Raw genomic sequence first — 143,331 nt, forward strand, 5'->3', positions numbered from 1 at the left:
ATGTGGGGTCCTGAGGAGCTGGGGAGGAGGAATGACACGTAGCTTTGGTCCCACCATGACACCAAGGTGGCTTCTGTGCAGGTCTGGGGAGCCCAGGCAGAGTCCCACACCCAGATGTGGATCTGCAGTCCGGGCTCGAGGAGGTGGCTACAAAAAGGAGCTCTTGGGCAAGGGGACAACCACAAGCTGAAACTGTACCTTAGCCCTGCCTGAATGCAGTGTAGCAGCTTGTTAGCCTTGTTTTTCCAGATTTGCTTTCAATAAGCCCCAGAATAAACCTACTGAATCACGCATAGAACATCTGGTTAAGTAGTACATAACTTTTGAGGGGAACTCTGTGCTACTTGTGCTACTCCCAGAGGTGATTTTTTTTTCTTTCTTTCTTTCTTTCTTGGTTTTGTTTGTTTGTGGTTTTGTTTTTTGTTTTTTTTTTTTTTTGGGGGGGGTGTTTAATGAAAATACCAAGCTATTTGATGTTTTGCAATGGAAACAAAAAGCTGTTTGTTTGTCTACTACTGAGCTTTCTTAATTATTTAAGATATGAACTCATATCGAGCTTCCTGCTAACTGTTTTTTTCCATCACATTGCACCATTGAAATGGTTACATAATATTAATAGCTGCTTTACATAACATTTCTGAAATACTGAAATCAGGCATATTTTATAACTACCACAGGCGTTTCAGTTGCTCTAGTAAATGATGATAATGGTGACCTGGAAAAATATGCTCTTCAGTAAAGTTTCTAATTCCCAGCTGGTTAAAAAAATTGTGGTAACACAGACTGTGTTTGTTACACACTTCAAGTAATTTATCACTTATAAAAAGCTGTTCATCATCTCTGTTTCTAATGCTACCTATACATTTTATTGCTATTTGAGATAAGCCATTTATGTGCTGATTTTATATTCATGGAGAGTTAACTGGAGTGTGTCATGAAGCCCAAGAATGTCTTTTTAGATGATAAATATACTGATATTGTAACTGATGGTGTGTGAAGCTTGAGAGTCGACACCACACTCACATCACCTGCAGTTAGGCTTTTCATTGTAGTAATTTACTCAGACTGAGTGAAAAAAGTGTTGCAAACATCACTGAAAGTACACTAAATAGAAAAATACATGGATCTTGGATGGATAAAATTGGAAATGTCAGATTCTTGATTATCATTTTGTGATCAGCTGTCTATGAGAAGCATCTTCAAAACACCTGTTTCTGTAGATTTTCTTCAAGAGATGAGTCACCACTCAGATACCTCTGCTTACAATGAATTTGTGTCATTGTTTGCTATTTATTTTCAGTAATTTGTTCCTTGCAATTTTTTTCTGATTAGCTATTCTCTCTAAGACAAATCAGCATTTCTGAATAATTGTCTAGACTCCTGTTGCAGCTGCTGCTGTTCACAATAGCTGATCTTCCTGCACGAGCAACACAAAACATCTTGTTGATCAATACTTGCCAGAGCTCTTTTCCCTGTGATGCATTACTAGTATGAAATTCCACTACCCACATGGCAGCTATTTGTACCTATAGCCTGTTCTAGGCATGGTTAGTAAACCAGTTTTAATAAAAGCTGAAAGGCCCTCATTACATGCAGACTGAGATAGTTTTCTGCATTAGGGTCCTGTACTCCTGAATGGATGGACTCTTCAATGTACTCTGGTACACAGAGCTCTGTGTCTGCAGGTTACATGTCTCTGCTGCCAGTGAATAGCTTGGCATTAGATACCAGGAGTTAGTGGAATGTTCTCCCACATTTTCTTCCTACTCCATTGTAAATGAAGAATTATTAAGCATGGATACCTCAGCAGGAAACTCCTTGTTTGTGACATTTTTCTCGTAATACTACCAATATTATATAGTCTGTGAGAGACCAAGTTTGGTTTTTCGTTATCCACCCAGTCTGAGAATAATCTATGTGTCATTGTTTATACAGGCCAAAACTGCATTCAAACCACTCATAAATATACCCTTAGCATGTATATTTACATGATACACGTTTAAACATCAGTAGAGATTGAATACTGCTAGCTACATTGAAATTCCAATGAATTCTGATAATGAACTTAAATGTGTCATCAATATATTTTGCCAAAAAAAGGATTTTCTTGAGATCTCAGTGTGTGCCATTTTTTGCATAGTAATGAAGATTTTTTTAAGAATAAAGAAAGATAAATTAAAAAAAAAAAAAAAGAAAGATAAAAGAAAAAGTATGTAGGATATCTTCACATTACAGGGGCTCTTCAGAAATTATTTAATATCTGTTTCAGATTACTCAGACGAGGGGCCTGAACTTCAAACTCCCACATTGCAGCAATGACGTGCAGAAAGGGATAACCAGTTAGACATTCAGGCTGTGGATCTGCACATTGAGAAAATACCTGATTTTATATAAAGGTCTCGGGACTTTATTTGCCCTGGTTTGGAAAACACTGTGTCCCTTGATCTTTGGGTTTGGCTGCTGAGGACTTTACTGCCGGCAGCAGTTTGCTGGATTAAGTTTTTTCACTGTGTGCCTGGAAACCACAGTCCACTGCAGGGATACTGCAAAGCTGCTCTTCCACATATTAAATACTCCATCTTGGACAGCAGAGCTGATGCTTGTTAGATATTGCCATTAACTCAGTTTAGCAATTAGTTGGATGGTGTCAACATACTTCAAGGTGCAAGGAGCGCCATGGAAAGGAGCAGTGCATCTTTTCACCTGTGCATGGAAAGCATCCCTTTCTCCTATGGAAAGCCAGCTGGTTTAGGAATGTTAATTGCTCCTGGAAATCGGGCACTCTGCTGCTTTGCTGTCTGATTTGACAAGAAGGTACTGTCTCAGGGCAAGGTAGTAGGACACCAGGTCCCAGTAAGCTTGATACAAAACAGGGCGTGAGGGTGTGGTAGTTAAAAGCCAGACAACAAATCATTTAAGAGCTGAACAATGAAGGTGGAAGCAGTCGTGGTAACAGGATTTGCATGTTTTACATGCCTACCCACTGCTGGCATGGCAGCTTGTTCCAGTGAATTTCCTTGTTGTAAAAGAGTAAACTTTGTTTATTTTGTCCAAATTCAACTTAAACAAGCTGATAAATGCATGTTGTGATGACTTTTATTTAGCATTTGTTGTTCCTCCGTGTATTTGGGTGGGTTGTACAATTTATTAGTAAGGTATTTAAAAAATCCTTTATAACCACTTCTTTGTCAGGTATTGTCTGAGCCAGCTGCTAAATTCTTATTTTACATCTATGTTGACTTAATCTTTTCTTCAGGGAAGAAATTACTGTACATAATGATAGACAATTACTGTGACATGCCCCTCTGCATGGGAATCTCAACTGCATTCTCTTTGTGCTGTGTATTTTCCTAGGCTTTTTATTCTGAATTTCCTTGCCCTGTATCTGCTCACTGCTTTGTATTACTTGGTTGTCCAAGTGTTCTTATTTGACTGCTTTGTCTTCCCTGCCTGCAGATAAATGTGTTCCATTCATTCATGTGCTCTCTTATGTCTTGCTTCTGAGGAGTTGTCTGCTGCCTTTATTGCTCTTAGTCTCATCTTTAATTTTTATTTCCCTAACTCAACCATTAAGTGACTTATCTGGGGGAATGTTTGAGTGAAGTAATGTTGAAGCTTATGTTCATCTGAATGCTGTTACAGATTTGATATAAGTTAATTGCTCTTATCTACTCTATTCACATTCTTGCATGTTCAGAAGGCTTCAGCTATTTATACAGTGACACCTATTGCTTATTCAGAAAACGTTTTTTTTTCAGCTTTTAGGACTGATATCTGGTTTTAAATGAGCCTATGTTGAAAACTATGACTTTGCTGACGTCTAATTTCCTCTGCATGGAGACTTGCTGACCCAAATGACTCATCAGCCTGCTGGCTCTATTCATATCTACTGTCTTTGGGCAAAATTTCCAAGCTGAGTTAGGAGTCCAGTTTCCTGTTCATTTTCACTTGGGACAGTGAGGGGGGAATGTCGAAGGCCTTTGAGATGTAGACATTTTTCAAGCCCTCAATTCCTAGCTAGCTGGTATTTTTCAGTTTTTCCTAGCTGGCTGATATTTCTTCAATTTTTGTTTTTCCAAGTCACTTTTCAATATCTGTTGGGGTTGGAGAGTGAAAGGGTTTGGAAAACAAAGCTGTTGCTGCCACACGTGTTTGTGTACTATCACATTTTGGAGAAACTGGAGTTGAGGGCTTCTCTGGCTACTTCTGCTCCTCCCTCCCCTTTTGTTTCTTATTTCTCCATGTGACTACTTTATATTTGACTACTGTTTGACCAGTTTCCTGAACTATGACAGTTTCAATCCTTTGATATTGGTTTTCTGAGTCATATGGATGAAGGCTTCTGCCTTATCCCTATGCTGCCTTCCAAACCTGATTTCCCATATCCTTCAGCCTTAATGAAAATGCTCTAGGACAAATATTAGTAATTTATTTAACATAGCATTTCTTGGGACTGTTCTTGCCAACATACACAATGTAGAGACTACTGGTGAAGGCAATGAGCTGGCACCGGGGAACTTCACTCTCCTGTCTCATTCTGTGGTGCATCCTTGCCCTCTTCACCCTTTTTTCTTCTCTTTCCCTTAGTCTGGTTTCTCTCTTAAGACAATAAACTTTTTTTTTTTAATGTATGTCTAATGTTCTTTTATGCTTCAGCTTTAGAGTGTCTACATCAATTATAATCACAGATGGAGCCTCCAGGTGTAGTTGTAATACAAATCTTTGAGAAGACTAATCTGGTTACAGCTGATTTGAATGTCTATTGAGTTCTGAAGTAGAGAATAATCCCCAGAAATAACCAGGCAAGCACTGCATATGATGCCTCCAATTCTGTGAGTTTTTTAATCTGATTTATTTTTCTTCTCCCCCTTTTCCCCTTTCTCCTCCAGGAATAAAAGAACCCCTTTGAGACTCTTATGAGGGAAAATTTTCTGTTCATCCCTCCTATTTCACAGTCTATTCAACTCCACACTCCAGCCAGATGAGGTCTGAGGAGGGCATTTTCAAAAGCTCACCTTCTAAATTCCTGTTATAGTCAACATCAGATCAGAGCTGGGCTTTAATTGCTTTGAATAGCCCCCAGAGAGGATCTTGTTATGATGGAGGAAGCCAGGAGAGTTTGGCTCCCTAAGCTAGAGGCATCTTTGGGAAATAATTTCTTAAGATTAAAGAACCGTGTTTTCTTCAAAGTCTGTAAAGATATTTCATTGTCATTTTATTAATGAGCAATCCCTAACCTGGAAAAATGATTGAAGAAACAAGTTAAAGTCGAAATTAGTGTACGCTCTCCTTCAGCTTCTGATTTAAGACTTACTAGTCTCTTCTTCCTTCTTACATTACCTCACTGTGCATGTTAGATCAGGGTGAGAGCCTTTGCTTGCCCTGACTTTACTACTATAAATGTCAGGTTTTTAACTGCCTCATTCACCTGCATTCATCTAAACCCTCAGGAGAGAGTGATACAGCACTCTAAAGATAATAGAAAACCTCCTGATCCCTTCACTGGGCTTTTGCTAAGGCTCACTTTAAATGAGATCCAGAGAGAAGAATTTCATAAATCTGCAATGCCTCTTCCTTCAGTGTCATCTGGGTAGTGTTCTGCCCAGTGTTGTGCAGCTCTCTGCAAGCCTTTTGGTTTACACATTTACCCTTTCTTTTCTGAAAAAAAAATATAATGAAAAATTAGGTTAGCTATACAGAAGAAATTCTTTCCTGTGAGGGTGGTTAGGCCCTGGCACAGGTTGCCCAGAGAAGCTATGGATGCCCCATCCCTGGAAGTGTTCAAGGCCCGGTTGGATGAGGCTCTGAGCAACCTGGTCTAGTGGAAGGTGTCCCTGCCCATGGCAGGGGGGTTGAAACTAAATGATTTTAAGGCCTCTTCCAGCCCAAACCACTCTTGGCTTCGATGATTCTTTAGGAAACATTTGCCATATGCAGCACCAGTTGAATAAAGTCATTGATGCTGCACGCAGAAAATCCCTTGCTAATGGCCTGGAACGTGAGGCAGAGAACTCTGGGGCTGGTGGCAGCAGGTTTCCTTGGCAGAGCTTACCCCAGGCTGACAGACCTGCTCTGGTGAAAGTGGAATTTGTTAAGCTGTGACATCTTTGCGTCTCATGCAGGATACCCGTGGTAGGGCAGCATGACTCCCCTGGGGAGGCTGTGAGGAGGCAGGCAGTGGCAGTGGTGGTTTTCAACATGTGTCACCCCCGACTTAGCATTAGGCTCAATTTATCTTTCCTTCTCATTATCTGGGTCTATCTAATGCTCGGTGAACCTTGGCCTCACATGAATCAGCAGTGCAGCTGGTGCCCTGAGGGATGACAGTTATGTAAGTAAATATTGTTAAAATCTGTCTTAGAAGATGAACAGGAATTGGAGGCAGCATCCTGGATGAGTTTTTCAAATACAACTAACTGTACTGGCTCTTTTTCTAACAGTGTTTCACAGCTGTTTTAATTCTTCTTGCCCTCCTACTCCATTTATTTGTTTCCATTTGAGATTATAAAATGGGAAGAAAGCCCTGCCTGTGAACTTTAGGATTATGTTTCTGTTCTGTTTTATAAGAGCAGATCTGAGAGTTTAGTGATGGGCTTGTCAGTGCTAAATTAACAGTTGGACTCAATGATCTTAGAGGTCTTTTCCAACCCAAATGATCCTACAACACTATGCTCTGCACAGAAGTAGGGCAGGATACTAGAATATTATATCTTAAAAATAACAACACACTGAGAGTAAAAAAGGCATGAAAAACTGAGGGTTTGCTTTGTCTGTGGAGCCTAAACAAAGCCCATTCTCTTCCTCCAGTTGGAATTATATTATTTTCTTGATAAAAGAAAAAGAATATTTTTTTTTAAATACTGGGTTTAGTTGGCCAAAATATTTTCTATCTCCTGGTATTTTGTTTCATTATCTTTACCAAGATCCTTCAAATATTAAACTCAGGCAAATTGTCTTATAAAATCCTTTGTCAAGAAGTCTGAAAGCAGAAACATTGAATTTTTTACTCCTTTTTCTCATCTATCCATCCCCATTCCTCCAAATGGAAGTCCTTCTTGGCTAAAGGTGTTTGTGAGATCAGCTGTACCTGCAGTTGAAGCAATTCTGCCACGTATCTTGCAGATTTTTCCCCAGGATTGTGAAGCGTCACAAATGGTCCTTGCATTATCAGTAAGAAAATAATCAAAAAGGGATATTTTTTAATCTGGTGAATTGCTCTTCCCTCTCTGTCACAAGGTCTCCTCAGTAGGTTTACCACTGTTCCCTTTGAGGCAGGAACACATCTGAGATGGAAGCTGCCCTGTCTGGGGGCTGGAGCCTTGATTTGACTCCTTGCTGTGCTGATGTGCACAGTGACTTCTTCTCTGGCTGACTCATCTTTTTCTAGTTCCTTATTTGTCCATGTGGTGTGGCACAGATGGCAGTGGATTCACCTTTCCATAAGGAGTCTACGTCTTAAAATTACAGAAGCTTATCAGACCCACGAGCTCTGTTTCTGGAACTTAATTTTCAGCCCAATCATCTTATTCCCTGTGCCCTTCTCCATGCTGTTTCAGCTTTCCACAAAGCCTGCCTGCTCCTCTTGGTCCAAATAATTTTTAGGAACAGTAATCTGGAGTATAAACAACAGCATGTGCTCATTGAATGCCTCTGTTTGCCAGTTCTGCCAGTTCCCTGTGTGGGAATCCCTCTTCCTGGATATGTGTTCACCTGTACAAAACCAAAAATGAACCTCCCTGCAAATTTCATCTTCTCTTATTTTCTTCCTCCAGCGGAGGTACTCCAGCTATAGCCTCTGGATATCCGCTGTGGGAGTTGTTTTTGGAATGCAAGCCATCACAGCCCTGCCTTCAAGATCACCTTAAAATTCTAGGTGGAAGGTCTCTACACACCATCCCTAGATTTCTTCCTTCTCTGTTAGATTGGAGTGGGAGATGGGCCACCAGCCTCACAAAGAGCACTTTGAGCAATTTTAACACGGTAGAATTTTACTTTTGAAGAACTTTGCACTCCTTTGACTGCATTATTTCCAGAAAACTACATAAATGTCCTCTGAGGTTCGATTAATAGCCCTTTTAATTTCACAGCATTGTTGAGGTGAACATTAATCTCCAGCTCTTCAGTGGGAATGTTTTTCCCTGAATATTGTGAAGTTAACCGTTTCAGTTGGGTCTGATCATAACTTCATTTCTCTTTCCTAATGCTCCCTGATAGCTTTTTTGAGTTCTTCTTGTCTAGTAGTTAGTTTGTGGTGCAAGGGCTTGTAGTGCTCTGTCTTGTAGTGTTTTGCAGGTTTGTTTAAAACTTCCTGGTGCCTTTATTGTGAGGCCTTGGTACATGTAATTTAGGATGCACTCGGTGTATTTAATATATTTAAGAAAACATTCTACAAGCTTTTGTTTCTGCAGAGTTTACTGACACAAAGAATTCATGAAAGCTGGTGGCTTCCCAAGGGGTTTGTATAAATATGTTTTATTTCAACCCACAGGATTTTTCTCAATTGAAGCCAAACATTTTATGTTGTGCTTTCTCTCAGAAGAAAGCAGAAAATAATGCTACGAAACACCACTTAATCACACCAGCAAAACACCTCTGGCAGTTCTCTTGAAATGCGTAAGAGTTATAAAAAAGAATCAATCAGAGAGTTGCTAACTGGATCTCAGCAGACAGCTGGGATCTTTTATAGCAGATGAGGAGAAGGAGGTATCTCAAACACAGACCATGTTCGCATCTGGGATTTGGCTCTGTGGTCATATCCTTCTGCAACAGGCCAATGGATGTTTGAGGACTGGCAGCTTTGATAGGACAAACGTCAAATTTATTGGATTGTCCTAAAAACCTTTATTCTTCTCTGTGCTGTAGACTACTTCATATATTTCCTGCCAGGAAATAGCGAGGCAAATCCAGGTCCTGGTGTGCTAGCCTTGTGGGCAGCTGAAATGCTCCAAATTCACATCACTGCTGCTCTCCTGAGAATTCCAATCTCTATTTTGAATAGAAGAATTCAGAAAATTGTACCTAACTTTGTTAGAAAGATAAAGTGGGGTTTAGCTATCCTTAAGAATTGCTAATGCTTTTCCTAAGCAATGATCCATGTCAGAAAGGTCTGTGTTTAGTCAATCTCTACATTCACAGTCAAAGGTTAGACCTGGCCATCTTGTGATCTTTTGTTAATATGCATTCATTAAATGTTTAAATGACCATTTACAGATTCGACATCGACAGATTTGAATGGAGGAGAGTGTAGCCACTGCAGAGGAAATGTGAGAGTCTCTTGTCAGACTGAGTGACACATTACACACCTGCTTGGCACTGGGACTTTCCACCAAGCAGCAGCAAAATGCTGGTTTTGAAGTGGCACCCAGAGGGCAAGTGGAACAATTGTGATGTGCAGGAGCATCACCCTTTCATGTACTTGTAGAGATGCCCTAAACTTTCCATTTTGAAACCCAGAGGAGATTTGCCAGGTTCAGGGCATCTGTCAAACATAGTCTGGGTTAGCTAAGTGAATGATGGTTGCACAAACTACTCCACTGGTTTCTCCATTTTCTATATGAAACAAGATAATAATAATCTTGTTTCATATATAATCCAAGCAATAATAATCCAAGCAGTAGGACAAGAGACAATGGGCAGAAACTGATGCACAGGAATTTCCACCTGCACACGAGGAAGAACTTATTTACTGTGCGGGTGACTGAGCACTGGAACAGATTGTCCAGAGAGAGTGTGGGGTGTCCCTTACTGGAGATACTGCAGAACTGTCTGGACACAATCCTGTGCAATGTATTCTAGGATGACCCTACTTGAGTAGAGAGGTTGGAGCAGATAACCCACTGTGGTCCCATCCAACTTCACCCTTTCTGTGATTCTGTGAAGATACAACAAAATGGCCTGAAATAGGTCTCAGGGTGTTGAGCACAACTCCACAGAAACCTCAAAATGTTTCCATCAAACAACAAACACTCCTTATTTCACATGGGCAAGACAATTTGCACTTCTCCTTTCATTTTGTGCTGAAACAGTCTCAGAGGCTTTGGGAGAAATTCTTGCACCCCATAGCGTGTTAATAAGGGGCAGTAGTTAAGGGGGACAACCTTGCTTTCTATTTAGAGATACATCACTGTGTGCTGCTGAGGCATCACATTTACCCTCTTTGTTTACAGTGGGCTTCAGTTAACTGGAAGGAAAAATATCTGTGATTTATCAGTGGAACAGAAAAAGATCGCTTTCTTGACATCAGTAAATAACCTACTATTTACTGGTTGATTTTCTGGTTTAACTGCTCTGTGTTATTGTACATGTGCTGATAGCTCTGTCAATACGTCAATCCCTGTCTCACACACTTATTTTCTCTAAAGAGCTTTAATAATTTTGTTTCAACAAACTTGCTTAGCATGTTAATCTGTGCTGCACAATACATGTCACAATCCTGAATCTCAAGAGAGGCTGAATAGGAAGATATGCCTTTTAAATGCAAACTAAAAACCGAGGTCAGAGAGGGCAAAGAGATGTTAAGCTATCGAGTCTGATTTTCTCTGACAGTACAAGATCGCTGTCTGAAAAAAAAGCCACTGTGTGTACTTACATTTGAATATGAAATATATGCATTTCCTCTTTTTCATGGAAAATATTCTGTCCTACTCTTTTTAAAATGAACATTGACAAGAGACTGGTCCACAAAAGAGAATCTGCTGTTATTTATGTTGCTAATGGCTGTCAATGTTAGCAGTAACACAGAATGAATGCATTCAAAATTAATTATTCAGCAGCACCTGCTGGTGTCCTTAGAAATACTGCAGCACATTTCTGGTAAATGTTTCTTCATTACTCTAAATTTTTTGCTACCCAACCCATCATTCGGGTGATTACAATATAAGAAAAGGAAAAAACATATTTTCTTTTAATAGCCATCAATTCTTTTTTTTTTTATTAGGCTTACATCCCTGTCTAATGGAGATCTGCCTCTCCAGGGAGCAGCAAACCAACCACGGAGGATCTTGGTCCCATCTGTGCAGTAACAATTAGAAGCATTTTAACTCTCTGTGTGGAGGGATGAAATTACATTATTCATGAAGTGGTCCCTTGCAGCTGTCTGGCGTTACCTCAGCTCATCTCATGGGTTTGTCACTCACTCATTTTCAATCAGTAGCAGCTATTCACAGGAGCTCATACACAAGCCAAGGAAGCACCACCACTTCTAACAACTACTCAGAGTTTTAAAAATCATCTGTGATCCGTAGGTTGGTAGTTTCATTTTCTCACAGTGAAAATTTCCACTGACACCACTGAGGAGTAAGGCTGCTATTCCATTAGGTGTTTTCTGGCATTTTTAGGGAGCCACCAACATGGCCAGCTTGCCACATTGGTTTGAATTCTGGTTTGGATGTTGCATGGCTGTGAAATGAAACATCTCAGCACCTCAACAAAAGTAAGAAAAGGGCTAGAGGACGTGATGTGGATTATACAGCAATGCAAAGACATATGTGCAAGTAAGTACTTCTTCTCTTAGAGGTTTCTGTGGGCTGCCAAAATATGGGGTTAGGCTGATGATGTCATTAGACGATGACAGTAACGACACGGAGCTTTGGCTCAATGTACCTACTAAATGGAAAGGAGAGCCAAACTGTCATGGCAACACACATCTTGTTTTGCTCTTTTGGTATTATTCCTTCCTTCTTCTTCTGTGGAGAAAGCAGAGCAGTGGAGGGACTCCATTTCTGGTTCATTCTTGCAATACCAGTTGCCCCTTTACACCAACAGGAGTGCAGGGTACTAGGAATGGAAAGAGAGCTGCTGTTTGTCAAATAAATTATGACTTCTGAGGTGCTCACTCAGCTCTCTCTCCATCTCTAGATTAGTTAATCTCTGAAAAGGGCTACACAACATTCACATCAATCTGTATGGGAGCTAGCCAAGATTATCCTCAGCAGGAGGACATGTGTAGGATGTTATATATTATGTTGTCTCCCTGTTCTCCAGATATAAAAATGAGTGACTGCTTCTGCTAATGTAGCATATTTCTTTATTGCTGGCGGTTGGAAAAAAAAAGAATAAGCCTGTATCATGTGGCACCTTTGAGAAAAATAATAGGAGGGGTGTTAGCTCCTGCTTTCAGCCACTCTCACTAATCTCATGTTGTGAGACAGTTTATCTTTGACCTTGAAAAAAGCTGGAGGTCATAAAACAAAAAGAGAAACCATTCAATTAGAGATAATAGGGAAAAAAAATCTATGGTACAGAGTCCAATTTATGGCCTCAGTGTCTCCTAAAAACAGAAAAATGTTACTTACCTCAGTTGTTTTCTTAAAGTATTCCAGAAATTAAGCATGAAACAATGAAGAGTTAAGGCCCTCTCCAAAATTTAAGTCCCACCCTAAATTGGTTTTCCCACTGAAACTCAGCCAGACAATGAGATTAGACTGATTTCTTCCCATGCAGACATCTAAGCAGTTACAGAGCAGTATTTCCTGAGAAATGACTGAGTGCAGGGGCCACTAATTATTAGCCTCTCAGACTGCTGCACAGTTCAGCTGTCTCTCTCTGTACCTTCTGATTTCAGGTGGTCATTAAGAGTGAATTGTGCTGACAGGGGCATCCTTATTATGATGAGGCAAAATTTCTTCACAAGGAAATGCCATTCATTCTGCAGAGATGGAAGGCAAACCTTTTCCAATGACTAAATGGACGATCTGGAAAAGTTAAAAGAGTGAAATGATTGTATAGGCAATGGGGTTTCTAAAGAAATAAGGCAAGGAAGAAGAAATACTGTTGGTAACTCAAGTGTAAATACTGCAGTGAAACACTTCTGAGTGTTTTCCTGTCTGTCTTTTCCGTAGCTGTCAGGCCTCTGCAGGATGAGATCTAAGCTCTTAGAGTTTGAGCTAGTTTGGGTAGGAGGTCTGGAGCACTCATTTCTCTCTCTTAGTTGCACAATAAAACAGGTCTGTAAAGGAAAGGTGTGTCAATTTAAAGGGAAAAAAGTATCTTGTTAGTTCAATTCTGCTCAAAATAAGCTGTTTCAAGTGTTGTGCAGTGTTTCCCGTTTTCCCCATCATCTCTCCAGTGCAGTCTCTAAGGCTGCAGGGCAGGCATCGGGATTGAAGCATTAGCGGGAGTTTGGGAAGACAGTGAGGATTTAAGTACTAACAGAATGGATTGACTTTCCCCCCCAGCCACCTCATGCCTCTGCTGTTTTGTCATACAGAGGGCAAACATTTCCCTGAGATTTATCATCCTGCTAATTAAGCAGCAGCTGCAACCCTCTGTGTAATTTCATCTGCTAGTGGCATGTGCGGGTTTGGAGAGCTGCAAATTCCCTAATCATCAAGTTTACCAGGGTGTGAATTTGCTCCCTCTGATGCTAAGAGCCATAAATACACACATAAAACACGCCCATCGAAGCCAAACACTTTTACCTTGGCATTCTGGTGAACCTTAATTGTGAATGTGATTCATTTTGCCTAAGGCAAATAAGTAATTATTTTACAGGGCTGAAATACCAACTGCTGCATAAACACAGATCATGTAATTGCAGTTTTATTGATCATAGAGTCATAGAATCATGGAACAGTTCGGGTTGGAAAGGACCTCAAAGATCATCTCGTTTCAATCCCCCTGCCATGGGTAGAAATACCTTCCACTGTACCAGGTTGCTCAATTGCTATTGATATGTTTCCAGAATTAGCTGTTTAAAAGTTTTCCTGCATAAAATGTATTCCAAGTAACATGACTACAGGTAATATTTGAACTAGAGCTAGTAAGGTGTTCTCCTTCACTTGATATCTAAGGAATACTTCAGATTGAAAAATACCCATTATACGGTTTATTAAGGATCCAGTATTTTGTTTCCCTATTGTAATTTCTCTTTAATTCATCATTTGCTGCATTAAGCTAAAGTTATTTCTGTCCTGCTTCTTGGTGATATCCAAATCAGAACGACACTTTTCTAAATCCACTTATGTCTGAGCTGTGCAAGGCAAGGCAATGCAGAGATAATGGTGTCACTTGTGAATGATTATGGTCACACCAGCATGACGATTTTCCTGAACTAAGTGGCTGAGTCACCTGACTATTTAGCTCAGGCACACCACTACAGCAAGGTATCTACTGATCCCAAATACACTGGGATCAGGCTTGCAAAGTGCCATCACATATCAGTCATCATCCCCCAAAATGCTGAAAAACTGGGGAGGGCTTCATAAAACACTTCCAGAGTGACTTCAAGGCTTGAAAATCTGAACTATACTGGAGGTTTAGGAATTCCTTTGATTTAGCTCATTGGAGAGAGAGCATGAGGACATTAGCTGGTTGTGGTCTGAAACAAAATTATTTTCTTTGGTTAAAATCATGTCAGAATTAGAGTCCAGGCAGAGATAAGAGGGGGAACTCATACAGTGCAAAAATATACTTGAGGCTGTATATCTTGGCATTCAGGTATGGCAATAACGTATGTTTGGTAAATATACCTCTGGTAGATACACCTGAACCAGACCTTCTTTTAGTCAATGGGAGAAAAAGAAGTGACTTGTCTAGGCCATTATTTAGCTATCTAAAATAGATCAGATGAACTGTGCTTTGGCAATACCTTTTTTTTTTCCACTGTCTATTAATAAAGAGTCTAGACCAGGTGTAGGTGTCTAGAACTGAGAGAGAAAAGTTCTGTTCACAAGGTACATTTTAAAACTGTGTAGGTCACTGCGAACTGGAATAACTTGCAAAGGGAAGGGGAGGGGTTTTTTTACCATTTGCCATCTTTAAATCAAGATCAGGTGCTTTTGTTGAAAGACATGAGTATTTCTCAACCTGACTTGGAATAGGAATTATTAGGTAGGATGTCTTGGGTGGTGACACATAGCTGCAACCATTACAGTGGCCAGAAATAATCAGTGATGATACAAATGCAGAGTAATGAAGAATCCTGGTAAGTTTTTGTACTGTAGCACTGTGTTTCTGCTATGTCAAAGCTTCACCTTGAGAGGGTTTGATGCTGTTGACTTTGCTATTAAGAGGTGTTGTGAATAACCAGGAGCTTTCGGCACGCTGCAGATTGTATGTGGGTATGACACAATCCAAATTTAGCCATGTGGGAGATAATTAAAAGACAGGGAGCCAAACCCACATCTCTGGGGTCTGGCAGGGATAAACTGAAGTCAGTAATGACGCAATGCACCAAGAGGAAAAGGCCAACCAAATCTCAGCCACTTGAAGGTAAACTGCTAATTAAGAGTAATCACAGCTGATTTCCTTACTGACTGGTGAGCCCAGTCACTTAAACATGGGACTCCTTTTGCTGCTCACTCCTAGCTGGACAAAATGCTCCCATTTCCCCCAGGAGGAAAATTCAAGCCTGGTCTTGGGGAAAGATTTTTTTTTTTAATTCACTGTGACTGTGACAAATTCATGTTTCTACAAATAGGAGAGCTGTTGGGGAAAAGGCTATTAAAGTAATTTCAAATAACTTAATTGCCAATAGTTTTAAGTAATTTCTCTGATGATTATAAAACTACAGAAGGTGTTATGGATGCTTGGTTTTCCATGTGCAATACGTTAATTAGAAATTGTGCCAATTTGGCAGTATACCAAGTTGAAACTAGTGAGCTTTGCTTGGGTGTCCTCATACACATCTAGAAGTCCATGCAATCAAAAGCAAATTGTATTTCAGGATTTTTCTGCTTTAAAAACATAAATTATGCTAGAAAGGCGAGAAAAAAGACAGTAAGTTTTAAATATTATTTTGTCTTCACTAAGCACTGCATGCAGTTTAATCAAATAACATGAAAATAAATTCTAAGTCTCTGGAGACATGCCAATAAAAATGTCTTAGCTGCTAAATCCTAACCAAGTTATGATCTTAATGTCTTTCTAGAAAAGAAATTTAAAGTAAAAATGCAGCTTATATTTTCTGTTAAGCTTCTTTTTAGAGTTTGCAGTCAATTTATATGTCTGTATGTAACACCCTTGGAATACAGAGGTAAAAACTTACTGCCAGAGTGTTCATTCCACTTCGGAAAAGCTGGTAATGCTTCCTGATCAATAGCAATTTACTGTTTCAACTAAGTGTAAATGTCACAACTGAAATAGGCTGGTGAACACTGGAAGGATTTCAAGTCCACAAGCTGCCACTTTCCACCAGTGCACTTTTCTTGAAAGGTTCAGGAAATAAGTCGTGAATGTGCCTGTACAACCACAAGCAAAATGGAGTAGGAAACGAGTTAACTGGTAAGAGATTTAATCTCATACTGTGCTGTAAAATTATTTCTCAAGCGAAGACCACTTGTCAAATAAAAGGTTCTTATCAGCTCTGCTCTTACACATCTCAGCCCTGCCCACGCAGCACATCCAGCTTGTTGTAGCAATTGCTGTGGGGGGGTGACAGAGGGAAATGGTCAGGTCTGGCAACTGCGATATTTTGGTAAGGGTGGGACAAACCTCAGGTTCTTGTAGCTTGACAGGGCATATTGTAGTTTTAGGTGTAATTACCTCCATCATTAAAGGGGCGAAGTTAGGTGCTGCTTTGTAATGTACATGAGGTTCAGTAATTGCTGCAGCATCTTAGATGGCTCTTCAGTCTCTCAGACAGAGGTCACTGCGACTAACAATCGAGTCCCGAAATATTAATGAGTGTACTTATGTGCTGAATACACCCTCTGTCAGCAGGGTTGTGTGTGCATTTAACACCGGTGTTACTCTCCTACATGGGCTGAGAGCTTGTGCTTCAGTAAACAAAATGATTGCTTTTTCCAGCTTGGACACCGGTCCTTGTCTGACACAGCTGCCCAGGATGTGTGGGTGAGGATCTGGGATTCCCTCAACCACACTCAGAAGAACTCCTTTGGAACACTGCACGTATGGTCAAAGCCAGGCACTGGTGTCAGGGATGTGAAGGTGGGAGCAGAAGGAAAGGGGGTCTAGTAACTAAACAGAAAACCTGAGTTTCTTCGGTCATCCAAAGGATGTTAATCAACACCATAATTAACAAGCCTTCAGAATTAATGAGGGTACAATAATCTTTTTTTTTTTTTTTTCCCCAAGATCTCATTTCTTGCAAACCTTAGAGCTTGTATGTTTGATAGAAGGAAGTTTGGCAAAACTAAAAGAATATGTCATTGTGGTAAAGCACAAGGAGCTAGAATTTTTATATTGCCTCCTCTTCCAGACCTGCCAGTGAAGAGTCTTACCCACCACAAAACACAGGAAGATGTAGCCTTTGGTACACTTTCAGAAATGTTGCCTTATGCTGTTGCCACCAAGAGGCTGCAGCGAAGAAGAGCATTCATCAGTACCTTGGAAGCAATGTATAAATTAAAGCTTGGGCTTCAAAGAGTTATCCATACCCTAGGATTTTCCACGTGATACTTGTCATGGGAGAGAAACACAAGATTGGTGCAAAGGGAATTCTAAGTGTCACAATTATATACCGAGTGCAGCTATTATTTATTAAATGAGAAAACAAAACTGAAATGTCACTGTGTTTGGGTGCAGGTGTTACCTGGTGCCAGTTTCCACTCTGGTCCTTTCAGACATGCCAAGAGGAAGGCAGAATTAGTAAAAGTGTTCAGCAGATTGTCGTGGTTTAACCTCAGTCAGCAACTAAGTACCACACAGCCACTCACTTACTTCCCCCTCACCAACTCCACAGGATGAGGAGGAGAATCAGGGAAAAAAAAAATCTCATGGGTTGAGATAACAACAGTTTAATAGCTATTATAATAGTAAGGAAAAGGAAAGAAAGAGAAGAGTAAAACCCAAGAAAGACAAATGATGACACAACACAACTTCCTACTCCCCACTGACTGATGCCCAACCCATCCATAAATGGCCATCAGAAGCTCATGGCCAAATTCCCAAGTTTATATGCTGGTATAGAATGTCCCTTTGGCCAGTTTGGCTCATTTATCCCAGCTTTTTGTACACCTGCTCACTGGCAGACTATGGGAGACTAAAAAGCCCCTGATGTAGGGTAAGAGCTACTTAGCAACAACCAAAAGATCAGTGTGTTATCAATTTATTCTCATCCTAAATTCAAAACCCAGCACTGTATCAGCTACTAGGAAGAAAACTATCTCCACCTCAGCTGAAACTAGGACACAGATCTCTCTTGGTGTTGCTCTGTAATTGTGAGACACATGTTGCAGTCCCACAAGATATTTATTGGAGGTTAGTCAGCCACTGTGCCTCAGACTATGAACTCTGGAGTTTGAGTTATTTTAAAGGTTATACTGGGCAACATTACTTTACCTTCTGGTCATCCATCCTCCAGCATTGCTCAGAATCTTGTTTAAATGCCATACAAAATAAATGCCCTCTGCTTAACCCCTTGGTTAAAATGACAAGCGAAAGTATTAAACATATTGATAAAAACCAGGTTTCTGTACAAAAATGTTGGTGATAGTTGTCAGAGCAACAAACGTTTATCTAAACATTTTTCTCAATTACTTGTCTTCCACCGTTGTGTAAACATATTTGATAGTTTCAATTTCACTCCATATGTCCAAGCACACAGGTTTTCTTTTGTGGACATCATAAATATGGACAATCTCTGGGGGAGATTTAAAAGCTAATGGGTCCCATATGTCCCAAGTGCAGTCTGGCTTCTGCCTGCCTGTTAATAGGCACATACATCCCTTCAGCTTCATGTCCAAACAGAGCGGTGACAGCACAGAGAGGGGGACAGATTGGGACTGAAGATCACAACGCAGCATCACAGATCATGCTTTCACCCTTTCCTTTAGAGTCAGAGAAAATGCACAGACGTAACCCAGGATGCCAAATAGGGCCATGTGTTGCAAATACCGTGTCTTCATTTAAAATGTTTCAGATCTGGCATCCTGACTCCACGTCGGGGTGCATGAGAGCATTTGCTAACAAGGAATGCTGGAGCAGCTGAGAGAAGAGAAGGCTTCAGGGTGACCTAATCAGAGCCTTCCAGTACCTGAAGGGATCCTACAAAAAAGATGAAGAGAGTCTATTTACAAGAGCAGGTAAGGACAAGGGGGAATGGCTCCAAACTTGGAGAGAGTAGGTTTAAGATTAGATATCAGAAAAAAATATTTACTGTGAGGATGATGAGGCACTGCAACAGGTTGCCCAGATAAGTTGTGGATGTCCCACCCCTGGCAGTGTTCAAGGCCAGGCTGGATGGAGCTCTAAGCAAGCTAGTCTAGCGGAAGGTGTCCCTGCCCATGGCAGGAGGGTTGGAACAAGATGATCTTTAAGGTCCCTTCCAACCCAAACCACTCTATGATTCTATGAAGTCTGTGGATTTCTTTCCCATCTATCTCATCTATCACAGGGTGTTTTTCAATGGGTGTTTGCCACAGCTGCCCGCTGGTTTGTATCAGACACAGCATTTAGACTGTGTAGATTCTCCCTATGGGTCAATCTGAAAGTTAAAATTCAATCTGAAATTTATTGGTGAGAAAGGACTTTTGTAATGGCTTTCCAAGTTATAAATCTTACAGAGTGAAAACTTTGTTTCAGTCACTTTTGAAGGAGTCTCAGATTTTATGGCCTCTGTGTCTTAGCATTGGAAATCGTTTTGAACCTGTGGCTGCTCTCTTGGATTTGTGAGGAGAACAAGACTTTTGGGGTTTTGCCAGATCTCAGCTACACAGATCAATAGTATGTATTTGGTGTTGTTCTGTGGGGTTATTTTTTCCAGCTTGTGGACTGCTTTATTAGTGTGATGGATGCAGTGTGAGACTCGTGGATGAGGGAATGTTGAGACAGATGTCAGCTCTCTCTTCTGAAGCATTTCTGTAATTTGAAAGCTGCTGTGATGACTGATGTACACGCCATGCAATGGAACAATGTCTTCCTTGTTACTGATGAGCAGGACCACTGGCAGCTGTTGGTTTCTAGAGTGGTTGGCATTTGATGTCTGTATTTTCTGAAGTTACCAAAACTTTCACTGTATGGCACCTGACTTGTAGCAAGCTTTATCCAAGGGACATTCTTTACCGGTTTATGAGGGTAGATGTATTTTTAACACTCAGAATCACAGAGACATTACTGTAATAGAGAGAGGTAAGTACTTTATAAGAGAACTGTGTAATAGGCTGCTCTATTAAAAACCCATGAAGTGAATCGTCAGATGATGTTATTACCGCCTACCTCCCCTGAAGTCAGACTGGTGATGAGGGCCCTTTATCCTCGTGTTTTCATCCATTTTCAATTACCATTTAAGCATCAAGTTGTCGTGTCTCACTGGATCCTGCACATTGCAGCACTGTCATAGAGGTGTCCCACTCGTGTTCCGTGCAAGAAGAAAAAAGGCCAAACCACATATTTTCTATACAGTTCTTTGGCTGGATTCACATATTCTGAACGTGTCGCTGCCTATGACTGGGAGGCAGGATAACTGGATGGGATGAGTAAGAATTCAAATCATCAAGATACAGGATAGAAAAGTCAATGTACCATGTTCATACGCCTCAGCACCCTCCAGATCATTTGGAGGGAGCTGGAATTTGGCCCACCTCCTCCTATTTTAAACAAAATGTGTGAATTATACACTTGTCTCTACTATATCCAGATAGAACAATATCAAAACAGATCAACATAGATTTAGGCCAAAAATCTGGTTCCTTATTGTTCTGGCACAGAAGTGAGTATTCAAACAGATACAAGATCTTGAATTCACACATTTACATACCTAATAGTCTTACTCATAAGAAAAGCAAGAAGTAACATAAGCCTAATTTGCCTTTCCTTCAGAGCAGATGCTCCTTCAGATTCATGTACTGAATTATTCATATCACAGTGAGCTGAGTCCTGTCATTCTTTGTGTTAGAAAATTTCCATGGTGGACAACATACTGCACATATAAAACTACATCACTTCATAACTGCTGAATGTCTGGTCTGAAGTCTCTTGGGATGTCTGCAATTGCTCTATCTTCATACCAAGACTACAAATGAATTTTTTTTAAGTTCAGTACAACATTCATATTGGTTATAAGCCATCTTTAGATGTTAAGGGATCTGTACATGGTTTTTTTAGGAGCTATTTTCTCTGAGATCCAATATTAAATTAGCAGTGGTTCTGAAACTTTAGATGTGAGGTATTCTGGCTTATAACTTAGGATTCCTCGCTTATGCATTAAATAAAAATTTCTCAGAGACATCCAGAGCACCTATAGGCAGGTAATATTTAAAATAAAGAGGTGCTTCCATAAACCCAAACATAGAAAAGCATATCCTCACACCAACCTGTGTTTCAATTTTTTTTTAAACTGTGTATGCTGTGAAGTATGAATATTGTATGCTTTGCTTCTGTAGCTTATGAAATAATTATCAACCATTTATATAGCACCATAAATTTGCCACCACAGAGCAGAGCACATTCACTGCACAGATTTCTCCTGCATTTTGTAATGTAGCATTCTGGGTCCATTGGATAATTCTGAATATGTCAAAATTTAAATGTAGAATCAGCAAGATCTGAAAGACATTCAAACTGATGAAATGCTGCAGTGTCCCCTGTGCCATCAGGTATCAAAATTCACCTCTGAATTCAGTGTCATAACAATTTTGCCATTCTTAATGTGCCCTTTCTTAAATGGGTGCTGAAGAAATGGGTTTAGATGAGGTAGTATTTACCAGTTTTACAAACTATTGTTTGTATTTTTATAATAATTAGTATTAATGCTAAGACACAATTAAAAAGTCACATGTTTAAAGTCAGTTCTATCAGGGATGTCCTAGGATAAGATGAAAGTGCTTAAATGCCAATGGCAAGTCAATAAAAATCAGCAATTACAATTTTGTGGAAGAGAATTCAGTGCTCCAACAGCACTGGAAAGCTTTCATTTCGATTTTGCTTCCTTACTTGAGATCTCAGTGTTGGAAGATTGAGTTTGCTTATCCAGAAAATGTTCCTCTGTCCTTTCTTCTTTTTGTCTGCCTGTCTGTCTTTCTGGCTCCCAATTCTCTCTCTCAGCAACATGGCTGAATAATTTCAGAGTGTAAGCCCTATTTTGAATAGGTAAGAAGCTGATTTTTCAAACCCTTGTGGTTAACAAGTTTGAGAGGCTCAAACACACCCAGCAAAGTTAAAAATGGTCAGAACTGGGGATGGGGAGGCAGGGCCAGCCCTGTACCTGTGCTATGGGGCAACACGGCATTTTCTCTTTCTCAACACAGCACCCTCCAGCTTAATTCACTCTGCTCTTAAATCATTTTGGTGGTTTTTGCTTAATGTGTTTTTTTTTTTTATTCCAGAACAATATTATTTCATGCTCGGCAGTCCCTGGTGAAGGCACCAGAGCGTTAATGTGCCTGCATTAGGCACGCGGCTCCCACAACTTTCCGGTGGGAAACGGCACTTTTATAATTCACGGATGTGCTTTCTGAAATAATAACTCAAAATTGCATTCTGTTTTATTTAATCTTTTTTAATTGGCGTCTCAGAGGCTTTGCAGGAATCTGGCTGCAGATTTTCCACTTGCTGTTGGATTATACTTTTTTTTTTCTTTTTTTACTGTTAGCAACTGCGTGCCGAGAAAAGCACATTCTTTGACAACAGTCCCTGCATGAAGATTCTTAATTAAATTGTACTCAGCATGTTGTAAAAATTGCAAGGTTTTGGAGGCATCAGGTGTACAGATAATGTAGCATTTTACATGGCAGCTTTGCATTTTAGCAGGATTCCACAACACTTTCTTTGCCTTCAACATAAAATACTGCTGAAGGAAATGACCTAAAAATTGCATATACTTTGTCTTCTGTTAAGTTTTAATTTTGTTTATCTTTCTTAAAGGTTGTTAAAGGCCTCTTGCTATTAATGTTGGGGTATATACAACATTTATTCATGTGTACAAAATAGATTTAGGATAAATTCCGAGCTTGTACACACAAATATCCACTGATGAATAACTCCTGCTGATCAATTAAAAAAAAAAAAAAAAAAAGGAAAGAAAAGAAAAGGATAGAAATAAGTCCCATGTATGAGACACACTTTGGATTTTTGACCAGTTCTATTTGTGATGCTCTTTTTACCCATAAGGACCTCTGTTCCTCCTATGTGCATGTATATACACACAGGTCACAGAAAAACAAACTTCTGGAATGAGAGAAAGGAGATTTTAAGACTATCCCTCACACCAGAATATAATGCCTCCAGGCTCCTCCCATTTCAACTGGCTTCACCACTTGCATTTTTGTGTGAAAATAGTGAATCCCCAGAACTCACCAAGCACCTCCTTCTCTTGGCTTGTTCCTTTCCTTGTTGGATTTATGGCAGATGCACCAGGTGGGACCCTGTGCATTTGTGGGGTTACCAGGGGCCTGCTGATGCTGAATGTGTGCAGGTGCCATTCAGCACATGTAGGAGTCTTGGTGCACCCAGGTACAGCTGGGTATGAGCTGATTTTGGGATCAGTCTGAGGAGGTGCTGCAGTCATTTGGCCACAGTGCCATTTTCTCCATTAATCAAGTGTTCACAGACACCTTCCTGCAGGGCATTCCCTGACCCTGGATCACTCTGGGATGCAGAGCATGATGAAAAACAAGTTTTGTTTTTGCCAATAAAGTTTAGTTTGGGCTGTTATGAGGCTTTTGCAACACTTTTTCCTCTTTTGGCCAGGCTTTTTCTGTTCTCCATTTCAGAGGACTTCAGTAGATAATAGTGCCTCTCTACCACACTCCTTTTAAAAAAAGAGAAACCACAGCTTGTTAAATTCAATACAACTGCTTTAAGGACTAATGCTAAAAATCCCAAATAAATTCAGGAAATAAGGGAAAAGACAAAGCAATGGGGGAGAGAGAAAACCGTCCCTGCCCATGGCAGGTGGGTTGGAACTAGATGATCTTTAAGGTCCCTTCCAACCCAAACCATTCTATGATTCCATGATAATGTCAGAGGGCAGACCACACCACGTTGCTTAATCAGTTTTATTCAAATTACTGTTATCTGGATGAAAGTGCAGACTGTATCCTGCAGGGAATCTCCTCTTCTGTCCCCTTCTGTGAGGAAATGCCTCTGTCTTTCCTGCACTAACAGCAAGCAGCTCTTTGGAGCATGCAGCAATGAAACAGGCCACTTCCACCAGGATAACTGGTTCCCTTCTTGGCCAGAAGACATCCCTACCTGCCTGCTGGGCTTACTGCACTTTTACTGACATGAAATGCACAGGAGTGGGAGGGACCTTCCCAAAAGAGATGCTTCTTCTTTCTTTCTCTGTCAGTAAGGGCTGCGTGCTGAAATGCTGCACACTTTTTTTCTTGTAGAGTCCAGGTTCTCAGTAGTGGACAAGCTGCCAGAAGAGGTCCCTCTTCCACCACTGCCCACTCACCCGCTCCCCGTGCCCAGGCGCTGTCCCGATGCCAGCCTCTCACTCCCTATGTGGTCTCTTCACCGCTCCCGTGGCAACTCTTCCTGGGGTGCATGGCAAGGCCAGCTCTGAAATCATTGGGGAAAGCATCACTCACTTCTCCCTGGGAAGTTTATTTTCTGAATTCAAATGCTTCACCTCTGCATTCCCAGCACAGCCCTACAACCAGAGGCAGCAATGTGCCATGTGGGGCAGGTGCTGGCAAGTCTTCGAGTGACTTTACACTAAATAAAATGTCATATCCTCCCTGGTCTGAGGGAGTGTGAGAGGGACAGTTACTTAACTGCAGGGGAGAGCAATTTGCAAGGAGCAGGCAAAGGTCTCTTCTCGTGCACTTCCCTCCGTTGTCCCTAACCTTCCTATGTGAGCCCCTGCGGGGAAATCGCAAGTCACAGCTTTGAAAGCTTTTTCCACACTCTTGTGCCCACACTATCCAGGGGGACTGTGGGAGGGAAAATTAACAGCAACTCCTTTAGAGGTTTCTGGGACACGCTGTGCTGATGTGGGGGAGTGTTAGCTGTCCTTTCCCTTTCTCTCATCTAAAAGATGCTGCTGTGAGCCTTGCAGGCAGGCATGTGAGACTGGCACCTCCTTCAGGGACTCAGGACTCTGATGGAAGGGAAATGATCCCTGCTAAGACACGGCAGACCAGCAGCTGGGCATTCAGGTGAGCCTCCCCCCTGCTCTTACTGAGAGGAAGGGTGACTCTCAGGACCTCTTGGGCTGCAAAGAGAGTAGCAACATGAATCAACATAATGATATGTAATTCTTGGCAAAGCACAGTCAATAATCAAGTCTTGCTTTTCAGGAGCTGCTGGTGAATTCAGCCCTTGCAAGGAACTTCTAACTGTGACCCTTGCAAAGTAAGGGCTCTGCTTACCCCTGGCAAATTTACTGTACATGCAAGGTGGCATCCTTGCATGCAGATGTCTTCCCTGTGGTGTGACTTGTGGGACCATCTGCCAGGCGATGTCCAGGTGAGGTTGGGGCCTGCAGCTGCAGTGAAAAAAACTCTCAATATTAGTAACAAACACCAAGGAAAATCATGTTTGGAGTCAAGCCACGGTGTCTCACTACGTGTCATATCATGGTCAGCCTGGGTGCTGTTTCCTAAGCAGAATTGAAAAGCAGGGCACAAGAAGCTCACCCCATCTTTAAGCTGTTTGCTCACATGTGTCCTGCCAATCCACCTATCTCAGTACTTCTTGTGGTCACTCATCAGGAATAAAATCTGACAGTGACAGACACATGTCTTTACAGATAGGAGCCATTATGATATGACATATATGTGCCTGCAGGAGTAAACAAACATTATGTGAAGATCAAAGCCTCTGAGAAATACAGACAGTAGTAAACTGGAAAAATCTCTTGAGTTCTGTTGTCTGTTCCAGTGTTGAACAGGCATTCATTCCTCCCTGTGACCTGCACACAAGATGTAACAGAAATATCCATTCTTTGTCTCTATGAAGATTTCGTGGCAGTATAGCACATCTGGATGCAACTTGAAGTGCTTACATAATCTCAAGGGAGCCCGAAACAAACCCCAGACAACTACTCTTTGAAATAAGCTCAGTATAAACCAGATTAAAAATATCCATGTTTCATTTTCATCAGAATGAGGTGCATTCTCCAGCCTTAAATATTCAGGCCTCTGATCAATCACTAAAATAGTCTGGGATAGATATTGATATAGAACTAAGTTCTCTATGCTGTGCATCCTTCACCTATTTGTCTATTAAGAAAACCTTATCCCTATATGTAAAAAACACACACTCACCCTGTTGTAATTACTTACTTTAGAACATGAAAGCTCTTCACTAACAAACACAGAGATCCAGATATGCCCTATGCCCTGTGGTAGAGCTCTAAAAAAAAAAAAAAAAAAAAAAAAAAAAAGAGAGAGAGAGAGAGAAAAAAATGGGGAAAAAGGTGTTGTTAGAGCCTTTTAAATTCAAGTAATCTGTAAGAACAGCTCTGCCATGAAGTTTTCTCTGCAGGGTATAGGGGTGTGTGGGAGGTAGTTCCTGCAGGGAGGTAAAGAAAACCTCTGTAATCTCAAGAACTTGCTGGAAAAATTCAACCAATGGTTTCAGTACAAGATTTAATTGGCCATTTTCAATTATCACAAAGAATAGGACAGAAATACAACCTTTGTACCCCAGAGATGAGAGAACAGCAGATTTGCTAGCTCCCAAGCTCTTGAGATGAATGTCTTGCTCCTTACGCTCTCTGTCTTCATTTGCAATAGCTATGTTTGGTATAACCTGGACGGTTTCCAAGCACAACCCTTCTCAAAATCCAAGAAGCTGGCCTGAATCCTTTACTTGCATAAATCTGTGTTATTCCATGCAACTGTCAACTGGGCAAGGGCTGAATCTGGTCCTGATCCAAATAATTTTTGATTGTTTTTTTGTCTAAGGCAATCAGTTCGTGAGAGAAGCATGGGAGTGCTTTAGTTCTCAAGCCAGAATTACCTTTATAGAGTGGGTGTCCTTATTCACAGTTGTGCATCCTGTCCTATTTGGATTGCCTTCTGGCTCACTGTTTTCCTCGTGTATTAACAAGTTAATGTCACTGATTTGAGTGGGGTCACTCTGGGTGCTCTGCACAAAAAGGCTGATTCACCTCACTTAAGCACATGACCCAGAGAACTGGATTTATACAAAGGGAAGGAAACTGATTTCCCCATCAGTCAAAGAAAAGGAAGTTTCCCCAGATCAAGAACCACCAATCTCACTTGAGACTTAAACCTGACAATTGATGTTCGTTCAAGCACCCATCCACATACACTTCAATTTAGATCTCAGACCAATGTCAGAGCCACTTGTTCAATTAATATGCTAGTTAATTAATTCTGCTGTTATCTATTTTCGTTTCTCAGCAGAATAATCAGATATCCCTTCCCTACTAAATCAAACCTGCCTGCAGTATGTCAGAATGAATAAGACCATCTCTTTAATTTCCCAGGCATTAAGTAATTAAAGCTTCCTTGCATGGGAGAACAGTGTGTTACTGCCACTGGTGAACAGATATGACTGATCTGTACTTTCTTTGGGGAAACATACAGAAGATGAAATATCTCCCATCCATGTATGCCACAGTTTATCTCTGTGCTTTGCATTTATTACTAATGAGCACTACTAATTAACTGTGTTAAAATACTTCTCAGGGGAGTGCTACATATCTGAAGTGCAATTTTTGTCAAGTGGATCATTTCAGGGCACTTGGAGCTGATGTGCCCCACAGAAGGTCCCCAGGACAGCACTGTGCTGGAAAACAGTGTGGAGACCACTGTAGGAGAAGATCCTCTGGCCAGGGACTGTGCTGTGGCAACACTACTGTTGTGATATGCTCACACAGAGCAAAGCCACCCCCAAAATTATAGCCATGTGAGTTTTGTCATGCAGGGGGTGAAGAAGGGCCCCAGCTCTCCTTTTCCCAGGACCCAAATCCTCTTTGAACGTCTCTGAATTCCCTTCACTGGGAGAGCTTTGCAGGAATTTGAAGTTCAGTTAAGCTGTGGGGGAAAAAAAACAGAGAAAGGGACACCTTCAGAAAACACTGCAAATAACATCAGGACTCTGTTGTGTAGTGCAGCAGTGTCTGTGCACCTACCTGGAAGGAACTTGAGTGTCCTGATATTTGCCCTCAGGATGCAAGAGAGATGCAGCAAGATTTGCTCAGGAAAGGCAAGTTACTATAGGGGAAGTCATGGCACACCATCCACTGAGATGGAAGTTTGAAGCCAGGACACATTTTGATGACTGTGGTCATCGTGCTAAAGCACATGTGAAGCTGATCTGCAGACTTTCCCCTGATTAGACTGTTTTCAATCTTGGAGAGTGGTTCTTTCCTTTCATGTTTGATACTGAAGTAATACCATGTTATGCTAATTCCTTTGATTCAGCCACATAACATAAAGGAAAGCAAGTAGTATGGTCACTCGGCGTAGTACCAAAAAAAGAAAGACAGCAGTTAGTGCAAACTGATGAAAACAAGTGCAGTTTTATATGGACTGGAAACTAATGAGCTGAGTTTTATCCAGGCCAGCCAACGTGAAGTGATTGCATGTGCCAGTGTCCAAGAATCCTGAAAAGTCAGAGTGCAGGGTCATACATATTCATTGCTAGCTCATCCATAAGCGTGGGATTCCATGTAGGCAGAGGAGTGGGCATGTGCATCTTGGTGTTTGTGGCACGAGTGAAAAGTCTTTTAAATATTTCTGTATTCAAGAGAATGCTTTGCAAGGATAATATGGGCTGCTGTCATATCTGAAGCTTATTCTCACTCATCTTGCCTTCAAGATGATCAGACTTGACCATTAAAATGAGCCAAATATTCAGAGCTGAATTCTTAGTTACCTCTGAATATTGGATAATCTGCAATGAAACTAAGCGTAAATTACAGATTGCAACATCCAGGATTATATATGACAGTTCAGCATAAAAGCTAATTTTTTTTCCTGGTTTTTGATGTTTCAGCCAGTCAGGAAAGGGATAAAACACCAAGTGAGAGGATGCAATTGGCAACTCAAGTAAATAGCTGAAAAATTTCCCACTAGTTAAGAAGATTGTTAGGTTGATTAAATAACATAGAATTGCATGTGATGGATGCATTTCCAAACATCAAGTTGGTATTGAAAATATTCCACCATTGAAAACTAAGCCAGCCTAATCAGGGGCTGTAAGAAAATCTCAGTGATTTTGTCCTAACCTTGATCTCAATTTACCTTCTTTAGTCTACCTATTTTTGGAAGTGTTTCCATCGAGTGGTACCACCTTTTGCCCCTGCTGAGTTCCCTGGTTGTTTAAATGCCAGTGCTCTGGGACAGACCTTTGCTGGTGGCTGACTGCATTCAGGAGGGACCTCTGTGTCCAGAGGGATGGAGGGAGAATAAACAAGAGATTTGTAGCTCAGGAACAGGATGAAAAAAGACAAATGAGAAAAACTTAATTCCAACCAAGATAACAGGAATCGCTGTGTTAAAGCCAAGAGCCTATTCTTTGTGCTGCTGCATTCTGGTCTGAATCTGGCCCTCAAGTGCCATCAATGTCTGTTTTTTTCTCTGAAGAAAATTCGTTTCAGAAATGTTGAGCCTCAGCCTAATACAATTAAGATTCAGGGTAGCTAAGCGGGCAGGATGTAAGGAGGGGGAGCCACAGCCTGTCTGTGTGTGTGTCTGTCAGATTCAGTAACCAGTGTAAGAATTAAAATCTCTTTCGCCTTATGAAATCCTGTGACCAGACCATCCTATCTCCTGTTACAGCTGTAACTGCAATTGCATGGCTCTTAGGAATCCTCTTTATTAAGGTTTTGTGGTAGCCTACAGAATGCATGGCAGGGTATGTTTTCCACTTAAACTAAGTAGTGTACTTGTGATTTATGAAAAAGTACGATAACACCGCATGTCTTAGGCAAAAATACCAAACAGAAGGGGTATGATGATCCTGCTGATACCTGCTACCCAGCAAGCCTGACACATCAGGAGCTGGACAGAACAGGATGTTCTTAGAATTTGTTATGTTGAATATTATGCTCCAAAGAAAATAAAAAGCTGCGGAAAATTGACTTCCCTGGCTGTGATGGTGTTCAGGAATTTTATTGGTCTCTTTTGTTATAAAGAGAGAGAGATCGAGACACAGCAGTATTGCGAAGATACATCAGAGCTTTGCCACTTGAATTGTTGCAGCTTCAGAAATTCCCCCAGTTTGGTAATTCACGTCTGATTAATTGGGTTCTAAATCTCTTTAATCAACACCTAGAGAATTTGGCCAGCCCAGACAACAGCCTTTTGTTCCTGTTAGCAGCAAGCAGCAGATGCTGTTCCCAATCGTTGCACACCCACGTGTGCAGCCAGTGCCACAGGGCAGCTGTGCAATGCCTGTGTGGTGAGTCCCAGTCCCAGTATGTTACTGGGGATCTCATTCTCCACCACTCTGAAAGGACAGCCTCCTGGGCTGCCTCTCTCCACACATGGAGTGACACATTTTACTGGGTCTAGTGGCAATTTTGGGCACGAGGGGCCTTTAGAGCTCAAAAACACACCTTCTAGTGGTGCCCTGTGCCTGTAGGCCACGGCTTGCTGTCTGGGAAGAAGCCAAATCTGGTTTTAAAGATGGGTTTGGAGCACACCTCAAAATAAAATTTGGGCATATCTGTTATGAATTCAGGCTGCCACGTTATTATAGCTTTGGCCATGCATGAGTGAAGGCTGATCTCTATGTTTGTACTAGCACATTATCCTCTTTGTCATCATGGTTATTAATCTTACATGTAATTCCTTAATACCCTTACAGACATTTTATTTTAATTTAGGTGCACAGTCTGTAACATCACCATTTTAATCTGCTGCATATATTTTAATCCATTAGCCGATGACTGTTTGATAGCAGGACAGAAGAAAATAGGATTGGATCACCACAATTAGTGGTGAAAATGTCTCAGTGACATTTATATGAATTACTCAGTTTACTTCATAATCCACGAAGTTACAATCCTTTTATTATGTGACAAAGCCAATGCATTAGAGACCATTGGAAAGATAAGTTATATCTGAAATGTGAAGCTTTATTAGTATCATTGCTTTCCATCAACATCGTTTAAAATCCATCCTAACTTTTTAACAGATCATAATACTTAATCTTTCTCCATCCTTCCCTCAAGACAGTTATTTCAGTAGTAGATCTTTATACACTATAAAATAAGCCTGGCAAATACAGGGTAATTATTAGCTTTCCAGGTCAAGCTACAGGTTCCCTTGTGTGTATATTTTTCATTCTTGTCTGAGGACAGACAGGCTAATGGATCATTGAACTGCAGGGGAAGAATTATTTAGTCAGTGGTTCATAGACTTGCCAGTATCAGAATGACCCAAAACTGCATTTACATTGCTATTGTGGTGATAACATTTTGCAATATAGTGGATGTGGAATACAATTTGTCAGTGGTTTTGTGTGCTTATAGGGCATACTAATGGCAAAATCTCTTGTAAGTGCTTTCTTTTGGATATATAAAAGATTAATTTGGGTGGACTGGTATATAGTGAGCTAAACTATACCACTGTTGTATTTAATACTCAACTGCAGGATCTGCATAAGGCTTTTACTCATATTTATTACTGGCAGAAAAATAAAATTAAAATTTGGTACATAGTCAAACATTTATTTTTAAATATCATATGGCTTAGTGAGTCTCTATCAAGCATCTGAGCTCCCATAAGCAGTGATGTGCATACTTTCAGTCTAATTAAAAAATCTAATGCATTAGTTCAAGCTGTGTCTATTCTTCTGTCCACATACTGACTCTCATTAACCATTCTGTTACCTTGTTTTTTTATGAAGGTGTATTTGTTTTGTCACCCATGAAACCTTAAAAATGCTACTTCTCTTTTCAGGTTAAAAGACTAATTTTCAGTTTTTAATTCTGCAATGTCTAATGTAAGTCTTTACTTACTGCATTTAACACGGGAAAAAGCAAAGAAACTTCGTCCTCTACCAACATGGGAGAAGCTCTTTTGTTGGTAGGAGGTTTGTCAGGTCCCTTCACTACCAGGCTGAGGTGGGAATAGTCAGTGAAGAGCACAACTCCTTCAGAAGCTCAAGTACCCTCAGTTCCACTCACAGACTTAAATCCACTCACTTTTGTAAATAAACCTATAATCTCTCTTGTAAATATAAACAACTAAACCCAGCAGCCTGGGTGAGCAGATGAAAAGTCAGGCAAGTAGCTACAGTGGGCAGAGAGACTTTAGGTGGTGGAAGTCAAACACTTGAAGAATTTGCTGTTGTAATTAGAAATTACTGAGAAAAGAAAACTGTTCACTGGCTCGCATTTCCTAGACCTGTCCAGTGGAGATGCAGTGGTACATTTTTGCTTAGTTTATAGAGTTTGAACATGCTTTCCTAAAGCTCTGTATCCTGTGGTTTCCTTGCAGAAAATTACTCTCTCTGCAGTCCAGCAAGCAGCTAAAATGGTTTGTAACAGCCCACATCGATGGCAGCTATTAAGACATTACTCGTTTCTTTCCCACTTCAGTACTTCATACAGTAAATGGCACAGCTATTGACTTCATGCAGGCAGCACTTTTAGGGAAATGGAGATGCTTAGAGATGATTTCCTTGAGGGGCTTTTTTCCCTGGTCATGGGAGGTTAATCTCAGATCACTGAAGTACAGTATCCTGATGGAAAAGCTCTGTACTTCAGATGTCAAAATAAGCACCCTCCACACAAGTAAATGACTAGATGACAAATCACAAGGATGTATCTCAGTAAGTTTCAGTTTCAATTTGTGTAAACGTTTGACTCCTGAGTTTAAAATGAATCCCTGCAGCTCTTCCCCTGGTAAACGGTTCTGTCAGCACCATTTTAGACTTCCTATCTGAGCTGGACAGAAATGGAATAAGCCTGGTAAAAAGCAGGTGGTAGGAGAACTGAGGCACTTGACAACTCACACAGATAGAAGAAAAACTGAGGCTCAGTGGACAGTATTAGGAAAAAATTCTTTACTGTGATGGTGGGGATGCACTGGAACAGATTGTCCAGAGAAGATGTGGATGCCCCATCCTGGAAGTGTTCAAGGGCAGGTTGGATGGGGTACTGAACAACTTGGTCTAGTGGTAGGTGCCCCTGCCCATGACAGGGGATTGGAACTGGATGATCTTTGAGGTCCCTTCCAACCTGGACCATTCTATGATTCTATGTTCGGAACATTCTTAAAATTACAGGAGGTCAAGGAGACCAAATGGGTCACAAAAGAAGAGATGGTCAGAGGTTCAGGTTCCCTGTATGCTATTTCAGCTTTAGGGCCAAAACTTTCTGGATCCAATCCACAGTCTTGAAGAAGGCAAGGAAAACGCTATCTTGATGTTTCTGTAATGCAGGTGTGTCTGTGTTTTCTTGGAAATATCCAGTTTATTTCCAGTTTCCACAGTACTTGCAGCTGCTGAGGATTATTGCAGATGCTGTAACCAATTGATAAACAGTGTGGGTGGAACCCCACAGTGGGAAAGTTCAGGTTGCTTGGCTTATTTATTGAAGACATATCTGTTGTCTGTAGCAGCTGCATCCTTACTAACTGCATTCAGATTTTAATTGTACCAAATCTCCCTAATTGCTAGTCCAGTGAGGTAATCATAAATGCAAAAATCTGGAGGATCATATAGATATGCAGATTATGTCTACAGTTTCATACAGTCATAGATTTTATGCTGAAAAACCCAGGACACACTGATTCAAAGGCCATTTCAAAACATGAGCATTTTGCTTCTGAGCATTTACTGACTCTGAAGCAATAAAAAGCCATGACAAATTTTGATTACTCAGTAGGCATTGTTTTTGAGTAAGAAGTCCTTTCATTCTGATTTTGTCCTCTTGAACAAGAGCAGCCATGCACAGAAATTCAGATTTGAAGCTGAAGATGGTACAATGCTTTTTTTTCTGACATTTCTCCCTTGCAGAAAATTATAGCTGTCAAACTGTTAGGCCAAGCTGCACTTCAGAATATAAACAGGATTTTATCTCAGAACAAGTCAGTCCCCCTCTTGCCAGCTTCCTAATTTCCTGTCGTAGCAAATGCCTTCTCATGCAGAGTTCTTCCTGGCTGGTTTTCAATTAGCCTTCTCTGGCTACCCAACTGTTTGTGCAATGGAGAAAGAGTCCTTCAGTCATTAGTGAGGGAAACCACTCCATAAACAAAACAGACAAGGTTTAGTTCTTCTGAAAAAAAAAAAAAAGTGGAGAGGGCAGCTGTTAATCAAAGTGAGACATGGAAAGTACTTCGTACATTGAAAAAAGTTGAAGCGCTGTAATTGCCTCACCCAACAAGAGGATGCAGCAAAATATGTGATCAGTAGTGATCTGCAGTGTTGCATGAAAATTTACTACAGAAAAGCAAGAAGAAGAAGTGGAATAGACTGGACTGAAACCACAGAATGCTGATTTCTTGTGTGTTATTAGTGAAGTGGGAATTAAGCCTTCCTTGTTATTTTAAAACTTGTTTCTTTCCAGAAGAAAATGGTGGAGATTTTAGACTTCTAATCTATGTCTGTTATTTGTTGTTGAGTTTCTATACCATTCTGAAATAGGAAATTTCTTCACAGGGGTAGCTTTTCATTCTTCAGAAGAATTAAAAACAACTATCTAATTTCCTCTTCTCTGTCAGGCTACAACTATTTCTCGTTCTCCTTCCACATACCCTCACATTCAGATTCCTTTTCTGCAGAACATGGAGGAAAACAGCCATGGCTTGGCCATCACAAGAGGGAAAATATACTCCACGTACCCAAGCTCATGTGACAGGCTTCAGTGCTGCCACTTGTGTGCTTTCCATTGTAATTCAGGCTTATTCACACCTGAAGGAGGGCCAGACACCTAGTAAAATGAAGAAATAAAGATACAGAGAAACAACTATGTGAGGCCCACAGGGACACATTGGATTAACTTTTCCATGAGTCTGGAAAAATATGCTGACATTGCTTTTCCTGGGAGCACAGAAAGAAACTCCGACCTGAAAATAGCAGTTCAATGGGTGCGTCAGCTAATTGTTTATGATTGAGCTATACGTGTCAGATGGCAACAGGTAAAAGCACAGTTTATTTCTCTGGTTTATTTCAAGGACAAGGTTTTCGTAACAGTGGAGCACAGCCCTCCTTGATTTGTGATCATTTGTTCTGTCTCTCATTAAACTCATTGCCTCTGCAGTCCATCTCTACGTAGGACACAGTCTTTTACTTCATTCTATTTATACAACGTGTACAACACAAAAAGTAAAGGGCCTTCTGAACAAGAGGAATTGACTGAAAATGTGTTATCTTTCCTATCTGAGCTGTGATGTGGTTGTTTCACGCAGAGTGGTCAAGGTCCCCTTTGCTGATAGCAGTAACCTGACCTTGCTCCTTCAGGGAAACTGCTCACAGAGATTTCTAAACACAGAGGAAAATTAGCAACTGGTGACTACCAGTCTGGAACTTTTGTGACATCTAAAACCAGACACCAGAGTTTCCCATGATTTCACGTGGATGTACATTTCTCTTCTGCCCCTTTCCCACAGCTCTGAGAACTTACCCTTCCCACATCTGCAGGAGAAGAGTGGGAGACAGAGAGCTGGCACCCTAGATGACCTGATACAGGGAGCATTTGGGGTTTTTTAAGCAAATAATAACTGAGTCTTTTGCATGGCATAAACCGCAGACTTTCCCTCTGTAATTCCACCCATAGATGAAAATAATTTTATCTCCTAAGCAAGAGAACCATGTTGGAATCTGACAAATTTCAGTTATATTGAAATGTGTCTTTCTGAAGCCATCGTATCACAATTTAAGGATTGAGTGAGGATGAATATTTCCTTTCAGTTGGTGTCTGTACTTGCCTTATTACAGAGTTGCTACTTCTCACTTGTATTTTAGCTTCTGTCTACTGTATGTTTTTACAACCTGTGTTCATCTAAAGAACTTTTAAAGTTATCTGGTTTGTCTACAGGTTCCTACAGGCATTGATTGAGGGCTCTTGTTCTGATGGACTACGTCTACCAGATAGTGAGGTGGAAGGTGAGTGTGTAAAAGGACAGAGAAGCAGAGCTAGAAATGACTTAGTACCAGCAAACTGAAAGGCCTCCTTCTCCTCCAGCCAGGCTCATCTGGCTCCCACTCAGTGCCCTCAAGAGAGCCAAAAGTCATGGACATGGATTTCCAGAGGTCAGACCCAGTTGCTCCAATCTCCCATCCACGTAGTGCTGAAGATAAACCTGAACCTTAGAAAACTTGGATCCAGAAGTAAGGTACAATGTTCATTTAAATCAGGTTTGATTTGATTGGGGCTTCTCTGGTTTGGTGCTGATCCATTTTACCTGTCTTCTGAGTGTGATAAATTGCAGCAAGATTTCCTTGCCACCAGCTTTGAACCTAATAATTAAGACTGGTTGGGTGACTGAATAATTTACTTGATGAATTTCATGCCATTTTTGAAAAACTAATCTCAGAAAGTTGTTTTCACTTTCCATATAACTCTGCAAGATAAGTGTTAGAGGAGTTCCTGACAAATTTCTTGGAAGCAAAAGCAATTACTGTTAGCAAACAGCCTTCAAGGAAACATATGCTCATCCATTTTAGTCCTGCCTGTGTTGTATATCTAAAATTATAATGTATTTTCACAGGAGAAGAACCTACACTGTTAAATCAGCCAGTGGACTGTAACAGGATGGTGCCAGCCAAGAAAATGTGTTTTTTAAAAAGTGGACACCTCTGGCTCTTCTGAGGATAATTGGTTTGATAGTTTGAGACAAGTCATGTGGCTCTTCTGGGGAGAAACGTGTATTAAATGAAATGTCAGTTTGAATAGTTTAAGAATGAATTCTCCTCCCATGGACTCATCAATATTCATCTTACTTCGATGGTTTAAAACCTGCCTTAACTAAATGGGGATCTCAGAGAATTATTGCATGTTTCCTTAAGACTGCATGAAATGTAGTGCATCCATGGAGAGAAACTTAGTGTTTCCAACTCCACAGAATCAGGCCAGTGTTTCCATCCTCCTAGCAGGACAGATGGTTTCCTCAGCAAAGGATTATTTTTGAGTGGTGGTGAAGAATACAAGTGCAAACATCTAAAGTTTTCAACAACAAAGAGAAGAACATCTGGGAACAGCAGTGTGGGAAAGAGGGAAAAGAGTCTATTTTATTCCCAGCAATATGGTATCTCCCACATGTCCTGATACTTCATTTATTCCAGTTCCAGAATAAAAGCAAGTAGTGGGATTTCCAAGGCAATTGTTAGTGGTTTTTATCCTGCATATCCACCTCGTAGTGTGTGGAAATGATAGTTCCTCTGCTTCTTTCATGACTCTTCCCATTACTCCTCCCATAAATTGGTGTTGTTCTCCTTCTCCTCTGCCATCAATTACTTATGTACGTAGAGACAGCACAGCTGACTCAGCAGATAGTGCCATCCCTTTGGGAACAAGTACAGGATGTGCAACAAGTCTGATGTCCCAAAAATCTGTGTATGTAAATATACTGTCAAATGTGGAATCAGAGAATATAAAGTACAGGACTCACCTGCCTTTAGGATGAGATGTACGCCCTGCTTCACTGAACGTGTAGAGCTGATGGAGTGGGGAATCCAAAAGCCTGCTGAGGAGATGGTCAGGCACTTCTGACATTTACATTTAAGTGCTTGGGAAACACTGACAACAGAAATTTCTGTGGCAAGAACTGGAGTCATATCAATGCCTAAAATGGGATTTCTTCCCCTAAATCTACACAGACATTCTACTCTGGAATCTTACCACAAATCCTGTAGCAATGTCGTGGTAAACAGTGGGATAAAATTCTGATTTTTCTGGGATCCAGGTCAGGCAATTTGCCTGTATTATTTACCTGTATCATTTCCTATCAGTCCACTTTAAGTTTGGGTTTGTTCATGCAGTGTCAAGGATTTTTTGTTTCTTGCTTTCATTTCAGGGTTAAAGCCATTCATTTATGACCATAAATAAATTTAATGCAGAACTGATGTTCAAACTGCAGATTTAGTGCAGGATTTTCTCATATCCACATGATGTTTTCACTACCAGAAAGGAGTATTGTTTCTTTTCAGAATCTGCTGTAACTATGACAAGCAGACAGTGTTCCTAATTGCTTCAAAAGCCAATAAAAACAAGATGATATCATGTTGTGTTAAGAAGCAGTAGAGCAATTCTCGGGAAAACAATTTTCCAATTCATTTAGGTGCTTATCTTCTTTTCATCTGTGCCTCCTCTCATGTCTTTTAACAAAACAGCTTATACCAAGCACATTACATGAATTGTCATCTTCTCAGAAGAAGTACCGAGAGGACTGGGGGGTAGGACACTAGAAAAGGCCGCCCAGAGAGGCTATGGATGCCCCATCCCTGGAAGTGTTCAAGGCCAGGTTGGATGGAGCTCTGAGAGACCTGGTCTAGTAAAAGATATCCACATCCATAGCAGGGGGGTTGTAACTAGATGATCTTTAAGGTCCCTTCCAACCCAAGTCATGCTATGATTCTATGATTCTAAGATATGGACTCAGGCAGTATTTGTTTTCACCGAGAAAAAGAGGTATTTTCAAGTATTTTTTCCCCCTAATAATAGGACTGCTTTCCTAGCTGGGATCTGTCACTCTCCCTGCTAATAACTCGGTTACAAATGCATCTCCTTTCACGAGACTACCCTGGATAGACAAACACTGTGAAATGTAGGAGACTGGGACACAATTCTGGATAGCAAGTTTTCCCCAGACTTTTCAAGTCAATGTATTTGCAGGAAGCTAATTAATAGTTTCTATGAACCACCATGCGAGATATTTCCTAAAGCTAGAGTTATGCTCCTTTAGCCCTGGAGCACAAATAATGTAACGTGACTGTGTGAGTGATCAGAATCCAGCAGTGTATCCTGAATGTCTCAGCTACAAATAGATTCATAACAGAAACACAACTTAATTTCATACACATCCAGACATATAACTCCTATATGAAATTAAATATGTAGATATTCCTATGAAAGAAGAACACAAGATTACCTGGTGTAAGCATCCCTTACTGTTTCATTCTTTTCTCACATGTAGTAAAATCTGAAGCAAACCTGAAACACAGGCTGTTTTTATCATGCCTTAAGCAGAAGACTATCCTTTTTTTTTACATGTATGGTAAAAATCATGTCATTAACTACTTATTCTCACCCACAAAAGAGAAAGGAAAATTCTTCGGGGATTTTAGGATAGTCAAGAAGAAGATGTAAGTGATATTTCTTGAGCTAAAGGGTTATTTTATAATAATGTGGCTGAGACAAAGCCTCTTCTAGGAAGTGTTTTTTGTCTGCAAAGAATTTATTTTCAGCAAAAGGAAATGAGTGCAGAGGCAGCAGCACTGCCAGGGCTACTACTTAATGAGTTTAATTCTCTTTGACCCTAGTGATACCACTTCTTCCCTTGACAGTCTGCAGATTAAAACAAACGTGCAAAAGAGCAACAGAACCAATTAAGTCAGATTTCCTACAGATTTGTGTGCTACAGTGCCTCTTCCTCCACTGCCACAACTGCCTCAGCTAGGCATTTTTATTTCAAACAGCTTTATCAAAGACCATGGAATCGTAGAATGGTTTGGGTTGGAAGGCACCTCAAAGATCACCTAAGACTAGGATGATGGGGTAAGCACTGTTTGTGCACTTTGTTAAATTGGCCACTTCAAATAAAGTAGAAACCATTTGTTAGCTACAAATGCTCATTAGCAGTGAGCTGGAACTACAAATGCTTAATGAGTTGGCAACCTGCTGTTGTGAAATACCTCTTTGGGCCTTGCTCCAGTGTCTCTTTACAGAGCAGCCTGTTTGCAGGATTTATAACTAGGAGCACTCTTGTGACATGAGGCATCATTCAGACTGCATGACACGAAGTTTGTGCCACAACATTTGTCAAAGATATGGCTGAGGACTTTTTTTGCCCTTAGGGAGTGGTCACTTCTCTGTCATCTTACAATAATGTCCCATTTATAAGTACCTGTATGTTCTTCTTGGGAGTGAATGAACTACAAAGGGTAAAATATAAAGAGGCTTTGCTGTCTTGTTCAAATGTTTCCTAGCACAATAGGAAGGCCTTGCTGGAATTATCTGACACAACATATTTTTTTCTGGCAGAGACTGTAGAATCATTGAATGGTCTGGGTTAGAGGAGACCTTAAAGATCAGTTACTTCGAACTCCCCTATCACGGACAGGGAAACTTTCCACTAGACCAGGTTGCTCAGAGCCCCATCCAAACTGGCCTTGAACACTTCCAGGGATGGGGCAGCCACAGCTTCTCTGGGCAACCTCGTTGTTCTAGTTGTTCTAGTGCCTTTACACCAAAGAATTTCTTCCTAATATCTAATCTAAACCTAGAGATGTCCCTATCTGGACTGTTCCCCAAGTTCCCATCCCGGTCAGCAAAGACAAATTAGCATTTCTAGGGCACAACACATCTCAGTCTGTTGTCAAGTTCTAAATTAAGTGAGCAGCATCCTTAAATGCCTGTGTCTTTCCGTGGACAAAGTCAGCTGAGAGCTACTATGCTGGATTTCCTCTGTACAACCCTTGCTGGCTGGCTCTCAGTTATCAAAAGGGAGCTTTAGTGTCCCCTCAGGTGGACACTAAAGTTGGGCAAGATGAACCTCAGTGCACCGCGCTGTTTGTTCCCGTGTTTTCAGAAGAATTTGCAAACTGTGTTGTCTGCTTTTCACATATGCTTTGTTTTCCTCTCACCTTGGCCTCGCTTTAGCTTAAAATGATATTTAGGTAACTGATTTTTACCAAATAAATGCATCCTTACTGGGATATTGAAAACAATTTGCAAGAGAATGAAGGACAGAATTATCCTTTGGGTTAGTGAAGACTGAACTCTGTAAAACATTAGAAATATGACAGGCAATTATAAGCAGTTTCAGGCTACTTTTCTTTCCTTTCTCTTCTCTCCACTTGATTATTTTGTCAGGGTTTTATTCTGTGTCTTATCAGATCAATGCTACATCTAGTTAAAATACACAGAGCTTCCTATAAGAAGGAGTAGGGAAAAGGGAAGGGAGCAAGGACTGCAAAGCTCTCACCTTGTTGTTATCAAAACAAACTTCCATCTCCCAAATTAACCTCCCAAATTCAACTTTCCCTATCTGCAAAAGGACATAACATGTTGCCATTAACCACTGCTTTGAAGTGAATAATACATGATCTTCTGCAATGGCTTTGACTCCAGACTGGAGAGGAGATCTGTGCCAATATCCCCTCGTTATCTCTGCTGTGTAAACAGAGGGAAGGCCACAGTCACCCAGCAATTGCTGAGTCACGAACTGAACTCGGGATCCCTGAGCATTAGTCCAACATAAAATCCACAGCATGACGAAACACTGTCTACAGGAAATGCGCTATTGTTTTGCTCAGGGCTCGCATAGGAGAGAATCTGAATTAATTCTTTCAATGCTGGGTGGTTTTCCTGCTGAAATCTTTGTCTCTGCAGGAGACAGATAGACATGAAATTGAAATGTCCTCAACTTCTCTGGCACTCGCTGGGTGCCCCAAAGCACAAACAACGAGGTTCAATGTTGATGAATAAATCTGCTGTGTGGGCAGCCAGGGGATATTTCTGAGGGGTAAAACTCTGGTGCATGGCTGGCCATCTCTTGGTGCCTGAACTGCTGTCAATGAAGAAGATGTTTATCCTCTTTCTGGAGGGAGAGATAGGCCCTGGATGGAGGGAGGCCACAATTCAGTAATAAAAGCTTTGGGGAATTGGATACACTCTGCTGAGGTCAGAGCAGACCTGCTAATCATGGTAGCACTATCAAGGATGGTAAGAAACTTTTGACAAAAATAATGAAATGTCTGTTAGAATTAGAATTATGTTTAACCAAACAGTAGCAAAATGGTTCTTAGAAGAAACATTTTAATACCAGTGTCCCCAAAGATGAGGCAGTCTGTAGTTTACTTGAGTTTGCCAGAGCCCCCTTTCCTCTTTCAAATAGGAGATGAAGGAGAAACCAGGGTGTGTTAGTACTACTGCTCAAATGTGAATCAAAAGATTCTGTAAATTCTGTAAATCAAAAAATGCTGTAAACAAAGAATTTCAATTCCTATGTTCAAAACACATGGTGGAGGTTGTCCTATGGGGCTGAAATGTGCTTTTTTCCTGCACAATTTGCTTTGAAAATTTTAATGCTGCCTCAAATTAAAATATTGAATTCTGCTCTAGTTTGGGAAGGATGTAGTGTTTATGCCTCTGGGGGTCCTGAAGAAAAATTGCTTGAGTAGGTTTTACATTATTTTGCAGCAACTGGTGCTGATGTGATTATATTGACATGGTAGAAGTCTAAGAAATATGACCCACCACAAGTATATTGACTTTGGAATAACTTCTCCCAACTTTTTTTACATGGTGGGGTTTTTTTTCAGTTTTCTACCTACAAAGCCTGTATGTTTCAATCCAAACACTTCTAAGCTTTTGAGCAGAGCTTCACAGTCCACCCTGGAAGCTAGCTTAGGATAAGATGGATTTACAAGCAAATTCACAGCCCAGCTGAGTCAATGTTAGCTTATCCAAATAGGCAAGACTCTTACAGACCCAGAAAGTGGCAGATTTCATTTCAAGGCTCCATTAGGCCTCCAAGCCCAGGTTTCTGACTGCTCCAGCCCAGCCCAGCCTAGGTGGCTGGGTGGCAGAAGTTTATGTAGTGTTGCATCCCCAGATTGCTCCCTTACAAAAAACAACTAATCTCTTCAATGAATTGGCTCATCATCCTTTTATGTATGTAATACCTCCTCTTGCTTCACTTTGTTACTCACTCATACTGCTACATCCAAACTGCAGCCAAACCTCTGGTTACTGAACTAGAGATATAATTCCCTTCAGCAGTAGCAAGATAATACTTAAACATACAGTGCTGCAGGATGCCTGAGCGTTCATTTCTGCACACCTGATCCTGAAGAATTGATGCTTGCTCAACTAGTTGTTACAGCTGCAGTCTTTATACACTTTAAAAGATGTCTTTGTTCAAAATAAACAGTTATGGGCATACGTAATATGGTTTTATACGTTTTAGTTACAGGATGTGTATACAATCATTCACCATGAGGTCTCTGTTCTCCTTCCACAGCCTTTGAGATGTAACATCCTCATAGCATAACTAATGGCTGCATTAACACAATCTAGCCATGCACACCTCTTTGCTACAGAGTTATTTGTTTTGTTAGGCCCTCAGTCTGGTCCCTCTCACAGTTGTATTCCTTTAGTGATGAGCACTCAGCTACCCAAAATGTCCATTTATATCCCTGGGGCCACTGATTTCATCCTGTACCTGGATTCTCAAAACCTCTCCAATCCTCTTGTAAGAGTTCACTCTACATATTCTTATTTTAGGATCATTGATAGTTCAGCCTACATGATAATAGTCGCTTAGGAAATTTATATAATCTTTTGGTGTTTGCTATTAGCACCTGTGACAGTACCACCAGCACATTATCAAAATCGCTTTACAAAAATACATAATGTGCAGCCACTCTTCCAAAGTGGCTGATACAGCTGGAATCATAGAATGGCTTGGGATGGAAAGGACCTTAAAGATCAACTAATTCCAACTGCCCTGCTTTGGGCAGAGACACCTTCCACTAGACCAGGTTGCTCAGAGCCCTATCCAAATTGGACTTGAACACTTCCAGGGATGGGGCATCCACAGCGTCTCTGGGCAACCTGTGCCTGTGCCTCACCACCCTTACAGTAAAGAATTTCTTCCTAATAATTAATCTAAACCTACTCTCTTTCAGTTTGAAGCCATTCCCCCCTCTCCTGTCACCTTGTAAATAGTCCCTCTCCATCTGTCTTGTAGGCTCCCTTCAGATACCTGAGGATGCAATCAGGTCACCCCAAATCCTTCTCTTTTCCAGGGTTAATATATCTAATTCTCTCAGGCTTTCCTCATAGGAGAGGTACTTCATCCCTATAATCATCTTGTTGGCTTCCTCTGGACTCACTCCAACTCTTAGCAACCCATCACCTGTTTTTCTGCAGCTGCCTGTCGAATTTCATGTTACAATGCTGCTTCTCCTATGTCTGTCTACCTGCTAATTTCTGAGAAGGGAACTTGCAGAACTGTTGCAAAAGGCTTCGAGCTTCTGCACTTCCCTCTCTTCACGTCAGTCCATTTGTATGGCCTCCTTTTGCTTACATATTTTTGCACATGTTATCCCACACCCCATTTTCCACATCACATCTTTACCTTTTTTCCCCCTCATTTTCTTTCCCTTTTGAGCAACCCTGATTATTCAAATAGCAATTTGTTTTAGAGAATGTGCAGTCCTTGCTGCTGGCTATGTAATCAGGATATTTGTTTCTCCAGACTGGCATCCTCACTGCTCTCTCAAATAGAGAGAGACAGGCTATACATTTGTTTCTGCACAAGGTAAAATGAAGGTTACAGTGAGCGTGTTGAAGGTGTAGCTGTGAGATGTGGGCAAGCTGCCAATATTTCCTGCTCAGGAATCAATATTTTTTGATTCCTTTTAGTTCACTTTGTAGTCAGTCTGAGTAAGCAAAAAGTGTTTCTCCTGTAGGCCTACAGTCAACAAGATAAGAATCATTAAAATATTATCTCCATGTAGGTCTTCTGCAGAAAAAATGTGGATGGAAGGTGACCTTTTCCATACTTCCAAGGGCTGTATGAAAATTATATGCTGAAGACATTGTCCTGATAAATATGAATATAAATTTTAATTTTCTTCTGAGAAACCTCAATGGAAATTTCATCTGCTTTTGCCAATGACCTGATAACTATCAAACGCTTCTTCATTCAAGCAAATCCTCCATCCAGAGCTTTGCTCTGTGTGGCCATAGCCTTGGTCAGCAATTCATAGCTGGTATCACAGACTGATGGCATCCTGAAAGGGGTCCTCAAATTCACTGTCAGCCCAGCGTGGCTGGTTCAGTGTCTGCAGCTCAGGAACGAGCTGTGCAAGTTGTTCCACAGATTTGACAGAGTTGTGATGCCCATTTACCTACTCTGAGGGCACCAGAAGGCATTGCCCTTCCAAAAAACTTTTCAAGGTGAGAGCTGGGGAGGGGAGTGTCTCTTTAGCCATCAGGGTACCTCCAGGATGCTCTGACTAAAGGAATTGGATTACTGTAGGAGGAGTGCTTCTCTGACTGCTTTCAATTCCCTTGGCAAGGCTGAGCAATGCACAGTGTCACTGCAGGTACTTCTCTGGAAATGTGCCTCAAAGGAAAAGCCATCCCAGTTCAGAGGGCAGGTATGTACAGTAGCTCAAAAGGAGAAAAGAGGTACTAATGTTTTAATGACAATCTATCTCTGAGATGACTGCTAAACCTACCAGTTCACAGCTGCACATGGGGCTGACTGGGAGGTTGTTTGACTTGAACGTAAAAAACTCAAATGTTCCTCAAAATGTTTTGCTTGGGCAGTGAATAGATAAAGGTGAGGAGGTGAGGACTTTCCTTGCTCTTCATTTGAAAATGGCCCTTTTCACAATAACAGATTACAGAATCAATCCTTTCCCTCAAGAAAACTACTGTGATATTTCCCCAAAATAAAAAAAAACCCTGACTGAGCTAAGTTTTTGCCAGAAAAATAAATGTTTGTATGTTCATAAATTATGTATTGGTGTTGTTTTAGTTGGTTTGACAATTACAACAGGAAATAGCCCCCTCTATAATTTTGACTTTACTGGGTTTTTTTTAAATGGAGGGAAATCTCACTGCACTTTAGTTAATGAGACTCATATGCCTGTGGTCATAAATACAGCTAAATTGCCTGTATTGTTCCTTTCATCTCTCACTATAATGTCACCATCACTGTCACTTACAAAATTTTACATAATGCACAGCTACCTGAAGCAGCTATACAAATAGATATTTTAACTACTGCAGGGCTAACTCCTCCCTGCTGTAATTCCTTTGCTTGCAATGACTTACCTCCAGCAGTGATTTTACATGAATAATAACACATCTGACATTTGTGCCCACAAGTGCTCCATCTACTTACAGAGATGATGTCTCAATCAGGAATTTCTAGCAGGTCAACCAAACAGGAGTACATGGAAACAGACAGAGGAAATTATCCATGTTGTTAGACCCAGCTGTTGGAGCTCTAGGTGGGGGACTTAGCTGCATGTATTTTGGTAATGTTAATGGCAATCACACATTTGTCTTCCATCATATCACTGACACTGTATTCCCCTGTGGCTAGGGCTGAGCACACCTCAGAATTTTTATTTTCATGGCATTTTGCAAGCCCTCTGAGCATGTTGCCTGCTGAAAGCATTCCTCTTGCTCACCTCTGACTGCTCTCTCTTTTCCTTATACATCTCCCAAACCCTCTGCCAGCTTTATACCCTCTGCCATTTATATGCCACAGCTGCACACAGCAGCTCCAGTTGCAACTGGAATACTACAGTGTTACCCACTGCACACATAATAAAGATAATAACCTCAAAAAGTACCATGTAAGTAGACAGAACTTACATGAAAGGATTGGTGGCAAATCCAGATTTGCTGTGCTTTAATGTAATCTATCTGATTAGGCTTGTTCTTCCTCAGAGGCATGGTTTCCCCCAGGTCATTCTCCTCTCCCAGGTACTTCTGCTTCATGTCTGTTTTCATGTTCTTCTCTCTGCACACATCCTCTGCCAGTAACACTTTTATTCAGTTGTTATTCTAACATATTTTTTTCTTTACTTTCTATACCTTTCCCTAACACCTCCATTATCATCATGATGCTTTCTTCAGTTCTATCAGTCAAAATATTCTCCCTTCATTCCTAGTCTCCATTATGTCTCAGTGCTAAGAAAAAAATAGATAGGCAGATACACATAATATATTTTAAAATTATTCGGTCGGGTTAGGAAAATCTGGTAACTTCCTTGCTGGAACTCAGTACTGGCACATTTTGGGGAACTGGCAAGGAGAAACATTTGCTCTTTTGGTAGGAATTGTCTTCTCATTTGCCTGAACACAAAAGCTACACTGGTGGCAGTGGAGGGACAGAAAACTAAGAACAAGAAACAGGCTGTGAGTTGGGATTTAGTAATTATGCCTTGTTTTAAGGAGTAATGGAGCAGTTCCAAACCCCTTGGTTAGTCAAATCAATAATGAAGTCCAAAAAACCAACAGACTATAGTAAGAGCCACAAAATGGGATGCTTATAGTAAGAGCCACAAAAACTGACCAACATACATTAGCTTTATCCTCTTATGTGAAAGTGGGTGTTGGCAAAGTGTCTGTCCAATAATTGCTTTAAAACACCTCTGTAAATGCATTCTGATTGCTGCAGTGGTTGTTCTGTATTTGCCAAGTTGGCTTTGCCTTGGATGTACTAGAGAAGTGAGGGGGAACATTATGATGGGCAGAGGGAGAAGACTGAAATAGAATCACAGAATCATTAAGGTTGGAAAATACCCCCAGGATCATCAAGTCCAGCCTTTGACTGATCACCACCTTTTCAGCTAGAACATAACACTAAGTGCCATATCCAGTCATTCCTTGAACCCTTCCAGGGATGGTGATTCCAACACCTCCCTGAGCAGCCCAATGCTTAACCCTTTCAGTGAAGAAATTCTTCCTGATGTCCAACCCAAACCTCTCCTGGTGCAGCTTGAGGCCATTTCCTCCTGTCCTATTGCTGGTTGCCTGGGAGAGGAGGCCAATCCCCACTTGACTACAACCTCCTTTCAGGTAGTTGTAGAGAGCAGTAAGGTCCCCCCAAGCCTCCTTTTCTGCAAGCTGAACACCCCCACCTGTCTCAGCCTCTCCTCACATGGCTTCATCTCTAAACCCTTCCCCAGCTTCATTGCCTTTCTCTGGACACGCTCCAGCACCTCAATGTCATTCCTGATTTTAGAAGTCCAAAACTGGACACAGTATTCAAGGTGTGGCCTCACCAGTGCTGAGATGAGATTAAGCTGCTGAAAGGGCTCTGTGTCCTTTCCCCATCCTCAGGCTAAATTTTATTTATGATCTGGGATAAAACCTTAATTAATGCACCTCCTGGCATCTTTAAGAGGTAACTACCCAGGGAATGGCAAATGTTGCACCTGAAATTTTTTATAGTTTTGGGTTGGTTTTATTCATTTTCTTGGAATACAGTCCCTACTAAAATACCCACTTGTTAAAAGATCGCATCTTTCTCTCTTTTCTCGGTGGAAATTCTTCTGCCAAACTTAGTTAAACAGGTTTCTGATGGTTGGTAGAAATTTGATCTAGAGATACCGAAAAAGCCAAACAACAGGTGCTGAATTCTTAAGCAACAAATCTGACTAGAAAACAAATCAAAAATACATCCAGAGGGACTGAATAGTCTAAGGGATTAATGGATTTGCACATCTCAACCAATGGCTCACACCCAGCACAGGTTAACAACAAGTCCCACCCTTCAGTCAATGTCTAAATAAATTCAGTCCCTTGTCTAGGGTTGTTGTTAGGAGACTTCACTTAGTGAAGACACCTAGGCACTAATCTCTTTAAGATTCCATGCATTTTTAACATTTCTTCATGAAATCCACTGTGTAAATCCCACCTGTGCCTTTTTCTGCTGTTACCTCACTATACCTCAGTTCATCTAGTTTAAGCAAGCTCAACTACCCTGTGGCAGCATCCCGTGGCCTCTGAGCTGTGTGAAATAGCATCAGTGGGATCACCCAGCCACAGAGAGGATTACAGACACCCACAGACTTCTCTGGGACCAGAGTCAAGCTCTAATATAACAAAATGAACATCACCAACAGAGAAAAAGACACATACCTTCCCACAAGGTTGTGCAGAGATTGACCAGATAATGGCCCAGACTCCAAACACCCTCACTCCTCATGAACTCAGTGTTTATAAAGCACTGTGAGTACCATTTGTGCTAAGTAGTGTGACTACATGCCTGTCACAGCTGGGGATGCTCTTAAGTGATCAGGCAGAAGTGCTGGAGATGTTAATAGAGCTGGCTAGATAATTGAAGACATTTTTTCTGCTAGAAAATTCCACCTCGCATGTCAAAACCCAAACAGTCCAGAGAAATATGCACTTTCCAGTATAAATGCCTTCAGAATGTAAGAGAGTGGCCGATCTACTTAAAGATCTGAACCAATTTTTAAGGAGCTGAAGAGGTTTTACTCCATGTTCATGTGAATATAAGCCTGACCCAGCTGTTGGCAAGTAAGTGGTCGTAGTTCACTTTTTTTTTTTTTTCAGAGAAAAATTTGTAATGGTTCATTTTTTTTGTAAAGGACATTGAAAAAAACACCAGGGTAAGAATTATCTCTGATTTTCTTTTTTCTTTTTTTTTTTTTTTTCTCATTAAACAGTTTGTTTTCTCTGCAGCCCTTACTATTACCCAAAACTCGGTGGCTGGATTCTTTCCTGAAAGAGCTATTAGAAGCTTTGAACAATAAGAACTGTGATGGTGATGAGACACTGGAACAGGTTGCCCAGAGAAGTTGTGGATGCCCCATCCCTGGAAGTGTTCAAGGCCAGGTTGGATGGGGCTCTGAGCAACCTGGTCTAGTGGAAGGTGTCCCTGCCCATGGCAGGGCGTTGGAACTGGATGATCTTTAAGGTCCCTTCCAACTCAAGCCATTCTATGGTTCTACAGTTATGTGGGAAGAGAATTAAGCTCATTGAGACTGAGCACTTAAAGGACTGGACAGCCTGAGTCAGCTAATCATAGGGGATGGTCTCCAAATAAAATGTATTTACATTGGACCAAATGAATATGAGGGCCTTTCTTTTGATTTCAATAGGCTTTAGAAGATAGATGCCTCTGCTTTGGAAATCTGCCTAGTACAGTTGATCAGTTGGCTTTTCAAAAAGCTTTTATTGCATTTCAGAGAAGTAAGAAAACAAACAAAGCCCCTTGAAAACAAACAAACAAACAAACAAACAAAAATTAATAGCTAAATAACCTTCCAGAGCAAGAAATCTGGATTTCTGAGTCTGATCATGCTGTGGTCTATCATGGCAGAAGTAGTAAATCAGATATTTGTATTTTTGCTTTTCAATATTTAACATTGGTTTTTTCCTCCTTTTTCAAATATACCCACTTACCCAATATGAACATTTTTCTCTTAGTCCCCTGTAATTGCTGACTAGGACAATTATCCTAATCTTCCATTGATGTCTGATGTTTCACTTGTAAGGAGACTAATCTAAGTCTGCCAGACTCTGCATCTAAAAGAATTTATAGCTGTCAAATCTAATGCAAGTCAAGTGATTGATCTTGAATGTAGCAGCTGCAGCATCCTCCAGAAACTGATTTAATATGTGATCTGTGGCAAATCCATTGAAATAACGTTGCTTAGATGCTCATTTTACTTCTCTTATTTCCTTTGGTTTGTTTAAACACAATTGGCCAAGAGAGACTAATAAGGTTGTAGAAGCAGACATGAGAGGAGAATTTGTCTTGTCATGCGGCTGCTCTCAGTTTTGGTTTAATAAAATACCAACTACAGCAAATCATCTGTCAGGTTGCAGGTGAATTTAAGACTTTCCTGTGGGCTGCCTCCTGTGCATGCCAGAGTGTAGGTGATAAACTATAAATAAGCAGCCCAGATCACAGGATTTATGTTCTGTATGAGACACAGGTCCTAAAAGTGTCTTGTTCTTTTCGAGCACAAAATCATCCTGCCTATGACCCTGTATCACAGGGGAGCATCATTAATATTAACAGCATATGACAAAAAGACAATTTAAAGATCAATTCTAAATATTTTAAATCCTTCATTCCCTTGAAGTTTGCTTGCATATTAATGGCTTGTAGAGTAAAGCTAACAAGCCAAAAATGGGGTCATTTAAATTAGAGGTTTCTCCAATACAATCCCTCCCCTTTAAAAAAAAAGGGAAAAAAAAAAAGCATTTTTTCAATGTTTCTTATTCTCCAGAGTTTTTATGATGGTCTTCAAATCTAAGACACTCACAGTTTTCTTATTTTCTGCATATTTGAGTCATTACCAGTATAGTGACATCCAAAAGGACTGAAGCTGCCTGGGTACATGCTTGCAAAAAAAAGACTTTTTAAGGGGGTTTTGGTAAGGCTGTTTTTCATATGATTTTAATAGTTCAAAGGGCTAAGTCATGTTATCAGATGTAAATTGCACTTGGGTAACATTAAGCCTGATAGGTAGGAACCAGATAGAGCTGCTTCTGTATTATTTTCAATACTGTATAATCTTCAGTATTGTTTGACAGGGCCATAAATGCTGTCAGGTCCAGATGCCTTCAACCACGCAAAACATTTTAAAGAATAAAAATGGTACTGGTGTACTTTTATTGGCAAAGGGTTCAGGGAAAAAAATAGCTGGGAGAGAGAACTGCAGCTAACCAGAAAGAGAAGGTAGGACAGAATAGGTACAGCTGAGCTTGATGTGGACATGAGAATGAGGGGAAAGCTACTGGTGGATCTGAAAGGGCGATCTTGCATGAGCTGGTGGGGAGAATCTAAGGTGTGAGAAAGGGACTGGAAGCATCTGCCCAAGGTAGGGGCATGGCTTAATCATTCTTTTCCCTTTCTCTGCCAATCAGAAATCTGGAGGTCTCCTGGCTAGAAAGGGGGTGGACCGATCCCATTTCATTGCCCACAGCACATGTGCTGCTACCTAGAGAAGCCCACAGCCTGTGTGTGCTGTTGCCTGACGTCTGGGGGAGACCTCCAGTGATTCAGGACCTGCTCATGGATAAATAGGCTGGGAGACTTAGCCTTGGGGTCTTGGACACCTCTCCGAGAGCTCCAGACAAATTATAATTGTCTTGTATGTCTTTGGGTCTTGCACCTCTCATTACCTCCCTCACATGAGAAAGAATACAAGGTCTTTAATCTTTCAGAAGTGTTGAGCAAAGGGAGAGAGCAGTAGTCAGCAGAAGGAGAGATGCAGCAGCTATTAAGTGCCTGATTTTGTACCCTCTACTAACCCACTGGCTGTGATCTGCCTATACAGCAGCAAGGAGTGTTAAGTGAGCAAAGATCAGCTTTTTTTTTAATGTCTTTACCAGTAGTACTAATAGCTCAATAGCCTAGACCAGCAAGAGAGTGCTGGAAGAAGTGCTGGAAGGAGGAAGAGAAGGAGAAGTGTGTGTTGAGGGGAAATTACTGTAGAACAAGAAGAAATGACAGTTTTGCCCAGCTGGCTCCCAGGCTCCCTGCAGACCAGAATCAGAAGCACATTCCCAGCAGAGCTTGGGTCTCTCTGTGCAGACCCATCCTCCTTTTTCCCTCAGAGCAGACAAGACCAGAGGCCCTGTGAGTCCCTGAACACGTGTCAGATGGCTTGTGGCAAGAGGATTTGCTGTTCCTTGTGCTGCTCCACACCAAAACCTGAGACTGAGATGCAAAGCTAAAGTCTACTGATGTTCTCAAAGAGAACTACCTGCATCAGGTAGTCACAATAAATCTTGTCAGCCAGCTTCAGGCCAGAGGGAGAACTTCACTTGCTCAACCTCAGAAGACAAACACATGTTTATGAATTTTAAACAGACTGGGTTTGTTATTCATATTATTTGGTATTTATTTGTTCATAATGTTTGTTATCTAAAACCAGGATTATCACATTACAGAGCTCAAAACTGGGAGACTAGGAACTGCATTGAAGCCCTAGTGTTTTCTACACCTTAATTTATATGTTTATATATATTTATATGTTATAAAAGAAGGAATGTCTATTACCCCATTTGTTGCTGATCAGCAGAAATATGCCTAAACGGTAGAACTGGTCTCTGTTTGCTAAACAAGTAAGTACCATAAATCAAATTCAGTGTCCATTTAGAAATAATTCAATCCAATCAAAATCTTAGCTACTCATTTAAAGCCAAACAGGGCCACAATGCCCAGCACAAAAGGTACACCTCTAGACTCATATCCCAAAATTTCATAAACATTAATTCTGCATTAAGGTGCATGACACTGGGTGGCTGCACCATTTTTCTGCTGCATTTCTCTTTCACATTCCATCAAAAAAGCAACCGAAGTAATTGAAAAATAGCTTGAAGATTTGAGAGTATCTTCATCAGATGACAGTGATGTAGTCACTGTTTGTTGTGCTGTCTGATAATGAGGGCAGACCTATGATGTTAAGACTTTCACTGTCAGCAGGATTAATCACTTTACAAGCATAAAGGAAGGAAATAAACCAAATAACTTCATAAGATGTTTTGCACACATCATAAATATTCATTTGAAGAGCTCTCTGATTTTAAGAACAAAAGAAAATTCAGATTACATTTACATATATACATTTCACATATTTATATATTCATTTCCACCTTCTAAAGTCATGTCTTTCATATATGTGCGTGACTTCTGCATACACATTTAGATAAGTCATGCACATAATTATTTCATTTTACATTCAGCCATCAAGAATTTTTGCAAAGTCACATTCGTGCAGCTGATAACATTTAGTATTTTTTTTTCTATCCTAAAAAACCTCTTTTTCTCTCAGTTAGACCTAGTTTTGAAAAATCCAGATCCTGCCATCCATGGATAAAGACACTATTCCCAGTAAACTCAACATTATTTCCTATTTTCTAAAGACAAAACACAGGACTGATCCTGGAGTTACATTCATGCAAAAAAGGAAGAGACATTTTTTAATTAGGTATAAGGATTTGAGGGAAAATGTTGGATATACCTGAAACATGAAGAAATATGAGTCTGTATTTTGATATTTATATTTGCTGTCTGTATTTTATTTTAAAGATCATTTTAGGAATTTGTCTGCAATCCCATATAGAGAAATAAACTGCATGTTCTTTCTCTTCCATTAACTTTTCTTTTTATCCCTCAACCAGCTACATTTTCTTCTCTTTGTATAAAAATAATAACAGAACACGAGAAGTATAAAAAATAATGATCTGCAAATGCAGGAAATTGAAGGCAATTTTGTGAAAAGCAGCTGGAATTCTAAACGTGTATTGCCCAATTTGCTCAATTTTGCATTTAACCTGTCAGTCTTCAAAAGCATTTGCTTTTCATCAGAAAACAATAAAATAGCTCATAAAGTTATTACTAGGCTGACAGCATGAGAGAATTTTTAAAAAGTTTGCTGATTAAAGTGCATCTGAAGAAATTATGCACTCAGGAAGGTAATTAAGGTGGTGTTGTGAATAGAAGTTATGGAAGCTGGCTAGCTGTGTGGAAGCCAGTGAGTCAACAAGGGGAATAACATAAGAAAGAACTAACAGGTAACCCCATACTACATCTTAATCACACAATTTTTTATGGCAAGATAACTCTGGAGGAACAGAGACAGCCAATGTGAAATATTAATCCTGGGGACCCGAATGACATCTAGGAGGTCTTAATGTGGATCCATGAATTTAAAGACTGATGTGGGTTTTGGCCCAGCAGTGTTTAAAGGTTTTCAGCCTATTTAATCTGGATTGGATCCTGATCTCTTAATCAGGTTAAGACAAGAATAACTATTTCGGCTAAGTTACATCATGGGTTTTATGGTGTTATTGCAAATAATACAGTATTCCTCAATTATATTCAATTATTTAAGGTCTTGGAGGCCTTACCCAACATTTTTAGAGCTGAAAATGATCATTCATTAGTGGTGATGGGGAAGACACCTCCACTCCACATCAGTTAACTTTTTGGATTTTCTGGTACTCTACAGGAAAAAAAGTAGTTGATAGTGAAAACAAAAACTAACCTAGGTAGAACAGTAGTTGGATTTGGGGTAACTATTCTTTTATTGCTTATTTAGGTGAAATTTTGCATTTAAGACTGACTCAGAAAGATATGATCTTGCAGTGTCAGTCACCCCATTAATATCTTAACTCCATTTATTTTACTGAGGTTTTGGATTTACATTATCCTGCTGTCCACAGAACACTGTATATATCAAGACAACATTCATCAGGTGAAATGCTGCATTGGATTTACACAAATGAGGAGTGTGTTTTAACAGTGGTCCTACCACTCAGTTCTGAAATACAGAACCACAGAACAATTCAGGTAGGAAGGAAACTCATGAGAGCATCTATCTCTGCTCTGAGCACCTAAAATACCAATTTAATCTAAACTTCCCATGGCACAACTTGAGGCCACTTCCCCTTGTCCTGTCACTTCTTACCTGGGAGAAGAAACCAACACTCACCTTGCTCCAACATCCTTTCAGATAGTTGTAGAAAGCAATAAGGTCCCTCTGGGCCTCCTTTTCTCCAGGCTAAATAGTCCCAGGACCCTCAGCTGCTCCTCAAAGGACTTGTGCTCTTCAACAGCTCCATTGCTCTTCTTTGGACATGCTCCAGCCTCTTTGGACATGCTCCAGCCCCTTTGGACAAGCTCCAGCAAGTAGTTCCCAGGGTAGTTCTATCCTAGATAGTGCATGCTCTGGAGCATGTGTAGACTGGTTCAAGTCCTGATTCGTGCACTCTGTCAGCCCAGAAGGATCCTGATCACACCTGGGGTATCTGAGTGCAGCAGGCTTTTAGCCCCTGGACCTGGACTATTGGCAGCCCACTCCCCATGGCGACCTGCTGCCCAAACACACAGACATCCTCCCCCTTTGTCCCTGCTTTGTGCAAGTGTTATGATGGAAGTGAATCCCAGGGAGGCTGGAACCCATTCAGTCTTCTGCACTGTATGTGCAAGTCCTGGTTGTAATGCTTTCTCTTAGGACGATGGTGTGTATGGAAAATTCAGGTAAGATGAAGGATTTTAAGCCATTTATATTTCAGCACCTCACAGAAATGTGTAGAAAAAACAAGGTAGATTGATTCATGATTGTTCGCATTTGGAAAAATCCCTTTTTTAAGTTAGCAGTGAGACACAGGTATAACAGTGATAGCAATTATCTCCCAGGAAAGAAATGGCTGAAGTGAACTTCTCTGTTCTTTTGAATGAAGACTTTAAACACAACTAGATGGAAAATATAACTGTGTGCAACAGGCTGTTGATATCTGACCAGGTACAACTGGATGAAATTGTATAGTATGTTAGACTTGTGGTTAGACTACAGGAACTATGGAGCTATTTGTACCTTTTAGTCTAAACCAAAATGATATCTCACATGATGGGAAGAAATAGTCATGAGCTGTGCTCCATCCTAGGAAAAGATCTGGGCAACTGTGAAATGTCTGGTTTGAAAGCTTTCTTTAGAGCCACAAAAAGGTGTTGGGTTTTTTTCACTCTGTCCAGTATCGAGTAAAACACTGTGTTGGCAGAGAATCCTGACTTGTTCTTCCCTTGTTCTGAACTACATCTGACTCTGCCAGAGAGGATAAGTGTGCAGAAGGAATTCTCTTTCCTGTATAAAATATCTATGCTTTAAGAGTTCATATAATACAAGAACGTACTAAAAAAAAAACCAAACTTCTAAGAAGAGAGGTGAAATATAAGCTTTGCAGAATATTGCACAGCCACTGAATGATAAAAAATCAGACAACTGGCATGAAATATGTGTTTCACTTATCCAGTCTGGATCTGGCCTGTGTTTCAATTGCTGTTCCCATTCCAAATGACAGAAAGCTGTTATAAATACCAGACAGGTAAGTTCTATTTGGACTTGGGAGTTAATTTGTTTGTCCAAGACTGACTTACAGTTATGGGGAAGGTTGGGCTGTACTGATGCTGGCTGGGAAGGAGTTACCTTTCTTCACGGTGCTTCCCAGTTCCTCTCTATCATCTTCTGATTTTCCTGTAGCATTTTACAGCTCAAGCCTAATAACTTGTGACACAGAGACCTTAAAGAACCTTGAAATAAGGAACATTAAGTTAAGACCTTAAGATAAGATAGGACCTTAAAATAATCTAGGACCTTAAAATAAACTAGGACCAAGGCAACACTCTGCTGGGTGGGAAGGTAGAGATGGAGGGGGGCATCCCAACCAGGGGCCTGTGGGGTTCAGCTCTCTGCTGTGGAGGGGAGACTGAAGGTGGGGTTGGGACTGCAGAATGCATTTGTAACTCAGGGTGGTGGGTGCTGCCAACCATATCTTGGGCATGAGGAAACAACCCTACCTCTCCACAATGACATAGGTAAAATAACAAGTCCTTGATAGTCTGATATGCCATGTCTGTGTTTATCTCAGACTCCTCTCAGCTGCTGCAGAGGGGCTTCTTAAGAACAGGACATTTAGACACTTCCTTTGACCTTTCCACTGCAGATAGGAGCTATGGGGCCACTGCATGCTGGGCACTGTCTCACTGCATATGGACACCTATGCTCCTCTTCCCCTTGGTACACGTCCACTGGTTGTGGCCCACAAGCCTTCCCATAGGTAGCTGTGGCTAGCTGGGTGCTGGATTTAAAGGCAGTGTGTAGACTGACAGGATAGCATCATCCAGTGATGTCCCACACAGTGTAGATCTCTGAAGGACATACATATCAAAAGGCTTTTTTTTCTGGAATTTACCTGGCTCCCTACAGAATACTTCAGCCTTTTGTTGTCTGTATGCTTCAAAATATCAGACAATTTCTATCCAATTATGCTAACAAATGAAAACAAGGTGGAACCATTTCAAGCCACCAATGAAGTTCCCAGAATCACTTGAAGTGTTCGTGCACCAGCACACGCTAGTGACTCATCGGTTTCTGTCAGGCCAATAAGCCTCCACATTAGCTGTGCCAATAAAGATAAGCAGAGAATAATTCAGGCCTCCATGGCCTCTCCTCTCACCTTGGAGACCTAGGAATGTCCCTAGGCAACCCCACCCTGACACACTTCCCAGGGAGAGGGCCTGCCCAGCTGAGCCCTCCTGCATGCACGCAGCATCATCTTTTTTATACCAATGAAGGTTTAAATCCTCATTTGATTTTATGTTTTGCCACTTCTCCCCGTGCCACCCCTTCATGTCTTCATTAAATATGTGTGAACGCCCTGAAGGTGTCATAATGTGCAGGTCAGAAGTTGGAGAGATATCAGTGACCTCAGAGGTGGCAATTGCCTGCCAGCTCTCCAAGGGGCACAGCTCTGGGACAGTTATCCGTGGATGTGGCACAGAATATCCACAGGCAATGATTTGTTGTGAGAGGGATAAAGGAAGGTCACAGAACTTTACAGTCTGACATGCCATAAATGCAACATGACTCTGCACATACTGTTGACTTCCTTTAGAGTATTAAACACAGGTACAGGTGCCACAGATTGCAGTGCCTGTGAAGTCAGAGATTTCTGAAATCAGAGTTGTTAGCTCGTACGGCTTGATTAGTGTTGAGCTACGGGTTAATGAAGAGAAGCCTCTCTGAAAGCACTGAGACACTGTAACAAAGCCTACCTGGAAGAGAATTGCAAAGGTTGGACAGTGTGATCCCTACAGAAAAGATTGTTGTGTTCAGATCACTGGGGAGGCATGGAAAAGAGACTGGGGCTGTGGAAGGGACTACACAGCTTACCTGTAACCATGGATTTCCTAGCTGAACTTCTGTCTTGGAGATCAGTCTTACACCCTCTGTAACAGCAGATATGTTTGATATTCTGCACTGAAATGGTCTTGAAAGATGTTACTCTGTCATCATGGCTGCTAAAAACATTCGCTAAAAACATTCAGAACCCTGTGGATGTACATCCAAATTTTGACTTGTGTAGCCAACACATATGACTTTGTCTGCATATTTTCCACAATGACACAATATCTTTTAGTATGTACTGCCTGAGACTGCTGGAAATTATATCGATTTTCTATTTTTTTAATGGTTTTAAGTACTTGTTTTAATTAATCATAAGTAGTGTGTTAAGTCTTTTAGTTAGCATTTAGCAAACTTGTCATAAGCTGCTATTATGGGAACACAGCTTGGGAAAATTACTGAAACTTTAAGTTTTGATAAACAAAACTCTCTTTAACCATTGAACATTAATTTGTTTGCTAAAAATGTATAAATAGGTTAAAAAGTTTTGTATCAGTGTCTGTGTAGAGGCCAGAATTTTGTCGGCCACACACAAACCTCCTGACTAAGAATAAAGTAATGCCTCACTGATAAACACTAAAAAGGCAGCGTTAGAGAGTTTTAGTTATCCTGATGATTTCAGACCATTTGGCAACAAGATGTGTTTGGAGGGGAACAGAGATTGACCTCAGGATGGTGATCCTGAATTGAAGGTTGCAGGCTAGAAGCAGGAACAGAACAGTCAAATTTTTCAGTCATTTAAAGCAACAGAAAGAAGTTACTTACTCAGACAAAGATATGGATGGGAGAAGGTAAGTCACACGTGGAGACAGGAGGAGCTGGACTGAAGCAGCCCAGGAGTGCAGAGTCCAACTGTCCAGTTGTATTTTGCTCAAATCATGGAAAACCCCCAAACTCCGGGTTTAGCACTGACTGTCTTGCCAGAAAATATCTGTGAGACCTGCTGCTAACACGTGTACTCCATTGATAAGGATAGCAGGGCCAGAAACCAGGACAAGGACAGCTTGACATTGGGAGAACCTCCTCAGAACCTGTTGCAGAAATAAGGAGATATATACATATATATCAGGCACTATATACTGGAATCCTAGTGTGTGTATATATATTTACACACCTGGTATGTATAAATAGATATATAGAGATACATAGATATAGATACCAATAAAGAAGAAAATCAAAGTTGCATGAAGAATTTGGCATGGTCTTCTTTAAACCTGTGCTCCTTTTGGATAATGTAGCTATGTGCTTTTAATGGCATATTTTTAATAATAGCTTTTTCCTGCAAGATGCTGAATACTCTCTTTTTCCATAAGAAGTTGCAATTCAGGATACCATACCCTTGCAGGGATGGGCCTTATTTTTCAGGTATAGATAGCATTTGAGAAGGAGAAATTTTAACTTCATTCCCCTGGATTACCATTATACATGCTGAAAAGATAAGCTAGTACAGAGAGCAATTGAGATGAGTTAAAAGAATTGCAATTTTCTTGGCTACCGTATCGCTTCTGTTTTACACCTTAGCAATTTCTGTTGTGAATGATTAATTCAGGTCCAAGTCATTAGATTAGGCAAATGCGCTGACTAAAAATATAACAGGAATGCAGGAGGAAATGAAAGGGAATAAGCATAGTAAATATGCAAAACATTTTACAGTAAGAGTATTTCTGCCAGGTCAAGGCAATAATGTTTTACTAGCTTGGGCGACACGTATATGGCGGGAATGATGACGGCAAAATAAACCTTGGAAGTCTCTGTCTTCAGATTAATACAGACACTCAGAATAACACAGAAACAGGTGTCTTTATGTCTTCGAACGTGCTTAGTATACCTCAAGTGACCCAAGTGAAATCTGTTGACAGAGCATAGATTTTTAAGGACTTACGCCTTCAGGTATGAAGCAATGGCTTAGGTGTTCAGTCTGGGAGCAAGAGGAAAATGTTGAGCTCCTCAGCACTGAGAGATTCCAGAACTCCTACCTGATCACCAGTATCCAAGTGTTTCTTATACCCTCCTGGAAAGACTCCTTCATCTCCTCTCACCCCTAGTGATAGGGAACATCTCTCTGCAGCATATTTTCCATGATTTCAACCCCACCTGGCCCTGCACAACTGGAACTCAGTTTACTGATGGCACAGGGCACATTTTGCAGGTGATAACTGTTTAGGGGCAACTTTACAGGCAATACAGGCAAGAACACCACTTCTCTTTGATGGCAGGCTGTCAATACTGCAGATAAAAGAAAGAAGGGGAAAAATTAATCTTATATGGCTGGCTTTTCAGGACATTGGATTAGAAAGAAGCAAGTACAGAAGCTGGTAACTATCCTTACTCCTTGTGAGTAATCCTTACTGCTCAGGTGTTTCTTGGAAGTGTATGTCTATTTATTAACTTCTTACCAGGTATTGTGGGAATACATCTGGTAGTCAGCTCCAATGACCAAACCCAAGTTGTTATTTCTGATTAAAAAAAAGAACTGGAACATTGGTAAACTCGGGAAATTCCTGCTTCATTTTAAAGCAAGATTTCCATGAAGGTTCTCAAGTTGAAGATATTGAAGCTGAATACATCGTAGGAGGCTTTCAGTAGGAATAGTGAAGCCACTTGGTGTTTGAGGGAAAGAATGTGAAAAAGAATAAATTAAATTGTGGCCATTGAAAGGAAAATCGAAAATACTAAGCATTGCAAAATGTTTTGATTCAAAACTGAGCTATTTAATTTACTGTGATACATTCACAATGCTTAAGGTCACATTAAATAAAAATGGACCTTTCAGTTTAAAACATTAATGACAATTTCCACAGATTCAAACTTTTTCAAAAATACCCCCAGCCATTTGAAACCAGGTAATCAATGGAGAACTGCCTCTTTCCTGAAAGTAGCTTTTATTTTTATGAATCTGCATATTCTGGGGAAAGATTTAAAAGTCTCCAACTACTTCTAGGTATGAAATAAGTAGGATTCAAGCCAATGTTAAATATCTATTTTAAGTTTGTGACTTTTGCTGTCTATATTTTCTTATGGAGACATATGACATCTTAAAAAATGTTATTACCTCTAAGGGCCTCTGTTCTTAAGATTCTTCATGCTGAAATTAGAAAATCTCCAAAACACTGGTTGCTTAACTTCACAAGATCCAAGCGTTTGGAATTGATTTGCATGTTTGAAATTTCAGGCTGTTGCATATTTGGTAAAATGAAACAAAAAATATTTCATTCACATAAAATAAGACATTGTTTTTGTATCAATAAAAAGTATTTTAAGATACAGCTTCCAATAAAGTATAACTTACAGTATAATCATATTAAGCATATTTTAAGGCAGTATATAATACTAATTCTTGTCATTTTCCACAATTACTTTTTAACTATTACCTCATTACTTTATCTGGAGAGCCAATAAATTACAAACGACGTGCATTTTTCATGACTCTGCATTTCAGTTATTTATTAAGTTGTCTCTAATATGTCAGTTGCCTTTATCAACTACTGGAAAAATCAATATCTGATAGGACTTCACTGAGTGTAGCAAAGTATATAAGCATGAGGTTTATATTGCTCAGTCTCACTTTGTCACTTCAGACCATCTGACTAAGAAGTGCCTCTTAAATCCTCATCATTTCCTTGTTATCTGATTTGCAGGAATCCAAGACTTAAGCAACCATGTCCAACTCCACTGAGGCAGAACTCATACACATGTTTAAGGGAATTGCCTTTACCACCAGGTCTTCTCCAGAACTTTTAAAATCCTTGGATACTTTTGAGGCTAGAGAAGATGATGTCCTTTTGGTTTCCTATCCCAAATCAGGTAAGTTCTAGTTTTAAATGTTAGTTGCAATAAGTCTCAATTGTGTGTTTCATGTTCTCTGCCTAAACTATTTGGGAAATATCTGTGTAGAAGAAACAGGAAAGGATGTTTGAGTGTGTGAATATATTATGCTGTCAGTAAATGTTAAAATTACAAGAAATATGGTCATTTACCTACATTTTGATTCTGTAATTGAAAATAATCTCAGGTGTTTTCATATTGGAATGCAAATAAATATTCCTTACTTGTAAGCAACACCTGTACTTGAAAGATTTTCCTAAGGACTTTCTATATTCAATTATGAGCAAGTCAAGAGTTGTATTAAGTTATTTGTATGGCTCTTGGCTGTAGATTTATTAATTTCTTATCCCCTCTCCACCTGCCTCTCTTGCACAGAGAAGCACACACCAAAGGGAAGCTTAATCAGTACTTTCCAAATATACAGACTCAAGTTACTATAAGGAAAAAAATCAAATAAAACAAGTTATTCTAAAATAAATGATAAAAATAATATAACCACCTCTCAGCTGACAAGCAGTTTATCTAATGAGGTTGTTTTTGGTATTGTTATTAACACTTCTCACAGAGTTACTTTGTATTTCAGCTATAACCCTAATTTTTCAAGTGTTTATTTATTTGGAGCCAATGGAATTATTAAGTCGTGAAGTTTCTTGAATCTGGGCGAGTAGAAGTATCATTTGTTCACTAGCAATGTTTCCATATGAAAAATGCAGGTCTCATATATCCCCTTGATAATAAATATTTTTTTTCTTGTTTGTTATTTTTCTTAAAATTACTTTTCTGCAGGCACCCACTGGCTTGCAGGAGTTATAACAAAGCTTTACGATACTGAAGTTACAATAACATCTCCCATTGAATTTGGAGACATTTCCAAACTGGAGGAGCTGAATAATATCTCAACAAAGAGAATCATTCCAACACACTTAGACTACAACATGTTACCTCCAAATTTTAAGAAAAAGAAATGCAAGGTAAGGCAAAAGTTACATAAAAGCTGTAAGACATGTTAAGTGTCTATTAGGAGTATATTTTGTCCTGTTGATCCTTAATAATTTTTGAATGATTTACAGTTTCCAGAAGTGGTTTGCTGTGAATTTTGGAGCCACAGCTGATTAGCAGTCAAAGGCAGCATGAGCAGAGACTTGGACTAGGGACTGGGTTCTGCTCCTGCCCCACTGCTCTCATGGGGCTATTTGTATACCAGGCACCATACAAAATAGAACATCAACACCTTTCAATCATAAATCTCTCATTAGGGATGGAGGGTTTCTCATGGCCTCATTTCCTAGTGTCTTAGAAAATAGTTATCTTGGGTACTTACAGTCTGTACTGGAGTTGAAAATACTCTGCACCTCCTGCTGAAGCTTTATGAAGAACCCATAAAGATTTTGGGAGAACAAAAGAGAATTGAAACATGGGAGGCAGATTCAGATCACAGTTTTGAGTTCACAGAATCATAGAATCACCTGGGTTGGGAGGGACCTTAAAGATCATCTAGTTCCAACCCCATGCTGTGGGCAGGGACACCTCCCACTAAACCAGTTCCTGCTATGCTAATGTGGGAGGTCTTTAAAAATAAGCTCTGGGTCTCAGATTTTTTTTATTGAAAATCTAAAATTTCAGGATAACTCAGATACAGACTTTTGGGACAAAGCAAATTTGAATGAAAAGCCAAAATTTATGTTTTGCAGCTGTCCTGTGAATGTTAATTAGTAAATGTTTTCATACTCATGAGATATACGAGATAGTAAACTGACTCATGAGTTAAAGTTAACCCAGGCTCTTTCATAAAACGTAAACATTACCCAGCTGTGGCAAACACGCCTCTTTCCACATGGAATTGTTTACTAATCACTACAGACTCCTGCCTAAGAAGAGACAAGTACATTTCTAATTTAATGGCATAGTCACTGAAGGAGGAATCCTAAAGGAAAGGGGTTTGACACTGCCAGCTGCCTGTGAAAATGCTATATTTACACACAGAGCTTCTCTAAAACAAAGGAAGGATATTATCATTAATAAATATATCATCTTCATTTACAGATGATCTACATCAGCAGAAATCCCAAAGACACTGCTGTTTCCATGTATCATTACTACAGAGATAACCCAAACCTTCCCACTGTAGATACCTGGGCTGCTTTCTTTGACTTGTTCTTAAAAGGGAATGGTAAGAACAAATGTTTTCTCCTTGCATTTTATATTAGCTTATTATGCACAGAAAGAGTTAAGAAATGTGAACTGCGTGAAAACTCCTTATTGAACTCCTTATTCATATGGCATTAGCTAGGGGGACTGGGAGTGTCAGGATAAATTCTAATGCCAAACCAAACGAGAGCAAATAACAGGATGCCCTCTTCAGCCTAAAATGAGACATTTTGATAAGCAGCTGCATCATTTCAGCACGAGTGCTCTTTGCAGGTTCTTGCTGTTCTTCACACACCTGTTAAAAAAACCTATTCTCCCAGAATCGTTTTCAGCTCTCCCAGAAAAGACACTGATTTCTTTTCTTTCCATGAACACCCTGCAACCCCTGACTATTTGTTGATTCCGACATGGATTCGCCCTGTGCCAAAAGTTTTCCAGCCTTGACTTGTGAACCTCAGTAGCAGACTGCTTCCCCCCAGTAATTTATGTGTAAGCTATGACAGGGGAGGTATGTGTACCCAGCTCCTCCGAGCAGATGCAGGGCAGCTGAGCTGGCTACAGCCCGCCCCTGTCCTGGGCGGGGCGGGTGCTCTCTTACAAGGAGCTCAGCCGGCCCTACATGTGCCCAAGTGCAGGAAAAGGGCATGGGAGGGCACAGTCTACCAGGCTGCACCAATAGTCTAGTGTCTTCCCCAGTCTTGAAGCCAGCCCTGGGCAGCCCTTCAAAGGAGTCTGGACGTGTTCATAAAGCCCTCCTGCACACACTCTGCCTGATGTGTTGTCTTAGTAGCAGGGTCCGAAGATCAAGGACAAGAGGGAGATTTTTATGAGTGGTGGGATGGAAGTTAACAAGAGGACCTTGTTCACTTTATCCACTCCCATTTTTAGTGTTTTATTAGTCCTTTGAGGAGTAAAGTGTCACCCTAGTGATGATAACAGCAGTAATGATTGATCAGCTTGAAAACTTTGAAAGAGAAGTGCCACTGCAGTCATCATGGGCTCACATCAGAGCTCCAGAAGTCAATTTGCTCACTGCCTTCTCTGGGCTTGGGCTCAGATCTTGTGTTCCTGGATCAGAGCAGGCCTAAGGTGTGTTCTTCAGGGATTTGCAGGATCTTGGCTTATTTAATATGAACTCTGAACATACAATAGTAGAAAAAAAAGAAAAGAGGATTGTATTTAGGGCCAGGTTGGATGGGGTTTTGAGCAGCCTGGTCTAGTGGAAGATGTCTGTGCCTATGGTGGGGGGCTTGGAACTAAATGATCTTTAAAGTCCCTTCCAACTCAAATCATTCTGTTATTTTATGATTAAATTATAAAAGCATCTCCCATTTACCTCCAAATTATTAGCCACCTTCTATTTTCTGAGTCCTTGCCCATGGCATAAATAGATAATTATGTTTGTTACATCAGAAATTTAGGTAAGAGGTGATGTGGAGGAAAAGGTCATTTTCACTTCTAATTTCACTCTGAATGTCATTTTCACTTCTAATAAAAACGTAAGACTGTTGTGCTGCTTGATTCAAACCCTGCAGTGCTCTTGCATAACATCAGCTCAAAACAAGGGTTAGGGCACAGAGGGACAACTGTGGTGCCATCCCTGGAGTCTCCAAGGCTGTATGCTGTGCTCCTGAATCCAACAGGGCTATGCTATTGTTGGCCACATGCCCAGGGTAGTTGACCAGGAGAGCAGGGTCTAATTGCACACCGTGGAGCACAGAAACTGCTTTATGTGCTGGAGAGGGCTACAGACTGGAGCATTCAGCTTAATTATAAGTATTAGCTATAATTACTGCTTAATTATAACTCACAGTTTGCAACCAAAATGTTGGTCATTACAAGATTATACTGTTGTGGTGGTGCTTATAAAAGCAAAGTCACAGTCTGGGACAATCACAGGCTGTGATTGCTCTGTCCAGGCCTCTTCTCATCACCCTACAAAGAGGCTTCCATCTTCCCTTTCAGCTAGAAAGGTCAGAATGTTGTTTTGTAGAATAAAGATGAAATTTAGCTGTCCTCCCATGGTCCAGGAAAAGGAGCATTCAGGCAAAACAAGCACTGTGGCTCAGTTATAAACCATTTTATCTGTTTCATTGGCTGAATGATGTATTTGCATAAGTTCTTTACATAATCCTTCTTTGGTGTTTAAAAATTATACAGATTCCCTTCTGCTGAGACAAAAGAGAGCTGACAACAGTGTGCTCCATTTAAGAGAGTCCTTATTTCATTTCCTGGTGAAGTGATTATATTTCTAGCTGTGACCACAGACACACAGTCATTTGCTGAGATGCTCAGATCTTCCTTAGATTTGGAGCCTGTTTCTACCACAGAATTGTATCTCAGAATAGTCTCTGATATGAAAACAAATTCCAACAAGAATGGTAACCTCTTTGAATGTCACTTTTGTAAGTTTGAGTCACTTGGCACAAAGAATTGCATTTGTTTTAGAGGGATATGGGGTACATATTATGAAGGGATCATTCTCCTAAATGTGTAAGATACCACCACAGTTATTTATGAATAAAGTTTATCTGAATGACTTTTACATGTTTTTTTTTTTTCAGTTGTCTGTGGATCCTGGTTTGATCATTTCCTAAGTTGGGAAGAACATGAAGATGACAAAAACATCCTATTTTTGTTCTATGAAGACATGAAGAAGGTAAATATGCTCTCTGCACTTGGTTCAGAATGCATTACTTGTAAATTAGCATCATTAAAATATCAAAGAGGAAATTATAATGAAAAAGGAGAAAGAAGGAAAATGCGAATGTATGTCTTTGGGCATATTTTGTATTTGCATAGAATTTTATATTAGTGAACTAATTCTGACTGCACAAGTTATATAAATATCAAATCCTGTGAGAGTTACATTTCTTACATGCAGGAATGGGACTCATATTACATAATTTTCTCCAGGCTATAAGGGATAATTTTAAGTTCCTCTTTCTTGGTCCTACGGAAAGACCAAGGACATCTGTTGAGGGCCACACATTAACTTGCTGTGTCTGACATTTCCAGTGAAATTTTCAAAAAGTGATGTAAGACAACAGAACTACTCACAGTCTCATGGTACTTGTATTCCCAATAAACAAGAAAATTAAAGACTGAAAGGTTGGGAAAACAGTTTGGTGAAAGGAAATTATGCAGACACTGCTTTGCTGTTCTTAAAAAAAAAAAAAAAAAAAAAAAAAAAGAAAGTAAAAGACCTTAGCTTTCAAAGGATGAATTTTTGAGTGAATAGAAAACACTCTCTAGTGTTTCTATTAAAATAGGTTTGTTCATTTTTTGGGAACAAAAAAATTCCAAGATGAGGAATATAAACAAACTATTTTGTATTCTGAGTTACTTGTTAGATCTCTATATACATCACCTCCAATGAAATAAGCTGAGCTTTGAGTATTTCTCTATTCCAAGTGAAATAATTCTGAGAGACAGGAGAACATTTTATCTGAACTGGAAGTAAATTTGGGAATATAACTGTGTTTGGTATGACATACTCAGTATTTATTCATTTCTGTGAGTATGGGTATGAGGGGAATCAGGTTTACTGTACCTGTCATCTGCACAGCCCAATTACATACTTGGCTTGCTTGAAAGCAAATAAATGTGTGACAAACTTGTTATGTAATAAAAAGGATCCTTTTCAAATTAGCTAAAAGTCTGATAATCAGCTTAGAAATATAAAAGCTTTATTTTTCTTGTACCTCAGGATCTCCCTAAGGTTGTAAAGAAAATTGCTTTGTTCTTGAGTTTAAACGCCAGTGACAAAGATATCCAAGATATCTGCAGTAAGTCCTCATTCTCAGAGATGAAAAATGACACAGAAAAGGAGAACAGTGATCCCAGTCACACTGTGTGTGCTCTGACATCCAACAGGAAGCTGATTTTCCGAAAAGGTAAGTTCCTTTGTTCTTAACACAGCAGAGGAAGTGGAAATCCAGGCAGAGGCCAAGGACCAGGTCTCTCCCAGAGTGTAGTGGTGCTTGGGTCAGCCCTAGGAAGCAACGACAGGATTCTTCAATTTGAAGCCCCCTTAAAAATCACTTTCTTTCTAAGTTCTCTGTCTGCACAGAGGAGCTAGAACAACAGCCTGACTAATATTGCTCCAAGGAGTGGGAGCTGTTGAGCTAAAAGGAAAGGTTCACTCAGCATTACTCTTTATCTATGGGGTTTTTTATCTAAAAGTTGACCACCTCAGTCTTTTACAACGTGTCTCCTCTGACACCACCTGCAAAGGTCACTTGGTTTACTAGAAAAATAAAGAGCAAGACACATTCCTTCTGAATAAGACTGCTCTTATCACCTCCTATCTTATGGAAATATTCCTGAGAAAGGAATATGCTGACAATGACAACAACAAAAGAATGGTCACAGGTAGCCTTCAGACCCTGAGCAAGCTGGAATCCACGGAAAATCTTCCACAGTGTTTAGTTCAGACGTGACTTTAAGATATCTGCAGGAGCTGTTTTCTTGCTTCTGACATTTCACAAGCTTCCTCAGGTCTGGATAATAAGTAAAACCAAATCCATCATGTTTACATGGATTTCGATTATATTTCTTTACTTAATTTTTGAACAATAATTGACAGTTTAAAACCAAGAATTGTTTCAATTAATAAATAGGGAAATGGTACCTTCTGTTAATTCAGAACGTTTTTACCAATGAGCTGAAACAAATGCCAAAATACAATCTGTCATTAAAAAAAGAAAAAAAAAACAGATACATTTTTCTAAGTCAGTGAACTTTGATGAAGATATGTTGAAAATTTTGAAAAATCCCAACAGTTTCACTTCCAAGGGCATGTAGTAATAGGACAAGGGGGAACAGCTTTAAACTGAAAGAGAGTAGGGAAGAAATTCTTTACAGTAGGGGTAGTGAGGCACTGGAACAGGTCCCTTCCAACCCAAACAGTGATCTATGATTCTATGATTTCCCCTACTGACTGTGAAAAAACCCAGGCAGAGACCTTTAACTACATACAACTAAGGCAGGGCAAGATGCCTCCCTGCCAGCATGACCAGGAGCTCTAATTTCACCTTGGAAACCTTCTGCTCTTCATCCACCACTTTTGTTGGCACTAATCCACTCCGAGGCTGAGGGTTTAACAGCCTTTATGGATGACAACCCAGCTGCTTCCACCAGAGTCTTGCCAGATCAGTAAAGCAACTCACAGTCATGACCTACCACAGAGGCTGTGGTTAAGAATATATTAATAATCTGTGCCAACTGCAACGTTAACAGAACTGGGCTGCCTTTAAACAATTTTTTGCTTCAAACATTGCTAGCTTCACCGTTCTTTCTGTTCCTGCTCTCCTAGGTGCTGTTGGTGATTGGAAGAACCATTTCACTCCAAAGCAGAACAGGAGGTTTGAGGAGATATTTAATGAGAAAATGAAACGCAGCAAAATGGCAAAGTGTTTCATCTATGAAGTTTGACTCCATGTGAAGAACAACACGCAGTTATCAACAAATGTATGTAGAGCAACTGGTGGGAAATTCTGAATGGGCACTCCCATTTGGTTTGTAATGCTTCCAGTAGAAAGGATTGTAAACATGAGATTTTGAGGAGAGGAAAATTCTGACACAATGACAGAGCTGAACTCAGTTCTCAGCGGGCAGATGTAGGTGGTTTTACAGAGTCAGGTGTCAGACCTATTTTTTGGCAACAAAATTTACTTAATCTTTTTTTTTTTTTTTTTTTTGCTCCAAGGGGATATGAACAGACTTCTTAGATCCGAATTAGGAATTTTACCCATGATATTATGGAAAAGAAAAAAAAAAAGGAACCTGTAAAAAACAAGATAGAAAAAGTCTAAAAAAACTTCATAAGAAAATGACCAAAATTTTGACCCCAGACTCACTCCTTCTGTAATACATCATGATTTATGAACTGCCTATCTTACTGGACATTGTTATTGACACCGAAGTTGAAAACTGCAACTGTGTATTTGACAAATCATGGTGAAGTCTGTTTACAAAATGTTTCTTTTTTTTTTTTTTTTTACAATGTGTAGTTCTTTGATGTAACTTATTTCTGGGTTGGACACCGTATATTGTATATATGGTATAAATGTAAATGCATATATAAAGGTAAATGCAACTGATATAAATCCAATAAATTTCTGCAGCATATGTTGGGCAATTATAAAAGTGGTTTTTTCCATTTGACTTTCTTTCTGCAAAATATCTGTTTCCAGTGTTTTGATGAGAACCATTTTGCTTCACAGTCCTTGTGCAATAGAACTCAACAGCTACACCGTGGTAAACAAACCACAGCTCAGAGACAGCTTAATCTGAACACGACTTATTTATTTACCCTGCCCTGATAAGGCAGATTTTCCAATAATCAGCTGTCTGCGTTCACATCCGAGGGACTGTTCTAGGAAATCAGTGAAGATTTTTTTTCTGATTTGTTTCATGATGTGTTTTTTGTGTCCTCACCTTTGCTTTGAAGGCTGGCTTTAAGGACTCTTCTCCCCAGACTAGTTTTCCCCAACCATACAGTTATGAGGCTGAAAAGCTGAGGTATTGCCTTATTTAGCAAAATACTAATCTCTCTCCAGCCACACACTTTACACTTGCCACACAGCCCTTTCATTTCATACCTGGCCTGTGCAAGATGACATCAATACCTACTGATTTTGCATCTGCATATCCAGTACTGAAGTTATATGTTGGAGAGATCAAGAGAAAAGCCTGTTTGACCACAGTCCCTTGCCATTTACAATTCAACACAGGGGAGATGCTGCCCTTAGCGCTGCCTTTTGCAGATGACCCACTTGGAAATCAGAATTTAGATATGTTACTTTCCTCTTCTGACATTAAAATCATTCTCTCTCCCTCCAAAATGCCACGGACCGCTGTTGCCCTCCTTTCAGTGTTATTATTCCACTATTAATAAATGGCAAGAAATCAGCTAATGAAGATGCTTGAACATTTTACTGAAAGACTTATGTTTTTCTGGCCCTCTGAGTATGGAAAGAAGCCAATGGGTCCTTGGGCAAATCAAGTTTGCAAGCCAGTTTAATTGCATTAAGACTGGTGTAAGCAACATTTACATGTATATGCACAATATGAAACTGTGTGAGAAGGGACAGGATGAGGACATACCTCGTGGATCAGTGGGGAGGTTAAAGCATACACTCCTGAAAACTGGCTGAGGGGATTATATTAGACTATAACATAGCAAGTGTTTTGCCAGTTGACCTCTAGCACCGCATTGCAGACTTAAACGACTTCCAAAATAAAGCTCTGCTCAGTAACACTTCATACAAATACAGCACTTTTAGTCTGAAAATGCAGTTTTACTCAAGCTTTGCTCAATACAGGCACACTTCAATACTCTACCTGAGGCAGAGTGCAGCAACTGATTGGTAGTGATTAAAAGCTTCTGCCAGCAAAACTACAGGGTAGCAGGTCCATCCTGCACAGGCACAGCCTGGTGCAGCTGCAGAGAGCTGTGTCAGAGGTCCAGAAACCCAGGCTGGGCACTGTTCCTAAAGGCTGGGGGTACGTGATGCTATTGGCAACCAGGGTTTTCCAGCAATTGCTACACCTACCACTTCTTCCATCCTCTTTTCTCTGGCTCTCCCCACTGTCTGCTACTCCCCCTCTCCTTCCCATGACCGTAATAGAGGGATTCAAATGGAATGTTTCAAAGAATTGTCAATCTGGTTCCACAAATCATTCCTGGCAGGCTGTGGAGATGTTAAAGAACTTTCAAAACTTCCATAGTAAGATGTCGTAAAAATGTCTCCTCCCCTCTCTGTTTTTCTTTCTTTTTTTCCTATGGCAGTTAAAATGTTGGCAGAGGGTGACATTTCAGCCCTACAAAATATAAAAGCACTGATCCAAAATGTACCTAGACCACAGCAATACTAGGTTTGGAAGAAATAAAGCCCTGTGCAATCTCTATTATGTGGAAATGCTTACAATACTGCTTTCTTACTCTGGTAACATATTTTCCCTTCCTGAATCAGGGCTCTTCTCAAGATTGATTTAAGTAGAAAGGACAGGATTAAACATTTACTCCATCAGAGCTGAGACACAGGGCTTCTACCTGCTCTTGTTGAAGTTAACCTGCTCTGCTTGCTACCCAGGCTTATCTGACCTTTGGGGCAGATAAAAAGAAAGCAGAGCATTTGGAGGGCCAGAACTCTTGTGAAAGGAACACATGAATTCCAGGTCTTGCTTTATGAACCTCTTCCCTGAAAACATCACACAGTTATCTTCTAAAGTAGCCCTCAGAGAAGAAAAGGTGCTCAGGTAAACATCCCAGCAACCTGAATTTAAGTCATACTAGTTCTGATACAATGAGTGATGCCTAAAGCAGTTTCTTGGAGGAAAAAAATGACTGAGGAAAAAGTCTCACCAAATAGCTTCAGGAACACCTTGTAGAAGATGAAAATTAGGCTGGGGAAGTGGGGAGAGCACGCAGGGGAAGGAATCTGAGCTAGTTCTGTTAATCTTTGAAGCCAGAAGTCACGGGAAAACAGAAGATTCAGGTCAGGACATCAATTGGTGGGTTTCTGCATTGGGTCTGAGTAGAGACGCTCAAGGGATCAAAACAAGGGTTTGCTTGTAACCAGCTGTCAGATGGAAAGGTAAAGGTGGAGGATAAGAAGGAATTTCTGTGGAGTTTGGTTCATGACCAGCCGATGAGAGAGAAAGGACAGTCACAGACCACAGACAAAATGCCAAGGGCACTCCTGCTGCAGAGACTCAGGAGGGATGGGACAGGAGGAATCACACCTAACAGAAAGGGCTGAGTGTGTCAGTGAAGGCAATCACTGAAAGACCACGTTCAGAAAGGGGGGAAGAGGACTGAGTGGTCGTATCACTCTTTCATCAGTTCCAGCCTCGCAGATGACAACAATCCTCCTTTTTCCAAGGGACCAGAAACCAGATAATTGTGCAGCAACTTCTCTATTAACTTTGACAGGAGACAGTCCTCCCCTATTACTGAATTCATTTACCTGTCCTGCCTACCAGAGAAGATAAACTGTTAGGACAGACTGAGGGACTGTGTGGTGAGATATTGCTCTTCCTGGGATCCCACAGAAGAAGCTGCTCCTGGACCAAGTGGGGAGGAGCAACAGCACCTCATGGTCCCAAAAGGAAGCGAGTGGGAGCACCCACCCAACAGCTGCTTGAGCGATAAAACAGAAACAAAAAGGCATGAAGTCACCAAGGGAAGCAGCACTGCCTCGGAAAGGAACAGGAATGTTTGTTCTTCACTGACACCTATTGACTGCAGTGCTTTAACTGCAAAGCCCTGCACAATTTCACAGGGCTCAAAAGCAGAAGCAGACTCTGAAGGGAATCAGCCACAGGTTTAGGGGGAGCAGGTCTGTCCCTGAGTACCTGATGCACAGCCTGCTTATGAAGTCCTTTAGTTCTGAACACCAGTGCCTGCAAGGATCATAGGATCATTAAATCATAGATTGGCCTGGGTTGGAAGGGACCTTAAAGATTATGTAGTTCCAACCCCCCTGCCGTGGGCAGGGACACCTTTCACTGGACCAGGTTGCTCAGAGCCCCATCCAGCCTGAACTTAAACACATCCAGGTATGGGGCATCCACAGCTTCTCTGGGCAACCTGTTCCAGTGCCTCACAACACACACAGTAAAGAATTTCTTCCTAATATCTAATCTAAATCTAAACCTACTCTCTGTCAGTTTGAAGCCATTCCCCCTTGCCCTGTCACTCCAGGCCCTTGTAAATAGTCCCTCACCATCTCTCTTGTAGGCTCCCTTCAGGTACTGGAAGGCCATAATTGGGTTATCCCAAAGCCTTCCCTTCTCCAGGCTGAACAATCCCAATTCTCTCAGCCTTTCCTCACAGGAGAGGTGCTCTGTCCCTCTAATCAACTCGATGGTCTCCTCTAGACTCACTCCAAGAGGTCACTGTGCTTCCTGTGCTGGGGACCCCACAGCTGGATGCAGCACTGCAGGTGGGGTCTCACCAAATGTACCCAGGATGTACTCAGGAATGACTGACCTGAGAATCTACCAGCAGCCACAGTTGAGACAGGATGATGGTACAGATGATGGCATTCATAGGTAAGCAAATATTGACAGGAGTAATAAAAGCAGAACTTCCTTTTCTGCCTGCAAAGCCTTTCACTAAAACAAAGGATAACTGTGGTTTGCTGTTCTCTATAATTTCTGACCTTGGTAAACCACTTAGACGTATCCATCAGGCAGGAAGGCATCACCGTCCTGCTCGAAGTGCAGTTAGTTGCCTAGCTACTTCAGAAAGATGAGGAATTAATCAGTTCATATCATTGCCTACTGGCTGAATTGAGGATTTACCTAAATTACAATTTTAAAAAAAAAAGGACTTCATTGTCAGGTAAATGAAATGCAATATAGAGCTGGGCCATATATCTCTGTGCTATCCAAGCTCTGACACCAATGACAGCAGCTTAATTGGAGCAGCCCAGACTCAAATTCCTCTGCTTCTCAGCAGTGGCAGCAGTACAGAGGCACTGCAAGACACAAATCCAGTCAGTTCTCCACATGGCCTTGCACCGCTTGAAACTTTATCCTGAAATCCCCTGAAATTTCCTGGCTTCCATTACAAATCCAATGTGTACTTTCTCTAAACAAAGTTCACACAGATACAAGGGTGTTGATATACTGATGTGCCAAGTCAGGACTAGGGGCTTGTTCGTGAGTTATCAGAACTACTGCCCATAAAACCCACCCGTAGTCCACATCTGGGGCACATGTAGCTCCACGTCCTTTAAGAGGCAGCACTCAGAGAATGGAATGAATCCAAAGGTAGATCATGATAAGTATTTTGAAGGTATCTTTAAGTTCATTAAGTGAAATGAATGGGAGTGTTTTATATCTGTCTAAATCAGATTACTTAATCCCATTCTCCAGCTTTTTAGACCCAGCTTCACTTAATCAATTGAAACACTTCAGTTGGGCCTCACTGCTCAAAAGTGAGTGGTGATGCACCCCCTTCCAACTTGAGACGGAGCTGCTGTGGACAAAGTGTAACCAGGGAAAAAAGGTGGGAGAGTAAAAATAGTCAAAATCTTACACAGACTGTACAAGCAATAAAAGGTTGTGCAACTATAGCCTTAGTTAAAAGTGACATCCCTGGAGAATATATCTCCATGTTTAATACAAGAGTAGCCATACTAGCTCAGATGTATGTCAGTTTAACCCAGAAACTTGCCTGCAAAGTATGTGAACAACCAGGAAAAACATGGAATTTTCCCGAATGTTCTCCCAACATGAGTACATTTTGTCAAAGAGCTTCCTAAGCAATTTACTGTATTAATGACCATTGATTCATCTGATGTCATCGTACTCTTACAAAGTTCTCTGTGCACTTGTGCCATGTTTTCAATGAGTTTTTAAGATTAGATGACTAATTCCTATTGATAACAGCTGATTTTCTCACTGTGTCAGAGCTACACATTAACACAGAATGAACTACTAACACACATTGCGAAATATAAATTAATTGCAGTTGGGTGTTGCTTATATAAGAAATAAAGGGTAGAAACCAAGGTTCAGAAGCAGAGGAACTGTATCAGGTGTCAGACTCACAAAACACGTGGCCAAAGCCTGTTTTAAGCGTGCTGATGTTCACTAAATGTCTGTAAGCCACGCCCGACTCTGGAAATCCATGAGGTGCAAACGTTTTGATGCCACAGGAAAACTGGAAAGCACTACCAAATACAACATGGCAAATTTATATTCCTGAGGCATCTGTTTTTGGTCACCACTACTTCCTTCAGTGGTCTTTCCATAGCTTCCCCTTCTTAATTTTACAGATATCTCAACACAACTCCCTTCTGTCATCCTTATTTCAAAGTGAAGAATTCTGACTTGGCTACTGCTCCCACTGAGCCTGATTCATTTTTCAATCACCCATTTTATCCTCCCACAACCCTTTTGAGTGCTACAACCTTTTCAACACACAAGAAACAAAACACACAGTATTCAAGATACCCGCAAATCACTGATTTATATAAGTGCAATAATTATTTTTATCCTATTTGTTATATATTCTTTTTCTAATAATTCCTAAAATTCAGTCTGCTTTTTTAACTGCTAGCACACACTTCAAACCACTGGACATTTTTCTGAATTATAACTGCTCATAGAAAATGGATATCTTTATATATATGACATTAGAATTGTGTTTCTATTAGGCTTACCTTATTAAGCTTACCTTATATGTATATCTTCAGTTTCCTCAGCCTCACTCTTTAATAACCTGAATAATTTGGTATCATTGCCTCCACATTGCACACTGCTCATTCCCTTTAACACCTATTTCTATAAGTAATTAAGAAATTCTTCCATCTGCAAGATGAAAATTATGGTATCTCTTTTAGGGGAAGTGGTCTGTCATGCTGCAGAGGTGTGGGAGCTACAGAACTGGGACTGCTCCCCAGGGTTTCTCTCTCCTCCGGTATCTCTAGAGCAGTGGGAATGTCTATTGAACCAGAGCCACATACAAAAACATATCTAGGATCAGAAATTGGAATAAACAAATCTGTCCCAGAACAAGAGAGAGAAACAAACCTACTGTCCAAAAATTTTTCAGACAAGCGCATTAGTGACAAGTTTTTCTAACTCATTTTTGCTTCAGGTTGATACATAATAGTGTTTTTCTTCCACACAGTAATATTGCTCTTAATAGTGGTGACATTTAGGATGATTGGTCCTGCTGGGTGTAACTAGACTCATTTGGAGCTATTTCTGGAAAAAGGAAGTAGTGATTTAAGAACACAAAAACAGAAAATAATAATTAAAAACAAAAACCTTCCCACACCAGCTCTGGTAAAACTAGTTAACTAATGTGTGCTCAAGGTTTACAAGTATTAAGAACTTGAAATCACCAAGTACTAAAAAATATCTCAAAAGACTGAAATATATGTGATTTGTATTGATGTGAAATGAACTAAGGTCAGAACTTGTTGCATCACCCTATGGGAACTGGAGAGGAACATACACCGAATAGAAGATGGATGAGATAAAAATAAATTAATGGAGTCAGAAGTAGGTGAAGGGCTAACCTCTTGTGTCAAAGTTAGCAAACATAAGGACACAGTTACTGTCTAACTGGATATTCTTCCCTCTCCTCAACCCTCCTGGCAAGAGCCACCAAGCAGCCAAAAAGCAGGAAAGATCTCGAGGCCCAACCACAATAAGAATCTCTCCAATACACTCCTGCCAAATAATTCTCAATGTGTTCTGCTCAAATTTACAAGATCATCTTTCTATAGAAATACTGGGCTAGCTTTGACAGCTCATTAAACAGAGAGATGAATCCCACCTTTTCACAAACCTGGACACAAAACACACAGCACTGTGAAACCAGGTATTTGAAAACATGGAACACAGAAAAGTGAAGAAGTATATTCAAGAGGCTATAACCACACTCAAAACACTCAAGATTTGCCTCCAAGACCAGAATGAGATAAAGATTTTGAGTAACTGCGTGTGCATGTGATTAATTTGGGCACTAAATTTGTCCATTTTCATCAGTATAATCCATTCACATGGCACATGAATGTGGAATCATATGATTTACAGTACAGAAATTCATCACAAACAACCCCATAACCATTCTCTACCCAAAAGACAATAGAAAACTTTTTATTTAAAATTTCAGGTAATCAGTTATTTTTTTCATAATAGCTTATTACAGATTATTAAAAATTTCCTTTTTTCAGTCTCACATAATCATGATAAAACATTATTTGAGATTTTCTTTGGAATACACTAGGCATTTTGAAGTTAAAAAAAAAACCAAACAAGTGCTCACATGACTAAAAGAGATTATTTCAAAATTAGCCCAGTATAACAAAAGTGACCACTGAAATCTACTGATTGAACTACACCCCTCTAATCAAAGGCAATCACAGTGCCACGACATGAACTGGAACAGCAGGTGCTGGCAAAATACACTACATATCTGAAGTCTGCTTGGGATTTTAGATTTGACCTTTAAGGTGACAGTTATCCTCATCATCTCTGCCTCTGTGACCCCTAAATCCTTCATATGATTGAGGATCTTCCATAAAATCAAGAGGAGTAATCTGAACCTTTCAGGCAGCAGATCATGCATGTCCCATATCCTCAAACAGGCTTTATGTTGTAAATGGTCTCTAGAGCTCTTTTATTCTTCATATTTTTACCAATGTAAGATTACACCATGTTCTTCTAAACAAGAATTTATCACAGTGAAAACATTTATATTATCAGCTACCATTTCTTTCTGCTCGTTACCAACACTCATATGAAGGTGTTTCTGTATTTATTTTTGATACATTTAGAATTTTTTGGGGTGCAGCCCCAAAGAATATGCAGCATGTTCAGCAAGCAGCTGAAACACTGAAGAGTTCTTGACTCAAGCAGTAAGCTACAAATAGCACTGCCAACTCATATTGCTAATATAATTGCACTTATTTGTGCTTTATGCTTTCTCTAACAGAAATGACACAGGGATCAAGTACATCACAGTCACCTTGTTTAAAGCTATCTATTCACAGGGAATTGCTCCTGCAATCAAAGTCATCAAGTTAACAATGACAAGGTGAGGTAACCAAAAACTTGGCCAATTTCTGTATGATATTGTCAAACCTGAATTGTTTATCCAATCTGGGCTTCTGAGGCTTTACAATATAGCCTGTACAACTAAAATAATTCATGTAACCATACCAAAGTCTGCAGTTCTGTCCAAAACGTGTCTCTCCTGTTATCAAAATCCATGGGATTTATCCAGAGCCCTAAAACCTGATAGAAATGACATACTACAGTGATAACTTAGAGCTGGTTAGTGCAGTAAACAATTCATCTGTTAACCCTGATAACCCTGTTAACTGTAGATTGGACCAAAATTCTTTTACTGCCTAATTTGGCTTCATGAAAGGAAGTAAACACCAAGGTAATCAGAGGCAAATATATTGAGTGATATTATATTGGGAGTTTCTATTTAGCAGGGAAGCAAAATAAAATGACAAGCCATTATCACTCACCTCAGTAGTAATTGCCTGTGCAGCATGGGTGTTTTTTATTTTTTAGCAGAGCCCAAGACAGAACTTGACTCACTGATAAATAATATTGTATTTGCATGGTACAATACAAATCCTATTTTTCATAAATACAAACACATAAACCAGCTTTAACATGCTAAAAGCAGTCTGTACATATATTTTATATAAACCCACAATCAATTATGTTTTGGGGTTTTTTTTTAAACAGCAGATACTTTTCCATACAATAAACTTAAAGAGTTTTGCTTGGCTTTAACTCATTACTGGTAGCCATAAAGTCCCCATAGAAAGAAACTGAGCAAAGACCTCAAAGTCAATGGGAAATTTAATCCCAAATCTGGCAAAACATTTGGGTATGTTAATTTAAGCACTTCAATAAAACCCAATATAAACAGACTCAAAAATAAGAGGCACAATTCCAAATGTGATTTAATTATTTATGAGCTTAAAATTGAACACATGCTTAAGTGCTTTGCTTACCTAATACTAATATTAACTGGTTTTCCAGGAACTGAGCTGTGTTTTAAAAATACAGGAAGAAGTCTTATAGTACTTTACACCTGACATTTCCAGCATATGTTAAAACTCTTCCTTACTAGGGACAAATTCTGTAAAATTCAATCACACAACCACAACACCATGATGACATTTGGTAGAAGAAACATAAACCACATGAGCAAAACTGACAGAATTTTTTTCTTTAAAATTTGAATTACAAACCCTCAAGTCATGCAAAATCATTGATCCCTGAAAACATTCTGATTATGATATAAAGACACATCACTCCTGGAGGACAGGTGTGATGATTAGGAGGAGATCTACAGTAGATTTGCTACCTTTTGCAACATTCCTTCCATTGCTTATAAAATAATCGTGAATATGATCATATTTGCAGCACACAATCATGAATATCAGCACTTAAAGTGGGACCTTAAATTAGAGGGAGACCTTTTTTTAACTCTACTTTGATGTAAAACTTGAGAGCTCTCCTTTGGGATTTACTGAAGGAGGAAGAGGAGACAAAGAACAGCAGGAATGACCAACGGTGTTACTCCTTTTTCATCAGTTCCTTATTTCCTCTCCTGCTGTTCTCATTTCCCCCCATTTCCTTTTCTGCTGAACTCATTTCTTCCATTTGCTTCCTTGCAGAGTTCACTTTTTCTAACAACAGGAATATGTGTTCGGCGAACTCCCGCACGGCTCCGCAGCCACCGCTGCTCTTGCAAATGTAACCAGCAGCCTTCTGAGCAGCTGCACAAGCATCAGCAGGCACACCACTCATGCCTGCTTGCTTCAGGCATTCCACATCAGACTCTTCATTTCCTATTAGGGAAGATGACAGACAAGGCAAAATATCACAGAGGGGAAAGGCTGAGCAAACTCAGTGTTTTTCTGTGCACGCACTAATCTGGTTTTTTTTAAAATTCGTGGTTTTGCCAAAACGTTCATCTCAGCAGCTCAACAGCACTTTGCATATGCGAGTCAGTTGTCAGAAAATCTTTGTGATCCATGTAGGTGCTGATCACACTTCACAATCTTCAGGCAAGAGAACGCTACTTTTAAGAGTAGTAAAATTATGTAAGCAACTGAACAAGCATTTGCAGGACTCTAAGCTTAATAAGTCACTGAAATACAATTTAGCACAGAATCATACTGGCTTTCGTTTTAATCTGTCCATCTCTGGTTTCCATTTCAGAACATGATCTATACAATATTCACCTGAAATGAACTAGAATCAGTTCAAAATTGTCAGCTGTACCTGTATGCTTGTGGGATATCAAAAGCTTTCATAAATCCCATTAGAAAAACAGTTAAGACTTCCCTTACCAAATTACACACTGATTCATCAATGCCTTTAACATTTAGATGGCACCCTAACAAGCCTTTAAAATACATGCCTGCTTTTGGTGATTGTGTGCTGCAATTTGCACATCAATCCCATTAAGTTCAGCGTATTGACAAAGAGAAAAGTGTTTTGAAGCTCAGCAGTACTGTGAAGTTTGTATTTGTCTATACTATATAAAGGTTTACTACCAACAAAAGAGGAACTTACCTAAGTAAGCAACCTCTTTCCAGCTCAAACCCATGTCTTCTTGCCAGTCCTTCAGAACCTGTAATTTATTTGTTGCACTAACTTTTGCTACACATCCCAGCTGCATGGCTGACAGTGTTTTTGAACAATCTCTTTCAGAGATGAGTCGAACCTATGAAAATAAAATCAACTTGGAATAAATTCTACAAACAAAGAAATGAGACATGTAAGTTGATTTACTATAAGAAAAAAATAGTTTTGCTCATAGAAGCTCTCCTAGATATCAGAAAAGCATTGAATAACCAGTTTCTTCAATCAGAACTCAGAGCACAAGTGATTAGCATCCAAAATCGCATCACAGTCTTGAAGTTGCTCTGGGATAGTAAAACACCATTCTGTAGCCCTCCCTGATATTAAAAAAAGAAACTTACATTTTTCTTTTTAAATGCAACATGTACCAAATTAAATGCTGGGTATCACAGTACAGTGGCATGTTGGCTATCTAGTGCAGTATCATCTAATTAAGCATGGAATAAGAATTCCCAAGGAGGATTTCTGTAATATTTGTAGAAGAAGAACATTGTGAAGTATTTTCCTTGACTCCTCTCCTTCATAACATAATTTTATTCACAGCAGCACTTCAGAGCACCAAAAGAACACTAAATGACTGAAGCAGCACAGCACATTTATCTCTGGAAGTTCATTCCAAAATTGAAATTTCAGAAATTATGTGCAAGGGAAGCTGAAACCAGAACATTAGTGCAATGGGATTTTTAGAAATCTCAGATGCAACTCCTCCAAGTTTTCTTGTCCAAAATGTGGACAAACTTATCTTCTCTATATGGTTTTAAATCCTAACAAATGCTTGGCCTTGATTTTAAGTACAGAATGAACAAAGCAAGACTAAATCAGCAACATATACTAGAAATAAAAGAAGTGCAGCACGAAAACCAGGAGGTTTTTAATGAAATATTCCAAGTCAAAGCAAGTATGGAAACAGGCTCCCACAGGCAACAAAACAATGATTACAAGCTGCCTTCCCCTTTTACCTCACCGAAAATGAAGCTGAGGGAGTGCTGAAAAACCATCTACTCCATTTCACAGCCCCAAGGCAACAGCTGCAAAGTAAGTCATGAAAGTCTCATCTAGCCTGTTATAAAAAATCCTACAATAAAGAGTCCAAAAACATATCTGAAGAAGTCTGCTTGGGGTATAGCTACCTTTGTTTCCATCTGCATCAGAACTGAGTTAAGGCTCTTTGAAGGCAGACTAAATCTGAACTTAGTTCTTATCCAAAAAAAATCTTCTAGCTGTATCAAAGGCAGCAGCACAGACAGAAAATATCCAGGAGGCTAATTTTACATAAATGCAAGCAAAGATTCAGATGAGCAGAATTTAGTAGTAGTACTAATAATGATAATAATAAAAGTAGCCATGCTACAGTCTGTGTTGGTTTAGCCTTTCATTTACACAGGATTCTTAAATCTTCAAAGCACATAAGCTACAGTTAAAACAATCATGCAGACAAAAGTGTTCAGAGTTTGACTTCCCCTCTTTGCAACAATCACGGGTGATCTACAACAAACCAACCAATTTGCCTGGAAATTTTTTCCTCTTCTGTTGTCAAGAGGTAACAACATATCCCTGCTTGATGAAGTTGACTTGTAATTAATGAGTGGCTGGACTACACAGAATATGATTGGTGCTAGCAAAACACCACAAAAATTTCTTCCTGCATTTTTCCATGACAAAAAGGCTGAGAGATTTAGGATTATTCAGCCTGGAGAAGAGAAGGCTTAGGTGTAACCTAATTGCAGGCTTTCAGTACCTGAAGGACCCTATGAGAAAGATAGAGAGAAACTATTTACAAGAGCATGTAGTGACAGGACAAGGGGGAATGGCTTCACACTGGCAGAGAGTACGTTTAATTAGATATCAGGAAGAAATTCTTTATTGTGAGGGGGCTGAAGCACTGGAATATGTTGCTCAGAGAAGTTGTGGATGCCCCATCCCTGGAATTGCTCAAGGCCAGGCTGGACAGGGCTCTGAGCAACCTGGTCTAGTGGAAGGTGTCCCTGCCCATTGCACGGGGGTTGGAACAAGATGATCTTTAAGGTCCCTTCCAACTCAGAAATTCTGTGATTCAGAGGAAGATGCTACAGCTGCTGTGATTGAGATTTCTCAAAACACTTATTTTCCTGTAAGGGATCTGAGAACAACATTTGTCCCAACCAATACATTATGCTGCTTGATCACAAGCACTGTGAAGAAACATCAACTTATATGCTGCAAGAATATAAGTTTTTAGAATCTTTTAACGTCCAGGTTACAGGAGACATAAAACTTCACACTTCAGAACAACACCTACCCGGATTCCTCTTTTCTTTAACAGATCAATGCCAACAATATCTCTGTAATCATAGGAGACCATTTCCTTGTGATCTTCCGTCACATAAATGCGACCATTTGTCAGGCATCCTTCAATACTGCAAACCAACAGCTTCACCTCCTTCAGTGGCTCTTTGCCAAAATATCCAAAGCTAGACAAAGAAGTTATCTTTTTAGGATGGAAGTTTTTGCACACTCCAAAAACGAATATTTGAAATAGAACTGTGACCTTCAAACAGAAGAATCAGCTTTGAAATTTTTCTTTTCTAATGTCTTTTCCCATCATTGTCACTCTCCAATTATATTCCCCCTCTTCAAAGAAACAAATAGAACAATCCAAAAGACAGCTCAGTTGCACTGTCTATTTAAAAATTAGGATAAAATTTATTTCCTTAGTGTAGAAGTTTACATACTGTAGCATTTTGGGGAGCAAAACTAAAATGGAGTAAAGGATGAGAAATGCACAGAAAATATGCTCCAATCCCACACATTATTTCCCTAGAGAAGTGCAAAGTAGCTGCAAAGAAAAGGCAGCTGACAAGATGGAATCAGCTCATGCCTTCTGCACAAACACTCTCATTCATGTGCATCAGTGTGGTCCAGACCATGCAAGTCTGGGACACCTCAGCTGGAAAAGCCAGGGATGATGGTAACATTGCTATAGTGGGGCTTATGCATTTCACCAAGTTGAACTTTAAAACCAAAAAAAAAACCTCAACAAAACAAACAAACAAACCAACCAAAAACCCCCAAGCAATCCACAATATAACAAAGGTAATTCAGTTAATTTCAATAGAGATAGGAAAAAACTATGGGTAGAAATAAAGTTGCCTAATTATCTTTGATCTTGATTACTTACATTACAGACATTATGAATTCACGTGACCACACTCTGAAACAATGAGCACTATCAAAGAAATAAAGGAATAAAAAGTGCTTTTACCTCAATACTCTCTGCTCTGCAATAGGCCAGTCAATGTCTATATCAATATCCACACTGTGCTCTGCACGCATTTCATAGTAGGCCATTTTACCACCCTAAATGAAATAGAACCCATTCAAATTTTCTGCTTGGCTGAGCACAAATACAAAACTGCACAATTCAGTACCCTGTAATGAAAGCCAAGTGTCTGGTTACACAGTGGTCACAGTAGATTATATAGAAGTGAACCAGCAATAATGATGGTTTTGGCAGTGACACAGAACTAAAAATTTGAAGGAACCTTCTGCAGGCAAGAGTTAATAAGTATTTTCATTTTACAGCTAGAGAAAGTGTGCAAGGTGTTATGCACTATAGTAATTACATCACATTAATTTCCCTAGATCTCTTAATCAGCAAAATAGTAATACCTTTAGCATTTACTTAGTAAGATTATGAATAAGTCTTTGTTTAGATGTTAAACAAAAAATAATTTCAATTAGAAAAATACCCACCACACCCTAATTTTGTTCTGCATTACTACATTGGGATGTAAACATAAGGAAAGGGAAAAAGACTGTTAAAATTACAGTACAAAATTGGCAAAAGAATAAACTGGCTAAAAATACAAATTTATAGATTATGACAAGGCTATGCCTCTGCATGAAGCTTAGTTTCACACCCTTAGTAGCACTAAAATGAATTATAAGATATGCTGGTGAACTGACATGAAACTCAATATTGTATTGTTTTAGGGTTATAGGGATATACTGCACAGTATTATTTGTATAAATTTGTTTTTTGTGGAGGATGCTGGAACTGCCCCAGCTACAGCTTGCCCTGCTAAGTTACAAATAATAGGCAAACTGTTCTGAGGACAAAGTGCTGTTATTTCACATTGACTGCACCAGAAATCAAAATACAGTATTGAATTCAGAACCCTCTACAACAAGAGTAAAATATGCAAAATTCTAAAGAGCAGGAAAAACAGAAGCACAAACCTGCAAGTAGCCTCTCTCAATCAAATGTCTCTTGGCAAAATAAAATGAGCCATTTTCATACAGCTCCCCAGGCCAGTCTTGCCTCCGGTACCGTTTTGCTGGATTCAGGTTTTGGGGCTCTGTCATCTTGTTTTCTGTTAACAGAGGAAAAAAAAAATGACAAAATAAGTTTTACAGAATCCCTGATCAGAGTCACGTAACTTTCTGAATAGTTTTCTGTTGAAAAATTAAGGGCACAATTCAGTCACCAGCATCTTTATTGCCTCTTGTTGTTTAGCTTTATAAAGAACCACAAAGTAGTTAGGGTTGGAAGGGACCTTAAAGATCATCTAGTTCCAACCCCCCTGCCATGGGCAGGGACACCTTCCACTAGACCAGGTTGCTCAGAACTCCACCCAACCTGGCCTTGAACGCTGACAGGCTTGGAGAATCCACAACTTCTCTGGGGAATCACTGAATTGCTTCTCTTTCTTGGAACTGTGGATAACAAACTGGAGGACTACTCTGAATGTCTGAATTTCTAGAGGAAAATGAAATTTTTCATTCCAATTTTAGCAAAAACAAAACCAAACACAAAAAACTCACAAACAAAGAAAAAACACAACAAAAAAAAACCTTAAGAGTTTGTCGGCTCCAAAATTGTTTACTAAAAGGAGTAGGGGGGGACATTCTTCTAGACTGTCCTTGCAAATATGAAAGAAATACTATCCCTGTACTCTGTCTCCTAGTGCACATAGGAATGCCCTGAATGAACTCTGAGACCTGACAGGACCAACCTGAAATCTTCAAGGTAATAAAAAAGAGCATATGTGAAAAATTTTTCCCGGTGAAAGCCATCTTAACATTTCCCCAAAATACTTCTTATTTATGGATTTGCATCATCTTAATTTTTCAGAAGTCATTTCATCAGTGTCCACAAATAAACAAACAAGTGTCTTTGAACAAACACTATCCCCAAAAGATCCCATTTTGTTACCAATGCCAGTAGTCCATGCAGAAGAAACTGAACCAGGGACCAGAGACTCCTGTTCTTAAGCCATTGAAATTCATATGCATAAAACCAGCTAAAATTCACCAGGTCTCACAACCCAGTAACCATGAAAAGGGTTTACAGGGCATTTTGAAACACACAAAACATCCTGAGGCTTTAGTCCATATAAACACACCTCGTGTTTCATAAATAAACTAGAGCTTTGTGCTCAATGAAGTAAACATTTCCAGTCAGAGAGAGACACCTTTCTCTTTCAAGGTGTATCAAAATTAAACCTGCATGCAGAAGGAACAACAGAACTACACAGAAAAAAAACCCAATAAAATTATTTTAACATAATCAGTATTCTAAAGCTGTATGGGAAAATAAAAAAAATTTTAAAACCTGGTCCCGTGAGTCACCTGAAACACCACATTCCTGAAAGGCCTTTTGCAGTTACCCTTAAGCTGCTAATATTTGCATAAGGTGTTCCTTGTTCTCCTCAAATATACTCCTTACAGCTGAATGATTCTTTATCTCTCACCACATTAGAAGACTTTGGATGTCACTTAGAACTAAAGAATTACTTGCTCTTTTAGGTAGGCCTTGAGGCTTTTTTATTTTAACAATCTACCTATAGGGACAAGGTGGCACACAACCACTTCAGAAAGCCACTTGACACATCCAAATGAGATTTATTCTTTCACAAATGTCCATTCTAGCATCTCAAGATGTGGAGTTGCATGTGGCTTCCTAAAGTGCAATCCACAGAATCCTGAAATTGCCATCCATGCTTTTGATATTCCTCTTGTACTTTACCAACAAACTGTGTCACTTATTTTTCCTCTTATGAGGAACAATGAGAGTGTTTGAGTGTATATTCTAAACAAAGGCCTAACTTTTATTCCAATTTCTCTCTAATACCAAGCTCCATTTATTTTGCATGCTCTTTTACAGTGTGATGCTTTCTAAACTCATTAAAAAAATCTTCATCTGAAGTGATTTATATCTCAGAATAATCAAAATATCTGAGTAACGTTCACTTTTAAAAAAAATAAAACAACGTGACAGTATCTGAAATAACAATTTTTAAAAAAAAACGAAGAAAACGTTTCTGGTTTAATCACAGAAACAAACCCAACAGAGATAATGCATGGAATAGTTCTTTGTACAAGGACAAAAGGTACTTTATAGCTAAAACAAGGTACAATCTTTATTTGTAGGATTTCAGTCTTTAGTCATCTTGGCAACTGTAGCCAAGAGGCATATTTTCTCTGGGAAAAAAAACAGTCATATTCTTCTGGATGAGCTAATTAACATGAGTTCATTCCCCGTGACTCAAAGGCAGTCTGAAACGTGACATAAGTCAGCAGCCACATTAGCAGGATGAAACAAAGCCTAAGCCTCCAGGCAAAGAGGTTGCCATGCCCTCTTCACCAAGACCTTACCTCACTTTATTCGTCACTTGTTAGCTACTGCATAGCAAGAACAAACAACTTTCTGGTTAAGACAGGACCTCAATGTCTTATCTCCATAAACACAAATACCCACCAAGCAGAAGGTAACATATAAATTTTTTGGGAGCTCTGCTTTCAGTCTAGACAAGCTAATATAATTTTAATTTTCAATACCTAATCACTTCTACAAAACATTTACAGAAAGGCTGAGCAGTGCTCAGTAATATCAAGACAGCAGTGCTTAGAAGGAATTTCTAAGCCATCTCACACCTCTCAGAGAACTCAGTCCATGCCTCTGATATCACTTCCTAAAACACCATGGATATGAAAACAAAGCATTTGGGAAAAAAATAAAAATTAAGTATAACTGTAACCAGAAACACCTAAGTATTACCTCCTTTTTTTACCTCGCTCCATCTAAATTGATGTCGCCTCACAACAGAGAAGACAGAATCAAACCCCTCCTTCTGGATCAGATCTGCCACTTTTATAAGATCACTGGGATGTAAACAGGGAGATGTTGCTTGAATGTTTCCTACAATATCAACCTCTAAAGAAAAACAAAGAAACATTTGTGAAACAATTCATACTTTCAATAACACAACAGCAAAGTGTGGTGTGAGTAGGTGCCACAAAAAAAAAAGAGGAGAATATTTTTAGCTTTTATTTAATAAAGGCTTCACTTATTTTTCTAAATGAGAAATGCATCATCCCTCTGGGGTTACAACACAAAAGCTCAGCATATTTCATTATCAATTTACCATGATGATGATTAAGAAACTCTCTGATGGCTTCTAGGGAAGTTGAGGAGTCTTGAGAAACTTCGGGGCTCCTGCGATGAACCTGAGCGCCAAATTGCTTTGCAACCTTCTCGATTTCATCGTGGTCTGTAGAAACCCATATACTGTTGGCAGACAGTGACAGAAATTAATCTAAAGAATAAATCCCAGCATTTTTTACTTACCTGCCATAATCTAAACTGAACAACACCCTGACTTATGTCCGTGCTACACCGTGCAATGAAAGGAACTAGTTCTTTTATTTGCGTTAGTAAAGCTATTATCCTGGTCAGTCCAACGAGCAACTTTTAAAAAATGGGGTTAAAACACACACATTCACTAGATTGTAAAATCCGAAGCTTGAGTTGCATTCCATGCAGGAAGCTTAAGCAACATAAAATTCAGGAGTGTTATCAAAAAAATCCAGTGTCAGCACACAAAACTCGTTAGGCATGTTAACCGATCAATTAATTGTGAATGGGTTGAACGAGGCAGTCAAAGTCATGTAAGAGTTCAGGAACAAGACTGACAGCAAGTAAAACTGCCCCAAAGTTAGAATATTAGTTTATTCTGCAAGTGTTTTAAAATTTGTTAATTGGGCTCCATATAATCCCAGAGAAAGAGCTGTTCAAGCTACATATGTTTTGGCACAGAAAACTTTCAGTACTGGTAAAGCAAGACTGTGATCATTTGGGGACAATAAACATTTACAAAAGGAAGGGCTAAGTCTGAATATCATATGATGATAAACACTGAGCAATTGTGAGGCCACCGCTGTCATCATGAAAAAAGAAAGAAGTGAGATAAAGACAAAAGCTATGAAAAAGAACCTTCCCTCTCTCAGCATTCACTGTCCATAGCAAATGGTGCTTTAGTTACATTTTTTCACCCAAAGACATCACAGGATCATCAGAATAAAAATATGTATGGCAGCGACAGTAATGTCAAGTCACACCCACACAAACAAATACAGAAGAGGTATTTTCCATAAACTGCTTTGGGATGGTTAACTTAAATATACACTCCCCATTCAACTAACAAGAGTTTTGTTGTGTAACAGGTAGCCTGTCAGCAGAGCTGTTTCAAAGTTGACTGGATTAACTTAGAGCACACCCACACACTGCACCTGTTATGCCTCAAAGTTAGACTGCACAACCCTAACTGGCTTCCTGTTGGGCAAATTCAGGTGCCAAATAGAAGCCACCAGAGGTCATTAAGCAACATGGATTCAATTTCTTTAAGTAACTACCAATTGGTTGGAAATGTTCTTGACTGTTTCTTTATTAAAAACAAACCTGAGCCATGCTTCCTCTACCTTTCAGACACAGTAAAAAAGATTTTCCAGAATAGATAATGGTACAGCAGCGATGAGATACAGAGAGCTCATGCTCACTTCCAGCTCTGGATCCAGCTATAGCTGGGCTACATTTGTACTTGACTACACTGAGTTCTTGCTCTGAACATAATGCAGCAGGTTTGCATTGGGAACCTGCTCCTCAATGTGCTACATACTAAGTATATTCTAACCATGCACTGGGTGTAATTGTTTATCAGTATACATGTAGAAAATTCTCAGTTTTCTTCTGGCAGAAAAATCTGTAATGTCCAATGCTCTTAACGCTAACAACAGACTTGTTTCTATCTAGCTTTAATTACTGCTACCAAAGTTTTGGGCACTTTGCCACAAACCGAGCTCTGTTCTGTAACGTGGGCATACATGATTATCTCTTTCCACTCAATGTTTCCAGGACTGCCACTGTTGTGCTGTTTCCTGCTGTGGGCTCCCCAATAACATGAAGAAAAAAAGAGAGGAAGCCCAGCAGAGAGCAGCCCGATGGCTGGGGCCTGGGAGCACATGCATGTCATGAGATGCTGAGATATATGGGTTGGTCTTATGAAGAGAAGGCAAGGAAGAGACTTCACTGCTGTCTTCAAGTACCAGCTGTGCAGGCGGAGAGAAAACAAAGCAGTTTTTCCTGGATGAGCAAAGTAACAGGGCTATGGACTGCTGGAACCAGTGCCCAGAAGGGCTGTGGGGTCTCCATCCATGGAGATCCCAAGCTCAGCCTCACTTGTTCCCAAGCAACCCTCACCAGCACAGCTCTGCACAGTGGGGAGCACTAGATGACCACCAACAAATGTCACCCCATGATTCAACCATTCACAGGAGATTACCTACAGCCTGCCAGTTCCATTTAATGCAGATGTCTTAAAAAAAATCAATGTTTACTGGCAAAGGTCGTCAGCTAGGCTCCCTGACCAAGTCAGTTACAAGTGTGGTTACAACTCTCTCCTGGGCCAGAACAACTTTAATTTCAAATTACTGTAAGATTTCAACTCCTTCATTCCTCCCCTGCTCACCCTCACCAGGAAGGGACAGTGGAGTTCGTGGCAGGTTTCGTGCTGCCTGCCTGCCTTGCCTGATCCTTGACCTGCACCCCGTTGTCTTCAGGGGGGATCTCCTACAACACACCTGCCTCACTCACAGCGTCACAGGATGGGTAAGGTTGGAACCGACCGTGGAGGTCACCTGGTCCCACCTCCCTGCTCAAGCAGGGTCACCTGGAGCAGGTTGCACAAGATTCCATCCCGGTGATTCTGGACTATCTCCAGTGAGGCAGACACCACAACCTCTCTGGGCAGCCTGTCCCAGCGCACAATAAAGATGTTCTCCCTTACATTCAGGTGGCACTTCCCATACATCAGTTTCTGCCCGCTGCCTCTTGTCCTATTCTTGGCACCACCGAGCAGAGCCTGGTCCAGCCTCTGACACTTCCCGTTCAGACAGTGACAGACTTCGCTAAGACCTCCTGGACGAAGTTACAGCTTCACCCAGCCCCTCTCCACGCCGGGGTCCCTCGGCACCTCCCTCCCGGGCTGGGACCCCTCGGTATCCCAATCCCGACCCCGCTCCCGCCCCCGCTGCCCCGGCAGAAGGAAGGGAGGCGGGTCGGGGAGGGGGCTGCGCATGCGCACCTGTGAAAGACGCCGGCGTCGATGGCGGCGCGCAGCACCCACCCGATGAGCGGCACCCCCGCCAGCAGCTTGATGTTCTTCAGCGGGATCCCCTTGCTGCCGCCCCGCGCCAGCACCAGCGCGGCCAGGTGGGGCTGCGGCTTCCCCTCGCCCGCATCCATGGTCGTACCTGGTCCTGTCCCGCTCCGGTCCTCTCCCTGCCCGCCGCGCCCTGCCACGCGCACGGCCCCGCCCCGCCGGGGCATGTCGGGAAATGTAGTCCTGCTGCTGCCGCGCATGCGTGTGGGGGTAACGCGCTCCTCCCTCTGCGTGTGGAGGGAACGGGATTTTTTAGAAGAAGGAGCCTCGCAAACCTTTGGCCGAGGACCAATGGCCATAAACTAAAACAAAAATTTCACCTCAACATGAGGGAGAACTTCTTGAGAGGAGGCAGAGCCCTGGCACAGGCTGCCCAGAGAGGGCGTGGAGTCTCTGTCTGGAGACATTCCAAACGCACCTGGATGCGTTCCTGTGTCACCTGCTCCGGGTGACCCTGCCTTGGAGGGGGGGGGGGGGGGTTGGACTGGGTGATCTCCAGAGATCCCTTCCACCCCAGGGATTCTGTGATGCAGTAATTCCTTACGGACGGCGACAAGGCGCGGCTGGCACTCCGGTGGGCACCCTGGACGTGTCCCTAAGGAGGTCGGCTCCGGTGCCGCCGGCAGCTGAACGGGCACCGCATCCCGCGGCCGGGGCGATGCCCGAGCACCGGGCGAGACAGTCCGGAAGGATTTTTCGGTCCTCAGGCTCCAGGGGTTTCTCCCGCGCCGTGCCCTTCCCGGCTGAGGAGCCCCGGCAGAGGGCAGAGCAGCCACACGGAGCCTCCGTGCGTGGGAAGGGAAGGGAAGGCAAAACGTGCTCCTTGCCTCTGTTTTCCACCTCCTAAAAAGTGTATTAAAGCATAAACACACAAGCTATTAAGTTATTCGGGCTGTCCTATAGAAAACGAGTGGGTAAATTAAAGTAATCCACTACTGACATAGGGCTGCACAGGAATTTGGGTTTTAATGTAGTTTAGAAAATAGGAGAGGCTGTTGAGCAGCATCACAAAGTCACTCCTGGAGACTTGGGGTTTCGGTTCATAGTGGAAACGTACCACATGGGATTCACAGGTGTCCTCTGGTTATTTAATATGTGCTGGGGAGCAGAAGGACCTTATCACTGCCAAAGGAAACGTTCCCACTTATCTGTAGGCAGGCATTTAAGAAGAATAATCATATTAGGGTGTTGTTTTTTTCATTCTGAAATGTTCAGAGAGACCCAGCAGAGATAGACAGCTTGCTCTTCTACTCAGCAGATCAAGGCAGCACCTTTCAGGCTGCTTTTTTTTTAGATAAGATTAAAACTAGTAGCCATGTAACAAAAAAAAAAAAAAAAGAAAAGAAAAAAGAAAGAAAAAAACCCATCAACAAAAAAGAAAAAATAGAAACAAACAAAAAAAAAGAAAATATAAAGAAAAAAAGAAAATATAAAGAAGAAAAAGAACAAAGAGAAAGAGGAAAAAGAAAAAAGGAAAAGAAAAAAACCCCCAACCAACCAAAAAACCATAAATGTCATTTTATCACCTGTGCCTATCCCAGGTGCAGGAAATGTGTACTCTGTATTACAAACCTTGATTTAAAACAAAAAAGGGAGAATATGACACCTCAGGGAGTTCTTCCTGGACAAAATCTGTCTCCTGTGGATTCGTTTGCCACAAACAGTGCAGAATGAGGACCTTTTTTCTACGATTGCTTCCAAAAAATCAGCCATAACTCTTGTAACTGTACAAGCATACAAGGAGTAAATGCAGTATAACAGCGTGCATCAGACACTGGTGTCCATCTCAGATTGGTGTGAAGCAGCCACGTTACCATATCAGTTTCAGAATGTAGTGGGGATGCAGAACAATTTGCCTGTCACTTATGGAATAAAAAAATGTCTCTGTATGGCATCTCCTAAATTTATGTTTACAAGATACAAAAAAGGTGACCTAATTGTAGACGCATGCAGTACAGTGACACAGAGACAATTCTGTGCTTTGTTTCCTAGAAACAAAGTGTATTTTAAAATTACTCCCCATCATTTTCTTCTTCGAATGAGTCAGTTCCCACTTCTTCATAGTCCTTTTCCAGGGCAGCCAGGTCCTCTCGGGCCTCTGCAAATTCTCCCTCCTCCATGCCTTCACCCACGTACCAGTGCACAAAAGCTCTCTTGGCGTACATCAGGTCAAACTTGTGGTCGAGCCTGGCCCAAGCCTCGGCAATGGCCGTGGTGTTGCTCAGCATGCAGACCGCTCGCTGAACTTGGGCTAGGTCTCCACCAGGAACTACTGTGGGAGGCTGATAGTTGATCCCAACCTGGAAACAGGAATATGGGAGAAAGTTGTATAAAAGCAGGAGCAGAATGCAGTCAAAGAGCTGAACAAGTGTGACTGAAGTTACAGATGCTGGGGTAGAGTGGTGCCACTATTGAAACTACCAGATGGCAAATGCCATTATAAATGTCAAAGAGTATGATACAATGCATGCTCGTTTTAATATCTACATTATTCTTCTCTTTAATGTACACTGGCAAGTTTGTAGCTTTCTTAGCAGCTACTGAATACTGAACATAGAGTTTAACCAAGATACTCTATAGAAATTAATACAGAAAGTTGGTTGCCAGTTAAAAGTTTTCATTGTTAAAGGAGCTGTTTGTATGGCAAATATTTTTCCACTGTTAATGTCTGTATTATTGTTGAAAGTATGTTACCAACACTGCTACATAGCCAGCAGGGAGAGGCGGTATAATATTTCTGGGTGAAATAAGAGATTTCCTAATATCAGCATTTCCTTTACTGTAAACTGTATCAGTTTTGGTATTTCCTTAATTTTAGATAGTGCTTCAAAGGGAACACTCACTGGCTGTTCCAAAATTAATACTTCTTTAAATTTTAACTCATATACACTTCAGATTTCCACTTATTTAAATAGGTAGAAGCCTATGTCAGTGGGATGTTCAAAGGAGAATAGGCACACTTTATATAAATGCATCTTTCTTATGTTCACTGGGAAATACACAAGATTGAAAACTTTAATACAAGTTTTCTGCTAGACTGAAACTGCCCTTTAAGACATTAAAGAGAACCTCATGGCAGCCCTGCTCTACTCACCTTGAAGCCTGTTGGGCACCAGTCGACAAACTGGATGGTTCTCTTGGTCTTGATGGCAGCGATTGCTACGTTGACCTCTTTGGGTACCACGTCCCCCCTGTAGAGCATGCAGCAGGCCATGTACTTCCCGTGCCTCGGGTCGCACTTCACCATCTGGTTGTTGGGCTCGAAGCAGGCGTTGGTGATTTCAGCCACCGAGAGCTGCTCGTGGTGCGCCCTGTCGGAGGAGATGATGGGGGCGTAGGTCACTAAGGGGAAGTGGATGCGTGGGTAGGGCACCAGGTTTGTCTGGAACTCCGTGAGGTCCACGTTGAGGGCCCCGTCGAAGCGCAGCGAGGCGGTGATGGAGGAGACGATCTGGCTGATGAGGCGGTTGAGGTTGGTGTAGGTGGGGCGCTCGATGCCCAGGTTCCGGCGGCAGATGTCGTAGATGGCCTCGTTATCCACCATGAAGGCACAGTCCGAATGCTCCAGGGTGGTGTGCGTGGTCAGGATGGAATTGTAGGGTTCCACCACTGCGGTGGAGACCTGAGGAGCTGGGTAGATGGCAAACTCCAGTTTGGACTTCTTTCCGTAATCCACAGAGAGGCGTTCCATCAGTAAGGAGGTAAAGCCAGAGCCAGTACCCCCACCAAAGCTGTGGAAGATCAGGAATCCTTGCAGCCCAGAACAGGCATCAGTCTAGAAAGCAAAAGAGAAAGTAAGAGTTGAAAAGGAATGAAAATACTTTGTGTGAGCTTATCCTGAGCTGAAGGAGAGAGCCACCATTGGCAATATACAGCATAGATTTCATGGCAGTTTTTCTTGAGAAAGGCTGGTGATACTCATGCTTTGCTTCCCTCACTGGCTCAGCTTACAACATAAAATTGGAGCTTTATCTGTCCAGGCCTTCACTCTCTGAATTTCACACTTGTTTTAGTTAGTCTAACTGAAACTAGAAATGTACAGCTGCCTAATCCACCCTTCCGTATCAGTATTGGTGCTCTAGGGCTGTGCTGATAACGAAGAGTTACATATTCAGAACGACTTTATAAAAACACCTGGAGGGACACAGCTGGGAAGTGAACTACAGGGCTTCTCTCTCTTGGACTAATGATGATGCCTCTGTATGTCTTGCAATCTCTTTTCTGAACCGTTGGTGGTGTTTGCAGTTAACAAGGTGTTAGTTCTGCCCTTCTTCCTCCTGCAGAATCCAAACTGCTGTTTCAAAACAAATGGGACTTACCAGCTTACGGACACGATCAAGCACCACATCAATGCTTTCTTTGCCAATGGTGTAGTGGCCACGGGCATAGTTATTGGCTGCATCTTCCTTTCCAGTGATCAGCTGTTCTGGATGAAAAAGTTCCCGGAAGGTGCCAGCCCGCACTTCATCTGAAGATGAAAGAGAAATTGTAAGAAGCTGCAAGTGCTCCAGTGCCAACAAGTTCTGGGTGTGGTTGGCATCGATGCAACCTTTCGGTCACAGGAGGTCATAATGCCAAAAAACAGATGCTGATGGAGAAGGGAAATGTCTCCCGAGCAATTTTTCATTGTTGCATTTGGTGGATTTATGGTGTATCCTCTATCCAGGGACAGAAGTTATCTCCTCATGAACTTCTCAGTGACAAGTACAGCCAGACAAGTCCCTAGAACTAGAGTGTGAAGAAAATCAGGTGCCCCAATTCTTAGACATCCTTCTATTATTGAAGGGAAAGTGTCAGGGTCCCACTTTGAATCCGAGTTGGAGAAGAGCAGAATTTGAATGGCAAAAATATCACGATAAACAAAACCAGAAGTTAAATGTTGGTGCAAAGAGAAGCTGTACACACCAGCTATTAAACTGCTGGGGATCCTCCTGTTCCTATGGCTGTAACACCTGTGACAGAATCTGGCATTCTGTGTCACAAGGCAGTTAATTTCATGCTATCTAGGGGTAGACCAAGGGACAAAGGGCTACTTTGTGTCAGTGGAGACTGGAGGCACACCATGGAGATATTAGGAAAAGTATCCTCATCTCCATTTTGCAGGTTTATTTCTATACTGACCTACTACAGTTGGTTCCAAATCCACCATTACAGCCCGTGGCACGTGCTTCCCAGTGGCTGTTTCGTTGAAAAATGTGGTAAAAGAGTCATCACACTTGAGTTTGTCTTGCAGATCCTTGAAGGTGCCGTCTGGCTGAATGCCGTGCTCCAGGCAGAAGAGTTCCCAGCAGGCATTTCCTATCTGAACTCCAGCCTGGCCAACGTGAATTGAGATGCACTCGCGCTAAGGGGAGAGAGCAGAGGCGGGGTCAGAAAAAACAGTGCTCATTAGTTCTCCTTATTCCTAGTGGTTACTTTTTTCCCAGTGTATTGCTGTTCCAAAAATTTGGTGAACTGTTGTTGTCAGCAGTTCACTTGGTAGTTCAGCCCCACAGCCACGATGAGACTACATGTTCACGCTTGATACTGGGACAGTTCTTTAAAAAATCAAGATCTATATGCTCTACTATGTAAGTGCATGAAAAAATTAATTTCAATTACACAAGCCCCACCTTTCCTCCTGGATTGGCCCTGCTGAGGAACACATCCCAGTTTAGTTTATTTTTACTCCTGGCTGGAGCCTGACACAGCCATGTGGTATCCTTCAACTTTATGTAACCCAAGACAGGGGATGCCTTTTGATCCTTCTCCCCTCTGACAGCAGGCTAGCGTGGAAACTTGGAAGAACTGCTGTAAGCAATATTCACCTAAGGAAATAGTTTCAGATTCTCTCGGTTGAAACAAATGTTCCTTCCAGCTCCTGAGCATCTATTAATTTTACATTGCAGGTCCATTGCTTATCAGGCAGTGTCATTGCAGCATAGAATGTTTATTTGCCTAATTTTGGGCGTTGTTTCTGCGGCAGACAGGAAAAGAAAACAAAGTGTGTAACACCAGTCTAAAATTGCCAATTGCTCCAAAATCCTTTACACTTAAAAGTACAGGAGCACGAAGGCCCTGGTACTGGATTTCATAAGTTCACAAACAGCATTATAAAAAAAATACTTCTGAGTTAGTCCCAACAATTACAATGCTGGGTGTAGCGAAGGCAGTTTTTTGAGGAGAGACTTGTTTCAGGCACGTGGAGTTTTTCACCTTTGGTTCTAATTTGGAGCAATTGTAATTAAAGATGCCTGAGCTGTTTTTGTGATCCCAGTGGCCCTGTCTATACTAGGGAGTAAGAAGAAGTCAGGTTGTAGCACTGAACGCTGGCCTGTGATTGCCTGTGCTGACTGATAATTAGCACACTCTGGCACAGTCATGGCTTAGGCCAGTTAATACTTTTCTAGACAATGCTTGGGTACAGAATAGAACTCATTGTCAAGAATGGTTTCCAGTGAGCAGCTCACCGACTACTGCCAAGCTTTGGAGAGGGAAAGAGAACTGAGGTGCCTAATTATGAAGCAGTCCATGCTACCTGGCTTCAAGGGCAGAGGATGGTCCTCATTTAATTTTATTTTGTAATATTGCATTTAGAGATAACCAATGACTTAATATCAGACTTGACCAATAACTTTTTTTTCTTTAATTCTTTAATTTCTTTAATTCTGCAGCTGCTTACCCTGCAAAATCATCCTGTGACCTGAGAACGAAATTCCCCAAAAACTAAATCCTCAAGCACGATGTGTGACCAGCAACATCTCTGGACCAGTGTTTTCTTCACAAATTGAAATATATATAGCTAAAGATATTTTTTCAGAAGCAACTAGAATTTCAAAAGTCATCACTGCCCTGGTTAGCCTTCCTCAGAAGTTCAAACGAACATGGAAAGTCAATTTAAATATTTTATTCGATAAAATAAATTATTTCTATTCAGTACTCATTTCTAAGATCCTGACTCTGCAAATGCATGTGCAGCAGCATGTGTAATGTGCTCTCAAGTGTACTTGCACAACCCTGTGTTTCTCAAGTGAGTTGTGCAAAAGTCTCTGAGTTATTTCAGTAACAATGAGGCTTCATAGGTCAGTGTGTCCCAACCTGGAGGATTACTCGGGAGACACCGAAAGCACATGTGGGCTTAGAGAATTCAATTAATGCTGATTTTGCACAGGGCAGGCTCCTGCTTTTCTTTTAAATCCCAGTGTGAATCTGTGAGGCTGGCAGCAAGAAAAAAGTAAGGTCTTTTCCTTTTAAACGCAGCAATGAGGCCAGCTGACTTCTTAAAAGTATGCCTTTTAGAGCAAAGCTACAATTACAAGTCAAGCAATACTTTGAACCTAAAGAGCTGCTTTGCTCAGTTCCTCAGATCAGTAGAGGAATTGATCTGTTTTTGCACAGATGGAACAAGTGAATGCTGCCTTAGAAAGTTAATATTGTAAAGCTTAGTAGAGGACTACAGTTAAAGATTTTCCTTTTAGATTGAATTTTCAGCTGCACTAGTTTGAAATGGTGTCTCAACCTTAGCTTTTGAGCCATTCCATTTTCTCCTACCCCAGCAGTAATTTGGAAATATTCTGCCAAGCAGAGAAGACACTAACAAAGAGGTTTCTGATTTTGCATAGTAAACAGCATTAAAATAGACACCAGTCTTTTAGCACGGAAGGGAGTGGGCCTTCTCCAGAGTCACAGACAGAGTAAACTGATCTTTACATGATATTTAAATTTGGACCCTACTCCAAACTCATGTTTCACATCCCACCACTAATGTACCAGGACAGGCCTAACAAACTGTGTTTTTATCTACCAAGAAACAGTAGAAAGGACAAGGTCCTGTGTGAAACTAAACAGCTTTGACTCTTAAAAAAACAGACTAGTACGTGGCTCTAGTATATGCTGCACAAAGGCAGACTTTATTCTTCTAGCTGTTCCAGAAACTTACTCACTACCCTAGGTCTGGGGAGCCTGTGGGCATGTGTATCTTGCTTGCAAAACGAGCTCTCTCCTTTTGGACCTGCAGCTGTACTGGCAGAAAGTAACATAGTTTTCTGCACCAAAATTAGACTCAGTGCTAGACACATATTGGGGTACAAGGTGAAATGGATTTTTCACATTCTAAGAGGTTTTGAGAGATTTCTACAAATTTATAACAAACCCCCAACTCCTGAAAATGAAGGGCCTTTTTTTTACTTACTTAAATGCATACATATATAAAAAGATTCATGGAGTCCAGAAAAACACATGCATACACCATATAGCTATGGGCAGTGCAGCCATTGGGGCGAAATTAATTTAAAACAGACTAAAAAGTAAGTAACTTTTTCTTTTTTTTCTAAAAAAAAATAATATTATCTCCTATAAAAATGAACCAGTGTTGAGAAAACGTCATCACAACAGAAAGTGCTAGGCAGCTACGACTCCAGATCTAATTTATCTTATAATTACGCTAATTAGGGACTCTCTGAAGAAAACTTTGCCTCACCATGCCTTATTGCTTCGCTGAGATTTTCTGACACTCCTTTCCCGTCCTCTTACGTGGTAATCGGTGCGTGAGACCAGGTTTTTGTGGCACAAACTACTGATAACAATGGCAGTTGTTACCTGCCCACGGTCCTCCCCGCCCCTATATGACTGCTGCTCCCACATCCCCCTTACCATGGTGTCTCCAGCGGCGTTTCCTTTCCCGTTGGGATCAGTGGTGGCAGGTCTGTGCAGGAGCCTGGCTCTGGGCTGCAGGGTGGGAGGCACAGCCTGGGCCCAGCACCCGGCACCTGCTGCGGCGCTTCAGTGTCACAGCGCGGGGGGAATAGGTCACCCTGCTGCACCACTGCCTCCTGCCCTCCCCACGCCCCACGTGAGCAAATCCACCCAGGCAGGGCTCAGACACACCCCAGACTTCAAACTCAGTGCAGCCAGGTTTGGCACGCTTATTAAATCAAGAGCGTGGCCGTGCAAAACACAGAACATTGTACTTTCAAACACCTGAGGATTTTATATCACCTGCCAGGCACGTGCCTTCCCCAGTCTCCTGTTCTGCCAATGTATACATGTGTAGATGAAAATCACTCCTAAGTTCGAACAGAGAAGGCATAAGAGAGCAAACAAGAGCAAACAAATGGAAAAGAGAAGGGTAAAAGAGAAACAAAAATAAAGAATGGGAAAGTAAACATAATTACCATTCTGGAGTGTGCTCTACCAGTGCTCTTAAATGATCTTTTGGTTTCTCTATTAATGCCTCTCTATTAACATTTCAATTGATTCTTATTGCTTCTCTTCCTGTGCAGAGTCATCCGGGCTGTCAGCAGTGTGGGACAGCATTCAGTACAGATTCTCACTCATCTGTCCAAACACAGAAAGAAATTTGCTTCTTATTGCAGTGTTTATTGCAGGACAGAGCTGGAGGCATCACACCAACGTTCTGACACCAAATTAGGGCAGTTGCCTCCACCACTTTGCTCCTTCTGCACTAGTTCAGCATTGGAATACAGCAGAGAAATCCTCATGTTTGCAATTCCTAGGTAACAAAGAGGAAGGCATGTTTAATTGCTTGAATCTGAGTGATATGTATCCCCTGACTTTATAAATGTACTGTTTATTATGACGTTTAATCATCAGAAATTTAAATAGATAATTCCTAAAATGTAGGTTAGTCTACTTTGATGTGATGATATCAATAGATTGTTCTGCCGCTGTTGGCAACCATTTTCTTTAACACATGCATTTTAACAGTGAGAAATAGTTTATACTGGTTTTTATAAACTCACATTTAGTTTGGGATAGTCTTTATTTTGCTGGTCTTTACATGAACCTGCAAATCACTACTGGCTAGGAAAAGCTAGAGGTTCCTAGAGCCACCTATATTTTTTTACAGACAAAGAATTTCCATTATTATTTCTATTTGCTTCTTTAAGTTCAGTCTCACAGTTCTCCAGGAAACCATCAGATTGTTGCTTTGAGACTAAGGAATAGGTTGTTCTAGTGTTGTTGTTTTAGTGTTCTTCTTCCAGTGGAAGTGGTAACATTCCAGAAAAGCTCTGGTGCTCCAGAGAATCTGAAATGTTAATGCTCACAGCTTCACCAGATATGAGCTCCGTGCAGAGCATCACCTCAGGAAAAAGTCTCGTGGCAAATACTTTGAGAAGTCCACCATTCAAACCTCTTAGGCACACTCGAAATCAACATGTCAGATCTAGCAGCTACAAAACTAAAAGAGCTCTGTGAATTACTAAATTATTTGCAACTTAGTCCTTTGTGGCATTTTCTCTGCTCTCCTCTAGCCAGTGGGAGTACAATGGCTAAGTCTCTTCTCTCTAGAATCAGTTGATCTTGAAGAGCCTGAGGATGAGCCAGGTTTCTATTTTTCCCTTTCTCACACCAGCTGATAAAAAGGCCCTTGTAAATCCACTCCAGAACTAAGACAATGCTCGATCTGTTCTGTCTTGAGTTAGCCCATAAACTCAAGTGCTGGAAATATGTGCAGGTCTGGGGTGAAGGCCAGACACAGATGTAAAAACTCTGAGGAAGACTCAGGCAGACTGTTTTTCGTGAAGTTTCCTGATGTTCCTGTCCATCTATGTGTGGAGTCCTCGGGCAGAAACCCCTCAACCCAGAGTTAGAGGGTAACCTGAAAACACAATGGGGGACTGTGTTCCCAGGTACCAGTGAGTTTTGTTGACTCCAGAGTCAACCTCTGGGCTCTGCTCTGTGGAGACATGAGGCAGATATGGCCTGGACCTGGATGCTGGGAAAGTAAGTCATCCTGCTTGATGCTGGCATTCAACCTGTGTGGGAGGTGGCGTATGGCCATAGGAATCCTAACCCCTTTTTCTCTATTTACAGATAGACATATCTCTGAATGTGTCTATCAAAAATTTGTATTTCTGAGTAATCTAGAACTTAGAGGTACTGTTGGGACAGTTTAACCCCAGCTGGCAACTAAGCACTGAATAAGAAGAGTAAAGGAGAAAACCTGTGGGTTGAGATAAAAGTTTAATAAGTAAAGGAGAAGCTGCACAAAAGCAAAGCAAACCAAGGAGTTGATTCACCACTTCCAGTGGGCAGGCAGGTGTTCAGCCATCTCCAGGACAGCAGGGCTAACACCCTTTGGTCATTTGGGGTCAGCTGTCCTGGCTGTGTCCTCTCACAGCTTCTTGTGCACCCCCAGCCCACTTGCTGGTGGGCTGGTGTAAGAGGCAGAAAAGGCCTTGACTCTGTGCTAGCACTGCTCAGCAGTAACCAAAACATCCCTGCAGCACCAACAGTTTTCACCACAAATCCAAAACACAGCCCCATACCAGCTACTATAAAGAAAATTACTTTGATCCCAGCTAAAGCCAGCATGCCTGTCCACTCCACCAGATCTCAGGCTGAGAGAACCACTGAGTCCTGTGATCTACCAGTTCTGTTCTGACTGGAGATTGAAATATGTCAGCAGGCAAATGAAGGACAGTTAACTCCTTTTTCTCCTCTACCAGATGTACATCACTCCCTACAGATTGGTTACCTAACTGACTCAGCAATAGTGTCAGAATCGTGGATTATTTTAGAACAGTAATGTTCCATCTTACAAAACAGTGCACTCTTAAGAAGTTCTTTGGTGATCACACAAAAACCTCTTTTAACTTGGGGGGGGTGTAAGTCTTTGCAGTTCCCACACATTGTAAAACCTTCTCCAGTAAGTGAATGGAGATGTAAACGCTTCCCTATGTTCCCTGTGGAACTGCTTTCTGACATTCTGTTGCCACCTGCTGGGAGAACCGACAGGCATTTCTGAAATCCCCAAGTCTGGTAACTCAATACCTGCATAACACTGCTATGTTGATAAAATACTGGCTTTCAGGCACTATCCCTCAAATAGAGAAAGGTGGTCTGTATTTTCAAAATTAATTATAAATAAAAAAAATTTAAGTACATGTTGGGATACAGTTGCAAAATAATTATTGCCTTTTTGGCAAAAATCGTCATATGCAAAATTTATCTACATAATTAAAAAATTTTAGAATTAGATCTGTACTTGTAGAATTTTCTCCCATAACGTAGCAAGTTCAGAACTATATTTCTAATATAAATATATATCCATTTTATAAAGATGAATACCGGATACTTTATTCTTGGTAGTATTGTTCTTGGCCATCCCAAAATGCAGACTTGTACCCTACCAACATCATCAGTTGATTAGATCTTGTCAGATTCACACACTGAACAATTCCTGTATTTAGTTCAAATATGCCTGTACAATGAGGGCACGTAGTGAAACATTTCTGGAAGTTATTTGAAAACTCTGATACACTTTGTAGTGTATTGATACACTTTATGTATCAATACATTAAACACAGAACTTTTCATATACAGTCACAACACAAACAAGACACTCCACAAAGAGGCAAATCAGTAGTCACTTTATTATGAAAACTAGATATTGCAGTTTCAGTATTAATTGCAAAAAATCCCTGATAGCTTATTTCTGCCTTCTTGCCCTCTGATGATGAATTAAATATAACACAAACATTAAATCAGTAGTACTCAAAAAAAGTGAGGGTTACCAACCTACACTTAAAGTTGAATGTTAAAGTCCTGGTAAAGGAGTGGCTACGACATTTAACAGCATACTAAACATTACATATGGCTTGCTGAAACCACTGGTCCCAACTTCCAAGATTGATGCTAGAAGACTAGAGCAAAAAGTCTTCCTTACCTACACAGCCAGTTTGGTGAGAATTTGGCCTGACTTCAGAGTGAAGTTTGCTATTTTGTCAACTGGCTTACAAAGGACTTAAGGTGAGGCCTTGCAAAGCAGGAGGCCAGTAGACACATCCTGGTCATTTCTTCAAAGAGCTCAACTCCAGACAGAGCTTCTGTGTTTTACTCTACCTGGTTTCCCATCAGTTGTTGCTTGCAGAACTGTAACTACACTTAGAGGTGGCTTACAGGAACCATTTAGCAATATCAAAGGCAGTTCTTCCCTATGTGTGCAGAGTGTATAACAAATAATTTCTTTATATGGTGAAGCACTCTATCCTGGTGTAGAGTCCTGGCAGAGACAAAAACTCTGGGGTGGGATATGGGATTGGTTTTGGTTTTACTCTTGAGACAACCTGGCAAGGTCATTACTGCATTCCTGAATGACCTGGCCCAGTTTGTCTGACAGTAACGCTGGAGCGTTTCACTTACTGGGAAAATACGAGATTAAACAGACAACTGTTTTTAGCAGTGAAGATGGAACTGTTTTCAAAGTGTAGTTCCTGGCAGACAGCAAAGCAACAGGTCACACACAGTTTGAAGGTGCCAAGAGGCCACCCCTGTGAAATAAAAAAGGAACAGCCACCACCTCAAAGTATGGTTATTGCTAGAGACAAAGGGCACTACTGTGGTAAGATACCACACTGGAATCTACATTGGCTGAAAGCAATATTTTATTAGGTCAGTGCTCTCTCCTTGGAATTTACCTTTTGTCAATCCATGATGGATGGATGGACGGATGGACGGATGGAGGAGAAAACAGTTCTACCCCAAACCTCCAATGTCTGCCCCAAGTGGTCAGAAATGGAGTTGGTCTGGTGACAGATCTGCAGGTAGACTGATTTTCTTGCCACTGATCTAGGGAAGATCTTGGGATCTCAGAGAAGTACCTCTTTCTATAAAAATAAAACTTTTATTCTGAATGACAGAGCACTGTTAAATGGCTCCCACCTAACTTTGGATACTGGGGGGGCAATTCTAGACATACAGAGATTTTCTGAAGTCTACATAAACAAAGCAAGAGGTAGGGAAAGAGTAAAACAATGCAACAACTTCAGCTGTTCAACTAGACAATAACACAGAATATAGTTTAAAAAAATAAATCTATTTCCTTACCACCACCACGTGCTTCTAAGAATGACTATGCATCAGGCAAGCACAAAGTGCTGTAATTTGCATTTAAGAAGAGTAGATACCAGCACATGCTAACAGTCTTTGTGTCCCACTACCATGGCTTTCTGGCTTAAATATGACTAAAATCCAGTGTGCCTATGTAAAGAGGCATCAGTCACAAGAGAAAACATGGCCTTCAAAATGCAATAGGCTTGACTTTCTCCAGTGTTTTTCTTTCACATGCTTGTCCTAAATCCCATGTTGCAGGAACTGGGCTTTTCAAATGTCTTCAGGCAAAACAGAATATTCCCCTAATCACTGGTACTCCATTGCCTTTTACAGTCATACCTCCAGGAAGATTATTTCACTTGTTCAGAGAACTGCTCAGCATTCACAAGGATAAAACCTTCTTCCATAGTTCATAACTGGCTACACAAACCTCACTTAAGGGCTACATCCAAAACAAAGGGTTTGAAAAGGAGGATTCTTATTCAGTTGTAGATAATGGAAGGAGTGGCTTTACCCTGGGTTGGACGGGGCCAAGAATGCCAGGAATACTTGTGGTTTCAAATTCCCTGTCTGAAGAAATTAAGGTATCACCACCCAGGAGTCCACAGTTGGTCATCTCAGATTTCAACAGTTCTCGAAGAGCCTGGTAACATCCTCAAGACAAGCTGACACTTCTAGTGATGGAAGACACTTAGTCTCGAATTGGAGGCCTATGGATTGGAGAAAGTACAGCTGCCCAAGCCTGTCGGAAGAGCTGGACCAGTTTATAAATGAATGGCAGTGATGTGGGAGAAGCTGCAAAGCAGAACAAAAAGCAAAAGAGCCTTTCATTACAGAAGGTAAAAACAAAGATACACTAAACAAATTAAGAACATATTAAGAAAAAACTAATCCCAACTAGAATTAATCAAAACCTAGTTCTCTTACTTCCTTCTGTTCAGGCTGAGTCTAGAATAGTTCTGCTTGCCTCTCACAGTCTATACCTTGTCTGATCAAAAGAGTTGAGGATGGAATAACTGTTTTCAGAAAACTGGTGTTTGTAGAGCTTCATCTTTCTACACGGACTGCAACTGGAAACATTAGAAACAAGCCTGACACTAAGTTCCTTGTCACCCAGTTTTTGTGTCTCCCTAAGATGAGACGTTTACACAGACCAAATCTATTAAAAGCAACTCATTTCTTCTCCATAATCATAGTGGAATTTTTAAAATTGGATATCTTAATCCTGTACCTGGGTCTAACCTCACCACCACCAGGTACAGCAGAAAAGTAGCCAAGAGCATCTTCTTGTAAGGAAGTAAATAGAAGTGGCTTGACATGGACCTCAGTGCTCTACGTAGCAATGTTAACATGGTCAAGAGCTTTTGGGACAGAGCTCCTGTAAAACAAGAACAGAAAGGCTGTTAGGGCAAAGTAAAGTTTAAATAGTAATCACATAGATACAGATAATAAGAAACTAAGATACTAGAAGTCTGATTGCATGAGCGCTGGGTTGGGTTGTTTGTTTTTTTTTAATAATAGGGCACAGAGAGACAGTACCATTTTGTAATACAATTCATTATAACTTTTTTTTTTAAGCATCTACTTTAGTATGATATGATCTTGTACCACAGCAGTGCCAGCCTCTCTCCTGGAAGATAACGCCAAGTGATTTATAGTTGTGGAGAAGAAGCAGTACTTTAAATGCTACACATACATTGTTCCATGGACTCAACTGCAAATGGAAATGAAGCAAACAGCACACAGAGCCAACAAAATGTACCCTTAAAGGACTGCTAGGTAGTTTTAGCTTTCCTTTTTACCTTAAAAAAACCCTCCACATTTATTCTGAAGTGCTTTTGTACCTGGACAATACTTCTCATCTCCTGATGTTAGCAGAGACTAAATACACTTTGCAATTGCCAGCAAAGGGACAGTCTTTTATTTCCTACTGTGATACACAACGGGACTTCCTCACAGCTGGTGTGTCATGCCAATGTTCTTAATACATAGTCAATGCTCGCTACCCTTTGCTACCAAGGGACCAATTTGAAATAAAACTATAAAGAAGAAGCACAAAGAGAGGCAAAGCCTACCCAAAACACTTTCTGTGGCTGCGTCGTGCTGCTCTTCAGCCACCGAGCGCATCTCTTCCTGCTGAGTCCAGTGACACCGGCTCTCGCCAATGGTGCCAAGGAATGCCAGCTGCTGCTCGCTGTCCAGCACCTCACAACCACGGACAAGCTCTTCTGCGCCCTCAAACCGGCCGAGCGGCAGCAGCACTTGCAGCAGATAGAGCTCCAGCAGGGAACTGTACTCAGAGAGGCTCTTGTTGGTTTGGTCTCTCAGCCAGCTGCTGCCAACCTCCAGCATCACCTGGGGCTCTCCCACTTTGCTGTACAACAGGATACTGGAATACAGGGAAAAATATTTGGAAGTACTAACTCTTCGTAAAAGCTGAGATGGCTGACAGTTACTGCCCACAAGCAGTTATCATGAGGATACGAATCAGGGTCTACACCTGAAGCACAGAGAGATTTCTGCAACACACAACAGTGACAACACAGCCACTGATGTTACTCTCTCAGCATCGCCCCTTTTGTACCACCATGAAGCAACCTTGCAGGCATGCTCCAGCACTCACAGGTCAAGAACAGGCCTGTCCCAGATCTCACCTTCATCCTCGCTTACACCACGCAAAGTGGGGATATCACGTAATACTCAAGCCTGGCCTGCTGTTAAACCTAAAGCAAGCCCTGTGTATATCTGACAGCAACAGACAGAAACTCACCACAGCTCCAGAACTTTTGGAGGCAGATGTTCAGGGACATGGTAATACTGTAGGACCCAAGACAGAACTTCCCTCCACCGGTTCATCTCAGCCAGTGCCTGAATCCCCACAACACAAAGGGAGCATTTCACTTCTGCAGAGCTGGTAATGAAGAGACACTTAAATAAGTGCTTCTTACAACACATTGCCCCTTGCATCCCTTCCAGTGAGCTGCAGCCCAGCCCAGGGACTCCACAGTTCTCTGGCAGCTGCTCTCCCACCTTTTCTAGTCCTTGCCCCCCATAAAAAGGAAAATTCGACCTCGAGAAGATGCACTGAGCCTGTATCTCTGGGAGAACAGAGGGGAGGCTCCTGGGCACACCTCGCTTCCCTCAAACACGCACAAATCCATTCCCATGAAGCATATTAATACTGACAGGCCATTATCAAATAGCAGTCAAAGCCAGGCCGGGTTTTACATGGATAGTAACTTGCTTTCTTAGCGACAAGCCCATCCTCCCTTAATTTGGATAATTAAGAAAAAAAGCTGTGCAGAGCCACAGCAAGGACCATCGGTGCTACTGCCATTCATACATATAACATTTATATCCGAATCTAAGAGGCTCCCAATGCCCGGGGGGGGGGGGAGGGGGGGAAGTTAAACTTTATTTTTAGAAGTTATTATTTTTTATTTAAAAAAATTAAACCCCAAAAGCCCACTATTAGGAAAAAAAGAAATGAAACCCCCAAGGAGGGCAGGCACGGCCAGCCAGGCCGCTTCCCAGCGCCACCCCGTCCCCTCCGCACGCCCGGCACCCGCAGTCGCACCTCTCGGGGCCGTGCCCGGGCCCGGGGCCGGCTCCCAGGCTCTCGCAGCCCGCCTCACACCTCTCCACGGCGGCGGCGAAGTCCCGGTGCAGCACCAGCAGATCCGCCGCCTCCTCCAGCAGCGCGGCCGCCTGTGCCTGTGCCGGCGCGGGGCTCCAGGCGGGCGGCTCGCCCCGCATGGCGGGAGGGCTGCGGGCACGGCCCTCCCCGCACCCGCACGGCTCCGGCTCCGGCTCCAGCTCCGGCTCCAGCGCCGCCGCCGCCCCCGCCGGGGCCCGGCTCCGCTCCGCTCGGGCTGCCACCGGAACAACGAGAGGGAGCCCCGGCCCCGCCGCCTCCCTCCGGCAGCGGAAGGGCCGCCCCGCCGGGCATCTTCTCCCGGCCCCGCGGGCCGGCGGGACGTGTAGTCACTGCGGCCGGGACCGGCGGCTGCGGGGAGGGCAACGAGGATGTATATACACACACATATATATGTATAAATCTCTAAAGGTGGGGTACCAGGAAGATGGAGCCAGGCTCTGCTCGGTGGTGCCAAGCAATAGGACACGAGGCGACGGGCAGAACCTGATGCACAGGAAGTTCCACCTTAACAGCAGGAAGAACTTCTTTACTGAGCGGGTGACCGAACAGGTTGCCCTGTTGGGGTTGTGGAGTCTCCTCAATGGAGATGCTTGAGAACCATCTGGACACAATCCTGTGCCCTGTGCTGCGGGATGACCCTGCTTGAGCAGGGAGGTGGGACCAGATGACCTGCTGTGGTGCCTTCCAGCCCGATCCATTCCGTGATTCTGTCACTCCGCGGGGATCAGCGGTGGAAAGCGGGGTCTCGGGGAGCGCTCCGAGGGGCTCCGGCCGCAGCTGGAGCGCGGCTGTGCCGGGGCCGGGGTCGGTGCCCGTCCCTGCCGAAAAAACGCCTCTCCTCCAGTTCCTCCCTCGTGTGGCTGCCGAGGGAAAAGGCCGAGCCGGCGGGTCCCGCCGCCGCTGTTCTCCCCGCGGCCGCCGGGCGTCAGCCCAGCCCCGAGTGTGTCCCAGCCGAGCTGGCTGCGGCTTTCCTCCTCCTGGCCAGGCACCGGGAGAAGGAGTTTGGCGCGGTGCTAAAGGGAAAGCGCTCCCCACAGCTCCAGCAGCACCGCCGGGGCGGGTGATGGATGCCCTCCGCTCCTGGTCGCCTCTTCCTCCGGGGACTTCTCGGGCATCTCGCGTCCGCAGTTTTAAGCACATTACGCTGTTAATGGAGTTCGGGCAAAATAAGTGTCTCCATCAGAGCCCGGCAGGCAGCGATTCACATTCTTCTTCACTTGTTATTTAAAAACAACAGGGTGTCTTGGTAACAATGTAATTATGGCAGTCAGCTCAAAACGCTCTTCAAAAATTAATCTCTGCAGGAGAGGCAGGATTGATTTATCTTGTAATCCTGTCCCTCTACTATCATTATTTAATTAAAAAAAATCAAACAAGATAACGCAAAACATATTAAAGAGTGAAACACATCCTTGAAAGGGGAGTTTCTATGCCATTTCAGTGTTGGCAGCAGGGAAGAAAGTGTGGAGAATATTATTAAAAACTTGATCTCAACTCTTTTTCTAAGTAGCTATTTCTGTGAGGCAGGGCCATGTACCTGCCCCTCACGGCAGCAGCAGGAGCACTTTGCAGGAGCAGCTTTTACACAGTGGTGGATCCAAAGGGTTTGCACACTGCCATTAACTGTGGAAGAGGTTCCTGAAGGATTCGGGCTGGTTAAGGTGAAACCACAGCACAGAAACTGCGAAAGTAAGGGCCCAGCAGCTAAGCAAAGGCAGAGGTAAAGGCGTTCCAAGACTTCTGTTTCTATTGCTTGGCGTTTGCAGTTTGGAAAACAACATTCCTTTTTGGGAACTACAAGTCCCAAAGTGCACTGTGGGAAGAACGTGCCTCGTACCAGCTAGTGCCCAGTACAAATTCCCAAATATGGATAAGGAATCAATTTTGAAAAAGACTCACACTGGCTGGATGCTCCTCACTGAGACTCAGAAAAGGAGTGAGACAGCACAAAACCAAGGTAAGTTTGAGATATGCAAAGCTACCGTTCAAGAGTTTCTTTCATGGGGAGCAGCCAAGACTGTTCTGTCCCTTAGAAGGGCAGCACTGCATTGCTCTGGTGATGTTGGATTTAGGTGCTGTAGTCATGGAGGCGACTTTTGGAACGGGACTGTTGTTTCAGGTGGGAGAGTGAGCAGCAAGAGCAGCTGTGCTGCCGAGTGAGTCAGATCCTGTTTCCCTGCAGATGCTCCTTTATTAATAAAGACCTATGGAAAGATAGCGAGTTGCAACACTGATGCAGTTATTTTAGAGGCCAGGAAGGGTCAGGGAGAGGTAGGAGTTGCTCTGAAGAGCAGCTCTGTATGAGTTGCAGTGTGTGGTTGTTTAAGAAGCCTAGGTGGACAAGCAGCCCTATAATAACAATAATTATAGGTTAAATTAATTTCTCTGCAAAGTATGGTAGAATGTTTTTGTACTTCACCCCTTTTCCTAGAGGGGACAGTGTGGCTCCTTGAAGGCCAAAGCTCTTGCAGCTCTCTGACCTGCAAATGTCAGTACCTCAGTAACAGGATTGTTTAACTTCAGGCCAGGAACAATTACCTATTTTACTAGCAATTTGTTAACAAGCAAAATGAAATCATTCTGAAATATAATCATCTCAGTGGAGATGAGAGATGCTTGAGCTCCATTCTCAGGCACACGTGAAGCCTTGGTCTGGTCACAGGCAGTGTCAGCTCCTGCCTCTTTCTCTCCCTGGCAGTCAGACTTCTTCCTTGTGCAGCTCGGATGCAGTGTGTGGACACTCTTCTGCTGGGTGACGTCAAGAGCAGCTGGTCAGCCTGATCCATCGTCCCAGCACCCTCCTCCTACTATGTAGGGTCATGGAGCAGCAGAGTTGGCACAGCAGAGTGCTGCAGATGTAGGAGGTGCAGTCCAGCCCTGGAGAGGAGCCTGAGACTGTTTGGGCTGGTGAACCAAACTGTCACATGGATACTCATCACCAAATAAGAATGATGCTGTTTTTCCATCTTTCCTTAAATGCGAGCAGCTTAAACTGTTTTTAAAGCTGAAAGAGTCCCTCTTGTACTTGAATCGGCCTGCACAGCAGGGCAATCTATACTACCACAGGAAAACTGGAGGAAAGCAGCATGTGTGCCTGTGCTCCTGGATAACAATTTCTAGTAACCAGAAAAGCTAAAGTCAAGCAAACTTGCTGTCAGTGACAGGAGGTATGAGGGAGTATCACAGTGGATTTTGTGTCCTGGGTGGGATGTCGATGCCCCAGCTCATCATCTTTTATCTGAAATCCAGGAGGATTTTTTCCTGCGGCCATCCTGATTTTGTATAGAAAAAGAAAAGTGAGTTTCAGAGGGGCCTTGTTTGTGTCTGCATCATCTGTGGATTTACTGGTTCCCCTCCTCCCTCTCCTGCCAGGCAGTTCGAGAAGAGTTTAGAGTTACAAGCACCTGTAACAAGGCCTCCTGAGGTAAATCGCCTCAACTATTAATCCAGATCTGACTGGCACACGGTCACAGGGCCAGAGGGCTGGCAATCAGTCTTTTTCTGTGGTCTCTTCTGTGTCAGTAGGCTGTTAATAGGAGATTAGCTGCATTAGGGAGACTTTGAGCTAGAAATGGTGAGGCCCTAAGATTTGATTTGAAGAGAAAAAACCCTCCTACACCCATATAAAAACAAACAGAAGAGCTGGAAATTTTAAAAGGCATTATAAACACAACGTAGGAAAGGATATTTTCTAGGAAAGATGTGGAGCTCTGTAGTACACTGTAGCTTTTTAGCAACACTTTAATAAAGCAGTGAGGTCCCTGGAAACCTCAGGTCCCAGCATGCAGCACTGTGTCCTTACCACCACGTGCTTTTGTTTGGGTCTGGCGAGACCATGACGTGCTGGAATCTGCAATTTGTTTGTAATTTCCATCAGCAGTAAATCCCTATTAAATATTAAGCTAGCTGGCTGCAGATCCCTTCAATTAGCCCAGATTCAGGACTTCCCTAGCTCCTGGCAGGCGGTCCTCCGAGCCCTGGGTTGGGTGAAGGTGAAGGCTTTGAGGCTATGCCTTGAACAGATGGTGATGCTCCGCTTCCTTATCTTACCGAGCACGGTGGCACAGCATCAAACCTATTTTTTTTTGTTTCAAAAATAGAACTAGTAAGAGGCAAATCACCTGATTTTGAGCCCACCTGCTGATGTTCCTGGTTGCTGTCTTTAAAAGCAGCAGTCTCTTATTTTGGCCATATGCAAACCCATATAAACAACAGGTGACGACAGTACCAGGCAGAAAAGACAACTACAGGGGTAGTCACAGCCACAGTCCAACTGGGGAGGGATCACATACCATAAAAGTATGAGCAAATCTGTTTTAACCTTCATCACAAATACTGTATAGGGTGTAAATACTGGAAACTGGGAAACCGGAATCACAGAGTTGTATCCGTGACTTGTAGAAACTTGAGTTTTACTCAGATAATGACAAAATCTTTCTGAAACAAAGGGCAATTTTAAGTTGATTAAGTCTCTTTCTTTGCTCCATAATCAAATAAAATACCAGCCTTGGCAAGGCAGCTGTCAAAGAATAGCAGCAGTTACTTTTGATTTCATTGTTACTGTTATAATAGTCATAATTAGTGCTGGGTGGGGCATTTCATAGCTGTAAGGTGACCAATTTGGTTAAAGGCCTAAGGCATCTTCTTTTCTGCAGCTAGCTATTATCTGTGAGAAAATACTAAAGCCTGTCATCACTGGAGGTCAGTTACACCCTGTTTGCCTAGCACAGCATCTCTTTGCTCACTGCTTTAGAGTCACAACCCTTCTAACAGTTAATACCTCCTCTCAGGGCCAACTTGCCAAATTCAACTGTCACCTATTAGTCTCCAGCTTTCCTCTTTTTAAAAAGCAAACCTTGTGCTCTCACAGTCAGGAGAAGGGCTTGATAGTGTGAATCCTGGAAGTGTTTGTACCACAGGGCAAACGAGGCAATTGGAGAAAACGTTTTTTCTTGTTTTGCACTTCCTAACATCTCAGTACTTCTTTTCCCAGTGTCTGTCAATCATCTGTCCCCCATTTTGAATGCACATTTACTGTGGTCTGTGTTAATTATCTCTGCAAACAGGGGATGCTTCTTCTGTCTTCCGCATCTTGAATTGGAAGTCGCAGGATGTCTTGCAGAAGTTAACAAACTCCTTTGCATCTCAGGCTGCTGGTCCTAGCTTTTATCTGGCCAGGTCTTGTGAGGCTCACAGAAGTTGTGATGAGAGGTAGTTTTAGGAAAGCCAGCAGTGCTGCAGAGTTGTGTGGTAGCACTTGAGCCTCCGTAGATCCACTGGGGTGGGGTTGTTTGCTGATGCAACCTCTGTGTCTTATGTTTCATGGTGAGCATCCCCCACGTGCCCCTGTGGCAGGTGGAGTGTGGGGGGGCAGGACTCCCCCACTTGTTGTTTTGCTCGTGAACTTGATACAGTAATTAACAGGCTATTGTGCTTTTTATAACTATTATTAATTTGCACATGAACTTTTTCATGTAGTCAACGAATGTGCAGCACCTTTCTTTTGGGAGAATTTCTCCTCTCCTTTTGAAGATCTGTGTGCTATTTTAGGGTCTTACTGGTTTGAGATATATCCTTACAGTATGTGTAAGATTAATGTGTCAAGCAGTGTATCGGCCCTCATTTCCCTGATGAGCTGATGTTCTTTTTCCCTCTGTACCTCCCATACTTGCTTCTCCTTCTCATCTTTCTTGGCAATACCAGATGCAGACAAAGGTAGGATTAGGTATCTAATTAGTTTATATAGCCTTAGACATACGTGTTTACTTCTTGGCACTGGGGGAAGGGCAGCCCGGGAGGAATCTAACCCTTGTCTCTCAGTGAGGTTTTCAGCTTTGAGAGCAGCCTGAGCCTGGGCAGACTCAACAGCCAGGCCAAAATTTTCTAGACACATTTTTGTTCCAGATGCCTGCTCATGGAGGAAGTTGAAAACCCAGTCTGTATTACCAAATGTGAAGTAATTTCTCGTGTAGATTTAGATCCAGAAAATTTATTTCCAAAAAATGACTCAGTGTAGACAGCCTGAAAGAACTTGCTTGCAACGTCACAAAAAAGCTAATAAACTGTAATGAATATATTTTGGAACTCTACCATAGATGACCAAGTTGTATTTAAAATATTTTTCGTTTATGGGAGTGAACTTTAGGCTGTAACTCTCCTGTCTCCCACCGCCATCATCCTTCAGTAGAGGTAGCCAGGGGAATTCAGCACTGCATTCCCACAGTAACTTACTCTCACCCTGGATCAACACTGGCTCCTCTGGAGAGCAGTAACACCGTGGCTGGTGTTTGTTGGTGCTTGGCAGTCCCTGCACTGCGAAGGGAGCGGCTGCTTTTAAACCACCACTGAGAAGGGTTTGCACAGAGGTGGCTCCCTGGCTTTGCCCCGCAATGTTCATGAGATCTTTCCCAGCATTTCCAGTATGAATGACCTGACAGTGGGGATGAGGGTGTTGGGGACCAGAGACAGCAGGGGACAAGTCATAGGCCAAGGGTGAGTGAGCCCAGGACAAGCAGTGCCCTCCCTGGCTGGGGCGCTGTCGCACCCAGGGGACCCGAGCAGGGTGGGCAGTGCCAGGTGCTGCTAACAGGTTTCATCAGCCGTGCCAGGCAAGGTGAGGTGAGGAATTAAGTTCAGGGTCCATGCCCGCAGTCGAGTCAGGAGCAGCAGGTCACAGGATTCAAACATCCACCCTGGAGATGGAGACAAGGATGCAGGTTTGCACAGCTGTGATGTAGCTCAGGCCTGGGTGCTCAGGATGGGACTTAAATGGAGCCTCCCCCCTCCGGGATCACTGGGCAGGAGGTGCAGGATGAGTGTTCCCAGTGAGGCTGGTCAGGGTATTTAAGGTCTAAGGCCACTGGTGAGGGGAGCCTGAAAAGGACTTCTTAAGCTGCTCCAGGTGTTTCTAAGATGATTAAGAACTATATAATGTAGTCATTATACTAATTAATAGACTTGCACAAGTGTCTTGATTTAGCTGAAAATTAAGTTTCCTGGATATGGACATTTCAAGAATTAAAATTATCCCAAGTGATCTTGGATGTAAGAGATTTTTTTCTATAGATATATTTTTTTATCTCTGAACATCAGCTTCTCTTTTCATAAAACGGAGAAGATAATTGTCATTATCTTTACTACCTGACACAAGGCTTATTAGTTTTGTAATTTCAGTTGTATTTATGGAGTGTTCTGATATATCTGAATGAAAAGAAATGGACAAGTGTAAAAAAAAGGAGCAAGAGTGCACTGCACTATGCACTAGCAAAATAAAATTACTCAAGAGCAAAAGTAATGGAAATGAGATTCATGTATGAACTCTGACCAGGAATGGAAAATGGGGTGGGTTCTGCCAGAGATTGGGAACTTAATTTTTGCATTCAGGGATAGACAACAGCTGCCCTTATGTTTCTCATGAAATGTATTAGTGAGTAAGCACTAGGAGGGTGGTAGACAGGGGAAGGTGAGAGGTTGGCTGGAATACAACCAAGTCATGAGGGTGGAGGTCACTGTAAACACAGCAAGGTTAAGTGAAATAAGGGCAGGAGGAGGTCATGGTGAATTTGAAAGGGAGAGTGGATGCACGGAGTGATGATAGCTCTGGAGACTGGAAACAAAACCTTAAATAGCTCAGATTTGTATTCCAGAACACTTGTCCACACCAGGCCTCTGCATCCCTCTTTCTGTATCAAATTAAGCAGCAGTTAACATTCCCAATCCATTGTGAGCTGCTGGAACAGTATGTCTATTCTGAGCTCCCCTTGCAAGACTGTCTCATTCCAAAAGGTGTGTTCACAAGAAGAAATTATATACTGGAAAGATAGTAGGATAATTTTAGGAGATAGAATCACTGCACGCTAAATCCCCAAAGGAGCTGACTCTCTAAATAGTCTTAGCAGGGAAGCATACTCTGTAAATCATTACCAAAAGTTAGGCTGAAAGCATTAAAATGCTTTGTATAATAAGCATGTAGTTTCTGCCCTGATCTTCCAAGCCACTGTGGTTTATTTTCCTAAGCTTGCTGTGATCAAAGCTGGTTCTCCGGTCTTGCTATTCATGTGACAGTTGAAGATTCAGACTGGTCAGAAATAGGACAATCACGGAACTAAATCTCCAGAGCTGCTTGAATCATGGGGTTAAAAGAGGACTATGAAGTACTTAATAGGCTGCCTACACATTGCTCAGCAAGTCAGAGGTTAACAAAGGACCTTATTATTTGAAAAGATAATTGAGGCTGAAAACAAGTCAACCATCCCACAACTAAGCCATGGAGATCATCAGTTCTTGTGAACAATAGCTGATGATGTTCGGGATTCAGTGAGTTAAGTGGTTAATCCTATACAGAAAGCTGCATCCATAATGGACTTTAAATAGGGGGAATCCACCCAATTTGACCCCTAGAGAATTGCTTCCTGCTGTTATGCTGATGGATATGTCTATAAATATCATGGTAGCCATCAGCAGATAAGATCTTGCAGAGCTGAAAAGCCTCTCCCTATTAAATGATACATTGATCTCCCTGAAACAGCAGGAGTGTGGGGTAATGAGCCACTGAAACCAATCCCCCTGCTCTTGCAGAGTGACTGTAGCCAAAGAGAAGCAAGATCCATGTATTGTTTTTCTTCTCGATTTTGTGGGAAAAAGTCAATATATATTGTCAAAATATAGTCAAAGTATAAACTATGTACTCCTCGTTTCTTTTGTCCAATCTTCTCCACCAGGCTGTTCCTTACATTCTGTATTGGTCACTCAGGCAGCAGCTCACCAGCCTTTTGCTGCAGTTTGTTCCAAGTTTGTCCTTTGCTGTTTGCATCCGTCAGAGAGAGCCATCAGTCAGGGCAGTTTTTGGGCAAAGCTGCCTGTGCAGCAGCAGAGAACACACCGGCAGGTTTGTGTGCGTTCTCCAGCACAGGTACCAATGGGTGGCAGACAAACTTCAGCAACTACTTCTGTTCATCCTCACCTATTTCTGTCACTTTTGTGAATTTAGTAAAAAAGGGCTCACTGTCCTGGTTTTGGGCGTTTTTTTAGGTTTTGGTTGTTTTAAAATATTATTTATTTAAAGCTCAAAATCTTAAGGTTTTTAACTCTACTGTGTTATAATGCAAGGCCTGACTTGCGATTTTCTACTCTCAGAGCTGTTGGTACTGCATACAATGGGACATGCACCTACACCCAGTAGCACATAGACTTCAACCCCTTCATTCTCACTCTCTGGACTGCCTGTATGACATCTCCATGTCTGTATGTGCATGCAGGGTAAGCTTGCTGCCTTTTTGGTGCTTGACCTAGCTCTCCTGGGATTTAGAGATGCCAGCCACAAAGGAGTTACACCGTGTAAAGTGGCTCTGATTTGTTTTCTGTAGGTTTCTTTTCTGCGCTGTCCATTTGTTTCCCTTTGGTTTTCTTCCTCCATTTTGTTCTCTGGCTCTTTTCTCCTCCAGTGCTGACTTAACTGCAAATTCCATCATTTCTCAGAACTGGGGACTGTGACTGGCAGTTGTGCTGTGGGACTTACCTGGAGGCCTTGCAACAGGTGCTTTGCATGGCCTGGCTGGCAACTGGTGCTGTTAGCAGTCCTCTTCCAGAGTTAATTAGGACCAAGACAAGAAAGCTTAGAAGAAAGCAGGGCTTCACAGTCCCCCCAAACCCATGCCCATAGCTGTGTACAATGTGGGGATACAGAAGGAAAGGGGATTATGAGGACAAAATGATCAGGGTGCTTTCCTCTTCTTTCCCTTCTCTGCATGGACCTTTCTGCTTAGGCAAGAAAAAAAAAGGAACAGTGCAGGGACTTTATTTCTGGACTTGTCCATTCCTGCTTCATTGTCTTTGAGCGCGAGAGAGTCTTTTGTTTCAGAGACTCCAGAAGGAGTTAAAGTAAACTGGAACATGAGTGAAGGATCATGAGATTCACCAGCTCAACCTGTCCCATTGGCACTCACAGTTGGGGCTGATGAGTTCAGTGACTCAAAGACATGGGCTGTCATTACCTCTGAAGAGACAATGAGCCACGAGAAAATGATTCTGCTCCGTTTTTCAGCAGTATCAACAAAATTGTTTACCAAGTTCCAAACGGTTGTATTTTTGGCATCCCTGCAGCCTGTTGTGGCCTGTTGAATGTTACTTATGAGTAAGGAGGAAAGAACTTGACTTGATGCTCAATTATAAAGCAGAATTTCTACGGCTGACAGTTAAAGAAAAACAAAGCAAACCCAGTATTTTGTAAATCAACCTCACAGGATCTGCAGAGACAATAACTACAGAGCCCGCTGGTTTCAATTGCAGGGGTATGTCCTGGTTTTTAAAGTCATGTCTCTGGTCTCTCAAAATACTGCAACTTGAGACACCCAAATTCATCAGTCGTACACCTACATGTAACTGGCCTGCTCAGAGTCATACAAGACTGTGGAGAAGCTGGGAGGTGGGTTGGGGTTCCTGTCACAGACAAGCCTCCACTGTGTCCTTGGAGTTTACCATGACTCTGCTGTAATCTGTGCTCAGCTGCTGTGGCCTCAGGAGAGCCCTGGTTAGGTTTCCTGAAGGAAAGACAGAATTGCAGGTATTTCCAGGACTTGGCTGGAAAACTGGTCTCCTGTAGGGAGGAGCTTTACCCACCCTCAGTTTCTGCTGTCATGCTGAGAGAGGGGAGCCTCTGTCCTCACCAGTGTGCAGACAGGCAGGGTTGAGGTGCCACAGGGCTTGAGCGTGGGCCTGGTGTCGAGGTAAAAATGCTGTTAAGTGGATAACAGAGTGCAAGGTCTTGACTCGGGTTCCATGAAATCACATGTGACAGTGCCACAAGAGGTACATGTTCTCGAAACAGCCACAGAAAGATGGTGGTGCTGACTGCATAACTTGGGCTAGAAATAATAGCCATGGTAGCACTGGCCACTGCCTATAAAAGTGAATTTGAAAAGAAATGGGAAGAGCCCAGAGGGCAACAACAGGGACATAAATAGTAGCCTAATAACCATTGATGCCAAGGATTTATACAGCGCTTTGCTTACTCAAAGTGCTGTGAAAATATTAGCTGCTAAACCTTAATTAATCATTCAGGTAATTAAATGAAAGTGGAATGAAAATGGTTAGAGGAAGTTTGGAGTATGAAGGCTTCCTGAAATCATTAAATGATTTTGCCGTCTTTGATGGAAGGAAGAATTTCTTCCTTTAGGGTTTAAATGTGCTCACAGTGTGGGTGTTATTGCAGTTTTAATAACCACCTGCTTAATTCCATGGGATGGGAGATTACATGCAGTACAGCCAAGAGTTTATTGTTTGTTTGAGTAACCTTGGCAGTTTTATGGGCCTAAAAAAAGGAGAAATATCCCCAGCTCTGGGTTTCAGAGTGTGAATGATGACCAGCTTCAGGGGGAAATCTTGATCCTTTGACTTCTCACCAGTAGGATGGGCTGGGAGATAGGGTACTATTACAGCATGATCTGTTGTTTTAACTTAAGCAGGAGGGAAGGATGAAGATTTGTTGTCATTTGATGTACAGGAATCACTGAATGAGTGTGACAAAAGCCACTGAGAATGTTGGAAGCGATAGCTAATTTTTTTTTATGGATTAATTCATCCCCCTACAGTAACAAAATAGGATTCTTTGGCAAAGAATCAGTGCAGCTTTATTCCTAGCTGTGGCATATTTAGGTTTGTGTTATCACCCACTGCCCACACTTGTGTTGCAGAAACTCCTGAGGGAACTTGTGAAGAGATGCGTTTTCAGTCAGCTGGCCCGAATCACTGCTTTGCTGATGAGCCCCTAAAGCTGCTGGAAACAGACCTGTTTCATGCCAGGCCAGTATAACCACAGACATGTAGGTCTGATTTCCTAAATTCAAAGACTGACTTATTGCACTGTTTAAGTTGGGTTTTCAATTTACCTGCAACCTGAGAACTCAGTATCTTAGGGCAGGTACAATATAAACAGTTGGTGCTGCAGATAAAGCCAACAACCTTCAAGAAAGACCTGATTCTATGACTGCTAATTGCTCTGATACCTTTACTAACCTCCTTCAAAAAGACTACAAAAGTCTGTGTTTCCTTCTGACCTGGGATACTGTCACTGTAAGCAGTGAAAGCTATCAGAGTTCTCCTCTTTTCTCTCCCTTTTCCTCTGTCTGGTTCCCCTGGGGACAGAAGATCCTGGCAGCTCGATCTACCCCAGGCGTTTGCCTTTTGTTTTCCTGTACTTTTCTCTTGGCACAATTCAGGAGTTTTCAGTGTTGTGCTTCTACAATCACATGCTAAAATATTTGCACAGCTGTCTGATGACAGAAAAGGGGAGAAATAGAAAATCCACTCTTCTGTTATTTGAAAACAAAACAAAAGAAACCTCCAAACAACTAAACAGAGTTTAACATGAATTAATCATGTAAAATCTTCAGTTTCCTCTGCTCTTGTATAACAGACTCCTCGTTCACTTTGCCTGGTTCTCCCCATGTCCTTCACCTTCTTGTACACACAAACCCACGTCTTCATGCTTCTCATAAAATGCCTGTGGGTTCAAACGCCCATGGGACTCTGTTGCCCACCTGTGTGCACTCACTTCAGCCTGTTCCTGCTGTACAGAAATAGGACCAACTCCTACAGGCTATAATCAGGCATTCTTCAGGCAAATCTCTGACTGAAGTCAGTGGAAGTTTTGGCAGAAGGACTGCAAAACTAATTACATTCCTCCCCCAAGTATATATATATATATTGGATGGTGATGAGAGATGAGAAAATACTGCCTAGAAAGAAAGTCCATTAATAAATGAGAAGTAGATGTGGGGAAGAACAGTTGATTGAATTATTTATAATGCTGTTATAAAATTGCTGAGTTGCTGAGCTTTCCAGAAACCCATCAATAACATGCATGACCATAGCAGCAGTTAATAGGAGTATAGACAAGTAGGAGCAAGGATCTCCATGCAAATCAGGTGTGGAAATACTGTGAAAAAAGCCTAGCATATCCAAATCACTTAGCACAGAATATATTCTAGTGTGGTGACAACATTACAATAGCCTTGAAAACTAGTTGTGAGTTAATTTTACCAGCAGTGCACCAGAGAATTTCAAGCAAAACCTGATCAAATGTGGGCCCATATTTTAAAAATAGAAAGACAGCATAGACACTTCCTAACAAGCCTAACTACAGATCAGAGTGAAAAAATTTAACTGTATGTTTAAAAAAACCTGGATAGTGATGCTAAGAGCAAAATGAACCTCAGTGTTTGAAAGAACCAATCATCGCTTTTTTTTTGGGTCAGAATTATCTAATTAGTGATTGATGATACTAAAGCAGATATACTGCATTAGTTCCTTTGGTGCAATGAGTGGAAGATTCACGTTTTCAAATCTTCAGTGGCTACAAGCAGGAAAAGTGAACAGGCCAACAAGTTCTTTTTCAGCTTTGACATCTATAATTCATGTGCATGGACTGCACTCCCACTACCAACAGTTTGCTCCCTTCCTACACACATAAACACACACTCCCTGTCTTTATCTGCTCTCAGACCACACACATCTCTGTCTAGTTTCTGCCCTTCACATCAGCCAGCCTCTTCCCTTGGAAGCGTGAACACCTCCTCTGAACCAAGGCCTCAGTTAGAGGTGTTTTTCACCCTGGTCCACTAAGTTTGGGTTAGTTTTTGTTGGTTTTTTTTTAAGGCTTTCTTGCTGTCCTCAGTCGGGAGCTCCAGACAAAGCCTTCCTTTCTGTGAGGGAAGTTCAGAACCAGGAATGTAGCCTGGACATTTATGGACAAAGGAACATTCAATGTTTCCACTCCTGTTGCCTCCTAATCATTAGGAAGAATGACTGTGCTGTGTCTTTAGCATTCCAGCTCATTTTATGAAGTCTGTGTCCTCCTGTGGACATACATTTAGGGTAGCCCTCCTTTTGTTTGTGGCTGGGACTGAAGTGTCCAGGCACAGGGATGTAGTCTCTCTGTGCTGATCTGCATCCAGCAGACGGAATGTCATTTCCAGCCTGTTAGCCTCTGAAATGTTCTGTTTGTGAAATTAGCCTGATGAGGCGGCTGATGAGAAATTGGTGCTTATTAGCCGCTGTCATTTTTATACCCTCTTCTGTAAGTAATGGCACAGCAGCGCTTGTGATCCCATTAAATAGCTCTGGCTGGGGGAAGATAATGCTGCAAATGGAAAAGGCTTCTCGGTGCCGCAGGCCGAGCCCAGCCACCTCCTCTCCCCTTCATTCCTCTGCTGCTTTCATACCCTCTGCTAGCCCAGCACTATTCCTTCTCAGGATTGTCTTCTTCAGGGGACAGCTTCATTTTGAATGGCTTCATGCAATCACGCCCAGAGGCACCAAGTCTTTTCCACTAAGCCAAGCGTAAAAATATCTGAGGGATGGGGCGGGGGAGGGAGTGTCAGCAAAACAGATATATTTAATTATATGTACCAACCAACATTTTCCCTGTGTAAGACTAAGTGTGCAGCTCGGTTTCTGATCTTACTGCATTCTCATTTAAGATTATTGAAGAAGCAGCCACCAAATGCCTGTGATAACTGGAACTTTATTATAATATGCTTTCATTTGGTTTAGTAAGCTCACATCTGTGTGGAACTGGATGCTTATAACTCTGGGTGTACTCATAACTAATTTTGAACAAGCCACTACACTAAGCCACCATGCAAGGAGGGAGGGTGTGTGTGGGTGTGTCTGTGGGTGTGTGGGTGGTGCTGTTAAATCCAGCATCTTTAATGTGAAGGCTCCAGACTTCCTGGGGCTGGGCCTAGATGGATTTTCCTACTTTGCAGAGGTATTCTGCTCTGCCAAGCCTAGTGGCATTGTCATGGTCATCATTGTATTTGGTGATGTTCTCCAAGTCCCACGTTTCAGAATCCTGTAAATGAAGGAGAAATGGAAGTTTTTTTCTAAACCAAATTAATTTCTAATCCTCGTAGTGTGTTGGAGAAAAGCTAGAAAACTCAGTCTGAAGGCAAAGACAAGTAAAAAGATTAGAATTGTTATTGCTTTTAAAGCTTGAGATTCTTTTTAGCCCACTCACAGTTTTTTAAATCTAGTTCAGGTCTTTTTAACCCTTCTGGTTGATACTGCTGTTCTGCACTAGTCCCATCTCTGCTGATTCAGATTATATGGGGCAAAAGGTACTTAACCCCTTGTCATGATGTTTGGATTTTGTCCTTACCTAACAAGTTGGGATGAGCCACTGTCACAAAGCACTCAAACGAACTGAGTTGAAAGTGAGGGCAGGAAATTTAGTTAAGAAAGCAGATGTGTGGGTTTTACTTGTGTGTTTGTTTTTGTCCACACCACCTACATGCACACAGAGCTGTGTTTGTTACTGGCATCCTGAGAGAGGAAATCCATTACCTTAAAAGGAGCACTTGGCTTTAAGAGAGAATAATAAGGAAAGCAACAAAGAAGCATTAGCAACATTTTCTAAAGAAGATGAGATAAATAGTCTGTCTCATAAACAAGTGGTATTATTTAACTATCCAAGGAGTTGCTTTGCAAAACAAGGCTGAATTGTTCATTGTCCAGAAAAATAACGCCTGCTTCTGCAGTCCTGGTTGCTTCTCTGACCACAGCCCAAGCTCTGTAGGTCTCTGCTGCTCTGGACTGTCCTGCCTACCATTACTGATACTGTTTATGTCAATGTTATAACAAAAATAAGTAGAAAACAGCAATATTAAGGCTCAGGAAGGATAACGCCAAGACTTTTCAGTTGAGGGGACAGGAACAAAGGAATTCTGCCGGCCCTGAGCTTCCCTGTAGCTGTAATAGGGCCTCACAGACACACTTGTGCTTGGTTGTGTTGGCAGAGAAAAACTTGGCAGAAAAATACCCTTTTGCTGTCTCAACTGCTCATTCACCTGCTCACAGAGACAAGATTATATCGCTCTGTCCTAGCACTTCTTCAAACACTGCTGAGCGTGTGCTCGTGTTCACATGTTTACCAGAACAAGGTCTCTTTTCTCCTCTTTTCACAAGACATGGTATTTCCCAGAGGAAGCCAGCAGCTCTCCTGGGGCTATGCCAGCTTTCCTACACTATGCAAACAAGGTTTAAAGATGCTGTAGAGCTCCGTGAGTGCAGTAACCGGGGGGTGGGGGCTGTGGGGTGTATGTGGGGTGTGAGGGGAATACCTTCTGTATAAAACAGCCTTTTTTTTAAGAAATGTGTGGATTACCCAGGTCAGAGGAATCCTCAAAGGAGGAGGCAATACACACACTCGGTGCTCCCATTGCCGCTCCCTTAGCGAGCCACGGGGGACCACTGCTCCGTTACTGTGGCAACAGTGACGAATTGGCAGCCAGGCCCATCATCACACAGCCTCCTCGAGACCCTGCGAGATGCTCCGGGAAAGACTTACAGAGGGCGATTTGCATCTGAGATCCCATTTCTTTTAAATTTTGGCTTTACCTGGCAAGCCTAGAGGAAGAGAAGATTGTTAGTACGAGCTCTCCAAGGAGAAACCCGTGTGGGAGCAGGGCACGAGGAGTGGTGAGGGGGCTCTAATTTAGATGGCAGCCCTTGCAGAGGCGGGAGAACTATGAGCACCTGTCGGGGAGGAGTTGACTCATGTGGGAAGAAGGTCACTTACGCAGCCTCGCTCTGTGAGTACTGACCCAGCTGGCCTCTCGTACCTCCTGCTGCAAATGTTATTTATTGTTTGTAATTAACTATCAGATTCTGGGGGTTCTTGTGTCTAAGGAGAGGGATTTTCTTTTGTGCTGGCTCTAGGCTTCACGCAAAATCCATGAATGCACTGCTGGCTTTTTGTCCTAGGCGTGAATTCCTGCAGGAGCTGCAGCCTCACCCGTCAGCAGCAGGTTTCTCATAGCAAGCTCGATGAGATCTGCAGGGCAGGATCTGCAGTTTGCAGCGAGCACTGCACAATCTGTACCTTAATACCAGGTTTTGTGCTCTAGCCAGCTAATACAGTACTAGATCAGCTTTTCATTTCATTCACCATTCCAGCCTTTGTTATACAAGCTAACTTATTTGGTTTTGCTGAGATTAAGAATTTAGGCAGTGAGTAAATCAAATGCTTGAACAGGTGCAGAAAGATTGCCCTATGTAGGATAGAGTTACAAGCAACTTCATTCCAGTGAGACAAACAGATGCACCAGATAAACTGCTGATAGAAGGAATTATTATATTGGCAAATATCAACCGTGCTCCACTGTACCACATGGATGTCATAGTCAAGCACACAGACAGTAGCTACGGGTGAGATCAATCAAGCATGGCTAACAATAGGCATCTATAAATGTAATCGTGTTACAGAGCAGTATGATCATCAGTTTTTAATTCTGTCCTGAAAAATGTTAGTGAAACCTAGAGATCTGTGAAAAGAATATGCTGCTTTGTGAAAAAATAATGCATTACAAAAAAAATAATAAGGAAATATGAGGAAAAAAGAAATGAAAGGTATCTTGTTCGCCATAGATCTGAAATCTTGATCAACCTACAGCCTGGTCACATGAAAGCCAAGGAGATTTTTTTTTTCCTCCAGATGAATTTGGTGCTTGTTCTGTTCCTTGGCCAGACGGCAGCACTGGGGCATCTCTGGCTGTAATCTCATTAAGACTATTAGGCTGCGATTGTGCTTGTGCTTTTGCTGGCATGGCTTTAGGCAGACAAATGATCCTCAGAGCTCTCACAGTTGAGAGGAGACGACGGGGTACGTTCTCTCTCACGAGGTTTGAAAATCTTACAACCTCGACTTTGGAAAGGCACTGTTTGCAAACCAGCTGGGAAGGCAAATAGGGACAGGTCCACTCAGCCCAGGCACAGAAGGGCAGTTTATGAACACGGCTTCTGTTCGTGTAATGGGAGTCACGTGTGTGAGTGCCCTGCACAATAACGACCAAACACACTCCCCTCAGTGTGTAAATAGTATAAAGCTGTGCCTGTGTGAGTGTTGGCATGAGAGGCTGGGCTACTACAGAAAAAAAACCCCAGAAATCAGAAATGAATTATTTGTTAATTTTTTCCATCCCCAGAACCAGTCCTGTGTTCTGCTTTGTCCCGCCTGTTGTAATTAACACGAGCATAGTAGCTTTTGTTTTGTTGTACTGTTTGACCAAACTGAAAAATATTTTGGTGATATCTCTGGATGTTTCTGGAGTCAGATACAACTTCTTTTCATTCAGTTTTAGCCCATTACTCTTCATTACAATTCCTGGGGACACTGTAAATACCTGTTCCTCTTCTGCATTCCTGCATCATTCATATATTAGTAGATATCTCTGTCCCTCAGCAGCAATGGAGCTTAAATACTTCTGGATGTAGCTGGATTTCCAGCCCCCTCTGTGACCCCTGCACATGTGGATCTCCTGCACATAAACCCACACCGGTTGATGTCATTCGCGCATGAGCCTTGGGAAGCAGCCTGTGCTGAATGAGTGCCAGTGTACCACACAGTTCATAAATATGTAAAAGTAATGGGCCCTATCCCAACAAGCTTAGATTCAGAAACGTTTAGCAGATGTTCTGGCAGTGGGGGAGGAAAACAGGAGATGAATAAATACAATACTGCAATAGCAAATACTTTGTTGATGAAGCTGCACATAAATTAGAATGACAAACACACCCTTAGCAGGACTTTGACCTGTCCGTAAAACAACATCGACATGTTTTATTTATAGTAGTTTCATGTTCTCAGGATCAATAAAGTGACTTCATTGATTTACTTTTCCCTTTTTATTAATACTTCTCTAAACGGTGATGAATTTGAATGGAACATAGGTAGAGTCTTTTTTTATAGCTTGTCAAAGGACAATTCCAGTAGTACTAGTAAAGCAATAAGGTTCTCAGCCAGGACAACAGAGCCTTTTGCTAAAGAGAACCTAACCATGGTTAAGAGTTTGTCCCATATCTGTTTGAGATTTGGGGCTGTCAGTTATTTCTAGACAACACCACAAGGGAGCTGCTCTATGCACTTGGTTAAAGGAGTAAAAAGCTGTTGCTTTAAAAACAAGTATAGGAAACATAGCTCAGGCTGTCCATTAATCCAAACTCCACATAGTAAACATGCCTTTTAGACCTTAATGCATGCTACATGGAGTAAACCAGTCTCAACTTTACAGGCAGTGCTTGTGTGGAATTTTATGGCCCAAATTAAATGAAGAACCAGTAAAGTGTCTCAATGATGACCTTGCAGGACTTTTCCTTACGTTTCATCATGGTATGTTTAAATCCGTTCATTTTGGTTAGTACAAGGAAATGCTGTACTTCTGATTTTTTGGTTAAATTATTAATTGCATAGTATGGCAACAATCTAGTAGTACTTCATCTGGGTATTGTCTTCTTGAATATCTGTGTTTTCTTCATTGGCAAGCAGTTGTTTTACTGCTTTGACTTATCTTGCACCTCTTCACACACTTGAGCTGTGCTTCCTAAAGGAAGCATGAAGTGAAACTCAGCTGGGCTACTCTTCCCAGCCCTTAGCATAATGTACAGTTTTGGGAGGGAGTTTTCTGCCCTTGTGTAGCCTTTGTTCTGGGTTACTTCTACTTAAAACTTTACAGTATAGTCAAGTGAAAGTTGTGTCTTTCTCATCAGCTTCTCATATGCCCACAGTCCTGAGTCATAGCAGCAAACTCAGCTGCTATTTTGGATTTTACTGCTTGGAAAAATCTGAGAACAGTGAAATTATCTACGGTGTTTGTGCACAGACCCAGCGCCTAGAATTTAGTTTTCAAGTACTAAAGTCTATCCTGAACACTCAGCAGATTTGCATGTACAAACTTTCCTTATTGGTTCCTGTTTGAAAGCTTATTTTCTCAGTGTGGAGGGTTAGAAACATTTTTCTACGTGATCAAAATTTACTGTCTCTGATGGGCCATCTTTTTATTTCCCTGTTTAACTGCAGAAGTTTTTATCTAGAGAAGTTTCTACTTTTTCTTAGTGAGCCAATTGGTAGGTTTTTTTCAAGTGAATTACAAACTTGTATTTGTTTTCTTGTAACAAAACGTCAGCAGCAATTTATTTGGAACTCAGCTCCCACCCCAGCACACAACATCAGTCTGGATTAGTGTTTGCATGTGTGTTCAGGGTGGTGGAAGGGGGTTGGATAGCATCATTTCATAAATATTACAGCTATTCAAATGCCTGTGCAGTGAATAATCACTTGCAACAGGAGAATGTCGGGTGGTTGGTGACTTCTGCCTTGCATTTCAAACACAGGTAGAATACCTGTGTTATTTCTTAGGAAGTCAGTGCTGTTTCCTCCAGAACTGGGCAATTCTTCCTGCTAACAGTTGCAGAAGACAGCAGATTTTAAGACCTCTCTAGACTAGACTAGTCCTTCAGTTTCTTCTAGAAACAGTTCATCTTTTGGAAGTGCTCAACTGTTGATTTGTATAGAGATTACTTTTGAATTAAAAAAAAATGGCTCTAGCTGTCCAAGTAAATGTAAGCATGAGAAAACAAGACTATAACTCATCAAGGAGATCCCTGATTAAACTGCTTCCAGCAGGTGGTAGTTTAAATACAGACTTTTAACAGAAACATTTGCATACAGGAGATGAGAGTTCCTGTCAATGGAGGTGCTTCAGTGGTGCTTTGGTTTCATGTTGTGGCCTTGACTTTTACAAATACTAATGTAGAACGTAAAAAAAAAAATAAAATCCTCTGGCACTGTAAAAGTATAAGATGTATAAACAGGAGGAATGTTGGCAGAACACACGAAGTGCTCCTTCCATTCTGCATCATACTGGTAAGGCCTCAACTGGGAACATGCTGCATGCTGTTCTTGCACAGAGAAATTCAGGAAAGACATGGACTACAGTGAGAGCCACCAAAGGGGAACACCAGGAATCAACAGTCTCACAATCTAAACCAGGCAGACAGGCAAGAAGAAATGGAGTTTTAGGTCTGGGGAATGTAGTAAGGAGTGACAAGAGAAATCTTCATGCATCTAAAAGGCTGTTTCAGGAGTAAGAGGAACAAACATTTTGTTTCTGTTGGGTAGGATGAGAAGTAGATGTAAATTATGGTAGAAAAGATCCAGGTTAATCATTAGGGAAAACTTTTTCTAAAGGCAAAAAGAGTGAATTGTGAGAAAAGACCATCTTGCCTGGATAGACTGTGGTGTCTGCAGTACTGGGGAGGTCTTTAAGGGGTAAAACAGATGGGGCAGAGATGCCTTCCCAGGGATGGAGTTAGATGACCTCTCAGTATCCCTTCCAGTGCTGTAGTTTGGTGATCATCTTCTTGTTGGAAAATCCAGTTGCTGTGTTTTATCTTGCTAATTCCAGATGTGGGGACTCTGCTCTGGGACAGTATGCTTCCAGTGGAATTTGCTGTTCTTGGTTTTTAAAGAGATTACAAATTCCCACAGGAGCAGTCATGCACCTGGCAAGTCCTGAGCCTTGGAAGGTTGTCAGAATAGAATTTAAGATTCCCTGGCTACTTTTACTGTGAAAATAGCTTTGATATCGTAGAGATACCAAAAACTTTCTTAAATTTTCTTCTGTAACTTCCCTCCCTTGCTATACTCCTGGGAGCAACACCTAGCTCTTATGAACTTTCAATAATTTCTCCTAGAAACAGAATACATAAAAAAAAGCAGGCCTTATTTTGCTATATAGACTTTTCAAGAGGGGACACTGTATTATAATCTGACTTTATTTTGAGCAGTAGCAGCTCACCTCCTTTAAAGACCTCAATCTTGAACCACAATATTTTCCCTGGGCTGGTTAGGGACCGCTTCCTCAACAGCTGCTGTGCTTACTAGCGGTCACTTCTGGAGTGCCAACACCCAGTTTTACTGAGCTTGCAGGCACGAATTCACAGGGAGTCAATCACTGCTTGGCTGGGGCGAGGTGACTTACCCAGCCCAGTGCAAACCAGCGGTTCTGCAAAGCCCTCAGGCAAAACACAGTGGTGGACTTCCCTTGCACATCACCAGTCTGGAACATTAGGCTTCTACCAGGCTGTGATGCAGGATTTCAGCTGCCTTAAACTTGCTTTTATTCTGCAAAATAGCCCGTTTTGTACTGATGTTGCAGTTTTTGTGAGTGTGCTTTATGAGCCTAAAGTTCTGTACAGTACTGCCTGCCACCCTCCTCCCACTCTGAGCACCACGTGCATGCAGTGAAAGGGACATGCAGAGGCAGTATAGTGCTTTGTTTTTCCTTCAGTTCTACTTGTTTAAACCCTTCCTCTTACAGTGCATTGTGAAAACTTCTCTGGGAATCCAACAGCATAATGATGCAAATAACCCTGTCATATGACTAAGCCTCTCTGGTGCTGGATTCCAAAATATCCAGCCAAGACGTACAAGTCTTGCCGTGGATGCCATAGGCAGCCTCCTGCTAGAGTGCAGACGACTCTCCAGTTCCCTAATGGGAATTGTTTGGGTCCTTATTAGCACTTTACAAAGATTACTGTTAAACTGCCAGCCCTCCTCCTGACTGCTCCGAGGGCTCAGCCCAGTAATCACTGCACACACTGTGAGAGCATTTTAAAACGTCTCCCAAATCACATTGTGTAAACCCACTCCTCTGTCCGCTTTCATTTTTCAGTAATCTAGCACATCCCCAACCTGCATCTTTGCAGAGAAGGACACCTTGATATATTGGTTATGAGCAGGTAGTAGAAGCTGCTGCCTCACCTGCAAAGAGCTGCTCTGTCAGTGACCTTCAGTGACTTCCAAGGGGGAATATCCCCTGGAATCCCCTGACTCTTGCTACCCTTTGGTACTTGTATGGGCATGACTTTGTGCATCTGCTCAGGTAAGGAAAGGTGTCCTTGCCAGATTTTCCAGCACGTAAGCTGAATCAGCAGGCTGAGGCTCTCCAGTGATTGCAACCAGTAGCTCTAATTTCTATGCTCATGGAAACACCATCAGTAAACAGGGTGGGTTGAGCCAAGTTTAGATCAGCTAAAGGCTTTCCTCCATCTGTTCTCAGACATGGATATAGACAGTGAATTGGGAATTGTGCACTTCTGGCTGATATTTGTCACACCACACTGTAGTAAGAATTTGCTCAGCCATATCATGAGCTCATTTTATGCATCTCTTATGAATGATATCTGTTTGGTGTATTTGTCTGGTGGTTTATCGTGTGTTATTGCAGTACCTGACTGCTTTTCATGCCAAAATCTCTAATAGACCATGGAAATCAAAACTTCTGTTCGGGCAGGGTTGTGAGACTGTGGCTTTGGTATTGGCGACACTGGGACTGTGTGGTTCCGGGTGTGAAAGGTGTTTGAATTATCTCTGCTGAAGAAGCCTATTTGAAGGAAAACTGGTGTACTTATTACTGTTGCTATTTTCCTGGGTCTGTGCTTGACTCCTAATCCCTGAATCATGGACGGCGCTGCGTTGGTTTGCGTTCCTGCTCCATTCCGGTGCTCACTGACTGGCTCCCTCGCCTGAAGGGCTCAAGGGCACTGTCAGCTGAGTGTGGCCAGGGCAGCACAAACGTGTGCACTGCTTGCACACGCTGAAGTGCACAGCTAGGAAGGACACGTTTATATACGAACAGTACACAAACGTATGTGTATATCTTTGGGCAGCTGTGACTGTGCTCCTCCTGCCTGCTGGATCAGTCGGGAACCAGGGGCTTCTGAGAGCAAATGAAAAGGGAGATGTGCGTACTTATACCTGTGATCCCACATGCACACACTAAACGTTTCTGTGCTCCGCTCAGCGCTCTCTTGGAGACCAGGGCTCTGTCGTTCCCCCGTGCAGCCCGTGCCAGCACTGTCACCTCAGTGTCACCCGAGGGATTAGGCAATATTTGGGTCTCCCGAGCTGACTCGATTAGCAGGAGACAAGGATAATGGGAGCACAGCAGCATTCACCTGCTGTGACACTGCTCCTCTCGCCGAGCGCGGGGGCAAGGAGCCTTTTCCCGAGCGCATCAGGATCCCGACAGGACGGGTTGCTACGAGCACCGCTGCGAGCTTCTCCCCGGCCAGCCCCGATCCCAAAAATGTATTTCGCCCTTTCTCGCGACGATTTTACAGGCGCATCCCCCGCCGTTTTTTAGGTCTGATTCGCCGCCTTTTCCCCCGCCGGTTCCCCGGGTGCCGTCGCCCGGCTCCTTCGGCGCCTCCCTCACGCGTCCGACGGCCCCGCGCGCTCCCGGGGCACAGGGCGCGCCCCCGACCCCCGGGGCGTGTGTGTATGTGTGTGTTAAACGGTCGGCGTCTCACCCCGCCCCCTTTTTTTCGTCTCCGCCAATCCCCGCCCGGCCTGTTGCGATTCGAGCGCTGGGAGCGAACCACTGCCGCGGGGAGTGGGGGGGAGTAGCGGGACCGCGGAGAGGCTGTTGGGGGGAACAGCGTGTGGACGGGGAACAACCCGCGTTGGCCGGCGCCACTTGTTGCCTTCCCGTTGCCGTCGCTCTCCTCCGCTCCTCTTCGTCGCGTGCCCAGCACTTGGAGCCGCCGCTTCCCGCCGCTCGCCCCCTTTTTTCCCCGTGCGCCGCTCCGAGGGACGGGCGGGGAGGGGAGGGGTGGGGGCTTTGCCCGCGCGCGCCGGGGTGGGCGGGGTCGCGGCCGCGCGAGCTGCCAAGGTGCGCGCGCGCCGCCGCCGCCGCAGCCGCCCCTCCCGCGGCGGGCAGGGACGGGCCGGTCCCGCCGCGCTCCAGCCCCGGGCGGCAGCAGAGGCAGAACCAGCGGCAGCGGCAGCGGCAGCACCAGCACCAGGGGCAGCATGAGGCCAAGGCAAGTGACCCCCGGCGGGGCTGCGGGGAGGCAGAGTGGGGAGGGGGGGATCCGCTTCGCGCCTCGGCACCGCCCGGGGGAGCGGCCCCGGCGCAGCGCGGTGTGTGCGCGGCGCGGGGAGCGGCGGCGGCGGCGGCGGGCACGGGGCACAGGGCACGGGACACAGGGCACCGCCGCGGGACCCGACCCTCGCGGGCCGTCCGGGCCGGCGCCGTGACCCGCTTACACGGGTCGGGCAGAGACACCGCGCGGCTCGTCCCTGGGTCCCGGGGGAGGAGGAGCGGGAGCGGCGCCGCGGGGGCTGCCCGTGCTCCCGGGGGGCCGTCGGTGCCGCTCGGCCTCGTCGCCCGGAGCGCCGGTGACCCGCGGCACGGCAGCCGCGGGGTCATAAAGTGCCGCTGGTGCTTCCGTCGTCAGAGGGCTTATGGCACCCTACGTGAGGCACCGCATACACCGCCCGCGGCTCGCACAGGCTGCTGCTTGTCTCGCCTTTAGCCTTTTTATTGTTATCTCAGATAAGTGCAGTGCATGGGATTGTAATGCCTGCGTGTCTGTTCCTTTAGTTTAGTTACTGTGTTATGGTACGGGCTTAATCTCTGCAGGATGTTGTCCTAAGACGTGTTTAAGAGTGTTTAATACTTAGCCGCTTCTAAACGTAGGTTTCCTTCTCGTATAATAATAAAAACCTGCTTATCCATTCACTGCGATGACTTAATTCTATATTCTGAAGAAGTCCTGTCTTACCTCATGCAGTCATCCATTTGAGGTTAGTGCTCGGGAGCAGCTGGAAAGGATTCCTCCATCTCGACAAAAGTTACTGTCAAGTCTGACATGACAAAAATTGCTGCTTTCTTTGTTCATCCTGTTGTACTGCTTTGAAAGTTTAACAAAAGGTAAAAAAAATCTGTGGAAAACCTCTTTGAGGGTTCGACTTAAAATTGGTGCTCTTGGTTATTCTGCACTTCAAATGCACTTTATCTGTGCTAGTGTAGGGGGATTAGGGAAGCTGGGCAAATAAATGGCCCCTCACTGGACAAGCTGGATATACAGAAACTGTATCCATTAAGGCATGTTTTAGTTACGAACTTTGAAAGGAAAGCTACAAGTTAACCCAACTTGAAAGAACCCAATAAACAAGATTTTCTATGTATAGCTAAAAGCTTGCTTGAAATAGACTCCTTTTCCCAATAGTTACGCTAATACCTCCTTGTATTTCTCTTAGAGAATGTGCTTATTCTACTTATTTCTCACTGTCACATTTTCAGCACTTGTGTTTGGGTTCGTTGTACTGCAGGGATGTGTTTGGTAAAAATAACTCGCTGCATGGGAATTTACTTCTTCAATCATGGGAATATTTCTCCTGGTCTGAGAGTCTGTGAAAGCTTACTTGCACAAAACCAAAGTTAGATTGAAGTTGCTGGTGTCCCTTTAAACCACTAAAACGTTCATCTGCAGCTGCAAAAGTCACACTGCAGTTAAAGAAACAGGTATGTTTGTATTTAGCTTGCTAAAGTACTTGTATGCAAGTAGATGGATTAACTAGATATGCTAGAGTTGTATTTATTCATATCCTAAATTACAGCTGTATGGCACACCTTATAGCTAATTGGTGACACTGGAAATCCTGTAGTTATTAAATTAATGGACAGGGGAACTCCTCTCTAACTTTATAAGACAACCATAAATAGTTTTCTTTTGCCAGTTGTTTTTAAGTATTTGTGCAGAAGAAATAATAATTATGCTGATTATGAATGACAAGTATCTGAATTTAAATATTCAGTAAATGTGAATCCAAATCCTGTTCCAGACTATCCTGTGTGTTAAGAAAGGGTCTTTAAATAGTGTGTGATTGTATATTTGTGGACTAAGCCTAAACACAGCTGGCTGAGGTCAGGATGACATTTTATTCTAAGCTTTCTTGCCTCTCTGGGTTTCATATATCCTGCAAACATGCCTGACATGAGAAATCTCAGTTATTTTGCAGGTGCAGGTCTCTTGATAAAGGCTACAGCGCTGTTGCTTTTCCACAAGAGAACTTGAATGCCTGTTGTACACATGGTAATGGAGAGCTGGTGATACATTGCTTTTGGAGAAAGCTGAGGTGGAATTGGTCCATAGTTGGATGTGTTTCTCTCTTCCTGCAGGATTTAAAAATGACTTCTCAGTTGCTTAAGTAATCCATGAATGGATTAGGGTTTTTTTCTCCTTTGCAAACACGAGGGCTGTCTTGCCAGTGTCATCTCACAGTAGTACTCAGGGTATTCCAGGTAAAGGGAGGACTGTCCGTGCTGCTGCTCTCTGTCCTTGGCAGAGTCAGAAAACTTCCACTGTGTCACAGGAAATTGCCCGTGAGAGCAACAGCAGAGCTTGTACATGGACTTTCTTTGGTGTTGCAGCCTGATGTTTTAGGAGTCTTGTCTCTGCCAGTTGATCTACATCTTAACAACCTGGAGTGGAAAAATCCTTTCACTTATGGCTGAAGCTGGAGCTACACTAAAACCTTCCATCAGTGTAGCTGTCAGTCAGGGGCATCACCTGTTGTGTGCAGGGTCCTGGCACACAACAGACACGAGCAGAGCAAACACCTGCCATTGGGGCTGCTCTTACACTGTGTCTGTTGGTGATATATGGATGTGAACTGCAGCTTTTCCCGTGTACTGTGGGGCTGTTCTAGTACTGCTGAGCAATTCCCAGCGCAAATGTGATCCCAGGGAGGTTTCCTGGGTGAGTGCTTTCACTGCAGTGGATCCTAAAGATAATCTCACCTTTCCTCTAAAAAGGGGAGGAGAAGGAAGTTCTCGCTGGTCAATCTAGGAAGGGGGATTTTACATAAGCTCCACTGGGGAGCTGAGCTTACTCTTAGGGCTTTCCTTGGGTCTCCCAGCAGCACTGACCTGACCCCTGCAAACTATCAGGATGTGACAGGTGTCAGCTACAGAGATGCTGTTCGTAATTTGATGGTGGAAATAAAGTAGCAATGATACAGAACTGGTGCTCATGCTGCTATTTGGAAGTGATGTGATAAGATAGAAGAGGCAGGCACTGTTTATTTACTGGGAGGGGAGCCCAAAACCGTGGAGACAGAGCAAGAGGTAAGCTAGCATAGGAACATCAAATCACCACCCTTTCCTTCCTTTTTCTCCTCCTCCCTCTCCCAGATGAGTGACATCTCATGTTGTAATTGCACAAGAGAGAGGGAGAAAGGGAAAAGTGCATCTAGGAGAACCCCAGGAACACTCCAAGGAATGAGATCTGCCCATAGATGGTGTGTGTGAATGGTATGAAAACATTTGGATTTCAGCTGAGTGTTTGAGACACGCAGTGAATTCAGTTTCAATGAATTATTTGTTGTCTGTCCTTGTAGATTCCTCCTAAAGTTGGGATAGTTGGAATACATAGTTGATAACCTGATAGGGCTCTTAACAGCATTTGATTTTGTGTAAACAATAAATTGACATGGTTCTTCTCATTCTGCTTGTGTTGTATCTTGGTTTGAAGAGGCACTGTGATACTCTTATGTATGGAGTGGTTTGTGATAGAAATGGAGTGCCCAATTTAAGGAAGGGAAGGTTATTCACCTGTGGGGGCAGCCTCTCTTCTGATATCCCCCCCCTTTTTTTTCTCCCCTTTGAAAGTTTAATCAAGCAGCAATTATTTGGCTTGGTAGCAAGAGAAAACTGAAGGATGTTTTTCTTTTTTTTTTTTTTGAGGTACCAAAATTTACTCCATTCAAAAGTATTCAGTAAGACTAGGAAAGGAAATGCAAGTTCTTGTTCTCTCTAGACAGAGGTAAATTAACAATAGAAATATTTCAGTTTTAGGAAGGAGGAATGTATTTCATCCCACACTTCCTAAGGAGAGTTCATAACTATTCTGCTAAAGTGGGCAGTAGCATCATAGCTCCTTGCTGAGGACAGAAACTTGGTTGCTTCAATAGAGATGAACTGTTCTGAACCTGTTGGTTTTGCAAGAGACAAAATGAGACACTGCATTTCATTTTTTGAGAAGGGGCACTGAAGAAAGCTATGGAAACTGTGGGGAAAACTTTTATACTACATTCCTGTCTCTCTCAGCCTGTCATCTCTGCCTTCTTCCCAGATCTTTATCCTTGTTATATGTTAACCTTTTTTCATTCTTTCTCCACAGTGTCTTTGAGATATGATCTCATGTGTCTAGCCACATGGTTAAAACCAGTCTAGGCTGCCCTTGCTTTGTCTGGATTTCTTCTTGACACTCAACTGTTCAAAACAATGACCATTTTTACTGAAAATCTCTCCTATGCGAGGTCCTACAAGTACAGGCATAAGCTGATTTTCCTGGCCCTTTCTGACTGTCATCTAGAGTAGCATGCTGTGGAGAATTTGACACATAGTCCTGCCTATTAATGCTGCTAACTTTTAGGCATTACTAAAGCCTTGTTCATCCTGAGATGAGCAAGATGGATGGATGCTTTTCAGCCGTCATGAAGAAGAGTCCCATAAACATCTTTTAAGCTGCCTCCACTTCTGCCTTCGGAGAAGTTGTTAACACTCTCCTCTGCCATGAGCTGACTGAACCAGAACAACGTGGCAGTGGAGTGAATAGGCCTCTGCTTACCTATCTTGAGTGTTTTTGCCTTTTTGCTGTGTTCCCTTCTTTCTTTCGATCCACTTGTCCAGCAATCATCTCATCCCTTGAACTGGAGCCTCTCTGCACAAGAGATGTGTTTTCTTCTTCTGCTCCTATGTAGCATATTACATTTTGGAGTTCTGGTTTAGACTGATGATCTCAGACATTGTTGTAGGATACAGAATAAAGGTAAAATCTTGCAGTTTCCAGTTTTCTGGGCTGACTGTTTCCAACCTCGGTCCAGGAATATTTGTCTTATGTTATGGGTCTTTTGTTGTGTTTGCCTGCATTAGGATTCCAGTTGTACAGCTTAATTAAAATCTGGGAAATAGCCCACTTACTGAATCAACTTCCTCTTTGGCCAGCAGGAAAATTGTTCTGTGTTACTGCTTTCTGCCCTGCTGTTTGGAAATAACTCCTCTCAAAATGCAGTGCTTTGAAGTGAGGCAAGGCTTGCTGGGAACTGATGTGGTTGAGGGAAGAGGACATTGCAGTGCATTGAAGGTTTCTAATAAATCTCTTTCTTTCAAGCTTTACTGAATTATATCCTTCTTTTTATCAGGGCTAAAAGATTCTTTGGAATGAACTTTGGGTGACACATCTCGGGAAGTCTCAGGGTATAATCCTCTACTCTTCTAAGTAACTCTTGAACTACATGACAATGGATAGCATAACTTTTATAGCGACATCCCTTCAAATTAGTAAGATCTCTTTACCCCTGGTCTGTAGGGAGAGTTCTCACTGGAAGTTAAAATGTAGGCAGAACAGCAGCATTTTTGTGGGATCATATCTTGTTATCTCTGCCAAGCAAGTGAAAATGCTTGTGGCCACGTGAGTCCTATCTAACATTTCTATCTCTTTATGGCCTTGATGAAACCACCTTGGTTTAATGGGATGGTTGGGAGGCCCTTCTTGTCCTTCTCTTCGTGTTTCTAAATGTGTTGTGTAAACTCACACAACTATTAAAAAGGGCTTCTCTTGTTGGGTCCCGTGAAAAGGACGGTATAAACTCTGCTCCATTTTTGTGAGGTACTGCAGCTTGTAGTGATTTGCACCACTTAACACTTGCTTACACTTTTTTTCCCAGGTTTTATTAAAGAATTGAATCTAAGAGCAAGCAGAAACCAAATTGAACTCTAACCCAGTTAAAGAGTGCCAAGCCAATTGATAGGAATCCAGTGATACTCTTGTAATGGATTACTCTGGATCTTGTGATGAGGACTGTCCTCCAACACTTGCAACACCATGGTTATGTGACTGAAGGAATGAAAGGGAGGACAATAGACTTTCTCATCTCCTCTGTTCTGCCTTGATGTGCACAGAAATGAGGAATGGGGGCACATCTTTGCCTAGGAGTCATGCTTTAAACAGTCAAATCTAACAGTGTTTCACTAGTCTTTTTTTTGTGTGTGTGTGAGAAAGTAATTTCTTTAATAGCAGTCTGTGTACATGGTATATGGTACTCCATCTGGTATAAACAGAGTTGTGCTCAGATTGGGAAAGACAAAACCATATTAGACTGTGTCAGGAAGGGTAAGCAGTTTTGGGGAGCGTGGCATGCTTTTGATGATTTACTTCGCTTCACTAATTCACTAATTAGGCAAGGCTCCCATTCAGAATTCTCTAGAGCTGTGCCTCTTATAAAGGATTGTAAAGGAAGGCTGGTTTGGAGTGAGCCTTTGTGTAGTTTCCTTGGTGAGTCTGGGAAGGCCAGTGCCTCCCACCTGGTACTTCAGGTTTCTTCCAGGTCTCATGTTGCCTTTCTTGCTGCTTATAAACAGAAACGTACTGTGGACTTTCCAGGGAGAGTAGGATTGCTTACACATCCAGGAAATTGCTTACACATCCAGGAAGAGGTTGGGTGTCAGTGATATCTGGTCTGCTTTCAGTACTTCAGAAAGACAGCAATTTGTATATGTGAAAATGGAAGAGTTATCTGGAAGATGATAGCACCAGTAGGAGATCTCCACTAATAATTCTCCAGTGATAGTGTTCAGTGTTTCCTCACAGAGAAAAGGCTGATGTGCTATAGCTGAGCCCATCGTTGCACCTTAAAGTTTTCTTGTTTCTTTTACATTACATACAGTGCTTGTTGCATCACTTGTGCCAGGACTCTGCTGTGCCAAATATTACATTAAAACACAGTAAAGAAGTCCCTGCTCTAAGATTTTTTTTTTTTCCTAAATAAAGCAGGTGGGAGTGGAAGAAAGCAGGTATGATTTTTCTGTTGATGTTTAGAATAGCAAATCCTGGGAAGCTCTATATTGAATAGAATATTATTTGACAGTGAATTTATTTCAGGATGTGAATCAACCATCAAGTCATTCAATGGGATACTTGTAAAGCTGCAAAATAAAAACTCTGTGGGCTTATGAGGAGGTATATTAGACATACATATTTGTGTCATCTGGGAACCTTTGTCTTGGAATGACCAGTTTGCCTAGAGGACAAATGCCCTTGCACATCTTCCCTTATCTCCAGCTCTGCTCAGTGTGGTCAGGCTTCATGGCATTGAGTAGACTTGCTTCGGAACCCTCTCTCCGACACCTCTCTGCGCTCGTACCACACTTGTTTCAATTTCCATAGTCTCAACTCCTCCCTGGACAGTGATGGGACTTAACACAATCAGAAGAGGGATGAGGTATTCCAGGTGGCCAGCTTGTACCTTGAGCCAGCTCTGCAGTCTGCTGATATAATCCTTCACACAGTGTGGTCTTGAGTGTATTCACGGTGTGGTGCACGAGGGGAGGGAGGAGTTGTGTGATCCATGTTCACTCTGGAATAGGAGGGAGATCTTTGAGGGGTAAGCTGTATATACAACGTGTAGCCCCCCTCTCATCTCCTCCAGGTCTGCTTGTTTGCGTTTGGACTGTACTTCTCCCTCCCATCTTCCTACCAAGTACTTCCCCAAAATGCAGAACCTTCTTCTGGCTATGGTTAGACTGAACTTCAGTAGCACTGGGAGGGAGTCTGGCATCCCAGCAATGGTGGACTGTGTTTCTGGTATTTTATTCTTGCACCTCAGGGAATGGTGCCACTGGAAAACTGGCTTTCTGGGTGCCCTCAAAGTGCACTGGTAATGTTTGTTACTCTGAGTTGCTTCTGGTTTCCTCCTCCTGCATGTTTTCCTTCCTTTAATCAATCCACTGTCCTCATTCTATTTTATGTTCCCCATAGGCATTTTTTTTCCCCCTCCTTGCTCTTACTGTCTTAAACTTCTCTGGTGCATGGAGGAGAAACAATGGAATTGCCATAAGCCTGTTGCTAACAGAGGGAGCCAGTAGGAATGCAGAGTGTGTCCAGGGCATGTCTGGTGGGCTGGTTTAGCTGTCCAGTTTGCTGTGTTATTTTCTTGGAGGGGAATTGGTTAATGCTAATTTAGAAATGGTATAGTATCAGCTGTGATCTAAACCAGCTAAATTGCTTGCAGACTGTCACTTGAGATGTTTGCTTCCTCCTTTGGAGAATTCTTCTGCTAATGTGCCCTTTTCTGGACCATTGTCTAGATGTCTCATCAGTCTGGAGAGGCTTGTTTTTAGTGCTGTGTGCTCTCTGGAGAGTTTATTTTTAAATAGTTACTGAAGCAACAGTCTCCTAAAATGCTGCAGTGTTAGGGTAGAAGGAATTAAAATGTTTAGTGATCCTCTGAAAGGATAGATTGAAAAAGTACGTTTGTATCTCCTATTTTCTAGGGCTAACTGAAACTGTTTTAGAAGATGACTTGTTTACTTCATATTTTTCTTCCTCAGAATTCCTCTACTCGAGTTTAAATGGTGTATGTTCCCAAACTGAAATATTGCCAAAACCAAATGTTTAATATCTGGGGCTGCTGTGCACTGTCCTTCATTCTCTGCTATAAAAAGATTACTTGTTTTCACCTGTGATGAATTCTTCCATCTTAAGGTGGGCTGCATCTTGAGATAATCACCTTGGAACTGTAGCTCCCATGGAGCAGTAAGGTACTATTATATGAGAAAAATAACTTTACTTTTTTAGGAGAAGCATTTTGTAAGTCTTCCTTGTGCCAAAAACCTGGGGACTTTACTCTCTGCCAAAAAATTTCAAAGAAAATGTTTTTCAAGAGGTCAGGTTTCCTTATCACGTTGTAGTCCTCCAGCATTGTAGTGTTTCTACTCTGTATAATTTTCTTCCTTGATCTAAAGTCTTCAGATGGGTTGTGTCAGGACAACAGTTACACTTTAAGTTATTGCATTCATTTGAAATCATATCACATCACTGATAAATGATTAATCATGTTGCAGAATGTCACCTCTAGATATAAGGGGTTGTCTTTTTCCAAGTCCTCATTCCCTTGCTGCTCCATTCCTGTACTCTCCAGCTATCACAAAAGGCCCTTTGTTGTTCATTTGACTGTTAAACTATGCTTATTTTATGCTTCATCAAACTCTCAATGAGCTCAAGGTTTATAATATCAAAAGTCTGGATCTCCAAGTGTGAGAGAAGCTAACAGTTTTCATAAACCAATAGGGATCAACCAGCATACAGGAAAACATCCCAGGCAGTCAAGACCTTTTTGATGGTAGTGAAAAATGGTGGCATTCATGCAAATAGTGATGATAACTTACAGGCATGATGCTTTCTCACAGTCAGCATCTGCTGGTGCGTTCAGCTGTCGAGCAGAGTGCTTTGGTTTTAGACTTTTAGGAAAGCAAAGAATTTCAGAAACATGAAGTACAACCGAAAGAGAGGGTAGTGAAAAAGAGGAAAGGACATGATGGCCAAGTAGGTTCAAGATGCACAGGCCAGACT

The 143,331-nt window shown here is 41.9% G+C and overlaps 5 protein-coding genes and 3 long non-coding RNA genes across 27 annotated transcripts in view; 3 read left to right on the forward strand and 5 right to left on the reverse strand.

Annotated features, from left to right (window-relative positions):
- The first annotated feature begins 8,372 nt into the window (after nucleotides 1–8,372).
- LOC135414126 (uncharacterized) lies at nucleotides 8,373–20,272 on the forward strand. Its single transcript, XR_010430591.1, has 3 exons — nucleotides 8,373–11,243; nucleotides 11,337–11,492; nucleotides 18,821–20,272. It is a non-coding gene; the product is annotated as an uncharacterized LOC135414126 (long non-coding RNA).
- LOC135414125 (uncharacterized) lies at nucleotides 18,813–58,308 on the reverse strand. Its single transcript, XR_010430589.1, has 3 exons — nucleotides 58,174–58,308; nucleotides 20,116–26,179; nucleotides 18,813–18,945 (listed from the first exon to the last, which is right to left on the reverse strand). It is a non-coding gene; the product is annotated as an uncharacterized LOC135414125 (long non-coding RNA).
- A 661-nt stretch (nucleotides 58,309–58,969) lies between these two features.
- LOC135414128 (uncharacterized) lies at nucleotides 58,970–63,483 on the reverse strand. The gene is made up of 4 exons (XR_010430592.1): nucleotides 63,344–63,483; nucleotides 61,250–61,370; nucleotides 60,174–60,423; nucleotides 58,970–59,228 (listed from the first exon to the last, which is right to left on the reverse strand). It is a non-coding gene; the product is annotated as an uncharacterized LOC135414128 (long non-coding RNA).
- On the forward strand, nucleotides 61,741–71,090 carry LOC135414127 (sulfotransferase 6B1-like). Its single transcript, XM_064654479.1, has 7 exons — nucleotides 61,741–62,001; nucleotides 62,809–62,993; nucleotides 64,066–64,192; nucleotides 66,735–66,829; nucleotides 67,880–68,066; nucleotides 69,488–69,642; nucleotides 69,881–71,090. The coding sequence occupies exons 1-6, from the start codon at nucleotides 61,857–61,859 to the stop codon at nucleotides 69,604–69,606; spliced, it is 858 nt and encodes a 285-aa protein (XP_064510549.1). The 5' UTR covers nucleotides 61,741–61,856; the 3' UTR covers nucleotides 69,607–69,642; nucleotides 69,881–71,090.
- Nucleotides 71,091–79,182: 8,092 nt separating this feature from the next.
- On the reverse strand, nucleotides 79,183–91,951 carry CMAS (cytidine monophosphate N-acetylneuraminic acid synthetase). Its single transcript, XM_064654482.1, has 8 exons — nucleotides 91,722–91,951; nucleotides 88,728–88,870; nucleotides 88,361–88,516; nucleotides 85,540–85,673; nucleotides 84,563–84,657; nucleotides 83,600–83,771; nucleotides 81,253–81,403; nucleotides 79,183–80,522 (listed from the first exon to the last, which is right to left on the reverse strand). The coding sequence occupies exons 1-8, from the start codon at nucleotides 91,880–91,882 to the stop codon at nucleotides 80,248–80,250; spliced, it is 1,287 nt and encodes a 428-aa protein (XP_064510552.1). The 5' UTR covers nucleotides 91,883–91,951; the 3' UTR covers nucleotides 79,183–80,247.
- A 1,820-nt stretch (nucleotides 91,952–93,771) lies between these two features.
- On the reverse strand, nucleotides 93,772–100,578 carry TUBA8 (tubulin alpha 8). 2 transcript variants are annotated; one of them, XM_064654481.1, is made up of 6 exons: nucleotides 100,431–100,578; nucleotides 97,607–97,755; nucleotides 96,921–97,143; nucleotides 96,119–96,267; nucleotides 94,894–95,574; nucleotides 93,772–94,099 (listed from the first exon to the last, which is right to left on the reverse strand). In XM_064654481.1, the coding sequence occupies exons 3-6, from the start codon at nucleotides 96,946–96,948 to the stop codon at nucleotides 93,812–93,814; spliced, it is 1,146 nt and encodes a 381-aa protein (XP_064510551.1). In that variant the 5' UTR covers nucleotides 96,949–97,143; nucleotides 97,607–97,755; nucleotides 100,431–100,578; the 3' UTR covers nucleotides 93,772–93,811. The 2 variants fall into 2 exon arrangements, with proteins under 2 accessions (XP_064510551.1, XP_064510550.1); XM_064654480.1 differs by lacking the exon at nucleotides 97,607–97,755.
- Nucleotides 100,579–104,152: 3,574 nt separating this feature from the next.
- On the reverse strand, nucleotides 104,153–109,536 carry PEX26 (peroxisomal biogenesis factor 26). Its single transcript, XM_064654483.1, has 5 exons — nucleotides 109,213–109,536; nucleotides 108,406–108,546; nucleotides 107,711–108,024; nucleotides 106,867–107,013; nucleotides 104,153–106,430 (listed from the first exon to the last, which is right to left on the reverse strand). The coding sequence occupies exons 1-5, from the start codon at nucleotides 109,389–109,391 to the stop codon at nucleotides 106,327–106,329; spliced, it is 885 nt and encodes a 294-aa protein (XP_064510553.1). The 5' UTR covers nucleotides 109,392–109,536; the 3' UTR covers nucleotides 104,153–106,326.
- Nucleotides 109,537–111,157: 1,621 nt separating this feature from the next.
- MICAL3 (microtubule associated monooxygenase, calponin and LIM domain containing 3) overlaps nucleotides 111,158–143,331 on the forward strand; it is a 182,361-nt gene continuing 150,187 nt past the window's right edge. For 7 of the 19 annotated variants that reach the window (XM_064654501.1, XM_064654487.1, XM_064654484.1 and 4 more), the window contains exon 1: nucleotides 125,594–125,882. The gene's annotated coding sequence lies outside the window, so the exon portion shown is untranslated. Of the gene's footprint in view, nucleotides 111,251–125,593; nucleotides 125,883–133,819; nucleotides 133,954–143,331 lie in introns of those variants that run through there. The other 12 variants (XM_064654488.1, XM_064654491.1, XM_064654494.1 and 9 more) reach the window with 4 other exon arrangements.

This window comes from Pseudopipra pipra, chromosome 5, assembly GCF_036250125.1.
Source record: "Pseudopipra pipra isolate bDixPip1 chromosome 5, bDixPip1.hap1, whole genome shotgun sequence".
In the NCBI taxonomy this organism is placed as follows: Eukaryota; Metazoa; Chordata; class Aves; order Passeriformes; family Pipridae; genus Pseudopipra; species Pseudopipra pipra.

Excerpts from the sequence above, each read along its gene's own strand:
- TUBA8 (XM_064654480.1), bottom strand. Across the intron at positions 96,268-96,920 it reads TTTGGAACCAACTGTAGTAG|ATGAAGTGCGGGCTGGCACC; the intron begins GTCAGTATAGAA and ends TTTCATCTTCAG. Across the intron at positions 94,100-94,893 it reads GGTGCCCAACAGGCTTCAAG|GTTGGGATCAACTATCAGCC; the intron begins GTGAGTAGAGCA and ends TCCTGTTTCCAG.
- CMAS (XM_064654482.1), bottom strand. The coding sequence starts at position 91,882 with ATGGATGCGGGCGAGGGGAAGCCGCAGCCCCACCTGGCCGCGCTGGTG. Across the intron at positions 88,517-88,727 it reads GTTTCTTAATCATCATCATG|AGGTTGATATTGTAGGAAAC; the intron begins GTAAATTGATAA and ends GTTTTTCTTTAG. Across the intron at positions 81,404-83,599 it reads TAAAGAAAAGAGGAATCCGG|GTTCGACTCATCTCTGAAAG; the intron begins GTAGGTGTTGTT and ends TTATTTTCATAG.
- LOC135414127 (XM_064654479.1), top strand. The coding sequence starts at position 61,857 with ATGTCCAACTCCACTGAGGCAGAACTCATACACATGTTTAAGGGAATT. Across the intron at positions 66,830-67,879 it reads TCTATGAAGACATGAAGAAG|GATCTCCCTAAGGTTGTAAA; the intron begins GTAAATATGCTC and ends CTTGTACCTCAG. Across the intron at positions 68,067-69,487 it reads GAAGCTGATTTTCCGAAAAG|GTGCTGTTGGTGATTGGAAG; the intron begins GTAAGTTCCTTT and ends CTGCTCTCCTAG.
- PEX26 (XM_064654483.1), bottom strand. The coding sequence starts at position 109,391 with ATGCGGGGCGAGCCGCCCGCCTGGAGCCCCGCGCCGGCACAGGCACAG. Across the intron at positions 108,547-109,212 it reads CCCGGGCACGGCCCCGAGAG|CTCTGCAGAAGTGAAATGCT; the intron begins GTGCGACTGCGG and ends CTTCATTACCAG. Across the intron at positions 106,431-106,866 it reads GGTGGTGAGGTTAGACCCAG|CTTCTCCCACATCACTGCCA; the intron begins GTACAGGATTAA and ends TCTGCTTTGCAG.